The 143554-nt window shown below is 50.5% G+C and overlaps 1 protein-coding gene across 3 annotated transcripts; it reads right to left on the reverse strand.

Moving 5' to 3' along the window:
• Positions 1-23005: 23005 nt before the first annotated feature.
• Positions 23006-118334, reverse strand: SH3BP4 (SH3 domain binding protein 4). 3 transcript variants are annotated; one of them, XM_060106572.1, is made up of 6 exons: positions 117974-118329; positions 61232-61310; positions 44070-44317; positions 36377-38736; positions 26075-26263; positions 23006-25041 (listed from the first exon to the last, which is right to left on the reverse strand). In XM_060106572.1, exons 3-6 carry the CDS (start codon positions 44185-44187, stop codon positions 24817-24819), a joined length of 2892 nt encoding a protein of 963 aa, XP_059962555.1. In that variant the 5' UTR covers positions 44188-44317; positions 61232-61310; positions 117974-118329; the 3' UTR covers positions 23006-24816. The 3 variants fall into 3 exon arrangements, with proteins under 3 accessions (XP_059962555.1, XP_059962554.1, XP_059962557.1); XM_060106571.1 differs by lacking the exon at positions 61232-61310; XM_060106574.1 differs by lacking the exons at positions 23006-25041; positions 26075-26263; positions 61232-61310 and adding an exon at positions 30836-31574 and having other exon boundaries at positions 117974-118334.
• Between the last annotated feature and the right edge of the window lie 25220 nt (positions 118335-143554).

The raw sequence follows: 143554 nt of genomic DNA on the forward strand, positions 1-143554 counted from the left end.
ACTGCACATACAACAATAAAATTAAAATGTCAGATGTGAGTGAAATATGCTTTTCTGCCTTAATAAATAACTGAATACATGCATACTGTGAATTCAAATACATTCCCCTGTGCCTCTTCAAGTTACCTAGCAAGATGGTGATTCATCATCCCGGGTTTCCCTGGAAACCATTGATAAGATTTCAAAACACTTCAAAACAGTATAACCCTTCTCTTGAGATGTTTCCTTGCTTGCCTAGGAAACCTGTCTCTTATTTTGACTCAGGAGTGGACGGAATGGAGATTCTTATGCCAGGAGCAAGATGGTTTCTGAAAATTCCTGAGAGGAGGGTCAGCCCCGAGCATGAGGATCCACAGATGTTTCCATCTCTCCACCCACTGGATTTAGTCCACCGCCCTCCTGTTAGGAGCCCTCACGTCCAGGACGACAGGGCTGTGGGAGATCTCTGCCCCGAAGACCACAGCCCTCATTCCTCACCATCCTCCCGCACAGCTGGAGGTGTCAACTTTTGGGAAACGTGGAGGTGATGCAGTGTGTAGTATCGTGGGTCCCTCTTCTGGGTTTCTTGCTGTTACCCAGATAATTCATAGAAACCAAGCCTGGAAAAGCACGTCCCACCCTCTCCTCCTCCTCCAGCCCAGAAGCTGTGGTGGTAGGCAAAGGTCTGGGGGAGGGGGGGTGTCAATCAGAGCCTCCCCTGTCTCTTCCAGCCAAGGTCCGAGGTCCGGTCTGTGCTCCCAGCTCCCCAGGGAGCAGAGGGAGTGCAGCACCAAGGTCAAGGTCAGCCTCTCCCCCTGGTCTCATCAGAAGGTGCCTCAGGGCTCCAGGGGGCTGCAGGGTGAGCGGGGGGGGGGCATGGCGAGTGTCCCGTGGGGATGAAGACAAGGAGGTAAGTGGAGGGAACTGTGTGGAGACCCGACTGGCCGTGTGTGGCCAGGAGTGGGCATGACTGGGCAGTGGGCCAGGACGGGCTGAGAGCAGAAGGAGAGGAGTCCAGCCGCCACTGGTGAGAGGCTCCGTGGGGGAGGGGAGGGAGAGGAAGCCCAAAAGGAATGTTCCAGAAGGAGTTGGAAGCATCAGTTTCCAGCCACAGGGTGAAGAACCTCCTTACAAACACATAAATCCCCTTTTTAGAGAAAGCACGATAATTTTCAGGAAAGTAAAACTGTGTCACTCAGGCTCAATTTTGGTTTTTGTTTTTTGGGCTTTTTTTAAAGATTTTTTTTTCTTTTTGATGTGGACCCTTTTTAAAGTCTTTACTGAATTTGTTACAATATTGCTTCTGTTTTATGTCTTGGCTTTTTGACAACGAGGCAGGTGTCATTTCAGCTCCCCAACCAGGGATCGAACCTGCATCCCCTGCATTGGAAGGTGAAGTCCCAACCACTGGACCGCCAGGGAAGTCCCTCAGGCTCAATTTTGAGTGATGAGTTTGACTCAGGGTGAGGCCTGATTCCTGGCCGCCCCAGCCCTGTCAGAGGAAGCCCGGGGCCCCCGGTGTCTGGGAGGGCAGAGGAGGGTTTGGGGAGCCTGGCTGCCCCCGGGCACACAAGGTGACCAGACACCACTGAGTCCTTGGGAGATGGGGGCGGGGTAGGTAGGGGACCTGGAGACCCTACGTGCGGGACACAGCATCTGCACGAAGCCTGAGGTCATATGAACCGTTTCTTACCCTCGAGAAGGAAGGAAGACACCCCCGGGAGCAGCGTGATGGAAGAATTGAAGGTCCAGTGTCTGGAGCTCAGGGTTCTGAAGGGGGAGATACAGGTGGGCCCCAGCAGGTACAGGGAGCCTTGGGGTCCCTCTGCAGACAGCTGGGGGAGCCCACAAACCTGGCGGTGGCTTAACGGCAGCTGAATGTGTCCTCCTTGGAAAAGTGGGAGATCTTCCTTTCCCCAGGAGAATGGGGATACAGGCTGGATTTGGAGGAACCGCAGGCAGGTGGAGGACATAGCTTGTGTGTGGGGCTTTTCACATCCCTGCAGGTGCGGCCAAGCCTGCTGTGCGCCCGCAGGCCGGTGTGTAAGGGAGCCGCGAGGTCTCAGTTCACACCTGGCACCACGCTCCCCTGACGGAGGACCACATCTTGTCAGGTGGGGACGGGCTCCTTCGCAGGCGGCTCTGCTGCTTGGGAAGGAGAGTGAGGCTGCTCCCCTGGCTCCAGGTCACACTCCCTCTCACCTCCTCAAGGATGTCAGTCCTGAATCTCCCTTGATCCTGCATCCTCCGTGTTTCCAGCTACTGGGTGATTCCCATTAGCAAATAAACTAAAAACAAACACACACAAAACCACCTGGAAACCTTACCTGCTCCTCTGGCTGCTCCCTTGTTTTCTTCTCCCCTTCTCTGCCCAGCCTCTTGAAAGAGCTGCTTTTTACACCTTCTCTCCTCCCATATCCATAGTCTCCTTCTGTGCTCTGTTGGGCCTCATGGACACAGAATCGGATTCATCACAGTCCTTGATTCCTGGTCTACCCTCATGGTCGATCCATGGCTGACCCACATTTGTTTATTTACTTACTAGTTATTGTTAAGCACCTTTGAACTCACCACCCAAAATGAAAGCTGGCACATTGACAATGACCTACATGTCACCACATGGTTTTTCTACACCTGCCAATCCTCCTGGCTTCTGCCACCGGAAGCTGATCATCACCCTGAACCCTGGGTGCGTCTTTCCCCGGCTTTCCTTTCTGTATAGTTTTATCACCTTGCTGGGTAATAATGAAGAGGTCTTCTCTCCCACTGAATGGCTTGAGGTTGTTCCCACATCTTTGCTAAGGCCCTAGGGCCGCAATGAACATTCCTGTAAAAGCTTCCTGTTGTATGCGAGCACCGTCTCCAGGGTTTGTCTCTCTTCTTTTTAAATTACTTTATCCAGAACTATTTTCAGTGCACACATATATGTCTTCCTCAGGAAATGCACACAACAGCATGTCCTGTTTCTACTGTCCTCATGTAAAGTTGTCACAAAGTCCACTGCATGGATGTGACCCTTTACCTGCCACCTTCCTTATTGTTTGACTCATGGCTGATGCAAAAGATTCCACCATGAGCGTACTGATGGCATAACTTCCTTTGAACTCAGAATCTTTGAATCCAGGATCTTCTGGAGGCTTCTTCATGCACATGTCTGGCGCTTGGCCTGGGGTGATTTGAAGGCTGATGTTTGACCAGAGCTCTTCTCATGGCCTCCCATGTAGCTTGGGCTTCCTGCAAGCATGGTGGCCTCATAGGACCCCTTACATGGCAGTCAGGATTTCAAGAGCAAATGTTCCAGAGAAATGGCAAAAAGTAGGTGGTCCCTTCTGTCCCGCTTCAGACATCACACAGCATCACTTGGCCATACTCTGCTGGGTGAAGCAGTCACAGTCCTTGTAGCTTCAAGGGGAGGGTGCAGAGAATGCACATCTGGATGGGAGGAGTGGGTTGGTGCCATTTTTAAACTACAGACAACAAGGGAAGGAAGCTCAGTCTGAAAGAAAGGGCAGCTCAGCTGTTCTGAGAGTTCCAGGAGAGAGCACGGTGGGCTGGAGGTGGGGTGGTGGGAGCCCAGCCTGGGGAACTCTGAAGACTTGGTGCCTTGGTCACGTTCTCCCAGAACCTGAGAGCTGGGCAGCTCCACAGCGCCCTTAATCCAGCCACACAGGGAGAAGGACCGACTGTCCAGACTCAAAATTGCCGAGGGGTCCATGCCTCATGCTCTTCAAGTGTCTTCCCCACTGTTGTTCGGGCTTGGCAGCTGCTCCCTGAGTAAGATAAAATGAGTTGAGATTTAACTGGAATAAATCCATTCTAATGAGAAAGAAGAGAATCGGACAACTCTAGTAAAAGAGTGTTTGGGATCCACTGGCTTTTTGGCTGGAGAGAAGGAAGCAGGCTGGGGAGCTGGCAGAGGGGAAACAGACTGAGGAAGGGGGTGGCCAGAGGCCTCAATGGGGCCATGGGGTCAGGAGCTGAGTGGGAACTGATAGTTTCTTCATTGTGAAAATGGGAAGCAACACCTCTACATCACTTTTCCAAAGATAAAATAAGCATCTATGTGAATGATTAGTAAGAGAATCCCATGTCCTTCATTTTGCTGTTTCTAAGGTGTGAATAATTTCCCCTTGGGGGCCTTTTTGAGAGAGGGGTCTGGGACCCAGGGCTACTCAGGGACCATATCCTGCCTTCACAGCACTCCAGACTCAACCGTTATCCCCCTCTGTGCTCCGTGGATGTGTAAATGTTACTGCTGCCATGGTCACTAGCTGGAGTCCATCCCTGTGCCCCTCACCATTCCACTGGGGACTCTGTATTGGAATCCCCTCAAACCAGTAGATGACAAAAACTGGTAAAAAACAAAAGACACCAAATTCCAAAACATGTCCTTGATCAGGACCTGTAGCTCAAGAGAGTTTCTTGTGGCAGGGAACAGACATGCCTGCCTTGTAGCTGCTCTACACGCTCCCCGTGGGTGAGGGGTGGGTGTGGAAGCAGTCACAACAGTGCTTCTCAGGTCTTTCTTTCCTACAAAGTCCCACGGGGGATTTTCAACATTTTTCACAAAGACACCTGGATTACTAAGAAGGTTTTTTACATTGTTATCCTTTTAAAAAATCTTTTGGTAGCAGTGCCTTATAGCTCTGAGAATACCGACCACATTGCTCTATGTCACTGTTTAGTGGGGACAGGGTTCCCGAGGCCCAGACTAACTTGTGCTCATCCCAAGAGTCAGACAGATTTGGGCATGTCTCTGTGGCCTCTGGGCTGATGTCACCAAGGTCACGTTTGTTGAGAGCCTTTGGAGCTTCCTGGGAGATAAGTCATCTGAAGGGGAAGGAGACGGAAAGAGCAGAGGGTGACCCAAAGCCAACTCGGGGGGGGAGGGGCCATTGTGATCCAGAACAGTGTCTATTCCACAAACTGCCCATGGTCCAGCCCATACAGACTCATGACTCTGTCTTAGAAAGAGGATCTAGAAATTAAGAAGTGAGTTAGGAATGAACAGACTTAATGTTCCACTAAACTTCTCCCATTCTGCAGTGTGGACCATGACAGAGACAGGATGTAGAATTGGTGGCTTTGCAGACTGTCCATCAGTGAGCTGGAATCAGGGGCTGACACCTCATACCTACCGGTGGCTCAGAATGTGCAGACAATTCCTAGGAGCTGTGCATGGAATGGTTTCTGCATCAAGCAGTTCAAAGGGCTTGAGGAGAAGGGCAAGACAAGGAGTAGACCAGAGATGATCAAGACCCAGCAAGGAGACCTGGCAAGGAGGTAGGGAGATGAATCGTGGAGGAATCCCTTGACTTGAAAAATAAGCAACAAATAACATCAACCAACTAAAACAGATGGCTCTCATTTCTCGGCTATCAAATTGGCAAAGATAATTTAAAATGATCATTCCAAGGGCCAGCTAAAACCATTAGGTGAAGAGTTGACAGGCTGACAACAGCTGATGCCTTTCATCTATCTTAATGTTGTCAAAAGTGGGGCAGCTAGACATCGTGTACCCCCTGAAGCTCTGCAATAGGAAGGTCACAGACCCACCTGAGAAGTACTATTGTTGATAGATTGAACCTGAACCCAGTCAAGCCTTTAGACCTAACTGCTCATTCACAATAAATGTGAAGTTGAAGAGATTTAAATGATGCCCCAAAGCGTCAGCCAGCCAAAGCCAGAAGTGAGACATTCTGTTGGACAAGTGACCTGGAAAATGATCAGATTGTTTCTAAGAAATAACTGGCATGGAAAAACCAGAAGAGGAGGTAAACTGTTAAGATTACAAAAGAATTAAGAGTCATGTTATCTGAAACAATGAGTAGAGCAAATGAACCATAAAGGCACTTCTGAGACAATCAGGAAAATTAAAGGTAGATTGGTTATCAGGCAATATAAGGAAATGATTGCTAATCTTTTGGGTGTAATAATGGTATTATGTGTGTGTGTTTAGCCTTGATCAATTATTTGTTAGAGATGAACACTGGAGTATATATGAGTGGAAGTATATGCTATCTGAGATTTGTTTTCAATACTCCAGATGTTTTTTAAAAAGCTTTAAGAGGTTAAATGAAACACAAAGAGTAGAATTTGGGTAAAGGTTGACATGAGTGATGAGCACCGGGAGTTCATCATACTCTTTTCTATACTTTTGTGTATGTTTGAGATATTTTCATATTAAAAGATAAAAAGAAATTAGTTCCTCTGGATTGGCAAAGGTATGGAGAATTTTTTATTTCAGATGTGTATTATCCAGCTTATCAGTTTCCTTTGGTTTTATCTTCTATTTCTCTCTTCATTATGTTCTTATTTTCCTTAAAATTCTTAAGCATATTTATAACAACTGTTTTAAAGTCCTTCTCTGCTAATTCCATCATTTCTTCATCATCTACAACATTTCTGGGTCTGTCTCTATGACTGATCTTTATCATGGTGATGTGTCACATTTTTTCACACCTTTGCATGTAGTAAATTTTGGACATTGTGACTATTGCATTATTTATTGAATGTCCAGTTTTTTTGGGGGGGGGTTTCTTTGGTCTTCCTTTAAATAGTATTGCAGGGTTTTTGGCAGTCTGTTAAATTATTTTTGAATCAGATTGATATTTTTGAGTCTTGTTGTTAAGTTTTTAATGACAGGTTTAGAGTAGCCTTTACCGTTGGGCTAGTTTTATCTATGACTAATGCATGACCTTTCTGAGTTCTTTTCTGAATGCCCTGTACGTTCTGTGAGTTCTCTCCACTTGACTGGTTGGAACTGTGTGAGGTCTGGAAATGGTTAACCTCACAAACCCCTTAATAGTTGTTTCCCTGACCTTGGAGAGCTGGTCCTATGCAGGCACAGTATGATTTTCACCCAGAGACTCAAGGGCACGGAAGGAAGCCTCGCAAAGAGCATTTTTTTCTGTGTAGCTCGTTCTACTCCAGTACTCTGTTCTACAGATTCTGGCCTCCTTGGCCTCTCTGAACTCCAATCCCTGATGCTCAAGTCAGCGAGATCTTTACGACCTGCTTGGATTCCTTCTCCCTGTGCTGTGGTCCAGAAAGTGCCTCCCGGTGGAAATCTGGGGCCATGGTGGCATTCACCTCATTTGTTTTCCTTCTCTCAAAATCCTGCACTGACACACTGACATTGGTCCAGTGTCTGAAAACTGCTGTATCCTGTATTTTGTCCAGTTTTCTCGTTGTTTATGGTAGGTAGGCAAGTTCAGAGCTGGTTACACCTCCTGGCTAGAAACAAGAGTCCAACTTTATCATTTCTTTTAAAAAAGTCATATAACCAGTCTAGAAGCTTCTTCTACAAAATGAACCGAGACAGAAATGAGATCTAGACAAAAATAGAATCAGTGTTTTATGTCCAATATGAGGGACACCGAAGGGAAGAAGTGACCATGACTCATTATTTCTTCATGTGCTATCTTTACAGGAAGAAAAAAAAAAGTGGACAAAACAAAACAATAAACCAGAATAGGAGAGGGAATCAGTTCCTATATGCCTGAAAGACTTTTAAAGAATTTCATCCTTAGAATGAATAATGAACAAGCTCACTGGTTAAAAACAAAACCAAAAATAGAAACAGACGTATCCTTTGCTCCCCAGCCACTGTCCAACAGCAAGTCCAGAAGACTTGGTCTACTACCCACATATAATAGTATCTGGATTCAATACATTGTAAAATTGCATTGATCTCCATGGCAGGCACAGAGGGCTTCGAATTTCCAACAACAGTGCTTGAGTAGAGAGGTGTTGGTACAAAACCACTTTTATTAAGAGTGTGAATTCAAAACAAATGAACCTGTTTGAGAGCAGTCAACAAGAAGGGAGGATGAGCAGTGAAATCCCCACTCATTTTCTCTTTAGGAAACTCCCCACCCTCCTCTCTCTCTCTCTCTCTCTCTCTCTCTCTCTCTCTCTCTCAAGCGCTCAGGTGCAGGGCAAAGCAGGCTCCTCTAAGTGCTGGGTGAGCGGTTGGCCTGGTGGAGATCACATCTGATCTTCCAGGGTGGAAGTGGTTTTCTAGAATGTGGTTCAGGCCAGCCAGGGGGATACGAGCTAGCCACAGCCACTCATGTTCGCAGATGCAGCTGTATCTCCAACATTCTGAGCTGACCTCCTCATGGACTTCCACTTGTAACACAAAGAATCAAGCATTTCCCCTGATGTGAGGTTCAGGTTGACTTTGCAGAACTCAGGCATCATTTTGTCTTTCTTCACTTAACACTGGATGTGTATGGATAACTCAGGAGGAAAAAGCAGCAATGGAAAATATTTGTTTTGCACAGCAAAAGGCTGGTAAGTGCAGTTAAAATTCCTAAGTTTTTCCAGAAGACTAAAAGGAACTTCAGCTGAGCTCCTGTTGGTCTATGGCAGCCCTCTATTTTGATGAAGTTGAGCTGTAAAGTCACAGGCAATGGTATTCAAACCAGACGCCTGTAGGCAATTTTCAGAAATGTACCATACATTCAGATCTCTGGGTATAAAATTATTTTTATAAAACGTGATGGCAGTTTTGTTCCTTTAAGCAACTCTAGGCACGACAGACGATGCTGCTTGAAAGCGACATTAAAAATGGTGCAGGAGCCGCAAGGAGGTTGGCCGAGTTCTCCAAAGGAAGGAAATTCGTGCTCTCCGGCTGGCAGTGGCTGGCTGGCTGCCTTTGGATATAATCAAAGCACGCAGCCAAATTAATTCTGTGTTCAGTTCCAATTTTGAGCTCTGTAGGGGCTGTCAGACTAGACCATCCATGCGGGAATTCGGGTGGCTCAGCAATGTGACCCCCGCCCCCGACCACCCCCCCGTCCCGCCCCGTCCCGTCCCCAGCAGCCCTCTCCCCTTCCCTTCCTTTCTTCCCCCACACGTGTTTATTGTGCAGCCAGGGGTGTACTGGGGAACAGAGCCCCGAGTCTCCTGGGGGTACAGACGTCAAGGAAACAATCATGTTAGAGAAGGTGTAATTACAAAGTGAGATCAGTTCTCTGGAGGAAAGGGTCATGGGTCTACCAAAGGAAACAACCAAGGCCAGGGATGGAAGAGCATCCCTAGGACACGCTGGGGAAGAAGCTCCCTGGGGGCGGGGCAGGAAGGAGACGATGGAGAGAGAGCTGTCTCCAAGGAGGGGACCCCACGCATGCCAAGGAGGCGTCAGGGAACCGAGAGCAGCTCCCAGATGGGATTTTTCAGGTCTCAAATGTGACCCTCTGTTCATCTTGTCCCCGAAGAGTTCTCTGCTAAGGTATGGCACTGTATGGCCTGACAATACGTTACTTTGGTCCTCCTGAGTCTGTCCAGATGAGGAAATTCTGGCTGTCTCTCATCGGAGAGACCGGAGCACCTTGAGGAGGAGCCGTGCCAGGCACCCAGCACATGCTCGTGGGCTGACTTCAGCCATGGCACTTACAGCGCCTACATTTTTTCCCGGGTATCTCTTTAGTTTTGTATGCAGCTCCCACCGGGACATTTTAAAGATTCACAAGCTGTCGTAGAATGCTTCGAAATACTCTTAAAGAATCAGACTACATGAAATCCACCTCTATAAATATATTTTAGAGCCGTGATAAACAAAGAATATTTATGTTAAAGAAACAGGGATTTAAATTTATCCTCAGAAACTAAATGAAAGGACTGACATTTCCCAAAATTACAGCTTTTGAATCACCTTACAGTTATTCCTTTGGGTGTAGAGAAAATATAAATCAAAGGTACTTTGGAAGACTTAAAAAATACCATCTTGTGTAACCATGAAAGAGAAGCTATGAATTCGTTCTCAAATAATCTCTCTAAAAGGCTGAGCAAGTATCCATGTATTTTGAGTTTTCTCTTTTGGAAACAAAGAAAATCTTATTCTTTTTTCTTAAGCTGTGGGTACTTCTGTAAGGATATTACACTCGGTATTTTTTCCCTCATGTATTATATTTTGATCCAGACAAATCTACCATGTTCAGAACAACTATTATATAGTCATAAACAGGAGGGAAAATTTGAACACTATATTTTCCAGTAGCATCTCTTTAAAATACAAGGTTTTCAAATTAAAACTTCAGAGTTAATGTAAAGAAAATGGAAGTTTCACAAGGGAGAGAATGCTTTTAAGTTTATATTCATACTTAGTTTCTGGTGAAATGCTACCATTAATTAGTGGGTGCTTGGCCTTTGGAGAAACACCACATTGCAAAAATTTCTTAACAAAACGTCCCCCAAAACAGAGAGAGAGATGGGCAGTGGTAGGTGTGATCCCAGGAGTCTGGCTGTCATCCTGTGCAGAGAAAGCTTTTAGTTAGCATTCGAGGCATCATCACAATAATAATGTCAGTATTATTTCCTTAAACTCAAATTCTATGGCACTGTCTGAACAGTCACTCTCTGTACATTTAAACACCCGTTTGGTCATTTGGTCCAAGACCTACATCTCATCACTTCCAGCACCCACTTTTCTTCCATCAAAATTCTTCGCGGGTGACCCACATCATTGCCGGCCCCAACCCCAGGCCTCGGGTCCTAGTTCGGAGAAATCCACCCTTGTTATATGGTATCTGGTGGTGTCTAGGAAAAGAGCTCAGAGAAGAAGCTTCCTTGTTTTGTTTTTTTCACAGTGAAGAATGTGAGCCAGGCTCATGGCATTTTTTGTTGATAACAGAGGTGCCCTGGAGAGTCTGCGCAGAATTGGAACTTTGGCTGAATCAGGCACAGGTGGCTGCTTCATTTATTCTTTTCTTGTAGGTCATTTTTTTTTTTTTTTTGCGGTACGCGGGCTTCTCACTGTTGTGGCCTCTCCCGTTGCGGAGCACAGGCTCCGGACGCGCAGGCTCAGTGGCCATGGCTCACGGGCCCACCCGCTCCGCGGCATGTGGGATCTTTCCGGACTGGGGCACGAACCCGCGTCCCCTGCATTGGCAGGCAGACTCTCAACCACTGCGCCACCAGGGAAGCCCTGTAGGTCATTTTTATTAAAATGTATTTTCCATTAAACTTATAACCTTAACTCACTAAACTCATAAACCTTCAACTTAGTGCTGTACGTCAATTATATCTCAATAAAACTGAAAAAGAAATGCAGTTTGCTTCCATCAGGAATTTTTCATCACATCCCAAGCTGTGTCATGCACTTTTGTTGGAGTTACACTGGAATGGTTTAAAATTATATGATATTCAGCTTTGACTCTAATGGCATTAATGGATGCAGGTCTGTAAGTTACAGCCCCAGGCTGTACTTTCACAATGAAGGTATTAGGCCAGTTTTCAGGCCCAACTGACCGAATAATCCATGCTTGCTGCTTCACGGTGCAGGCATAGGTCCAGACACACGTGCTCCTGTGCATATGTACGGGCTCCACTTGAGGTCGTGCAATCGGCACTGGTCCCTATTCCTGCATCCTAACAGGATTTCTAGCTGGTTTATGGTTACACGACAACCAATTAGTGAACAGAATGCTCCCCGCACCAGGCTCCCTTATAGCTGGGCGGGGGGCTGTTTGAGTATGCGATAATGAAACACAAAGGAATTCTACTGAGTGCAGTTGCCAGGAAGGTTCTTGTTTCCCTTGTGAGAAAAAGATAGACAACTGGCAGATCCCATACCCTTTGCCCTCTCCCCCTCTTGTTGACTGGAAAATGGACCTGGTACCCAGAGAGGCAGCATGAAGCCACAGCCTAAGGATGGCTGTGAAGGGAGATGAAAGTCTAGTTCCCTGAGCTTGTGCATCAGCCCTGGACCGTGCACTCAGCCTGGGAACTGGTCAAGTTAGAAAAATAAACCCCTTCTTCGGCACAGCCGCTTTCGGCCAGGTTTCAGCTGCATTCAGCCGAAAGTGGTCCCGGCAGACGGATAGAATGATGCATGTCATGTATGTGATATGCGCAAGACGCAGTTGCTGGAAACATCCAGGAAGGGTGTGCCCTGGGCGTGGGTGGCCTTCATTTGACCAAGGCCAGTACCTATGAGTCCGGCTCATACTCATTAATGCTCTGCATACGAGAGTCTTTGAAACGGACATCGCCTTTTTTTCACAGCCGCTGGGCTAGTGGTTGTTGAACTTTGGGGGTCATGAACCTGTGTGAGAATCTAAAAAAAAAAAAACTCCAGACATCCTCCTCGGAGGATACACAGACCAAAGTAAAGAAGAAATAAGCGCACCATTTGAGGGTTTCAGAGAACTTCCTAAAACCCATCCAGGGGTGCTGGCTGCAAATGTTCTGTTCTGTTCAATCAGTTTTTGTTTGTTTGTTTGTTTGTTTTTTGCAGTACGCAGGCCTCTCACTGTTGTGGCCTCTCCTGTTGCGGAGCACAGGCTCCGGACACACAGGCTCAGGCTCAGCGGCCATGGCTCACGGGCCCAGCCACTCCGCGGCACATGGGATCCTCCCGGACCGGCGCACGAACCCGCGTCCCCTGCATCGGCAGGTGGACTCTCAACCACTGCGCCACCAGGGAAGCCCCTGTTCAATCAGTTCTGATGATCCCTCTCTAAAGGTTCACTGTGCTAATTAACAGGCTGCTAATTAGGTACTTGTTTGATTTTTAATTTTGCAAATTGGGGTATTCGTTTTATTCCTTGGATACTTACTAATTCTAAATTATTCTCATTTCATAAATCATTATCTATAGCAAAAAAAAAAAAATCACTAGTACAGAGTAGGAAATCAAATGGCACAAAAACATATACAACGAAAACTGAGCTCTTCCCCCAAAGGCAGGACTGCAGGCCCTAGCAACCCCATGACGGAGCTTCTTGGGTGTCATTCCAGGAATGTTTTGTGGGTAACTTCCATAAATGGGAGATTTTAGAGTCACTGCTCTATTTTGTTTTTCACTTAGTATATCTTGGAGATCCTTTCACACCAATTATTACAGATCTGCCTATTCCTGTTAATGGTTGAACAGTATCCCACTGTGTAAGCGTACTGTGATTTATTTAACCACCTCGGTGTTAATGGACATTTCTGTTGAGGAAGATTTTAAAATCACTCTTGGTTCAGCAGGCTCTCGGCTGTCTCCATGCCAGCCATTGAAATATGTGGAGAGAATACGAACTAATTACATCTGCTTAACCAAAGGAAATTAAAAACAAAAAGCCTGTTACAAACCCCTCCCCACTTTTCATCATCTCCACGTAGAACATTCTGAAGTCAGAAATACAACTTTTGCTCTTGACCACTTTCAGTTATGCAAGTCCCTGTTTCCTCCTCTTGCTGGGGTTTTGGACTCACAGGAAAACATCACCTGGGTATGGTAGGAATGGGGTTCAGCAAAGACCTTGGAGCCAGACTGCCTGGGTTTGAATCTCAGCTCCACACTTTGTAGCTATGTGACCTTGGGAAAGTTACTTAACCTCTCTGTGCCTTACTTTCTCATCTGTAAATGTGGGTAATAATTTTACCGGTTGCAGAGGGGTGTCAAGAGGATCAAATGAGTTAAAATCTCTAAAGTTCTTAGGACTGTGACACACAGAGAAAGCGCTAAGTGTTGGCTGTTACTTGTCTAGGTGGCTGTGGAATAAAACTCAGGGGTCAGTGGCTTCTGCAGTGGTCGTGCTGCCCACGGTAAGGAATGCCTGGAGGCTGTCTCAGAAGCCTCTTTGACCTCTGGCGCAGAGGCCCACATGTGTGCTTGCACACTTGTGCACACACAAGTATACCCCGCACACACCGCCCAGGCCCATCCGAGGTCTGTTGAGCCAGGGATGGTGTGCAGGAGGGAGGGACTTCTGCAAAGTCCTCCTGGGGACCAGCATTCACCAAATGAGAGACTGTACGTCTGCCTGCACGGTGCCTCCCATGGGGACAGGAAGCAGCTGGAAATCCCTACAGCCCTGGACTTTAGCCCCTCAATGCAGAACACGGGGTAAGGCCCAATCCCCGGCCTGGCCTGGGGGGCACAGTGTCCAACGGGGATAAACATCACTACCCCTGATGAATAGGAGGCCTGAGAAGGCCCAGGACAGAGGGAGGCGGGCCCATGGCTGAGCACTGGCCCATTTATTCCTCCCATCAGGGACAGTCCAACAAGCCCTAGAGACATCGTTCGTATCAGAGAAGCCTCCCTGAAAATAACTGCCTGGATTTTAATTAAGGTTCAGAAGGAGGTGACTGAAAAGTGGGCCAGTGAGGAGAAGCCAGGACGCCCAAGAGAGGAGTCTGGAGCCAAAGCTGGGAAATATTTAGAAATCACAAAACGAAATCCATACCCATCCCCTCCTACTCAGAAATCATTTACATTTCTTTTCTGTCTAGTGTTTTACCATAAAATGAAAAACTGAGCTTGTCCTCATGCTTCAGAGCACCCAAGAATCAGATGGAAAGTTTGGTAAAATACAGATTTCCTGTACAGGTCCCACAGCATCTGACTCAAAAGCCCTGGGAAGTCTTGGAATCTGCATTTTTAATACAGATGAAAATGCCAGCTGGAGAGTCCTATTCAGGTGGTCCGTGGATCACACATAAAAAATCAGGCCAGGGTTTCCCTGGTGGCGCAGTGGTTGAGAGTCTGCCTGCCGATGCAGGAGACACGGGTTCGTGCCCCGGTCCGGGAAGATCCCACATGCCGCGGAGCGGCTGGGCCCGTGAGCCATGGCTGCTGAGCCTGCGCGTCCAGAGCCTGTGCTCCACAACGGGAGAGGCCACAACAGTGAGAGGCCCGCGTACCACAAAAAAAAAAAAAAAAAAAAAAAAAATCAGGCCAGTGGTCACAGCAATTACGTTTTTCAAAATGGCCTTAAATAGTGGAGTTATTTCATTTTCTCAAGATTACCAAGCTGGTACCCACTTCACTTCCTCCCAGAGTTGTGGATCCAAACCTATGGGAATCCCGAATAATTAAGGATATTTTAGCTAGAGCTCTGCTCTGATCTGATTGACTTGCAAAATACCCAAATGAGAGTAAATATTATAAACCTTTGAATAATGTATATATTTTGAAGGCATTTTGAGAATAATTATACTAATAAACCACCTTGTTTGAAGTGAAATATATGAGTACTGTGCAAAGTTCTTTCTTTCAGGGATAGAGGGCTACCTGATACATCAAAGGTATCCAGTCATACTTCCAGCAGAATTTTGGAATATATCACATCACAAACAGAAAATGGAGTCGCTTTTACTTGGGTATGAATTTCGGAATGCAAAACCAATTTATTCTTGTTTTGATAGTTTGAGATACACTGTGCATGTCATCGTGACACCAGCCACCAGGACATCTCTATGCATTTTCCACAAAGCTAATATTTGAAAAATGATCACTGTCGCCCAGGTCCTGGGAAAAATACATAAACCTCCAAGGTCTGTGTAAATTATTTCTAACTAGGTCAAGTGCCCTGAGTCCCTCAATACACATTCAGCACCTTTTCTGTCTTTAATTTCTCAACTCATCTACCACATAGAAAACGTGATAATTAGAAATATGTACAGGTGTTTTGAAAAATGACTTGCAGAACTGGAATATGATTTTCCAAATTATTTTAACCCATAATTGTTTTCCTATTAATTCCCCAGTTGCACAAAGAATACACCTTCATACAGCACTTCCGTATACATACAGGAGGTTGCATTTGTACATTTCAATCTCACATGTCATTAAGTGGACTTGTCAGTGAGGATTTTACTATAAATCCTTCATTCTGCAGATGTTGATTCTAACCAGGCTCAGGGTCAAAAATGAAAGTGACTCAGTTCCCCAGACCCTTTCTCTTCTAGGCAAGGATGGCCCTGTGATTCCTTAGAGTTGCCAGGCAACCACCCTGCCTGCTTTACTCAGGTGACTGTCCAGGGAGGCCTGTGACACCAGGACAGCTCACCTGAAGCTGCAGGTGTTGGCCTTGTGTACCCACGCCTGCTATTCTCACCTAGGTGTGATCATCCACACCTTGGGTGTGAACTGATTTTGTACTTGGAGTGTAGAAAAATATGCTGCTGTGTGAAAAATAAAGCAAACACTTTTTTTTTTTTTTTTTTTTTTTTGCCCTAAAGTGTGAGCTTCAGCTGAGCTGAACATATGTAATGTTATAGTGGAAAGACCAGTGAACTAAAACAAGTAGAGATAGAACTTTCTAGAATAAAATCCAAAATGGACTTGCCACAAAACTGACATTTGTTTGATTTTTAAACATCATTACAATTACACACAAACCTGTTCAGGCACTTGGTATTTGGCCTCCATCCTCTCAAGAGAATTGGTCAGCAGTGGTCATTGGGAAGTTGTTTATTCAACAAGCCATTCATCCAAGAATGTACTGAGTGTGAGTGTGCGTTGCCACAAGAGCAAAGAGCCATGGAAACAGATAGTTCAGCTTGTATCTCCCTTATTTGTCCAACGATCCGAGTCGTGAGGGATACACGGGTGTCTGTCATCAGCCAACATTGTACTTTGCCAAGAAAGGCATTAAAACAACTACGACAATTTACTATCTTTATCAGTTGCCAAAATAAAGGACACGTTAGCACTAAAAAGGCTTAATCTCAGGATCAGGGAGCGTTATCTGCTTTCTGTAAATCTGGCTTTCATGAAAGCCCTCCGTGCACTGTCCTTATTCCTCTCATTTTGGGGGGGACAGGTGGAAGCTTAGCAGGGCCAACAAGAACCTGTGCGCCAGCGTCTGGGAGACACCCCTTCGTCGGCTCGCAAGGGTGGGGGTTACGGGCATGGGTTTCTAGTTCACAAGGACCATGCTGGCGGCCATGTGGAGGATGAGCTCAGGGGGCGGGGCTGGAGTTGCAGGTACAGCGAGAGGTGATGGTGGCCAGGACCAAAGTGGAGCCCCGGAGAGAGAGGGGAGGAAATGAGACGGGGCGGCCCAGAAGCCTTAGAGGTCCATGGGATGGCACGGGTGTTGGGAGGGGAAGCCCCGAGGAGGAGGTCCGCTCAGGTTTCCACACTGTCTGCTGCAGCTTCTCACTGGCTTTTTTGGTCTAAAATATCTCAGTGACGCCTTCCATTCTTCTGTTTGGAGTCTGAGTCCTAGAACTGCTCCCCCCGACGGCCACGTCCTCCACAGCTTCCCTCCCCGACCACGATGCTTAACCAACCCCTCCCCACTTCCCAGTGAAGCCGTTCATCAACGCCTGGGACCCCCAGTCCTGACCCGCCGTGTTCTCAGAGGCCCCTCTTGGCCTCGCTGTTGCTGCACAATCAAAAGCCACACCGAGTCCATCTCCACCGTCCGTCGCCCACACCCTCCGGCCCCTGACATCCAGGTCAGTGCAGGGGCTTTGGGACCCCGGGCTTCTCCTTGGCTAATCCGACCCACACCTCCTGTCCGAGTCTGTCACCTCCTCACCCCAATCCCCAAAGCCTTCCCTTCCCTCTGGGTCTAACCTGGCATCAAGCCTGCTCACGACCCTTCGTAGAGCAGCGTAAATCCCAGCACCTCTCAACCCCTCACTTGTCCCCAAACCTGGCCTCATCAGAGGCCTTCCAGGCCGTCCAGATCTACACCCGCTCCTTCCCCTAAGGTCACGGTTTTCTCAGAATCCCTCATAGCACTTAACCTCCACCTGCCATCACACTGAACATGGATCTAGTTTATCGGCTGTTTCCCCACTAGCGCGTGGGCTCCACGGGCACAGGGATTACACCCCCAGCGCCTGGGACAGTGCCGGGCAAACAGAAGGTACTCAATCAGCATCTCTTAGTAACCCCCTTCCCCTGCCCTTCCAGAATCTTCTCAGGATTTCCCCTCCACCTTGGGGTTTCTTCTCAGAACCCCCAAATATACAACCACACTCTCATTCAAAGCCCCGTCACCCAACAGGCTCCCCCCTCCCTGGAATTCTTTCTTGGTCCACTCTCATGACACTGCCTCCATCTCCCTTGAGTTTTGAATATTTGCCCCTGCTCTGGGTTACAAACTCCTGGAAGCCCAGGAACTGACTCTTCTCCCTTGATGGGTCGCCCTTGAGCCTCGGCGTGCCCATGATGGCGCCCAGACCACATATACCGATGAGTAGCCAGCTGGCTCTTCTGCCAAGCTGCCTGCATCCCGCTGAGGTCTACGCTGCTCCCTCAGTCTTGGTGGTTCTTTTGCTGTCCCCAAAATGAAAATTGCCTTGAAAATTGTACTATATACATATAACATGAATATAGGTATTCTTGTATCGATAAAAAGCAAACCAGTTGAAATAGAAAGTTGAGAAAAATGACTTGAGATATTTAAACAGTCATAGACACAACCAGCTAATTTCTTCCAGTTTTTCTTCTCCCCTGTTACATACACTATTGGCTCAGAGAAGCAAAGCTTTAAAAAGACGATTCTTGCCAACCTGGAGCAGAAAATGTTAATACGAGCAATTCAAACAACAGGTATAGCACATCTTGGTGATTCACTTTCCTTAGGAGGAGCTTTTTTTTTTTTTTTTTTTTTTTTTAATAAGGGAAAAAATTGTATCTTTATTTTCATGAACTTTTAACTGAACATTAGCATTTCCTTCAAGTATGCATGGAGGCAACAAACCTCTATAATATTAGAAATTCCTGTGATTTTGTAAACAACTTCTAAATCTCAGATGTTTTTATGCCCATTAATGTTTTTGCAGCTATTGAAACCCTCATCACTACGTGGAGCTTACGGGGGGATACGAGACCTGCTACTAGGCAGTGTTATTTGGTGCATAAAGAAGCACATCGCAATTTTTAAAAATCTTTGGGTAACTGTATGTAAGAATAATTGATTTCATTTGTGATCCCAGGCCACGAATGCACATTACTTGATGCACTTATGTGATTCTGAGGTGTCTACAGACTTCATCAAACTGTCAAGGGGGTCATGGCACAAAAAGAGTTAAGAGCCCTGAATCTCACTCCCTAGTTTTCATAACCAGACCCTGGGGGTGCAGGGAGCTATAACCTTTTTCTTTCACATTAAAAAAACTGTGGTAAAATGAATATAAATTTACCATCTTCCTGATTTTTTTTTTTTTTTTTCCAGTACGTGGGCCTCTCACTGTTGTGGCCTCTCCCGTTGCGGAGCACAGGCTCAGCGGCCATGGCTCACGGGCCCAGCTGCTCCACGGCATGTGGGATCCTCCCGGACCGGTGCACGAATCCGTGTCTCCTGCATCGGCAGGCGGACTCTCAACCACTGCACCACCAGGGAAGCCCCATCTTCCTGATTTTTAAGTGGTTCCCTAAGTTCAGCAGCGTCAAGCACACGCATATTGCTGTGTAACCCACCAAGGATGAGCTCTCGGGTGGAAATGACTGGGTCTTAAAAAAGGAAAACTTGTTTTACATGTTCTTTGTACCTCAATAAAGCTAAAATTCCAAAAACAAACCCAAAAGGGAAAACTTTGGCTAAGTGCAAATATTTTAAATACTCCTGATTTTAGGGAAATGGTCACAAAATAGTAATGCCCAGCATGCACACACATCCTGCCAGAGATCTGTGAGGGCATGGTGGAGACACCCGTCTAACCCTGACCCACAGCCGGGTTGTCAATGAAACTGCCCCAGCTCTGGCTTTGGGCATTTGCTTCTCAAGCAATGGCTTTCACACCGTTTCCTGCTTCTGATGTGGCACGGCTGGGGGTGGACAGAGCTGGGCGTTGGCCACTGGGCCAGCTGGGCCTGTTCGCTTTCCCTGAGTCTCAGGGTTTCCATTTGTGAAACCAAGGTGGTCCGGGGGGTTAAACAGAACCAACCTTTCGTAGAGCACAGGCGCTAAGCAAAGCCTGGGCACTTGGCATTCCCTTTTGCCCCAACATTCAGGTTACTTGACTATTTAGGATGAGATCATTTCAATCTATTCTATGTAAAACTCAATTTTATTACAGCAAAAACCAAGGTCCAAATATACGTTGCCCTTGTGCCAGGAAATGAATCATTAGGGCATGTCATTGTTGTTGGTGTACACTCCATTGAGTTCCATCCTTGCCATGCTTTTCCCTTTGAACTCTTTTTATTTTTAAAAAAATTTATTTGGCCATGCCAGGTCTTAGTCGAAGCACGCGGACTGCCCAGGGATTGAACCCGGGGCCCCCTGCATTGGGAACGCGGAGTCTTAACCACTGGACCACCAGGGAACTCCCTGAATTCTTTTAAAAATATGAGCTGGGTTTGATGCCTTCACTGCTGGACAAGATTCACTTATTTTTAACACTGGTTGTAAACCCAGCACAAGGCCCATTCTACCCACTCCAATAGCCAAAGTCATCCACATTCTGAGATGCATTCTTATGGCAGAGGTATGGGTAGTTCCCTCATGCAACACACATTTATTGCACAAAGCTCTGGGGACTCAGAGACGAGTTTAGACACGGTCACTGCCCCAAGGAGCTCAGTGTGGCTGATGAAGGAAGGACAGGTGTTTCACCTCAAGAAGAGCACAGGCAAAAGCAGGGAGCTCTGAGAAGGGGAGATAGTCAAGGGAGTTCTGCAATTGGGGGTGGGGAAACCCAGAGCTGACTGCACAATGGCACGAGGTGCGTCTCTGGATCTTCCTTTGTATCCCGCGGAGGGGGGAGGAGCCTGGGCAGGTGGACTAGGTGAGAGGGTGCTGGAGTAGCTTGGCCATAAAAAGGAATGAGAGCAAAGGCATGAGGCAGAGGTCATTAAGTGCAGGTATGGCACTAGGAATGGTTGGAAGACCAACTCTGGGCTGCGGGGATCTGCCGACCAGACCCCTGGAGGGGAGGGTCCCAGGACGAAAACTGGGCTTGGCGGCTGTGGCCAGGTGACCGGAGACTACCTGAGGGGTGGGGTCTTGGTGACCACAAAGTAAACGATTTGGTGCATGCCCCGTTTGATGTGACTGCTCGACAGTCAGGCGAAGACCGAGGCAGGAATTGACCATGCGCAAAATTGTCCTTTTCTTTGGGAAATCAGAGAACAGCTTTTTTCAACGAAGTCTTTCTTCTGAATATGTGGTCCTCAAAAACACCTACAAATACCATAACTTTATATGCCAATTATTACCATTATCAATATCAAAATCAACATCAATAAAGAACAGGAGGGCTTCCCTGGTGGCGCAAAGGTTGAGAGTCCGCCTGCCGATGCAGGGGACACGGGTTCGTGCCCCGGTCCGGGAGGATCCCACATGCCGCGGAGCGGCTGGGCCTGTGAGCCATGGCCGCTGAGCCTGCGCGTCCGGAGCCTGTGCTCTGCAATGGGAGAGGCCACAACAGTGAGAGGCCCGCGTACCACAAAAAAAAAAAAAAAAAAAAAAAAAAGAACTGGAAAATTTAACCAAGCTTCTTGGAGTAGCCTAGAGAATATTCAGTAAAAGTAGAAAAGTCGTTCATGTTCAGACTAGTAGTGCCCAATTCTGGACGTGCGCAAGCCAAGGAAAACTAGCGTGACTAAGTTCTCCTCATCTTTACCTGACATCATCCAGGTGTGAGAGGGATGTTTCCCTTTTAAGAGCAAACCCGTCACCCCTCCAGCTTTTCTGTTTACAGCAGTAATCTGGGAATACGGAACCTGAGATTAAAGCGATGCCGGCCGCCGTAACTCCACAGCCTCCGGGGCCTGGAGGTAAACTCTGGTTGCTGCAAGGAAAGCCTTCAAAGGGGTCATTCGGGGACCTGGGCTTTGCTGCCTGACTCTTCCTCACCTTTAGGTCCCTGGAATTCCTTCTGTTCAATTGGGACAGTGGAGGGGTGCCCGGAAGGTTCTCTGGGACCGGCCTGATGGTGCCTGTATCACCAACAGTCACGTGCCACTCGCTGAGTCACTCGGCCACACTTACTTGCCAGGGAAGTTGGAAAACACTTGAGCTGTTTGCTCAAGAAGAAAGTAGGTTTGGTGACCTAGCCAGTTCCATCTGAAGTAGTTTCCCCTTTTAAAGATTTACCTTCCTCTGCCCCTCTGACTTTTGCATTAACCTGGGCAGAGACCTCCAGAGAGATCCAGCTGGATTCCTTCCCTACCTTTCCCCAAGCAAGCCACATGCAAAGGCCTGGGAGAAGGAGGTGGGGCTGTGAGTTGAACTCTGTCCTTCAAGATGGGTCGGAGGTCCCATCCCCCCAACCTGTGAACGTGACCTTATTTGGAGAGTGTCTTTGTAGAAGTAATCAAGCTAAGAGGAGGTCACACTCAATTCAGGTGGGCCCTCATCCATGACCGGGGTCCTTAAGAAAGGAGAGGTTTGGATGCAGACACAGGGCAGACGGCCAAGCGATGCCTTGATCTTGGACTTCTGGCCATCAGAACCTCAAGAAAATAAATGTTATTTTACGCCACCCGGTAGGGGGAGCTTAATCCAGAGACAACAGCTCTGGATTAAAGCCTCCACTTCTGCCACTAGCCGTGCAAGTCACTCAGCTGCAAAATGGGTGTCAGGATACGGCTGGCGGGGCTGGAACTGAGCAGCACGGAGGGTACAGGTGCACCCTGAGGTTCTTGCTTGTACAACACGCCCCAGGCCCGTGGTGGGGAGGGGGTGAGCCTTTTGCGGTCCCTGTACTCTCTCTCTCTCAATGCTGCAGACACCCTGTTCCCCAGGTCTGGCCTGGCCTCGGGCTCACGGGTGCCTACTCAGCCTTTGGCCTTGGATTAAAGTTACTTCTCAAGGGGGCTCTCCTTAGCCCCACTCCTCCCCACCACCTGCAGGTGGGGCTGGTCTCCATCAGTTGCCCCCCTACCCTCATCCTGTTCTCTCCCTGGGCTTGGTTCGGAGGGCTTGGTGAGCGCAGGGCCCATGGGAGTCCGGCTTGTTGTAACCTGATGAAGATGCCCAGCATTCAGAAACGGCTCGGCCCTCAGCTGTGTATTGTGGGTTTGGGATTGGCCAATTCCAGGTACACAGGACCAAGAGAAAGGAAAGCCACCCACTTGCACCCTTTGGGTGCTCTAGGCAACACTGATTCCCATTAGTTAGCTGATGACTGAGATCCCTATACTCCAAGAACAATTAGATCAATAGCAAGAAAACAGATACCCACTAAACCAACGGTCACACTGTCACCTAGGGGAGACCGGGTTGGGACGGAGCCACTGTTCTATGCACAGATACTTACACTAGGTTTTGTGTTTTATTAAAAGTCTGGGTGTGTACAGAAAAAAAAAACCACACACACTTATGTTAAAATATCCAAAGAAAATTTACTGCAACTTTCGTAGAATTGAATTTGTGCTACAAGACATGTTGCATAGGAAACTATTTAAAGCCCCTGAGGAAAAATCTCAATATTTAAGGTGCGACTGGTTTTGTTTCTTCTTTGGGGAAGAGTGAGAGACGCTCTCTGGGAAGACTGAAGGCGGAGAGTGAAGAACCAGTATGTCAGGTGAGTTCATGTGATGATTTGGGGGAATTGTGTATCTTGGTTCTTGCAGCATAAAACATGTAGTGTTTTTTTTTTTTTTATTGTTGTTGTTTTCTAGTCAGCGGGTCTTCCGTATTTGAATCAATAGATATATAAGAATGTTTTAGCCCAATAAAGGATTTACATTGATTATACTAAGTAATCAGCATGTTTCCAGAAAGCAGATTTAGAGAATGAGATGCCAGAACCCCAGATGGCCCAGCATCACTCATGTAAGCACAGCGCATATCCTGGCCCCTTCCTGGGGATCAGCTCTGTTGATCTGCCAGGATTTCTTCCTCCCTGTCCCTCACTCTCTTCCGAGATGCATCCACAACGCAATTGTAGAATTCAGCCCAGCAAGTTGATCTCCAACCATCAAGGTTATCAATGCAACAGTCCGCCAAGTCCCAGATTTTATGTGGGGAACATTTTCAGATGATATTCATCCTGCTCAGGAAATCTTCATATTGTTTTAAAAAAAGAGATTTCCCTATGCTATTTATTTCCAAGGAGAGATGGGCACACTGGGAGGGGAGAGGGGTTACATTTTAAGTGGAATGAAATAGAGAATTTGGCAAATGGCAGCAGGCACCTCTAGACATCAGCGTAGGGTGTGCTTGTGGTGATGTTTTCTTCGTGCCCAGAGGAGAGGCTTCGAGCTCCGCAGCAAGCACTCCCCTGTCCCCGGGGAGAAGCAGGACCTCTCAGAGCTGCAGGGGCCACCTCTCTCCAAATGGTGTAGTTCTCTTGCAGGATTAAGGGCGCACAGGCAGGGGCCGTAGAGAATGCCACCTGCCCGCTGCCTTCTCATCTCAAGTGCACCCAATCGCTCCTGTTGGATTTCACTCTTCCTGCTAAAGCTCAAAAAAGCTTCCCCTGTGCTGTGGCCATTCCTTTACTGCAACACGACGCCAAGGTACAGAAGGTAATAAAAATCACAGGGAATCCCAGGACTAGGACAGCCTCGGAAAGAATCGGCACGGACCACACTCATTTACTGAAACACGACGTTTCCTATTTGATTTCTCTTTTTTTTTTTTTACAAGTACAGAGGCAAAAAGGTCCAACATCTGAACGAGTGTCTTTCCGTGCTAAGTGTTGAAATGCAAAGAGAATCTGGCAATCAGAAATGCCCCCATGACCCTTAAATACATATATACATCTGTAACATAATTTAAAAAGGTCTTTATAGAACATAAAAACCTCAACAGCATCTGCCCCTATGAAGTGTTTTCTTTTTTTTTTTTTACCTTTATGGTCCATTAAAAAATTAGATACCACCTTTCTCGTACGCCCCGCCCCCATACTTTAAAAAAAAGTTATTTAAATTTAAATTTATACTTAACAAATAGAAAGCTATTTGATTGGCAACAACCTGCAGTAGAAATTCCCTTCAGGTCTCCCCCGTGACAGAGGAGGCGGGTGGAACATCGCGTGTGCTCGGTCCTGGGTGTGGATCCAGCCAGGAGGGACCCTGGGTCTGTCTGAGCTGACCTTCCCTCCCTCCCCAGCTCTACGTGCCCGCCTGGGCATCCGGAGCAGACAGAGGGCACACGCCCCGGAGCAGCCCTCCGGGAGGGCATCAGGAGGTCAGAGACCCGTTCAAATCACAAAGTCGTCGTGATCCACGGGACTGAAAGCAGCCGCTCGCAGGATGTCCAGGGAGTTGACCATGATCAGGGTCCCTGTGAGGTGTTTCCAGCGCTTGGTGATGGGGTTTTTCATCTTATCCAGGCCGGTGTGCAGCTCCTGGATGACATCCCGGTAGCTGTCCCCGATCTGGTGGCTCCAGGTGAGTAGAAAGTCGTACGCGGGCTTCCACATGGCCTGGGTAGTGGAGTTGTCCAAAACCAAAAGAGAGAGAAAGGATTAGGGGACACTGAGAGACTGGGTCCTAGAACCTCTCCTAGTACCAGCATCTCTGTTCATCACTGATGCTACTTTTTTTTTTTGCTGTACATGGGGCTCTCACTGTTGTGACCTCTCACGTTGCGGAGCACAGGCTCCGGACGCGCAGGCTCAGTGGCCATGGCTCACGGGCCCAGCCGCTCCGTGGCATGTGGGATCTTCCCAGACTGAGGCACGAACCCGTGTCTCTTGCATCGGCAGGTGGACTCTCAACCACTGCGCCACCAGGGAAGCCCCACTGATGCTACTTTTTAAAGAGTGAAATGAACCCAAAGAAGCCGCCTCCGTCCTGGGCCAGCACATTACAGAAGGAGGAACACACCTTGTGTGAGAGCAGGTGTACAGTACCAAGTAGCGACCGAACAAAGAGAAAGGATTCCTCTTTCCTTCCAACCTCCCGTAGCACTTTCCATTTATTTAGAAACTCATCACATCCATAAAGGATGCCCTTATTCTTGGGACTTCGGCTTCCGAGGTCTTGCAAGCCTGACTGTCTTTCCAGAAACTTAAAGTGACCACCACAAGACAAGTGAGAAAACAAAGACTCCCTGAGCAGGAACCCAACCAGCCTTGGCCAAAGCTGACAACATACCAGGTATGCATTTCACACCGTGCAGGGCAGAGCCCCAACCAGAACTGATCACAAAGGGCTCCGTCAAGCATCATCGGGTGGAAGGTAATTTAAGATCAGGATCAGGGACGGATGGGGCAGTTGCGAGGATGCTGTTCCAACGTCCCACTTGATGGGAGAGTGGCCTTGCCGCCGCCAGGGCCCGGGCTCACAAAACTAAGGATCGCGAGAAGGATGAGACTTGCTCCCGCTCGGCGAGAGCCTGCTACGTGCCAAGCACTTGCCTTCACGTTTTACCTACGTGGTCCTCGTAACAACGCTCTACAGTAGACATCATCATCACTGCATTTTACAGGTGGAGGGGAGGGCAGCCCCACTCACCTCGCTGTCCACCACGCCATTCCTGTCCCGGTGAGGAGACTCGTATGCGTCCATCTGCTGCTTGGACACCTTGGCGAGCTTCTCGGCCAGCTCCCTCCAGCGCTGGGCCACCTCGACCGCTGTGGTCAGAAGCACGAAGTCCTGGATGAGTCTGACCACCAGGCCCTGGCAGTCCATCTTCAGTAAGGCCTAAGGAGGAGGGAGCAGGCGTGAGGCGGGACACAGGGCAGGCTCTGGTTTCACGGGAGGCCTGCACCGCACAGACCACGAGCCGGTACCCTCACCGCTGCCAGGCCTGAGCGCTGGCACTGCCGGGACTCCCAGGTGCAGGAAAAACCACGATCTGTGGGAGGTACTGGGTCCCCCGCCCACAAATTCTCGTCCTCCTGGAAACTCCCAACGTGACCGAATGTCAAAGTAGGGATCTTTGCAGATGTAATTAGCTAACCTGAGGCCCCACTGGACGAGGGTGGGTCCCTCATCCAATGACTGGTGTCCTCATAAAGAGAGAAACAGACATGCAGAGACAGAGAGAAGAAGACCACGTAAAGATGGAGGCAGACACGGGGTGATGCAGCCACGTCACTGGAGCCACCAGGAGCTGGGAGAGGGGCACAGGCCAGACCCCCTCAGAGCCTCCAGGAGGAGCCAGTGCTGCTGACACCTCCAGACCTGTCACAGGATAAACCTCTGTGGCTCGGAGCCTCCCAGCTTGCGGTACTTTGTTGTGGCAGCCCCAGGACGCTGACAGGCAGGATGCGTGGGATGACAGCTGTTCATCTGTTCCCTCCCCGACTGGGGCACCTGGAGAGGTGATGCCCTTTGCCCAGACAGCCAGCTCGGCATGGTCTGGGGCTCAGAGCAGGACAAGCTGATGTCAGCAGGTGGGGAGCCCTAACGGGCAAAAGAGGTGCAGGTGAGGGCTCAGATCCAGGCCTCTCGGGTTCTGGAGACACACGAAGGCCTCGCGTGGAGGGGAGGCTAACAGGACCATCAAGGAAGTCTCCAGAATTGATGGGACTGTTCCCTTGACAAAGTTGCGAGAGCCGTCTAGTGTCTCTAGGATGGGGATCACTAACTATGGAGGGACAGGGGCTCAGGAGGGAAACAAACGCCCGTCAGCCGGGAAGGAGGCAATGGGCAGAGCCTTGCCCAAGTCCCGGCTCGGCCCGAACAGCACAGGGCCACCTTGGACTCGATCCCCCATCCAGGAAAGGGGCTGGTCAGTCAGGCGGGCTTCCAACACAGGGCCCCACGTCCTGTGGGTTCTGTGCGGCCCCAGGCTGGAGGCTGTGTCACATGAGCGTTTCTGGCTCAAGGCAAAAAAGCCACACCAGTAGGGCAAACCCGCAGCCCTCCTGTCCACACGCATCACCCCAAGCTACGAGCTACACGGACGGCTGCTGGGTGTTGGGCTGCGGGTCCGGTGAGAGCCAGTACAGTGAATGTGCAGCTTTGGGTGTCCAGGATGGAGCCCCAGGTAGGGGGAGAAGGCGTGGTGAGGACCAGGCTCTCATCTGTGGAGCCTCTGCTGTCCAGCACATCCTCGGACTACAGCCTGACACCTGCAGAAGCGACGGGGTCTGAGACCCCCTTGGGTCCCCGGACGTCGAGGATGCAACCAAAGAGATGCTGCTACCAGTCACCAGGCCCGGCCTTCTTTCTGTCCCTCTACGCTCTGTCCAAGCACCTGACGTCACTTCAAGGCTCCGAAGAGAAAGTGTTAAAAACAGCAACTGACCAACCAGCCAGCCCCTCCCCAGCTGAGCCAAACACCCGCTCACATGCTCCCTTCAAACATTTCATGAAGACGCAGGCGGCCTGGCATCTGTGCAGGATCAATCTGCAGGGCTGCTACTTGAAAGAACACAGCTATTTTTAAGTATTCTCACCTACGTTTTATGTTTATTTGGGGGGAACTTAACAAATGAAGAAATGGTGACTTTTGGGGGAGTCTCTGAATGCAGAGGCTGATGCCCCAGCATCTCAATCTTTGCCTTTAAAACATAAGATCAATCTGAGGCTGTCCTGGGTCCGAGGGGGCTATAAAGGTGGGAAGGCAGAAGGGAGCTTGAGGACCACGTGGTTCTTTTCTGATTTTTATTTTTGATTTTAAATAAACTACCTTCACTGAGTATTTCCAGCGAGCCGGGTGCAGGGTGCATCTACCTCTCAGAACCCCCATGAAGGGAAGCCAAGCTCACCCCAATTTGCAGGTAAAATCGGAGGGAAAGGGAGGGGCTCCCATATCTGGTGAGTGTCGGAGCCGGTCTGGCCTCCAGGCAGCCTGTCCCCAGCTGTTACCCACCGTGTGGGTTGCACGGTGTCTGTTTTATAGACCCCGTAGATGCTGGGGGGCTTGTCCAGGGTCCCACAGCTCGAGGGCACAGAAGTGGAGGCAGGTCCAGATTTCCCGGTGCTCAGGCCAATGGCCTTTCCAACTGCGTGGGCACCACGTGACATCAGGAACTGAGCACGAGGCTTCATCTCAACGATTTACAGATTTCAGAAAATGGTCTCTGAACTTTGGTATCTTCAAGTGAAATTGTTTGAAAAAACTTAAATGTTTACTAGATTTGTGCTGCAGAAGATGTGAAGAGTATACAGGGATGTGTTTATGGTACGGGGGAGACGTGTGATAAATTGGTAGAATTCTGGATTTAAATTCTTTTGCTTGAATAAAAAACAACAACAAGGTCCTACTTATAGCACAGGGAACTATATTCAATATCCTGTGATAAACCATAATAGAAAAGAATATGAAAAACAATGTATATAAATGCATAACCGAGCCCTTTTGCTGTACAGCAGAAATTAACACAACAATGTAATTCAACTCTACTTAAATAAAATAAAATAAATTAAAAAAAAAAAAAGTTGGGCTTCCCTGGTGACACAGTGGTTTAGAGTCTGCCTGCCGATGCAGGGGACACGGGTTCGTGCCCCGGTCCGGGAAGATGCCACGTGCCGCGGAGCGGCTGGGCCCGTGAGCCATGGCCGCTGAGCCTGCGCGTCCGGAGCCTGTGCTCCGCAACGGGAGAGGCCACAGCAGTGAGAGGCCTGCGTACCGCAAAAAGGGGGGAAAAAAAAGGAAAAAAAAATTCTTTTGGCGTGGTGTGGTTTGAGCCCAGACACACAGGAGAGGCAGGGTGCCCTCCAGCCACGCCTGGTGTCCTGAGAAGGCGTCTGGCCAACCTCCCGTGACAATGGTCCCACCCAGGCTTCCTCAGTGTCCCAGCAGTGTCTGTGTGCTCAGTTAGCATGCTCCGCAGGTGGCCTTGTTTTCCAGGTAACAGAACACTTCAGAGTCACCTGCTTCTGATTCGGGTATCCCTGGCGGAGGCGATCAAAGCTGCTCTCTCCCAGGACACTGGGTGCAGGCACAAAGGTCCTGAGAAACTCAAACCCTCTCTCTGGCCTCGAGCGGTCACAGCTGGGGCACAGCGCTGCCCACACCACCGCCAAGGGGTAGTAGCTCATGCATTTTTTTTTTTCTGAATGGCACATTTTGGGTGCCCACCAAGTCTCAGCAATAGAACATTTCTCAGTGGCAGGGATATGGTGCTGGAACCTTTTCCCTGTAGCATCCTCTTTAATTTCTGCACACACACCAGTATACACAGGTGATACCAGAAATAAAGCACAAGGCTGGTTCCAGCTGGACTCTCACGAGCTGGAGTGACCCATGACTTAAGTCAGAGTGGCCAAGTCTGTCCCAAGGGCAAGACAGGACCTATTTTTGGCTTTGCGGGCGTGGCGTCTCTGCCTCAGCCACTCGACTCTGCCAGTGGGGCGTGCGAACAGCACGACAACACTTGAACGAGTGGGCAGGGCTGCGTTCCAGTAAAATTTCATTTACAAAAGCAGGTGGCCCGCGGGCCAGTGTGTCAATCCCTGTTTGAAGAGACAGTATTATGAAAATACAACAAGACATCACTCTGCTGTACGTTCACTTCACCCCAGTCGTGCTCCCATTCCTGAGATGCTGGAACACCAGAAGGGCAGTCCCCATGGCAACCCTGCTCCTCCCTGTATTAGCAGCCTTGGGCTGTGGGACCACCTGGCAGGAAGCCCCCAGGAACCTCCCTAAGTGCACATCAGGGAGTTAACTGTGTCCTCTTCTGGGGGATAAAGAGATTTTGCTCCTGATTCAGAAAATCCCTCCACGCCATCCTCACTAGCCCTAGCTCTCCCCAATCTCAACATCCCCCCTTATTTTCATCAGTTTTCAAGGTTCTCGGTGTTGATTTCACCCCGCACCTCACTCCTAAAGCAACCATCCACCTTGACTTATCTCCTACAGTAACTTTCCCTTTTTCAGAGAAACTTCTCCAAGAGCCCAGAGCATCCTTCCTTCCTTCCTTCCTTCCTTCCTTCCTTCCTTCCTTCCTTCCGTCCCTCCCTCCCTCTCTCCCTCCCGGCCGGCCAGGAGGACAGACACTGTGCCTCTCGTAATCCCCAAAGTTGGGAATAATCTCTTACACTGAAAGCGTGTTGCTGAACGAAAATACTTACAGTTCTCAGAGAGCTGGGTTCCTCAGGGTTCTGTCTGCCACCCTCCACACACACACACACACACACACACACACACACACACACACACACACACACACACACACACACACACACACACACACGAGATGGCCATCACCCAAATCCACACAGTTCTACAGCACGAGGCAAATCCTTCTCTCTACTCAGTGCTGAGTGCTGTCATCAAGTCCCGGTACAAACACAGAGCAGTGTCTTCTGCTTGGGCTTTCGACCTCACTCAGAAAACCCTTCCCCAAACCCACAAACTGTATCAGAAGCAACATTAATGCCCTAGAAACAGAGGAACATACTCTGTCATTTCTTGCCTTCATGAAACAAAAAAAACACCGACATCGAAACCCAAGTCTCAGAGAGGTGAGGAGAGTGTATACACACCAGCAGGGCTATTCAGTCTGGTCACTGCAGTGATAGCTCTTGACACCAGCAGGGCTGTTAAGGCATTCCCTGTCATTCTCAGGCCTCGCATGCTCCGAAGTGACACCCACTGCCACGCGCCAACGCTGGCTCCTCCTGTCTCTGGAGGGCTCCTACAGCTCGCAGAATGTTGTCACGGAACGAACAGGGACAAGCGTGCAGAGCCACGGGGCCGGGACCTGGCTCAGAGCAGCGTTGGTAATGGTGAGACCAGGCACCACTGCCCTACCGGAGACCGAGGACCAGGGCACCTGCCCAGCTGGGGGGCCCGCAGGCTCCACGCAGACACAGAGCAGCCGTCTGTACGTGCTCTCCAGGCGTGTACAGAATGCAGAATATGGACAGCGCAGGGCAAACTCAGGGGACTGAGGAACATCCGCAGTGTCTACACTGTAGACCACTAACACAGGCCGCCTCTGGGAGACGGGCTGGGGGCCTTCTGCTGCTGCTCCTCAGGACTGGCAAACAGCAAAGCAAAAAGCAGTATCTGCTGTTTTGACAAATAGAGAAGTCAATGAGGATGATCTTCATTCTGGAAAAAAGCAAAACCTGGGGTGAGCCACGGCAGCGGGGCAGACGCCAGGACCCCAGAGGCTCTGACGGTCAGCACTGATGTGCACGTGGCCTGGGAACTGCCCCTCTTGGCCACGCTGCAACCCAGACCCAGGGCCATCGGCCATCCAATCCCCACCTGCCAGGGCAGGATGGAAAAACACCCAGGGCTACTGCACAGGGCGCCCTCCTGCTAAGGTCGGCCAGGTCTGAAGGCAGATGTGGGTAAAAGCCAAGGGATCCAGGCACAAGTGTGTGAGGGGCTCCCCGCCTCATAGCACTTCTGTTTGACCTGTAATTTTCATCTCTGACCTCTGCTAAAAATGACCCGCCCACTCACTGCCTTAACAAAAGAAGAATCCAGGGATGTGTGTGAAAATTAGATCCTCCACTGCCAGGTGTCCTGGTATTCTGAAAGAATGATACTCAGAGGGTGAGGGGGGGGAGGGGGAGACTGGCTGTCACCTGAGTGGCTCTTGAGACTAGAAGGCAGCAAAGAGTAACACACCTGGATCCCCAAGGAGCAGGGACACACCTGGATCCCCAAGGAGAAGGACACACCTGGATCCCCAAGGAGCAGGACACACCTGGATCCACCTGGCTCCCCTTCACGTCCCCTAAAACACTTAACAGCCCCCTCCCCAATGCCCACAGAATAAAGCACAAGCATTATCCAGCCCAGGTGGCTGCGTGCTTCCCTCCCATCCCGCCATGTACCATCATCTTGATTCAACCCAGCCTCCGGCCTCTCCCAGCCTCTGGTTCGACCCCATCCCATTCCTCTGCACCCTTGGCCCTTGCCCATACTGTACTTTCAACCCGACAGCCCCTCCCTGTTGGATGGGATTCTGCACATCCCTCCCTGAGTCAGGGGGGATGTTTGCCTTTCCCTGGTCCACCCATGCCAAGGGGATCTTTTCTTCGGGGCCCATTATGAGTCTGTCTTGCACTCCTGTGGTTGTTCACTCGGCATCTCCCTCCGGGGAAGGCCCGGCACCCAGCATCCCCACTAAGCACACAGGAGGCACCCAAGAAATGTTGAACGAGTATGGAGCGCAAACACCTGCCCCTGGCTGGCCGTGATGGCTCTTCTGAGCTCTGTTAGAAGCTGCAGCCATATACCCGCCACCCGTTCTCGCTGGCCTGTTTTTGACAACAGAATCTGACTTCAAAAGCTCTTCAGATAGGTGGTGCCCATTCCAACCCACAAGTCCCCCCAGCTAAGAGATCTCCAGGGGTTCATTCAATGACCTCTAATGCCCGGGGGCTCTGGGAGCTCTGTCCACTCTGGCCACTCTCTTTGGGGTGAGCCCAGCATCATGCCTCCCCCCATTTTCACTATAGTCGGGGGAGGGGCATCCTCGGTGTTGGATGGCCATCCTCTGTCACAGACATGCATGGCTTCTACTGGAGAGCTGGGCGGACCGGGCACAGAGGGGCATTTTCCACGGTGGTCACACCATGCGGGTGAGCAAGGGCAGCAGAGGCACAGCAGGAGGTCATACAGTTACATAAGATGCCTCTGGACCAGCTCTGAGATTGAAAATATGCGCTAAAACAATAGGAAGTGGGGACAGAACCAGAGAACAGAAACACATCTGACCTCACGAGACTGCGTCCAGATCAGATTCTTAGCCTGCATCCATTCATTCATTCACTCATTCATTCACTCATCAACTATCTGGTTGTTTCCTATGTGCCAGCGTCCCTTCCCTCGTGGAGTTCGTATCCAGTTAGGGTAATGACAAGAACCATGAATACAAGTAAACAAGACCATTTCAGATTCGAGAAAGCACTGTGAAGACAATGATCCAACAACACAGAGGGTCAGTGACCCAGAGACACAAGGTTGCTTTATCCAGGGTTGCAGGAAAGGTCTGACAAGAGGACATTTGAGCTGGAATCTGAAGGACGATAAAAAGCCACGACGTGAAACTGGGGGAAGAGAATTCCAGGCAGAGGGAACAGCATGTGCAAAGGCCTGGGGCAGGGCAGCTGGGTGTGTCCAAGATACAGAGAAAAGGTCAGAGTGGCCGGTGTGCAGGGGCAGGTAGGGGCCCCCGGGCTGTGTTAGGCGGGGCTGGGTCTTACAGGGCCTGTGGGGAACAGGAAGGGGCTGGACCTCATGCTGAGGGCAGTGGAGGGATGGACAACTCAGTTCTTGATTCTTTTTTCCTTCCCATCTCCCCGCAAATTTACCATCCAAAACCTTCACCACTTCTAATTCGTTCAATCACTGCTTCCAAACCAAGGAGCCATACTAAGCAGAAAACTACCTTCAAAATGAGAGAGGTGGGGAAGAGGTGGTCTGGCTGCAACAGGGCTGGAGCGGTGGCAGGTTAGATCAGTGGCTGAGGCACCAGGAAGCCTGAGTGCTCAGTGGTTTGTGCTGCAACAGGGCTGGAGTGGGGGCGGGTTAGATCAGTAGCTCAGGCCACAGGAAGCCTGACTGCTCAGTGGTTTGTGCTGCGACTGGGCTGGAGTGGGGGCGGGTTAGATCAGTGGCTGAGGCCCCAGGAAGCCTGACTGCTCACTGGTTTGTTACGTCCCTGGAAATAAAACACCTGGTTTCCAGTGACTCCTGAGACATGCTGGGATAAATCAGCCTGTGGTTTCTAGAAGTCTGGCCAACCATTCAAATCTGCCAGCCCACAAGATGAAGAGATAGGAGAGGAGCGGGGGAAATGCTGCAAAACCAGTTTCACTTCTGTACCGCAAATCTAACCTGTCTCAGGGCCATGTTCCTGCCAAGGTCAAGGTTCATTTCCTCCTCTCTGGGAGTGCTGGTGGCTGTGGGCCTGGCGGGGGCGGGGGGGGCAGGGAGAGGGTCTTGGACGCACTCAGACCCCCGTCCTCACACACACTAACCCAAGGAAGCCACCTGAAAAACCTGCTCTCAGAGAAAGTTCTCCAAGTTGAATAAAAAAAGATGAAAAGAAATGAGGAGGAAATGGATGTGAGAGCCACGCCTGTCCAGGGCGGGACGAGGCCGCTCAGGTTGATGCATCCTGCACCTCTGCCGGTTCCAGGTGAGCATTTTCTAGTTGTGAAGAAGGAACGGTCAATACCCCTTATGTTCCATGAATGCACATCATTCCACCACCGACGGAGGATCCCAGTTGGACGCTCACCCCGGCCCCCTGTGTGAGGCCCATCCACGAGGGCACCGGGCAGCTCGGGCTGGAAGCAAGCTCCGGGAATTGATCTCACAGGTGGGCCGGCGAGGCGAGCCCCTGAAGGGAGGGTCCTGGGTCCCAGCTGTGCAGGAGCCCCATCCAGCGCAGGGAGAGCTTCCTCTGATGCCCATCCCCACCCCCGCCTCACCTCTCCCCGTTGCCATGGCAGCTGGCTTCCTCCTCCCCCACCCAACTGAAGCTGCCATCGGCGACCCATCAGGGATGGATGCCCCCAACGACCCCCTGGATGCCACCTCCAATTCCAGTCTCCCTCCTCCAGGCAATGTCAGGTTCTCACCTTGCTCCACGCACCTGGCACTTTCTAGTATCTTGGGGCCACCAACAAGGGGTCTTTCTTCATGCCCCGATCCCTTACCGGACTGCAATGCATACTCCCTGCAGCAGGGGCCATGCCACCGTGGACCGTATCCCTTCTGTCCCCCCAGCCCCACGGGGCAGCCCAGGACGTGCATGCAATGATGACCCTCAGCTGTACACCTCCGTCCACGCGTGCATCCTCACTCACGCAGACACGCCTGGCCCATCCGTTCCAACAGGCATTCGCTCAGGATGGCAAGTGGTGGGGGGAAGCAGGGGAGTTGAAGCAGCAGAAATTCAGGGGCGCTGGGAGTCACACCTCACAGAGAAGAGGAGGCGAAAAGGACTGTGGGGTCAGCGGAACACGAGAGAAAAGCCTGTGACCGAGGCCCGGGGGTTTCCCGTGGGAACAAAAACCAGGGGCGTGTCCACATCATGAGGACCAGGAAGAGACCCGAGTCAGCTTCTAGCACAGAAAGAAGTCGACAGAGAATGTCCGGCACAGATCTGACTAAGGATGCCCAGAGGACATTAGGCTTCTCCCAGGTAACTCCTCCAAGGCCACCACAACCGAACCGGCAGTTACAGTGGACTACCTGTGGGCGGCATGACCAGCGCAGAGCACAAGCCTGTTGGAGGCCTTGATCGGGTCCAGACAACTTCCCATTTGGCTTGTGGGCCGGCTGTGCCCAGCAGTGGGACTCCCCCATCTTTACTTCTTAGGGTCCAAGTTCCCAGTTGTGCTGGCAAAACAGAGGCCGTCCTCACCGCAACTCAAACACATGCAAGAAGGAGGAAGAGGAAATGACACAGAGAGAGGGGAGAACCTTCAAGTAAGGCCTGGAGAGAAAAATTCACAACAAGATAAAGTCAGACTTTGGTGTGGTGGTTCATCAAACTTTCGAGTCACAGATCCTGCTGGGAATCTGATGAAAGGATGGATCTTGTCCCAAGAGATCTAAACAGGGGCGGGTGGCACACAGGGCCCCCCTTGCGTCCCCGACCACACAGGCAGAGATGCATTCCGGACCTCCAGAGGAGCTCACAAATTCAGCAGGAAGAGACCTGAATGACCCTCGCCGCAGTGGCTCCGAGTTGTCTGGGGGCCCCTACCGGTCCCACGTCAATGCCTATCCCCAGGCGTGTGTGAGCTTCAGGGAGCAGAACGGGGGCCCAGACACCAGTCCACTGACTCCGGACACCACACCCGTTCCCACACGTGCAAGGGAAAGGCTGAGGCTGGACCGAGCCCCATCCACCACGAATCCAAGCCCCACCGGGCACTCACCATCATGAGCTCCTTCTGGAAGGATTTCCGGTCTTTGTTCTCCGTGCTGTTGCAGTCCTCCTTCAGCTTCTCCAGGACAGACGCCACCCGCTCGGGCTCACTGTCCAGCTCGGCCCGGCAGAAGAAGGTGAGCGGCAGGTTCCCGTAGCCCAGGGCGTCGGCGAAGGAGCGCCAGCTGCTGATGTTCTCCATGAGTAGCGTGCGGACGGAGGCGTAGATGTAGGTGAGGAACTTGCACGGGCGCAGGATCTGCTCCAGCAGCACCGACGTGCTCAGCTCGGGCCCGGAGAGGAGGCTGGGCCGCGCCTTGCCCACCACCAGCACGTTCTTGGCGTGCACGAGGCCGACCCTGCCCTGGTGGTAGCCGATGTACCACTCCTTGGTCCACAGCTGCCCCTTCAGCCGGATCTTCTCCTCGCTGAGCAGGGCGATGGCGTCGCCCTTCTTGTACTCCAGCAGGTAGTGGTTCTTGCTCTGCCGCACCACCGTCTTGAGTAACTTGCCGAACTTGAGGCTGGACACAGGGCGGTCCTGAAAAGTCGGGTACTTGGTGGTGGCAGCGAACGGGGACAGGATGATCTTCCCGACCTCGTTCTTCTTGAGGAACCGTCTCTGCCCGGATGGCTTGATGGCACTTTTCGGGGGTGGCTGTGGGGTCTGGACGCAAAACTGGGTCAGGATGGCCTCCTGGTCGTCTTTCACCTGGACCCGCAAGGTGAAGTCGGAGAGCTCGCTGGCGCTGTGGCAGCTGATGGAGAAGATGAGGCGGCTCACCTTGCCCAGCTTCACCTGGAAGCCTCTCACGGCCTTGGCCTGCTCGCTGGCTTTGACCTCGTAGTTGGTCATGTTGGAAAACATGCAGACTCGGAGATCCTGGGGCCTGGACAAGACGAACTGGTGCTTGCCCCAGAGCTGCAGTGCCACTGGGGCCGGGCTAGGGGCCTGGCGGGTGACCTCGCTGACCAGTAGGGTCTTGGGGGCACAATCGTGCCCGAAAATGGTCACCACCGTCTTGAAGGATGGGTGGATGTGTTTGGGGCCGTAGAGACCCACGGTGACTTTTTTATTGATGAAGTCCCAGACCGTGGAAGGGTAGAGGATGTTCGGGCCGTGGGCAACAATGGCCAGGTACATACAGGGCTCCAGGTTGTCCAGCTGGACCTGGACCGTGTCCCCATAGCTGTAGGTGTGCGGGATGGGGACATAGGGCCCCTCCTTTGAGTCGCTCCTCAGGCACTGGAGGCCCACTGTGCTTTTGCTGAAAATGTCACTTTTCACCTCAGCTGAAACCTTCATCTCCAAGACGATGTGGGTTTTCACCTCTAAGGTGCTCAGCTTCACCTCCAGCACCGGGCTGATGCAGCTGCACCTGTCGCTGTTGAGCTCCAGCGGGGGGTCCAGCAGAGCCTTCATGGAGATCTGCTGCGTCTCCCCTGGAGCCACGTGGCCTTCGGGCACGTGGATGCTGATGTTGGTGTCGGGAAGCTGCACGGCGCCCCCCGAACTCTCCAGCTTGCACACGATGTTCGTCTCCACTGCTTGGGTCTGGCCCCAGCCGGGACTTTGGCCCAGCAAGTCCAGGTCGTGGCAAGACCGGGCCAGCTTCCGGTGGCTCAACCAGGCAGCCCGGAAGTCCTCCCGGCTCTGGAACTGCTCGGGGGCTGGCGATTTCAAGCCCGTGAAAAACCCCGAGGATGTGGGAGTGTCGGACTTGGCTTGGAGGACGGAGAGTTCCGAGAGGCTGTAGGAACGCTTGCTCCGGAAGAAAGGGTTGTCCCGCCTGGCCGTCGGCTCCGCGTGAAGGCGGCTGGTGGCCGGCAGCTCGTCGAAGATGTTGCCGGCACTGTTGGTCGTCGCTGAGCTGGACTCGGTGAATGAAGATGTGCCCGTATCGAAGAGGAGCAAGTCCACGGTGCTTTGGGGAGTCGGTAGATCCACGCTGGGCATCGCTGGCACATTCCCATTGAGAAATGGGTTTGTTTGGACACCGTTCCAGAAAGGATTATTACTGTAGGTTTTGCTTGACTCCCTCCTGTCATCTGTCCATCCTCCGAGCAAATCTAACTCCTTGGCTACTTCGTCCGGGCTGTCTGGAAGATTGTCGATCATCCCGCTGTCACTTAAGGTGGAGTTCCGGTAGTTTAAGGGCTGCACGTAAGAGGAAGGGATGTAGCCCATCTCCGTGGTGTTGTGTGCGTACCACCACTCCCCGCCTGACGTATCCAGGACGTAGAGGTGGTCGCCCTTGGAGAACTTGAGGGTGGTGAAGTTGGTTGGGCAGTAGTCCTTGATTGCGATAACTTCCTTTGCATTTCCAAAGGGCGTGGGATTGTCTGCGAGCAAGGCACTGGGAGAAGGCACTGCGGAAAACACAAAGAACAGGAGGTGAGGGCGGGCCCTCAGGGCCCGGCAGAGCATCGTCAAAACCAGGGAGAAGAGAGGTCTGGAAAACCATCACCCCCCACAGGGAGAGACGAGCCCGGCAAGTAAACAACAGAAACAAACCAAAGTAAAATCCGGTGGGCGATTCACCTGGCCGACAGCCTAAATCAAGCGTTGTCTCTTCAGATTCCATCACATTCCAACGCACAGTCTGAGTCAGGTGGAAAGGCCACAGTCTCTCCACCATCCACAGAAACATGAATCAGCATAATGGAATTATCAATATGTCCCAGGTTTTAAACATCTCATTTTGACCCAACTTTTCTTTTTGTTACTAACTTACCGGGACTTCTGCTAGGTCGAAAGAGCAGCTGAATGTGATTTACTTAGAAAACACAGTGATGCTGAGTTCAGTGACCCACTGCATGTAACCAGGGACTGGAAAAGACCTGCAACAGAATCTCTCGGTGTCTAAGAGCTGATTCCATGTCCTGCCTTCAGCATAAAATACATAAACCAAGGGGAAGGTTCCCTTGACTATCAGGCCCGTTTCCTGGTTTCCAAGTTGAACCCATTCTTCATCAAACTGTTTATATGAAATAAGATTTTTGAGGTTGGTCTCTTTCAACCTCTTTTTTTTTTTTTTTTTTTTTTTTTTTGCGGTACGCGGGCCTCTCACTGTTGTGGCCTCTCCCGTTGTGGAGCACAGGCTCCAGACGCGCAGGCCCAGCGGCCATGGCTCACGGGCCCAGCTGCTCCGCGGCATGTGGGATCTTCCCGGACCGGCACGAACCCGTGTCCCCTGCATCGGCAGGTGGACTCCCAACCACTGCGCCACCAGGGAAGCCCTCTTTCAAACTCTTTTAAAGGATCATTCAGAACAACATGGAAATGGTCTCTCTGTTATCCCTTGAAAATCAAAGGTTTAGGTCTGGTCGTAATTCACATTCTTTTTGAACAACTCTTTAAGCAATCTGAAAAATCTCAACACTTTAAACAGCGACTCAAGCTAATTTATGGTTCTTGGCGTTCAACTGCATGTTACCAAGGTAGACAGCAATTGGAACAGCTAAAAAAAAAAAAAAAAAAAAAAAAGTCATCTAAACAAGTAGGGTGTGCTTTGAAAAATAACAGATAATTAGAAACCAGTGTTTTCTCTCCCTCCCATACATAACAAAAGTACATATACTCAGAGGATGAAGAACCTTCTTTCTGATGGAAATAAGCCCATATATTTCTCTCCAACCCCCCCATCCCAACTGTCCCTTGTTTTATGGAGTTTGCTGCCTCCCTGAAACAAACAAATGAAAGTAAACTTTTTTTAGTTGCTTATGTAAACAAGCAAAGAAAGGACTACATTTTTAGTGGAACTATACCTACATCTTGTCTAATATATGATTAAGTCAACAGACATCCTATTCTACCAAACTGGCTCCACCCCCCAAAAAAAAATCATCTGCCAGTTTCCCTTTCCTTTAAAAGGAAATAGTGAGGGGACTTCCCTGGCGGTCCAGTGGTTAAGACTTCGCCTTCTAATGCAGGGGTTGTGCATTTGATCCCTGGTTGGGGAGCTAAGATCCCACACACACACACAAAACCCAAAACATAAAACAGAAGCAATACTGTAACAAATTCAATAAAAACTTAAAAAAATAAAAAAGTCCACATTAAAAAAAAAAAACTTTAAAAATAAATAGGGCCTCCCTGGTGGCGCAAGTGGTTGAGAGTCCGCCTGCCGATGCAGGGGATACGGGTTCGTGCCCCGGTCTGGGAGGATCCCATATGCCGTGGAGCGGCTGGGCCCGTGAGCCATGGCCGCTGAGCCTGCGCGTCCGGAGCCTGCGCGTCTGGAGCCTGCGCGTCCGGAGCCTGTGCTCCGCAACGGGGGAGGCCACAACAGTGAGAGGCCCGCATACCGCAAAAAAAAATAAAAAATAAAAAAAATAAATAAAAATAAATAAATAAAAGGAAATAATGAAAATTAAATTGCATGTCCTCAGCAAAGTCTCAGGCAATAAAGTAGGAAGTTTCTATTTATTTACACTAACTAAATTACAGAGATATGCTTATTAGCAGGGTATGAACCTGGGCCTCGAAGGCTGTCACCTACCACCCTGTCTGGGGTGCCGGGGAGAAGCTGGTACTGGGATCACCAGACCTGGGATTTGAATCTACACCCTTAGCAGTGGTGTGATCTCCAGAGCCCGACATTCTTCACGATGGATGAACCACCTTCCCTCGATGGGCTCCGGTGAGGATTAAGCAAGATGATGGTGATGAAGTGATTAGCACAATGATGCTTAGTACAAGGTAAAGACTCACAAAATGTTATGTTTAAATAGACATCTCCGGCCCCCTCCTAATTTAATTTTTCTCCATAGCATTTATCATTAACCAATATAAAATGTACCATACATATTTATGTTGGTTTTGTCGGAGAGGGCTCCATTGCCCCTCTAGGGTGTAAGCTCTGTTAGTCTATGTTTTGCTCGCAGTGGTGTCCTTGGAACAGGGCCTGTGTCACGTAGCAGGTGCCCAATAAACATCCGTGGAATGAATGCTCATCCTGTAAGCTTACAACAGAGACATCATATCCATGTTATTGGGACAAGGTGTTGTCCAAAGGCTAAGTTAGAATCCCCCTGGGCTGTGCCCTTCTGCTATAAAATCACACCAGAGAGCAATCACTTAACACTGAAGGGGGGCAGTGAATAAAAACAGCCAAGTCAAAGATAATGGCTTCGAGGGGAGGTGGAGGAAGGCAGATGGGTCAGCTGGGGTCAGGGGATAATATAAGATTTTCCCTCCCACTTTGTTTTCCAGTCACAGGCTCCAGTTTCCTTGACACATCTAATGAAAATGTCACATAACAATTAAAACCAAGTGAAAATCAAAGAAAGCTGGCCAGCTACTAAAATCTTGTTAGAATTCCTCAGAAGTTATATTCCTGTTATGTTCCTCCAGAATAATTCCCTTACAGTAATATTTTTTAAATTAAAAACTAAAGCTGTTAGGCAGGCTGTGTACATAACCTGAGAAAACGTATCAGTGCAAATGATCACTTTAGTCTTCTTACCAGACTGGAGAATAAAAATGGTTTTACTCAAAATTCTAAGCACTCTCCTTAGGAGAGGAGCAGTAATAGATATTTCACTCAAGGATGAGGCTTGTCTGATGGGAGACGGCGCCCCTTCCTGTTGGGCCCCCGTGGAAGTGGACCGCGGTGTGAACTCCCTTCCAAGACCGGCCCTCTATCAGACAAGGGCCACAGACACCTGGGGTGTACACAAGGCTGGGGCTTCCATCCAATCAAATGCAGGAAAATCCGTATCGAATTCCATCTTAATGAATTCTGGAGAGTGTTGCCAGATTCCCAGGTACCTTGATTTTAATACAAGAAAAATATCCCTGGGTGTCAGGAGGTTCAGTTCACTGAATAATACATTTCCTACCCTCTGCCTCGGTTCTTATGCAGGAAAAACATTCATTAGGGCAGAAGATTCTGCAGCAGATATTCTGTCTGGAATAGATTCCCACCTTGAAGCCGATCTTACCATCGGCATGTGTGGGGGGCAGCTGGGCTGAAATGCTGCCTGGGCCACAGCCTGCGCCTCGGGAGTGGAGTCAGGGGGTCTCTCTCCTCCCCCGACCCCCCCAAACGAACCAGCCCCTCCTCACATCCCCAGCTGTCTCGCCTGCCTTCCTCCCCCAGCTGCAGTGTTCTTTTAGGAATAACAGCTCCTCCCAGATCAGCATTATCATCATCATCATCTTTTAAAATTCAGCTCTCTGCCCCTCGTTTCAAAATCCCAGCCCAGGGCTTCCCTGGTGGCGCAGTGGTTGAGAGTCCGCCTGCCGATGCAGGGGACATGGGTTCGTGTCCTGGTCCGGGAGGATCCCACGTGCCGTGTTGTGGCTGGGCCCATGAGCCACGGCCGCTGAGCCTCCGCGTCTGGAGCCTGTGCTCCGCAACGGGAGAGGCCACAACAGTGAGAGGCCCACATACAGCAAAAAAACCCCCAAAAATCCCAGCCCAAACTGCATGACTTGAGCTCCCAGTTTCCCGCTTCAACCACGACTAGCTGGGTTACAAAGTAAGAAAACAATGCCCATTACCAGACTACGAAAAACAAATGGCGTGATTATTTATAGCAACACCCAATAGGTCCGCTGCTCTTATTAATAAAACCTCAAGACTCCCTTGCTAGTCTTCTCTTTAAAAGAACATTTTAAGCAATGCTCAGGGACACAAGCGTAAAGGACAGACAGGAAGAAGAGGAAGTTGAGGGTAACTGGAAGAGAGAAGAAGAAAGGCAGAAACAGGCACGTTACGATTTTAGTATATCGGGGTCGTGCATCGTGATTTTATCTGGGAGGTGGCAGATCAGTTCCAGAAATATTTATTTAGCACCGATTTTGTGCCAGGGGCTAACGGTACAAAGGTAAAGCGAAAGCTCTTGCTGTTGAGCTGTCTGTGGGCAGCGCAATGGATCATTTCAACAGAATTCGGTAAACGTGGTGGGAAAGTCAACTGACGGGTGGTGATGGTGATGAGGACGATGAAGCACAAGCTGCCAGGAAGCTCACGGGAGACACTGACCATGGCCAGTGAGGGCAGGATGGACTCCAGAAGGAAAATGACCCACTGGCGTCCACCTCGGTGTCCAAAAGATAGGCTTTATCACCAGCCCAGTTTTACGTGGCTGTTAGGGAAACCCTGGGGCCACCTCTAAACCAGGGGTTGGCAAACTCTGGCCCCCGGGCCAAATTCAGCCGAGCGTTTCTGTAAAGTTCTGCTGGAACACAGCCATGCCCATTTGTTTTCTCTCTTCCGTGACTGCTTTCTCGTTACAATCTCGGAGTTAAACAGCTGTGACAGAGGCCGTATGGTCTACACAGATTCAAGTATTCACTCTCTGACCTTCTGCAGAGAAAGCGTGCTGACCCCTGTCCCCGGCCCCCCTTTTAGTCTCCAGTGGCTCTCAGGACCTCATCAACTTAGTACACTGTCCTTCCCCCTACTTTTGTACACCACCAAGCTCTTACCTTAATGTCACCAAAACACATGAATAGAGAAACATATTCTGCATTAAGGAGAAATTTCATTACAAAGAGGAAAATTCAAAACAACCTCCCAACCCATCAAAACAAAACAAGTGACTATTGTTCCAGGGCTGAATTCATAACACGATGACGTTTAGAGAGCTAAGATTTAATGATCTGAACGTGAACTTGGCAGCCTGTAAGTAGAAGAGTCCTTGGGTCTTAGAGCTCTTGCAAACCCCAGCCAGTGCCGTTCCCAGGAGCTCACCTTTGACATCATTAAAGCTTGTTTCTGAAAACCCTTCACTCAGGTCAATCAAGGTCCCCTCGGACTTGCACCGCGGGAGGCCGCTGGAGTTGGCAGCTCGGATGCGCTGAGCTGCCATCTTGAAACTCTCTTGCCCGGTGAATGGCTAAGGTTTCATATTTCCCCTCCAGTTATTCCAGCAATTGCTGAAGCTTCTGTCTCAGGCAACCATGCTGCGCTACGGCAACAGCTCTGTGATGTGCTTCTTCCTGTGAGCAGAGGAAGAAGAAAGGAATTTCCCTTGAGCAAGTGAAACACGGTTAAAGAGTAAACTCATGGCAAGTGGGAACCCTCTTTCCCCCAGAGGCCGTGTCACTTTTCCTGGCCCAAGGGAGCAGAGTGGGGCTCACTCCCCGGATTCTATGCCCACTTCATGCCCGTCTCATCTGTCCTCTTGCTGCACACAGCCCGGGCAGTGTTCCCTATCCTGCTGTTCGCACTCCCTCTTCCTGGGGCACAATGAGACTTGTGAGATCTGCTTGAGCACCTGGCCGGCCCATTCATTACAGTCAAAGAGGAGGACAAAACAGGATCTGTCCACACCGCGAGTCCCAGGGTTCAGGGAAGGGGAACTAAATCTCCTTCTGCCCAGAAAGTGGCCGGTCCCATCGTAGGAACAGCCACCGCTGTGATTCCAGCCCCGGGCAGGCAGCACTTGGCATCGCTGCAGTGGGTGTGAGGGGGCGGCTCCCTGCCCACACGCTCCCTAAGTCCCCCCTGGACCCCAGATAAACAAACACAAATAAGACACACGTGGCCACTTGTGGATATAAGGTATAGGAATACACACACTCACTTCTATTTGTGACTCACGCATCAGCACTCACAAACATACCAGTTGTTTAAAGGAAGGGGTGAAGCACCTGGATGGTTTCCCCAGTTGAGTGGGATCCCAGGTTATTCCCATGCCTGCCCTGGGAGGTTACAACGGATGTGACCACGCGCTCGGACTCCCTTTCCCGCCCCCGGGCTCCTCTCCGCAGAGAACTGTGCAGGGAGCTGGGCCCCCAGGAGAGGACAGCAGGGACCCAGCTGGAGGCACGAGGCAGCTGAGGCCAGGAAGTGCTGCCGGGCTTTGTCTCCCGGTCCCCACGCAGCTGCACGGCTCCTCCGCACCCGGGGACACCGGCCCCCGCCCATCAGCCGCGGTGGCCGCACGGCTCTGTCCGCACAGGCTGTGTCGGAGCCGAACCAGAGACCTGGTCACCGGGCTGTCACGGCTCTGCCCCGACCAGGCAGCCTGTGGCCGCGTGTGGAGCTGTTTACTGAGACGAGAGAACGTGAAAATACTTCGGATCCAAAAGATGAAGCCTCGTTTCCTGGTGGGAATCAACGCAGAGGATATAAAATGGGATTCGTGGGCGGGTGGGCGGGGAGGAGAGCTTTATGATGGTTTCGAGCCCGCAGTCTGTGTGTGACGGGCTGTCACATTAATGACAATTCCTACCTGAGATTCTGGGTCTGACCGGGCCTCTTGGGAGGCGGCAGGTGGACACAGGGGAAGGAGCTGGGAGGCGGCGGCGGTTACGGCCAGGGGATGCGGTTAGCTGCGGGATCTGATGGCCCCCCCGCCAGGCCAGGCTGCTCCCGGGACTGGGACTGAGAGATAACGCCCAGAGAGGGGACCACCCTTCCTGCTGCACATCCTCCAGGCCCCCCATCCCACAGGCTCCTGCTCAGGACACGGGAACCCCAGCAGCGGTGCGCGCCAGGACAAAGGACGCCAGGGCTTTCCCAGGGCAGCTCATCCTGACCACGCTTCAAGAGATGGAGTGAAAGAGGCCCCGGCCCTGGCCCCCACCGCCCTTGGGAGTATCACCGAGTCCCACTCACTACGGAGCGTCTAGTGGAGGGTTTTAAAAGAAGCCGAGACGGGCACCATCTCGAGGCCTTACTGCACAGCCCTGCTCCCAAGGACCCCAAGGCCTGCTGCACCAGTGAGGCTCCGCAGAACCGGGCCAGCTGCCCAGAGGAGGTGAGGTGCGCCTGGGTTCTAAGCGGGGTGGGCGGGGGGAATAGCCAGGCAGAGCAGGGCACGCAGGCCTGGAGGACACGGCGGGCTGAGCACTGCAGAAGCTGGAGGGCAGGGGCCAGAACGTGACGGCCAAGGGTCTAGCCTCGGCCCTGGACGCTACGGGAAGCCACAGAAGGCTTCTGATAGAGAAACTTTGGCTGCTGATGACATAAATGGAAGCAGCAATGCCGTTTTGTCTTTGAAAACTCCTGGCACAGTTTAGGAGAAGCTGCTGAGAGAGCTGGTGGAGGGGAGAGACACAGGTGGACATGGCAACGGAGAGGGGATGTCCAGACGAGCCCCAGCCCGCCTCAAAGCCCCGCACAGACGGCCACGGCCTCAACAGAGGAGCTGAAGTCCGGATGGGGTGGATTTTACCCAGGGCTGGGAGAGTGATAGCCCAGAACTCAGCTGAGGCCCCTACAGAACACTGGGACAGCTTGCCCAGAGCGGCCAAGAAAAGCGGAAATTAACATTTAAGAGCGATCGGATTCCTGCCGCCCCTGCCAAGAAGGCAGGAGGGCCGGGGGGCGGTGGGGGGAGGGGCGCGGAAAGCAGGGCCTCAGAGCTGGGCAGGGAGAACAGAGCACAGACCACCACTGGGACTCTGGGAGACAGTTCCTTGTTTCTGTTTTCTCGTTGATGGGGGATACAATGATTACCCTGAGCCACTGTGTGTGAGCAGCTACATAAAGAGATGTGCAGTCCTTTTAAAACACAGATACACGCACTGAGCTTGCCATTCAAGGAAGGTGGAAGCCACTAACTGCGCGGCCCTGACAATGTCGCCACTTACCAGCCAGGGACTGAAGTCTGAGTCTGATTCCCGGACCACCAGAAGCCTCGTTCACAGGAGCTTCAATGCGCCCATTCACTCTCTCTTCCTCGGGACCAGGACCCTTTTGTCCCGTGATGCTCAATGCCCCGTGGGCAGCCCAGAATGGCAACTTTTCCCAGGGGCAGGGGGAGACGGTCCTTGGACCCAGTCCTGACATCCACCAATACATGTGCAGAGAGTGCAGACACCAACCTTGGCCTCAGGCATGTTATTTTACAGCAGAGAAAGACAGGCAGCCTGGCTGGGCCACGCCTGGGGGCCTTGCCCCTCCTGGCACCTCCTGGAGCCGACACCCTCAGGGTGAGGGCTCAGGGCTGAGGCTCTCTGTCTCCGCTTCCTCCAGACCCCAGCGTGGAGAGACCCCTGCAGGGACCCGCCTGCCGGAGGCGAAGCTACAAGATGCTGTCAGCTTCCCGCCCTGCTTAACAGAGCTCACCACACCTTTGCGGCTGCCTGTGGCAGTCAGATCCCTGAATACTCCCTCCCTGGTGCAATCCATATGTGACCTTAATTTTCTCAAAGGTCCCTCCTGCAGCTCAAAATCCTCCAGGTGTGACTTGCTTTTAAAGGTGGACCTCCCGCCCTGGCACTCAGAGCCCTCCACTGCTAGGCTCACCTGGGCACCCAGATTTATCACTTACCTCCACCCCCATGTGAACCAGGGACACACTTCTCAAGCATGTGTGTTTCACCTTCCGCTCCCTGGAGCTCGCTGCCCTCACCTGTGGCACCAGGAAAACCGTCTTCTCTCTCCCCACCTTCTTTCTGCTCCACCCTCCTCCCCACAGCCCTGCAAGCTCCTGGTTGACTCAATGTGCTGACCTCAGCTCTGTAGCCAGTATCCTAGAGCCTCAAATTCAAGTGGCCCAAGTTCAAGGCCACATCACTTGAATTAACCCCTGCTTTATTAGAAAATAATGTGGGAAACTGAGTTATTTGTAGTGAGGTGGATGGACCCAGAGTCTGTCATACAGAGTGAAGTAAGTCAGAAAGAGAAAAACAAATACCATATGCTAACACACATATATGGAATCTAAAAAAAAAAAAATGGTTCTGAAGAACCTAGGGGCAGGACGGGAATAAAGACGCAGACGTAGAGAATGGACTTGAGGACACGGGGACGGGGGAGGGGTAAGCTGGGACGAAGTGAGAGAGTGGCATGGACATATATATACTACCAAATGTAAAATAGAGAGCTAGTGGGAAGCAGCCGCATAGCACAGGGAGATCAGCTGGGTGCTTTGTGACCACCTAGAGGGGTGGGATAGGGAGGGTGGGAGGGAGACCCAAGAGGGAGGAGATATGGGGATATATGTATATGTATAGCTGACTGGCTTTGTATACAGCAGCAACTAACACACCATTGTAAAGCAATTATACTCCAATAAAGATGTTAAAAAAAGAAAAGAAAAGAATGTGGGGGTAGATGACCTGATGCTCTGATCTGCTTTATGATGAGCTCACAAAGGTTCACTAACACTGCATTTCCCTGCATGTTATACTAGTATATATTACTATACGCTATGCTATTTTTTCTATTTTTTAACCATTTCTCTATTTTCTTATTTAATTTTTATTATTACTTTCATTATTAATTATTTTTACCATTTTCTTAGTTATGTACATATTTCAAAATGTCCACAACAAAACATTTTTTAAAATTAGGAAAGTAATACTAGGAAATCTTCATCACCTGCCTTTCCACGAGGGACGTGTCAGGAATGAAGGTGTGTGTGTGTCTGTGTGTGTCTTCTTTTGACTGGGAAAAACTCTAAGGAGCCCTAAATCCAAATGCTCAGGCGGTCTGAGCCCCCTCACAGCACAAGTGGATTGTGGTTGGGTTCCCACTTACTGACAAGTGACCCTTGAACGCCAGATTCAATCACCGAGGGCTCCCCTTTAGGACTGGTGGGCATCCGGCACCTCCCAGGTCCAAACCCAACTTGGGGTTTGCACCAAACCTCCTCCCCAACTTCACCATCTCAGCCAACAGGTGAAGGGCTCACTCAGCCAGCCCCAAAGCCGATGTCCCTCCCCAGCGGCCCCTCCCTTAATCCGTCTCTGTGGAGGGTGTGCACTGCGTGTGTGCACGCCACCCCACGCCACCACGGGCAGCTCCGGCTGAGCTCCCCTCAGCACCTCCACGCCACTGTCACCTCTCAACTCACTAATCAGCTCCCTTCCACAAGGTCTAACGTGTCCAGCTCTGTCTGCCCTCCCACAGTCCACCCCTCAATTAGCAGTCAGGACTTTAAAAAAGTCAGTCGGGACTCTGTTCAAAACCCTCCAAAGCTCCTTAGGTCTTTGTGCTTACAGTGCCCTCAAGGCCAGCATCCTGGGTCCTGCTGGCTCTTTGGGCCCATTTCTTGAAGTTCTCTCCCTCCCACTGCAGGGCCTTTGCACATGCTGTTCCTGCATCCTGGGAGGCCCCTGCCTATTATCCGCCAGACTGGATCCCTCACTGCATTCAGGTGTCTGCAACAGCAACATCCCTCAGCCCACCCTCTTCCCCTACTTTCCTTTTTAACACTAGACATATCCTGTGCTCTTCGCTTTCTAGCCTGATTTCTCCAAGAGAACGTAAGCTCTCCGAGGCCACGGGACTCAGCCTGTTTCCTTGCTCCCTACAGAGCAGGCTTTCAAACATGAATGAGCAAATGAACTCCATTTAAATAAAGAGTACAGCTTTGGAGCTATGTGGTAGGTATCCCTGGGATAATCTCCTTGAAAGAGCCCAAATCCCCCAAGAGTGTCAAATGCCCCCCCAGATGGCTGATGTGACTTAATTATACTCAGCAGGCTAAATTTAGGAATCTTACCCTCTTTTGGAAATCCAAGTTATACATTTCTGAAACACTGATGGGTTAGCTGCGTGGGCACCTGGGATGTACCTGGGCAGCTTGGCCTACAAGTTCGGCCACCCTCCACTAGGGTCTGGACTTCACCCACGGGCCCCGGGAGCCATCACCTCTCCGGGACAGCCTGCAGCTGCATATGCACTCCTGGTCAGGGCGGCCGGCACTGGACCTCAGGACATCTCAGAAGGGTAGGCTGTGGTAGCCCCTGCATCCCCCACCCCTGAAACCACGCCTCGACTTGGGAAGCCTCCGCTCCCCCCTTCACCTCCACACGGTAGGAGTCAGGTCTAAGAAGTCAGGAAGGGACATTAAAGCTTTACTAATGACTGAGTCACAGCTAATGAGGTTTTCTTATCTTTAGTATAAAGGCCAATTCACGTAGGGAGGAAAGAGCCTGCTGGCAGCGCCTCCCTGCTAACTACGGGGCTGGCCTCTGAACAGACGACACCCCGTTGTACAAGGACAGACTTATTTAGATTCCGGTGGCAAACTAGCGACCCCGCACGCAGCCCCTCCGCTACCCCTGTGGATCTGCCACTCCCCAGATCCTAGAATCCCAGACTATTCTTGTGGGGGCCTGTATGCCAACGCTCTGCCCGAGGAACAATTAAAAAACAAACCAACCAAGAAAAATAACGGAACACGAGCATCTGCAGGATGGAGAGCACCCTGGTCAGGACCCCAGCGTGTGCACGGCCAAGCGCCAGGTCCTCCGGGTGGCCCAGACACAGGAGGTGCAGAAGGAAGGCACTGGGCCTGGGCTCCTCCCGCAGGAGGGCATCGGGCATCGGGCATCGAGACTGCCTTTGGCTCCTCCCTGGAGAATTCTGTTCGGTGCCTTGTTTAAGATGACTCATTCTCCACATTTGACTTTAATTTCTGCAGTAGGAGTATCATGCTGATTTCATCACATTTCCTCCGGGTTAAAAAGAAAGCGTGAGTTTCGACCGGCTCCGAGGGATGTCAGTCACCAGGCTCTGTGGACAGACACTCCATCCCATCTGTCCCCGCCTCACTCTCTCCCCAAGAAGGAACATGTTCCCAAGGAGGAAAGTAATCCAGAGATACCCTCCCTCCCAAGCTGATCTACTTCCTGTGAGCAACTGCCCGAAACCCAACGCCCTGGGCTCCCAACCCGACGGGCTGCCGCGGAGAAGCCGACATGCCTGGTCAGGCTGCAGGGATGGACCAGGGACATCTGGTTTCACACCCCCCCAGGTCGAGGAAGAGCCCGTGAGGAAGGCGAGCTGGTGGTGACCCAGCAGGGTGACAGTGAGCCTGTCTGCGCGCCTGTAGACGTCTACGACATCCTTTTCCCTCCAAAGCAAACTGCCCTGGAGGGAGGCCCATCCCACAGACTCCAAACAGCACCCCAGCTCCCCCCGCCTCCTGATCTTTGACCCGACCGGTCTGGGCAACGGCCCCAGTGGAAAGGCAAAACGTGACTGGTGTCCCCTTTCCAGGCTCTCCTCCCTTGGCAGGGAAGGCACAGGCTCCGGTTTCGAGACCACGGTCCTACACAGTGAAACTCGAACCTTCCCTTCGCGGTGGCGGGACACTTCCTCCCACCTACAGGAGCCTGATCTCCAGAACCCTTCTGTATCCACCTGGAGCGGAGTCGAAAGCGCTGCCCGGTGGCCTGGAGGAGGGCTGCCTCCTTTGTGGGGAAAGAGCATGGCCCCATCGGAGAGAGGGGACCACAGGGAATCAGCTGGTCGTTCCAGCGTCTGGGATGTATTTCACTTTGGTTCAACAGTGACCTCAATTTATGAGCAGCAGCAGCAGCAGCAGCAGCTATCGGAGGCCCCCAGCAGGCCATCTGGGCAGAGTGATGAGGTTCGCGGGCAGAATCGTGTGTCCTGGTCCCCAAGCACCTCCCGAGCAGGGGACCACATTGCCTGGGTGAGCAGCCCACGAGAGCTGCACCTGCTTCTAGGAACAAGGCTCTTGTGTGCAGGCGCTGGGCTGGCAACATGCACGCGTTCAAGGCCTTCTCTGTCCACCCAAAGCTGGTGACTCAAGCTCAACACCCCCTCAGGCTCTACGGGGTGCATGGGAGGGGACCCGGCAGTTGTGGGTGCCCGCTTCTCACTTGCTGCTTTTATGGTGTAAAGTGTGATCGTTGGAGAGAGCTGGCCCAATGACTCGGGGTGTTTTCAACAGCCAGTGACAAAGTAAGAAAATCAGAGTCTGGAGAATCACGGGTTGTGGGCAAGGGTCAGGGAGGGGAAGGGGTGGCCAAGCCCCTCTCCACCGCCTCTGCGGCGCCTGAGCCTCTTATGCCCTGGCCTCTTGTCTCCAGCCTACTAGATGCCCAGCTGCGAGACTGCGCTTCAGGGTGGGCTGGACCAATCCCATCATTTTCTTGGGTAAAAACAACAATCTCAGACTTCCCTGGTGGCACAGTGGTTAAGAATCCGCCTGCCAATTCAGGGGACATGGTTCAATCCCTGGTCCGGGAATATCCCACATGCTGCGGAGCAAATAAGCCTGCGAGCCACAACTACTGAGCCCACGTGCCACAACTACTGAAGCTCTCGCGCCTAGAGCCTTTGCTCCGCAACAAGAGAAGCCACTGCAATGAGAAGCCCGTGCACTGCAACAAAGAGTGGCCCCTGCTCGCCGCAACTAGAGAAAGCCCGCGCACAGCAACGAAGATCCAAAGCAGCCAAAAATAAAATAAAATAAAAAATAAATAAATTAAAAAAACAAAACAACAACAATCTCAGCCTCTTCAGAGGCTCCTACAGTCTGTAGAAGTCAATCCAAACCTGGCTTGTCTTTCCAGACCCTCCTTGCACTAACTCACCCTCCATGTCCACGTCAAACTCTCATTTGGATATCCTGAGCTCTCCAAGCACAGCGACTGTTTCTTTCACTCGGCTCCAAACACCCCCCAGCCATCCCCTGACCTCCATCTCTCTCCGCACCCCACTGACTTGAAGACCCAACAGTGCCCCCAGTTTCTGCTACGTTAGAACCTACCCATTTGACAGGGACCCCCGTCAAACAGTGCGTTTGCAGGGGGAATCCTACCTCTTCTCTGAGCTCTCTGGGGACTCATCCGTCATCTTCTCTGGGCACTTAACTGCTTGCATTCTGGGCATCACAGCTGTGATTCTGCACGTGATTTCTTAGTTCCCTAACAACTACCCTCGTTTCCTCGAAAGCCAACTGCATACCTGGCTCCTCTGTAATCCTCCAGCACCAAGCACAGTGCCTGGCCCAAGCTGGTGTGTGGTGCCACCTGTTGAAAGGACAAATGCTCCACCCAAACATTTATCCAGCACCACCGTGCAGCGGGGACCACCAAAGACACAAGTGGATGGAGACCTGGTCCTTTCCCTCAACTGCTGATCATTTAGTTGGGATGACAACGTGTATGAAACTGACCCCAAGAGGAGGGGGACGGGTGATGTCTCCACCACACCTTCCGGGCCTGCATGGGACTGGAAGCCCAGACACCTTGGTTTGCCCAACACACCGTGTGTGCTATGTGGAGGCCTTCCACTCACATGTCCTCCCGCCCCATCACCCTGCTGCTGACAATGGCAAGGAGTTCAAAGACGACCCGACACGTGCATGTCAAGTGCTCCCCAAGCATGGGGTTTAGGAGGTCTGGTGGGGTGGGGTCAGCCTCCCCGAGTCACATGGGAAGAGTTGCAGCAGACAGGCTGGGGAGTAAAATCTTGTGATCAGCCCAGACTAGAAAAACTTCCCCACTCTGGTCCCCAGCCAGCGACTAGAAAGAAAAAGCACGATTATCTCTGCAGATGTTACAAAGGACATGAGAAGAGAGGCCCATTCACTTGACGGGCTGGTTGGGGGTAGACTCAGATTCCTGACCCCCATTTGATGAGTTCAACAAAACTGCAAAACATAAGCACTGGAAGGCCTTGTGGTTTCCAAACATTAACCATTGATCTACTGTCTTCCTTAAAAAAAAAAAAAAATCAAATTACTGGGCTTCCCTGGTGGTCCAGTGGTTAAGACTCTGTGCTCCCAATGCAGGGGGCCTGGGTTCGATCCCTGGTCAGGGAACTAGATCCCGCATGCCAGAACTAAGACCCGGAGCAGCCAAATAAATAAATAAATGTTTTAAAAAATCAAATTATTTAATATTTCTCTTTAAACCAACCTACTTTAACAATGTAAGTTTATTCAAGAAAGTTATTTTAAAGGCAGCTTTCTATGTCTTTAAAAAGGAAGCTTCTATCCTTTACAAAGAAAGGTCTTCCTTAGATATACTGATAAATCTTTTCTAGTATATATTAACTTAAAACATTTTTTTAAAGTTCATCTTAGCTACCATTCTGGGAAACACAAAGAAGCTGGTGCCACTCATTTTACAGGTGAGGAAACTGAGGGTTTTTTGGTTTTTATTGAAAGGGGTTTTCCCCGGGGTTCATTTCTGAGACTCAGATAAAAATGCCAGATTCAGACAAGCTAGCTTGCCTAGGGAGGCAGCTCCTAATGCTTCGTGATGCCCCCAAATCTACTGATGGGTTCTCCTTAATGATAGATGTGCCACATCTGAGGCTCAAGTTCAAGTTGAAGTGAAGACGGGGGAGGAGGCAAGAGTTGCAGAGACCAAAGCGGTAGGGGGGTGGGGGGCGGGTGATGAGCAGGGTGAGAACATGCCCCAGGCAGAGACCAGAGCCACGCCCACCAGACGGCACCACTGAAAACAACCAGCAAATACAATGAGAGCCTGTCGATGGGCCCCCAGAGCTGGGGAAGAGACGGCTACATGCGGCCCAACTCCTGAGGACCGAGGTGAGGTCAGTGCTCAGCTGACTGGTTCACTGCCGCCTCTCAGCCAGACCCGCCCCCGGATGGAAGAACTGTTTCAGTTTTATCCACCCACTTATCGAGGATCTGGCATCTAGCCCAGTAAGCAACCAATGAAACTCATGGAACGAAGAAATTTCTTTACAGAAGTTCTACCATGTCCACGAATGACGAATTGAGATATCCCGGGCAATAAACCAATCACTGATCTATACACTTCATCAATATTTATTACGGGAAGTAGAGAGGACAGGATTCTTATTCTGTCTCCCACCCCACTGCCCCTCAAACTATCTGTCCTTAGGGAATCAAAGATGTAGGTGAAGTGACTTACGTACAGCACGGTTTACAGTGATCCAGGAGGGGTTTCCACCTCCAGGACGGGTTACGTAGCTGTTAAAATTTGTTTTCTAATACTCAACAGAATGGAAAACGCATACAACAGAATGCTGAGAAAAATGAAATCCACAAACTTCACAATAAAACTCATTCCACTTTGTTCTTAGAAATGTATATTTACTAGAAAAAAGAAGAGTCATTTTCACACCAAATGCTGACAGCAACCACGTCCAGGTATGGCAATCGTATGGATCATTTTGTTCTTTATTTTTCCTAAGTTTTCTACTTTTTGTAATTTAAAAAAAAAACACATTTTATAAAATAAACTTCCAGTCTCCTTCCCAAACCCCATGATTCCAGCAGGTTCTTTGCAGCCTTGCAAGGTCATTTTCTGAGCGTGTATAACAGTATGCCATCTGTGGGGTTAATTCCTAACACTTTCAAACACTTGACTGAGCACCTAGAACGATGTATTAATCCCAGTGGATCTAAATCCAGCCTTCCCAATTCCAGCTCCATGACTGAAAAAAATGCATTCCTATTCCTCCTGGCCTCATGATTCTACTAACTAGGAAACAGAGGATACGTGATTGTGATATTGTGATTTATAGTATATATATTATATATATATATATAGGTCTGTGTTCTATTTCTGGCACAGAGCTCCTAAAACCCTGGGGGATTTCTTAAGCAAATAGAGCAGTAAAGGTGTCTTTTGTTATGCTAATGAGGTAATTTTGGGGCCGCCCCCAGGTAACCCAAAGGTGGGGGCTTTCAGTCCTGCCTTCTGACTTCTGCGGAGGGGAGAGAGGCTGCACAGTTGCATAAATCACAGATGGCCAATGAGTTAATCAATCGTGTCTGTATAATGAGCCCCCGGTAAAAGCCCAAGGCTGGAGTTCTGAACGCTTCTGGGCTGGTGAACACACGGAGATTTGGGGAGGGGATGCTAGGAGAGGGCATGGAAGCTCCGCGCTCTTTCTCCATACCTTGCCTTACGTGTCTCTCCCATCTGGCTGTTCCAGAGTTATACCTTGTTATACTAAACCTGTAATCTAATTAGTAAAATGTTTGACTTCTGTGAGCTGCTCTAGCAAATTAATCAAACCCAAGGAGGGAGGGTCACGGTAAGCTCCAATCTACAGGTCAGAAGCACAAGTGACAACCTGGACTTGTCATGGGCGTCTGAAGTGGGGAGGTGGGGGGACAGTCTTGTGGGACTGAGCCCTCAACCTGTGGGACCAGACTTCATCTCCAGGCAGACAGTGTCCCAATTGAGCTGACCGGCTGGACACCCAGCCGGTGTCTGAGGATTGGAAGCTGTTTTTGGCAGGAGAAAGCCCTTTGCAGGAAAGAGCTCTCTGCAGGAGGCCCCTCTGTCCTGTCACTAACCTTAAACCAGGTGCCCCCATGCACTACTCACCTCTGGCCCTAGCACACCTTTCAAATCTTTTGATCACGAAATCCTCTGCCTAACCTGTTGGTTCCTTCCGTAGATGGAAGAAGTGGAAATGAAGAATAAGTAATTAACAGATGACGAGATCTCTTCCCTAGCTCCCCCTTCAGTAATTTCGCCAACAAACTGAACAAAATAATGTCTAAAGATAGACCACGAGTAGTTGACAAGCCTGTACACAAGCCTGCACACAGTGGGGGATGGCCACAGCGCTGACCCTCCCTACCTCAGTGATTAACTGAGATGACTTCCCTGTTTCCCTTCAAAAGCTTTCATGGCTAAGCAGAATCTCTGGAGGTGGTTTTTTGGGGGACGCGGAGTCCACCATCTCCCCAGATGGCCAGCATTCCGATTAAGGGCATCTTTCCTTTCTACCAACACTTGTGAGCACTGATGCGGCGAGCAGCGGGACCTGATTCAATAACAGAGTCATTCCCGATGGAAAGTCATCACCAAAGCTCCGACCAGCGGGGCTTGTTTTCAGGTCTGAGGAGGGGGAGCCTCCTGACCTGCTGCTCACCGAAGGCTCCCAACTTTCCGCTACTATAAACGGCAGGGTGGTTGGTGGCCATCTTTACCCCTAATCTTCCTCTGAATTTTGGATTATTTTCTTAAGATGACTTTCTAGTAGAGGACGAAGCATTGCCAAATGCTTTCCTGGGAAGCTGTAGACATTTATCCTCGTGACAGCACCGGGGGTCCGTTTTCACCCTTCCGCCAGCAATTTGAGAAAACCTTCCCTAATATGACAACTGGGCAACGAAATACCAAGTTTAAATTCACATTCCTTTGACCATGGGTCAGAAACTTTCAAATATGGACTACGTCTTATTTCTTATTTCCTGCTTCGTGACTATCATTTTGCATCCTCTGCTTGATTCGAGTCTGAAATTTTTTTTTTTTTTTTTTTTTTTTCCGGTATGCAGGCCTCTCACTGTTGTGGCCTCTCCCGTTGCGGAGCACAGGCTCCAGACGCGCAGGCTCAGCGGCCATGGCTCACGGGCCCAGCCGCTCCGCGGCATGTGGGATCCTCCCAGACCGGGGCACGAACCCGTATCCCCTGCATCGGCAGGCGGACTCTCAACCACTGCGCCACCAGGGAAGCCCTCGAGTCTGAAATTTAATATCAGTTTCAAATATCTTCCCCACTGTTGCTCACCCACACCAATCCATTTGCTAACTTTAGGTAGAGTTCTCTGACCCTATCAATCCTTCCTTTGTAATTTCACCCTGAAGCACAGAAAAGGCTCCCCTAATGAAAAATGTGATAAACATTTCACATCTATTTTCCTCTATTTAAAAAAAAAAATGGTGTGTGGACTGACCTCAATGTACAAAGAATTTATTTTGCTGCTCAGCAAGGAACTTTACAAAATTAATTAGCAAACAGCTAAGCGATTACTCCTTTATCAGTTCCCGGACAATCTGTCCCCTCCGTGATGTCACCTTAATGCTTTTTAAATGTGTATAGACACCAGGGTTTGAATCTGGCCAATTCCATGTCATAAGTCTGCCTATTTTTGTAACAACACCAGCCCTTATGTAACTCCGGGAGCTTTACCAAGTTTGGCCATCTGGAAGGACCAGCCCCCAAGAACCATTCTATTTCAAAGTCTCCTATCAGTTATTTGAACCTGTTTTTTCCCTCCAAATGAACTTCAAAGTAATTAAGTAATATGTCTTCCCACCTCTTCATTCCTTCAAAAAAGTTACCCCAGTTGGTTTTTGTTTTTGTTGGCACAGCAATGGTAAGAACTGACTTTTTTTTTTTCTTTTTTTTTTTTTGCAGTACGCGGGCCTCTCACTGTTGTGGCCTCTCCCGTCGCGGAGCACAGGCTCCGGACGCGTAGGCTCAGCGGCCATGGCTCACGGGCCCAGCCGCTCCGCGGCATGTGGGATCTTCCCAGACCGGGGCACGAACCCGTGTCCCCTGCATCGGCAGGCGGACTCTCAACCACTGCGCCACCAGGGAAGCCCCAGGAACTGACATCTTTATACTATTTTATTTTTTCTTCCAGAAATATGGTGGGTCTCTGTTTATTTAAACATGAGTGCCAGGACAGTGTATAGGGACTGGCACACTCTTCCTGTAAAGGGGCGGAGTGTAAATTAAGCTCTGGGGACCATACGGACTCTGTCAAAACCCCTCAAATCCAGGCAGTTCCACAAGTCCAAGCAATTCCACCTCCGAAGTATGTGGATCTGACCTCTTCTCTCTGCTCTCTGCTTCCAGCCAAGCACCTCGTCTCTCTCTGGACTCACCTCAGCAGCCTCCCACCTGGTCTCCCTGCTCCTCCGGCCCCCAAAACACACCACGAAACCATTCTCCTTAGAGCAGCTGGGCCCCTCAGCAAAGTAAGTCTCTCCAGGGGCATTTCCCTGCAGTCACGATAAATCGAACCTCCTCATTGGGACTACGTGACTATGGCCCCACCTGCTCTTCCACGGCCTTGTTTCCTTCTTGTGCACTCAGTTTCTGAATTTAACTCATTTCTGTCCCAGGGCCCTTGCACTGGCAGTTCCCTCTGGCTGGCAAGCTCTGTCCTGCAAACTTCACTTCTGACAACTCTTGCCACTCAGGTTGACTCAGGTCAATGTCACACATCAGAAAAAACCCACCTGACCACTCACCAACGTAGCCATGCTCAGTCTTACATCTGTGCCTCACTGTCCCCAAGTGCAAGAGGACCATAGAGAGAGCTTGCACATGGGAATCACGTGTTGTCACACACAGGGCACAGGGGCCCCCGGGTACGGTACACACCCCCACAGAGTTTGTGGTCATGCTGTTTACACTGACCCAGTTCACGCATAAGCCCTGTACTTTTCACCAAGTTCGAGACACACCTCTTTTTTTTTCCACACACCACCACGGTCTGGAACGCTATGAGTTTCACTGGAGCAAAGAACTAAACTTCCTTAGCTCATAGGTGCTTTACTAAATGAGGTAGTATAATTTCTTTATTAACCACTAATCACTTCATAAATTCTATCTCCATTGCTAGTGACTACAACTGTGGGTTGTGGGTAGTGACTGTACCTTATTTCCATTTGCTTGAACTATTTAAGGCCCGACCAAGGGGTTCAGGTCAAGCACTTAAGCAAGCATCTTTTGGCTAAAACTTAAAAGCCACCAGGCTGGGGAGAGGATGGCACTGAGAAGTCACATATGCTCACATTTTTCTAATACCCTCTTGTTATGAGTTGAACTGTGTTCCCCCGCAAAGGATGCTGAAGTCCTGCAAATACAACCTTATTTGAAAGAAACAGGGTCTTTGCAGATGACCACATTCAGATAAAGTGCTACGGGTGGGCCCTCCTCCAATATGACAGGTGTCCTCACAAAATGGGGAAATGCGGGCACAGAGTGAAGGTGACGTGGAGACAGGGAGAAGGCGGCCGTCTGCAAGCCAAGGAGAGAGGCCCGGGACAGCTTCTCCCTCACGGCCTCAGAAGGAGCCCGCCCTACCGACACCTCAATCCCGGACTTCAGGCCTCCAGAGCCATGACAGAATGAATTTCGGTTGTGTTGAGTAACCCAGTTTGTGGCAGTTTGTTCTGGCGGTCTCAGGGAAGTCACACACCCTCCTAGGGGTATGGACACAGACTCGGCTTCTCAGACCTTCACTCTCCTTGGCCGGCGTGGCCTCCTGCCCCCAGCGAGCTTCTCCCCAACTTCCTCTCTTTCTGTCACATCTAACACAAATGGAACTCCACGAAGCAAATGAAAGCCAAGACCCCAAAACAGAGTCCCGGCCTCTGCAAAGTGTGGTCTTGCCTCCACACTTTCAGAACATTCTCTCCTAAGATCCCAAACTACCAGGCCATCGCCCGACTGCCCGTCACCTCACATTCCTGACGGCTGAGTCTGATGCTGGGGGCAATCGGACCTTTATATCCCGAGTGTTACTGTGGAAAATCTTGCTAAGTCACCGCAAGCGCCCCGCAGAGGCATTTCTCGGTGGCAACGAAATAAGTCGGGGTGTGCAACAAGCTACTCTCACCAAGATTCCGGAGCTCTCCGAACACTTCGACTCACTGAGAACACACTGGAACCATTAGAAAATAGGAGGCCGGTGTCCCCTAAGCTGGGGGGAGAACCGGGGACAGCCCCCCGCCCCGGGCTCCACCACAGGGGCTCCGAGGCCACGAGGTCAGGTTCCTTCTGAGGGGGCCCAACCGGTCTGCAGCAGGACATGCACCAAAGGAACAAACATTTAGTAACACGGAAAGACACCCAACGTAGTCTCAGCGCAGAGGCAAAACCCTGACAGAAATTTCCAGCCACTGGTAGAAGCCGAGTGGGAAAGCAGCTGAGGGCGACAGATAAGGCTGCAGGGGGCACTCGGGCTCTCCAGGGACACGGAGACGGAGGGGGCAGGAGAGCACAGCTCCGGATACAACGGAGATTCGATGGGGCCCGCTGTCCGGAAGGAGAAAGCCCGGCTGAGGGAGTGACAGGCCAGCGGGGAGGGCAGAGGCCTGCAGGCCACACAGCCTGCTGATGGGCATTTAGGGGTTAATACGTCTTCTGGCACAAGCCGAATCCCACCTTCCCTCATTCCTCGACTTACAATAATACTGGGAAAACACCAGGGAGGAAAAGGCTGCTTTGGAAACGTTTGCTGTGAGCGGACACAAGCTCACCCTCTCCCCGCAGGCCAACCGTCTCTACAGTCTAGAGGATAAGCCGTTCCTTTCACCACAAAGGGGAGACATGGCAGGTTTGCACGCTCAGCACCTTGCCTCCAGCCCGGACGTGGAAAGGCCCAGCTCTGTTCCCCGAGGTCCTGCTTGGCCTTCTAGCGCGGCCCTTGGTCTCCTCACCTGATCCTTTATCACCGGCGTCTTCCTCCTCCTCCTCCTCCTCGCCTGTAGGTGGGACTAAATTAAGGCTGACAGCACCCTATAAAGAAGGAAACACAGGGCTTTGGAGCCAGATCGGAGTGTGACTGGCAGCTCCAGCTGTGTGCTCTTGGACAAGTGACTTAACCTCTCTGAGCGTCTATTTGTATCACCTGCAGCAGGAAGATAGTAAAATCTGGCTCACCAGGTGAGCGCATAGGAGGCGCTCAGTAAGGACCATTCCTCGTCATCGTGCCTGGAGATGAACGCCCGTTGGCCCAGCACTGATGTCCCCAGTGATGCACCAGGGACTCAAACCAACTTACAAAGTCTCCTGCAAACCACAAAGTCTCTGCCTTTTCACTTGGAGGCGTTGGCATTTACTCAAAACCCAGGTCACCACCTGCTCACTTTCGATGACTTCCCCTTCATACCTTATGCAACCCCTCAGATGGGCGTAACTTCCTGGGGCCTCCACTTCCTCATCTGTAACTTGGGGAAAATTACACTCTTGACCTCTTCAGAGTGTGTGGATAAAATGTGCTGGTTCATGCCGCGTGCTTAGGGAAGAGCCAGCACACAGCTCTCCCCAAGGCAGGGCTTCCTGCTCTTGGCGCCAGAAACACTTTGGATGGGACCATGCTCTGTGGGTACCGCCCTGCCCACTGCAGGATACCTGGCAGCACCCCTGGCCTCCACCCGCCAAAAGCTGGGGGCATCCCCACCCCCAGGCAACCCAAATGTCCCCAGGCACTGCCAAGTGTCCCCCAATATCACCCCTCTGATGACCACTGTCCTCGGTGAGGGCTGTTGTTATTAATGTTATTTATCCTCTTCCTTTACCTTTAAGTCTGAGCCGGGCTGGTGTGTTGCCACCTCTTCTCTCTGGCTCCCTTCCTTCCATTTCCAATCTCCACCTCCCACGCTCCACCCCATAGCCACGCCTGGCACCCCTGCACCCCAAAGGGCTCTTCTTAACAGTTTCCCCACCCTGGATGCCAATGCCAACCACCTGGAGAGGCTTTCGAATAATACAGTCCCACCCTGGAGATTCAGCAGTATTTTTAATAAGCTCTTCCATAATTCTAATGCACACACAGGGCAGAGAATCACTGTGCAGCTCGGACTCACTCACCGGCCACCAAAGAACCTACAACAGTCCTTTCACTTAGAACCCAGGCCCCATTGCCTCAACTTCAAATAGCGGTCTGAGGTCCCCACCGACCTCTTGGAAAAAAGCCCACTTGTTCAACCCCCTGCTTCATGCCCACCCAACCCCCAGCTACAAGGGTCCCAATGGCCAGCTAACAGGTCCCCTCCCCAAATTCAGCACACTCAGCTGGGCATGCTACTCACCTTACCGGGAAGGTTCCCTCTGGCTCCTCTAACCCTGGCCAAACCCATCTACCCTTCAACAAATCCTCCCCAGAACGGCTCTGCTGTCAGTGATCCCACACCCCGACCCATCACAAAACCACCCAAGGGCAGTTTCTGGGTCTTACACACAAGGTCCTGGGTCAACACACCCAGGGAACTAAAGTCCTGGAGGCAAGTTCTGCAGACTACACAAAGCACAGACACAGGGACTCTCCAGATGGATGACTCATCCCCCACAAGGCACAAGCCCGCAATGCGGGTGACGTAAGCTCTGTGAATCCATGGGCCACTGTGCCCTAAAAAGCATTTGACCTTGAAGGGATCAACATGTGTGTGTGTGTTTTTTTAAATTAATTAATTTGTTTTTGGCTGTGTTGGGTCTTCGTTTCTGCGCGAGGGCTTTCTCTAGTTGCGGCAAGCGGGGGCCACTCCTCATCGCGGTGCACGGGCCCCTCACTGCGGTGGCCTCTCCTGCTGCGGAGTACAGGCTCCAGACGCGCAGGCTCAGTAACTGTGGCTCACGGGCCCAGTTGCTCCGTGGCATGTGGGATGTTCCCAGACCAGGGCTCGAACCCGTGTCCCCTGCATTGGCAGGCAGATTCTCAACCACTGCGCCACCAGGGAAGCCCTCCACGTGTGTTTTAACAGGGAGGTGACGGCTGGAGGCCAGACAGAGGGCCCAGGACAGAGCAGCCTGATGTGGCCTCAGGGATCCCAGGACCTCTTCACGGCCTTCAACCCCAATTCCTGGTGTCATTGTCGCTGCCTCCAGAACAGACCCAACTGCACCTCGCTGGGCGTTGAGTCTGAATTGAAGCAGATCACAGGAATACCAAGCACCTGGGAGAACTTCCGGTATCAGGAGGGTCCTGGGAGCATGCAAGGTTTTATTTTTAGAAGCAGGACACATTCTTCAAAGAAAATCTGTGCAGAAACCTTGAGCCAGAACTAGGTAAATACGAAGCAGCTCCGTCAGAAGGGTGGAAAGGGGAGGCGTGAGAACAGGTCTGGGGAGGAGACGGGTCCACCCGCTAGCCCACCTGCTGCTTGCCCAGCCCCATCACTTCCTACCCCAGATGGAGGAATCATCCACTGACCATCCACCTGCATGAAGCGCAGCATGAACACTTTACATGCACCAGACATAGCCATTCCACCCCAGGCACACGCACCCACGGGAAAAGGAAGTGGATGTCCACAGAAGGGCTTGAGTACAGATGTTTGGACTGGATTCATTTTTCATAATGGCCCCAAACTGGAAACAACCGTGACATCCACCAACAGGAGAAAATAAACCAATGGGGGCACATTCATACGGCACCACTGATAGGAAATACACATCCACACCACACAGAGGTGGGCCAGGGGCATGAAGCTGAACACGGAAGCCAAACCCAGGAGCACGTGTCTTACAGGATGTATGAGAACAGGCAGGTGGACCCTCAGACGTCAGCAAGAGTGGATGGCGGGAGGAGGCGGGGCCAGATGGGGAGGGGCACAGGGAGCCACTGGGTGAGGGTGACACCGCTTGAAGGAGTGTGGGTGACTCAGGCGTCAAACCTCAAGGATGCATGACGTACGAAAGTTCAACGATGACATGACACGCCTTTCAGAGTATAAAGAAGTACAAAGAAGCAACCGAAGCAGAAACGTGGGGTTTCTGCCTGCAGTTAGGGAGCTAATCACAGAGCTGGGCTGAGAACCAGGCCTCCGGGGAGCCTCCACCGACTGGAGGGTTTCACTGCGCCAGACGAAATTATCTGGCATCACCTGCAGCCGATGCCCCAAGCCTGGCCCCCACGTGCCCACACGCACCAGGGTCTTCGATGATCGGCTTCCCAACCACACAGACAAAGGCCTACCTGACCACCCCTCCCCCTCCCCCTCCCCACGTGGCCGCTCCGAGTCCCCGGGGGCCCCCGGGATGTGCTGTGCTGGCTAACACCTCGCCAAGGTGCCCTGGGGTCAGCGAGGCCTCGGACAGGCTGGTTCCCAAGCTGCTGTAACAAATCACCCCAAATGCGGTGGCTTAAAACAAAGAAACCGTTCTCTCCCGGCTCTGGATGCTAGAGGTCTGAAGTTAAGGTCTCTGCAGGCCCTGCTCCCAAAAGCTCGGGAAGAATATGATCCAGGCCGCTCTCCTGGCTCGTGGTGTCACAGGCAAGCCTTGTCTTTCCTTGGCTTGCAGATGCCCCCAAATCTGCCTCCATCTCACGTGGCCTTCTTCCCTGTGTCTCCACGTGGCTGTCTTCTGAGGACACCAGTCATGGGATTAGGGTTCACTCACCTTGACTAAGCCAGTTACATCTGCAAAGGCCCTATTTCCACAGAAGGTCACATTCCGAGATGCCAGTAGACGTGACCTTCCGGGGACACGACAGCACCTTGGACATGGAGTAACAAGGGAAGGCAGGTCGGGGGAAGGCCAGGCAAGAGGCAGGCAGCGGGCTGGTTCCTGCCCAGAGCAGCCCCGCGGGGACTTCGGCCCAGCCAGCCGGGCAGGTGAGACCTGAGCCCTTGTGAGAGTGGCCTGGGACTTTGTGGGACGCTGGCTGGGAGTTAAGGGAATGTCCCTCTTGTCTAGTGAAGTGGTCACATGCCCAGTTAGACACAGAGGCGTCAAGCCCTTTGGGGCCTTCTTTACCTAAGACACCCACGTAAGGGAATCCAGTAACAATACGGGTGAAAACTTGGCAGGTAACTCGGGTTCCACCCTCAGCTCCAGTTAAAATAACTTCACGGAGCACGTTCTAAACTGTTGTTACGCTTCTCACCGGGGCAAACAGAGCCTACTCTGATGACAGACTGGCTGGAGAAGATGCTGGGTCAGTCGCTGCGTCAGTCACTAAACTTTGCCGTACCGCGGGGACCCGTGGGCAGGTGCAGGGACGTTCCCGTCCCCTGTGCGCCCATGCTAGGGCAAACGGGGAGCTGCCAGAGTCTGAGGGACGTCCCAAGTCCTTAAAGCAATAGGCTGCCCTCTGCCAACACCACATCTGTGGTCACCAGCCCTGGCACCCCGGGCTCCCCTACAACAGGACCTAATCGCGTGACTGTAACTGCTCATTTAATTGTGTGTCTCTCCAACCAGGCTGTGAGCTCGAGATCAGCAAGGACCTCCAGCATCCCTGGCACACAGCAACAATCTCTCAATGAGTAGCACTTACACCAACCAAGGGCTTACCGGTTGCTCCAATCTCACAGTATATGAATGGGGCGGCTTCTCCAAAGCAAGACTTCTTATGTTCATAGCCTTCTTCACGTCTGTCCTGAAAACCTGAAGGTTATCAGAAGTGGAGTCCTTTTTTTTTTTTTTTTTTTTTTTGCAGTACGCGGGCCTCTCACTGTTGTGGCCTCTCCCGTTGTGGAGCACAGGCTCCGGACGCGCGCAGGCTCAGTGGCCATGGCTCACGGGCCTAGTTGCTCCGTGGCATATGGGATCTTCCCGGACCGGGGCACGAACCCATGTCCCCTGCATCGGCAGGCGGACTCTCAACCACTGCGCCACCAGGGAAGCCGAGTGGAGTCCTCTTTAATTTAAGTCACTAACTACAGGGGTGCTGAGCACTTGTCATGCACCTTGTTAGCTGCTACAAGAACACAAAGAAAAGCAAGACCATCCTGCTCTTAGCAGGCTCGCGGAAATGCTGAAGACACAGACATGAACTACGACAGAAACCATAATACAGGTAAAACAGCCAACCACATCCACTGCTGTCAGCTGAATGGTGTCCCCCCCAAAAAGATATGCTCGAATCCTAAATCACAGACAGGCCCTACATCAATCACTGGTGTCCCTATAAGATGCTGGGATACAGAGACACAGACACACAGAGAGAAGATGGCCACATGACGACGAAGACAGAGGTGGAAGTGATGCAGCTCAAGCCAGAGGGCGTCAAGATGGTGGGTAAATGACCAGAGCTGGAAGGAGGCAAGGAGGAGTCCTCCTTGAGCCCTCAGAGGGGACATGGCCCTGCAGACATCTTGACTTCAGACTTGCAGCCTCCAGATTTGAGAGGATCCATTTCTGTTATTCAAAGCCATGCAGTTTATGGTCATTTGTTATGCAGCCCGGGGAAACTACAGGTAGACCTCCGAGATAACACAGGCTCAGTTCCAGACTACTGCAATAAAGCACATATCAAGATAAAGCGAGTCACATGAATCTTTTGGTTTCCTGGTGCATAGAAAAGTTACTCTACACCCTGTACTATAGCCTACTGACTGTGCAACAGCATTGTCTAAAAAATTTGCAGGGGCTTCCCTGGTGGCGTAGTGGTTAGGAATCCGCCTGCCAATGCAGGGGACATGGGTTCAAGCCCTGGTTTGGGAAGACCCACATGCCGCAGAGCAACTAAGCCCGTGCGCCACAACTACTGAGCCTGCGCTCTAGAGCCCGCGCGGCACAACTACTGAAGCCCGTGCGCCTAGAGCCCATGCTCTGCTACAGGAGAAGCCAACGCAACGAGAAGCCCGCGCACCGCAACGAAGAGCAGCCCCTGCTCGCCACAACGAGAGAAAGCCCGCACACAGCAATGAAGACCCAACGCAGCCAAAAATAAAATAAATAGAATACATTTATTAAAAAATAAAAATAAAGTAAAAATGTGCAGGCCTTTATTAAAAAATACTTTATTGCTAAAAAATGGTAACCATCATCTGAGCCTTCAGTGAATCGTCTTTTTGCCATAGCCACATCAAAGATCACTGATCATGGATCCCCAGCACAAATATAATAGTTATTATGTGAAATAGTTAAATAAATATTTATTTTAAAAAGTAAAAAAAAGTTTGAAATAGTTGAAGAATTACTGAAACGTGACTCAGAGACACAAAGTGAGGAACTCTTGCTGGAAAAAGGAAGCCAACAGACTTGCTCGATGCGCAGTCGCCACAAACCTTCAATTTGTTAAAAAAAAAAAAAAAAAGTATCTGCGAAGTGCAATAAAACGAGGTGTGCCTGTCGCCCCGCCCTACCCCCACAGCATTTGTTGGTCGTGTGTCAGGCACTATTGTAAGTGCTTCTTAGAATCAGGCACTGATTTACACGTCACAGCCATCCCATGACACAGACGGTTGATCATTCCCTCCAACGACAGTCGAGAGAACCGAGGTGCAGAGAAGCTAGGTCACGGGTCCAAGGTTTCCCAGCTGGGCGGCTGCACGGCCTGCTGCGTGAGCCCGAGGCTGGTGTGAGCCCAGCGCAAAGACGGCAGGGTTGGAGCCGCTCCTTTCTAGACCATTCCGAGACCCCCAGCTGCTCCTCCCCTGTCCGCTGGGCCAACCGCAGCCCGGCTCCTGGAGACCAGAGCAGGACAGTCTAAGTGTCTGCTCTGTGGTTTTGTTCTGTTTTGTAATCAATGCATAAATTAACAAACCTGGCGTGAAATCACTCCCTGTTTTTCTGCAGAGCCTCTGCTACAAGTCTGTACCAGGCAGAGATGAAATGGAATCCAACCGACCCGACAGGTTTCCTGCGGGGAGGGTGAGTTCACCAGAGGCCCTGGAATCCAGGTCCCTGGCCTTTTGATAATCAGCTAATTTCCTTCCAGTTCTGAGGGTGACACAGAAGAGGCGCTGGGCCAGGGAGAAAGTGTGACCTGGTGCCAGAGGGCAGTCGGAGAAGCTTTCCTTTCGCCTCCAACTAAAAAGTGCCCAAGGATGATTATTTTATACAGAGAGTAAGAAAAAGGATCAGGGGAAGAAAAAAATTACCCACAGTAGAAAGGGGCTCCCTCCTCAACCGTTCCCGTCCGTCCTCTGCTTTGTTTTTGTCACCATTCATACCCAGCCGTCGAGCGGATTCTTAGCGGCATCTTCTCCCTGCTGCCGCCCCTCCCCCATCCTTCCTCCTCCTCCTGGTCCGCAGGAAGGCTGTGCCCTCCGTCATCTCTGTCACCGGGCGGTACCGGGGCTCCCTTTCCTACAGAACCGGCAGCTGGCTAGAGCCCAGGGCTCCTCGCTGGCTGGCGCTGGTGCCTTTCTGCATGGCCCCTGAGCTGCTGCTCCCCTCCCCCGAGGCGGCTCCTGCCCCAAGCCTTGGACACACTGTTCCCACTGGGGTTGGTGATGAGGCCACCGGAGCCCCAGGTCCTGAGGGCGTTTTCCTGCGTGCGTCTCACCGGGCGGCTTTCTAACCACTGACCTCTCCATGGACTCCCAGGGTGATGGCCCTCTCCTTCCTCTCTGAGCTGGCCCTTGAGACCTGTCTTGCAGGTGTCTTCCCAGCACCTGCATGGCTGGTCCTTCCCCCTCCTTCCGAGATTCCCCCTCCTCTGTCTGCCTTCAGGTGTCCAATGGCCCGCGTCCATCCTTGCCCTTCTGCTTTTGTCACTTGGAGCATTCTCCTTAGGAGGCCTAGCCACCCCAGGGAACAGGGAGGATATGGGACCACCTAGTCTCTGCTGATGCCCAAAGCCTGGTCTGCCTGGCAGCCCTGTCTCTGCAGCACCTCCCACACGCCCTCAGGATGGCGACCTCAGGGCCAGCATGCCTGGCTCATCTTTCCCCACCCGAGCCTGCCCCATTTCCAGCATCCCCATTCCAACAAAAGCACTGCCCACCTCCCCGGAACCAGTCCGTTCTCTAGTTGAAACAGGAATTTTTTTTTCTGGAAAGCATCGTTTCTCAACTTTGGCAGTACTGACATTTGGGGCCGGATCATGTTTTGCTGTGGGACCCGTCCTGTGCACTGCAGATGGCCAGCAGCACACCTGCCTCCACCCACTAGATGCCAGTAGCTGCCCCCAACCTCAGCTGTGACAAGCAAAAATGTCTCCAGACGCTGCCAATGTCCCGAGGACACCACTGCTGCAAAGGGCCAGACGGGGAAGATCGCGGGCTTCGTGGGCCCCTTGGCCTCAACTCCAGCCACTCAGCACTGCCTCTGAAAGGCAAAGACGGCCACAGTGAGTGTGCATGGCTGGGTCCCAATAAAACCTGATTTACAAAAGCAGGGTGCATGCAGGATTTGGTCCTGAGGCCACACCCCACTGGCCCCTACTCCAGGCGTCACCTGCTCTCTGGCCGGCTCTGCTCCCCATCCCCTCCATGCCTTCTCTGGGGGCACTACCCATGCCTCACCTGGACACCCACGTCCTTCAAATTGCCTGCCATCTGGACCCCCTACTCAATTTCTCAGGTACGAGGCCACCCTGACCCCACAAAAACAGAAATCGTTTGAATCCTAACTAGGAAGATAACACCCTTTATCTTGGGCCAGGCCCTGTGCTACAGACTTTACCAACTAATTTAAACCTCCAAAGCGGATCCAGTGAGTAGAGATAACGAAGCAGAAGCAGATGTGGAGAACCAACTTGTCCTAGGACACACAGATAGCGCGTGGACCCCACACCTTCATCCTACCTGGATCCCACGTGGACGATTCACTGTTGTCACTGCCCGACCCCCCGGAGCCCTCCTCCACCATCTCCTGTCTCGGCTCCTCTGGGTCCATGGGCAGGGCCATGGGACCGCGGGGTGGCGCTGGAGGCCTGCGGCAGCACAGACCAACACTCGCGTCCTGGGACGGGTTCACGCCCTCCTGGGGACCCAGGCCCAGCAGAAATCCAGGCCGGCAGCCCCGGGCAGCATCTCAGAGTGAGACCCATGGTTCAGAGCACCCGGTGGTCCTGGCTGCCTCGGTCCGGCTGGTTTTCTTTCTGGAAGGTTTTTGTATTACACTTAAAAATCATTAAAAACGAAAAAGAATATACTTTGTTTCCCATAAAAATGCTAAGCCAGAGGTTTCTGGTTGATCTATTCTTTATCAAAACCTAGGAATGTCAGGTACAATACCCCCGAAGCAGCAAGTAGCCCTTGTGAGGTTTTCTGAACATGCCCAAGCCCAGAGGAAAAGAAAAAAGAAAGGAAACGAAGCAGCAGCTCCTTATGGGAACAAAGCAGGAAGGAGGGGGGGCGAGCCTGAGCCCCCCTCCCACATGCCGTCCTTTCTCTGTTTTGCGCCCCCCGCAGGAAGAGAGAGCAGGCTCCCAGCACGGCTTCCCAGTACAGAGAGGGCAGCTCTCTCGGGTGCCCCCGCTCGGCCAGCCCAGGACAGGATTAGGGTCGGAGCCAGAGGGCTGGAGCTGGACAGCGGCAGGGGCTCTACCTGCTCCCCACCCACCTGGAGGTCAAAACCCCTCCCTCGCAGGATACAGGCTCCTGGGCCCACCTTGAGGTTCTCACTGGGTAGGGACAGACAGGCTGAGCTGTCACTCAGATGAGCACTATTTGAGTGGAGTTTAGTAAAGGGACAATGACAGCAAGGTGGGGGGTTGCAGGAATGCCCGGGGTAGTGACAGCAGGGGGTGGTGGAGGGGGGGGAAGGTACTGGGATCCGGGGAGTCAGGGAAGGGCTGCTCCAACCTCCCCCCGCCTTTCTACTGGAGGCCAGGGAGCCCACCTGATTTCAGATGAACCCCCGGGCCAACACCCGCATTCCCCCGCAGGTGTGGAAAGCGCACGAGGGGCGGCCCCAAGGCAGCCACCGCAGACGAGGCCCAGGAGGCTGCTTTCTCGCAGCAAAGCCTCCCTGCGGTCCTGATGCGAGCGACCGAGGGGCCACATCTGGAGAGGCGCCTGGCCTGGGCCTGCTGTTGACGCCCCTCACTCAGTGAGCAGCGTTTCCCGGCACTGCCGTGTTAGCTCACAGATGGGTGAATCCACAGGGGAGAGCACCAGACCTGCCACCGCACGACAGTGACCCAAGCCAGTCCATGCCAAGGGTGACTTCAAGTCCAGGGCAAGCCCTGGCTCTTGGAGATCTGTAAGATGCCAGGGACAGGCATGCAGGTGGAGGGACAGGGCTGGTGGGGGCAGGGAGCTGGAGTCTAAAACTAGGGGTCTCGACAAGAACTTGGAAATGAGAGAAGATGGCTCTTTTTTTTATCGGCAGGCGGACTCTCAACCACTGCACCACCAGGGAAGCCCGAAGATGGCTCTCTTAAAGTTAAGTCAGAACATCACAGTATGATGAGTCCTAGCAGCGCTACTCACAACAGCCCAAAGGCAGAAACAACCCGAGCATCCAGTGACGGATGAACGGACCCACACAGCGGGGTCCCTCCATACGGTGAATATCACTCAGTACGAAAAGGAAGGACATTCTGACACATGCTGCAATGTGGGTGAACCTTGAACACACTACGATAAATGGAAGAAGACAGTCACAAAAAGTCACGTACTGTACAGTTCCGCTTATAAGAAATACCCAGAAGAGGCAAATCAAGAGAGACAGAAAGCAGGTCAGTGGCTGCCAGTAGCTGGAAAAGGGAGGGATGCCCCGTGGCTGCTCCCAGGTCTCCTGTTGGGTTGGTAAAAGGCTTTGGAACTAGAGGTGGTGGTGGTACAACTTTGTGAATATACTAAGTATCACCACATCGGGACACCTGAAAATGTGCCCATCAGAAACCCAATTCAGGCTAAAACGTGTGTGTGCACAGAGCATAGTCTGAAAAGATACCTTTACCTAAAAAACTGTATATGTTGAGATATATTTTTGTTATAATCGGGGTAAACTACTAAAGAATGGAGAAAAAAAAACCTACATGTAGTCAGGAGGGAGGCTGGTCCAGCAAAGGGAAGAAGCCGTAACAGGAGGAATCAAGGCGAACTGCACCCCAGTTACGGCCAGGAGGCAGCCGCTGGTCAAGGGTGCTGTCCCAGAGCCCCCAAGCACTGTGGTCCCACTAGCGCAAGGCATCCCCAGCAGGGACAGGTGTGGGGAATCGGGGAGTGGTGGTGGGGGGTTAGGACTCTAAACACGCAACTCAAACTCGCTAAGCAAAGACGGGACCTGACTGGGGCAGCCAAAGCAAGCTGCAGGAGGACAGGATGGGGGCCCGGAGCCACCTGGATGCAGAGACTCAGGCCTCCCAGCCTGCAGGCCCTCATCCTCGCCCCTGTGGGTTCACCTTCATTACACCAGATCCACTTCTCCACCACGATGCGGGAGCGAACTGTGAAGGCACCACCCTCCCCTAACTGCAGCCCCCATCCCCATTCTGCAGAAGAGCAAACTAAGGCACCACTGAGGGCCGGTGGGCAGAGCCATACAGCTTTAGTGACTGAGATTTGCATGCGGACAGGCTTGTTTCAGAGTCCAGGCCACACCCTGTGGCCAGGATCCCATCAACCGGAGCTTAGTGAGATTCACTCTGAAGTTCACTCTTGAGTGGTACCCTGAAGAATGTCTACCAAAACTTAGCATCCCAAGGAGGGCAAACTATTTCCTAGCGACATATGCAAACCTGCCTCGTGACAAATATTTATGCCTAAGCAGACGGAGGCCTGGTTCTCAAGTTACATTAAGTCCATTGGAAATCTAGAGATCCCTGGGGTGTCCTCTGATGGAGCCTGATGGTCTGGGCCTTGGCCCATTGAACACAATCTTTATCAGTAACAGGTGTGTCCCCGTGGGGCTTATGGACCTCTAGCTGTCAGTCCATTTAGAGGGTCAAGACCCCAAAATGATACGTACAACTTTACAGGTATAGCTGATTTTCTAAAGGGAAAGCCCATAGCCCTTATCAGAGTCCTCAAATGATTTTTGCCCTCAAAAACCCTGACTTGGAGGAAGACCTAAGACTGGCTTGGAGATAAGGTGACCGGGAGATAAGCCCGTGTTGGGTCTGACTGAGGGCCTGAAGGTCTGCCCTTGACCAAGAGTGTTCAGCCCAAGCCCAGATGAAACTCTTCTTTCCTTTATCTGGTTATTATTTCTGTTGCTTTTTGTTCAGTCCCAATATTTGCTCCTTTACAGAATGGGGAGGACCTGGCTTATGAAAATCACCTTTGGACTGTAGCTGACCTGGGCTTGCTCTGATTAATACCTGAAAATCAGAGATGCTGTGCAGGTGGTCGACAGGGGCAACTAAGCCCACGCGTGCCGCAACTACTGAGCCCTCGAGCCACCTCCTCACTCTCCTGGGAGTTTCACTGCCCGATCCAGGCACACCCCCAGCCTGGACACCCCATGGCCCCGTCCCCTCCGATGGGTCAGCAACAGATACCACGTATAGGTAAACCAACCCACTGTCTGCCTACCGACCCAGCAATTGAGGACCAGCTCAAAAGGGTCATTGGGGGCCAACCCACTTCTAAGAGCAGGGAGCTGAGAAAGTCAAAAGTGGCCCAGGGGCACGTCCTGCACAGGACTGCTGGGCCTTGGCTGGTGGCCATTCCTAGGCCAGGTGCACACTGGCTGAGCAGCAGAGGCTGGGTGACAGGGGAACATGCAATTCGATTCTTGAAGAGCAGTTTCACTTCTTAAATCCCAGTTGCCAGGTCTTCTGTGATCTGGGGGATTGATCTCTGGATCCTTCCAACAATCCTCCCACTTTTTCTCTTGAGCAAGTTTGAGTGCATATTCGATTCCTTTTTATCTCTGAGAACCTTCTGAGACTGGCTCCATCTTTACAGATGAGGAAACCGAGGACCAAGGAAATTAATTTATGCAAAATGCTTATGTGCTCCTAACTGAAATTTGTCTCTGCTTGGAAAAGACCACCGCGATAAGCTCTCTGCATAGACATTTTTCTGACCCAAGAATGAAATACAGCCACTCTGTCCTTCCTAAATTGCAGTCAGCCCAGTCAACTTTAAATAATGAACAAAAGGGGAAAACTCCAGCCAGAGATAGGGAAACTGGGGTTTTCTGATTAGATTGGGAAGTTCTTTGTAGTCTAAGCAGGTTTCAGCGAGACTGGAAGGCTCTGGGAATAAACAACGGTGGAATCTTTCTTTGTCTCACCTCTTTTATCTCCAGAGCCTCAAATATGTTAAAAATGTCTCAGCTGTCCTCATGACACGCCTGCTTTAAGAAGGGTGAAAAGGCAGGCTGGTGATGAGACTGAAACACAAGGCCTGTAGGGATGCAGATGCCCTTTCTGGGGGAGCACGTGGGTTTCTCACCCGCCCGCATTCTCCAGGCTTCACTCCGTGGCGCCTGATCTCACAGTCAACTGCAGCCTTTATTTAATGCGGCAGCACTTATGTGAGGCTTATCCATACAGAGGTTCTGAAGGAGGCTGAGCACTGCCTTACATTCAGGCGATGCGGGGCCGGGTCCCCATCCCCGCAGTGGATCGCCTGCCGACCCCTGTGATGTCAGACCTCACCTCCAGAGGGGCCCTGCAGGCCTGGGATGCCAGCCTTGGTTGATCTGTCCTGAGGACACCTGAAAGCCAGGATCTCCCTTATATACAGACTGGCCCCCAATTCAAACCTCAAAAGTAAACCAATTAGTGGTGGCCAGGGCATGGGGACAGGGGGCAATGGTAGCAGTTACTTAATGGGGAGGGCCGTCTTCTTCTGGGGTGATGAAAATGTTCTGAGACCAGAGACAGGTGGTGGTCACACAACACTGTGAATGCACTAAATGCCAATCAATCTGTATCCCCCCCCCTTTTTTTTTTGCGGTACGCGGGCCTCTCACTGCTGTGGCCTCTCCCGTTGCGGAGCACAGGCTCCGGACGCGCAGGCTCAGTGGCCATGGCTCACGGGACCAGCCGCTCCGTGGCATGTGGGATCCTCCCGGACCGGGGCACGAACCCGTGTCCCCTGCATCGGCAGGCGGACTCTCAACCACTGCGCCACCAGGGAAGCCCTGTACCCTTTTAAATGGTTAATTGAATGCTATGTGAATTTGATATCAAAAAAACAAAACAAACTCACACAATGAGAAAATGTGGAGATCCCCGATCTGAAAAGTAACCCCTGCAGAGCAAGAATTTGTCAGTGACTGTACACGTGGTCCAGACGGTGCCTGGCCAGAGTCCCTGGACAGGAAGAATGGACAAGTCCAGGTAGCTGGACAGCACCAGCCTTTGAGATCATCCAGCTCACTTCCTAACTGTATCCTGTTTTAAGTAAATTTACAGTTCTAAGAGAAAAACTTTAATTCCATCTGTTTATTTTTGCTCTAAAAATTACCTACGTGGCTCACGTTTGTGACTCACAGTGGACAGCTACTGGCCGGAGTGGGACTCGGGGATACTGGCCCATGTAGCTCGTGTGTCCTCCCAATAAGGAAGGATGGCTTGGGGCACACAAACAGGCTTATTAATAACTCTCTGAACTTGAACTTGAGTGAGGCACTCTCTGAGCCTCACTTCTTGTCTGTAAAATGGGCAGGACGTATGGAGTGTTCCTGGGCTGGAGGAGATACGACAGAGGAGGGTGAGCGGAGGCTGGAGCTCCCGCTTCCTCGGCCACTGGCAGGGTCACGGGAACCAGCCTTGACCTGTCTCCCCACAGAGCTCCTCCTTGGCTGGCACACCCCCCAAGGAGCTGTCGGGCCAAGCTGTTACTTGCCGGTTACACTGGTCCTTCGCAGGGTCCTTCACAGGCATCTTTCCTTCTCCCTCACCTGGTCCATCACACCTTGAAGAGCAGCATCCACCAGCCCTTCAATAAACTATTCCTGACAGTGATAACAGAGGTGGAATTACATTCAAATCACAAAGTTAGGCACCAGCAAAACCCTGGGAAGTTCTGCCTCACAATGAACTTGAGAGAAATCAGATCTTGAATATTAAGAAGCAAAGAGGAAACACTGCATGTATGTTTCTGGAGGAAAAAAAGCCACAAAAATCGGCCAGATGTCAAGATCCCATTTTGGCCACAGCCAGTGGGTGGTCTCTTTAAATGCTGGGAGACACATGCCCACTCCCCTAAATTCCGCACAGGGCCCATCTGTCATCTCCAAGGCAAGCAGAGGAGATCCTCCAGACTCCCAGGAACCCCTAATGACAAGAGGAGAACAGCGGGCGCTGCTTCAGCTCATCTTGAGATGGAAGGCTGTCCATCTCAACCTCCTGTTTCCTCTTCCCAGAAGTCCTGCTGCCCCGGGTATCCTGGCTCAGTGCCGGAAAAAGCAAACCACATGAATGACACCCAGGGAAGTGCCAGAGCCAGAGAGGGGTCCCAGGCGGGGCCCCACTGACCTCCTTTTCTGCTTTGCTCAGGAGGGGGTCTGCACCAGACCCCCAATTCAAACGCAGAGGTAGGATCCTGCGGGGGTCAGGCAGAGAGCCCTGCCACACCACCGCTGGCATCTATCACGTTTATCTACAGAAAAGAACCCAGCTGCATACTTGCTTGCTGGACTTCAGAAACCCCAGCATTCAGGCCAATGCCAGTCCAAAAGAATGTGAGGAATGTGGATGCCTTTCACTGGGGCTTGCTGATGGCTGCTTCCTGGGCAGAAATATTTTAAGTCTCTAAGACCTCAGCAGGGTGAGGATTAACCCTGGGACCAGAACACTCCTGAATTCCTCACTCACCATTAAAAGCCCCCGGGTCATAACCTGCAAATGTCCTCAAACATTCTTTCGGTCCTAAAGCACAGGCTGATACTGGAAAACAGAGAAATGTGATATAAAAGGTGGGGAGGGAAGAAAGTTGAACCAAAGCCAATCATCTTCCCCCAGGTGAACAGAAGGCACACATGATATAAAGAATAACCTTCACTAATTCAAGCACTTTATTTGGAACGGCTTTTATTATTCAAACCTGACCCTGAAAGGAAGCAGCCTCTGAGCTGTTCCGTCTCAACTCCCCTCTTCACCCCGGTCTGCAAATGACCCCTTTAACTTATACCCACTCCTTTCACCTGGAGAGGAAAGTCTCATTTTTTTTAAAACACATGAAGTCTGCACCATATTATGTAGATGATCTTCCTCAACTGATTTTACAAAAGATGGTTTTTCCTACTAGTATTGCCAGCCGCAGGAATAAAGATCAAGAACAGCCGAGAAGGGGCTTCCCTGGTGGCGCAGTGGTTGAGAGTCCACCTGCCGATGCAGGGGACACGGGTTCGTGCCCCGGTCCGGGAAGATCCCACATGCCGCGGAGCGGCTGGGCCCGTGAGCCATGGCCGCTGAGCCTGCGCGTCCGGAGCCTGTGCTCCGCAACGGGAGAGACCACAACAGTGAGAGTCCCGCGTACCGCAAAAAAAATTTTAAAAAACAAAAAAACAGCCGAGAAAGTATCCGAGGACATTCTACCCGGCCACCCTTACTCTCCCTTCTGCTGGGAGTTGCCGGATGCCTCCCATTCTTACTCCTGAACACGGGCTAATGCTTCCTGTTAACATTTCCTGCCATCGCACTCCTTCCCAGGACTAACCTCTCCCAGACCCACACAGCCAAACGCGTCGCACCTCGTCACTGGTGGCCATTGTTCGGGAAACTCAGAACCTCTTAGGTTTCAAGAATAACTCCTTTGTGTAAACACACAGGACAGCCAACCTGGGCTCCGTCCCCCGGCTGTTCGGGGGAGGAGGACAAGCTGCCCGGCTGGTTTCTGGGGAGAGCAAGAACGTTCCATCGGTGGCCACAGAGAGGGACGTGGCGGAGGTAAACAGAAACCAGGGGCTGTTCTGGGAACTCGCCGGTGCCAGGCACACCGGCGACATCTGACCTTCCCACGTGGGGACACGGAGAGCTGACGAGGATGTGAAGACAGGGCTGCAGAGCCGGGAAGGGCCGAGAAAGGTCATGGGGAAGCGACCTCTCCCTCCCGAGAGGCTCTGTGGGCACGCGGGGCCCGTCTCCCAACACGGGTCTGTGCCTCTCGGTCACGACACAGCTGCCTCCAGGCGGCAGGCCCCGGTCCGGCTGCTCATCAGATGCCCTGTCTGCAGCACTCACATGCAAGGGCCCCCCAGCTCTCTGACGTCAGACGACCAGGACCCGGCCTTCTGTCCAGAGGAGGAAGATGCTACCAGACAAAAGGGGGAAACGTGACTAAGATTCAGAGTCTCATTCAGCTGAAGAACTCATTTCCACCTCTTCCCTCCAAGACTGTTCCACGCCAAGAGCAGATTATGTTCTAAACTGCATTTATCGGGAAGGTGAGGACAGCGGTGGATCGCTGGGATGGGGCACCGGGACCCCTTTGCGTCCCCGCTGCTGGGAGTGTGCCAGCTTCCTAGAACTGCCTCCTGGAAAGAGGCATCCTCCCCCCGATCACGGCCCCGCCCTGGGGCAGCTACAAAGGGGTGAAAGGATGCCCGCCACCCCTCTCCCAACCCGGACGAGTGGGAAGATAGTCCCAGGGCCGGAGTGTCTGTGGGGTCTCCAAGGGCTTCCCTCTGCCCCCAACCCCTGGTCCCTTCCAAGGGGGCCGACCCCAAGAGGGCGTCACAGTAAACCTGCATGGTGACCTGTGTCACCGTTGGCTTCTGGGAGCCCAGGTTGCCACAAGGGCTTTTTTGGCTTGTGTCTCCCCGATGCTGCACCGTCTTCCCTCACCTGCTGTTATTTCTGCTGCAGAGACGGGCAGTGTTGGCTCAACAGAATAATCAGCTGAACCCCAAAGATGTATTCCTGACGCCTTCCCAGCCGTGGGGTTTCCTCCTCACTTGCTGGCCATTTAGGAGGTGGGTACTAACAAGTAACCATGGAGGCCATGTCTGTGACAGATTCCTTAAACAAGGATGGTGACGGATGGTGGAACTGAAGGTACCACCACTGCATGGCAGCCCCCCGCCACCCCGATGTTCTGGACGGCAGTAACAGAGCTGCTCCGAGCTTTACAGGAAGCCTGCACCGGGCCAGACTGTGAAACAGGAGGAAATTTCATCCTGGATACCTTCCCTAAATCACTGTCCTCGCAGGAACAGACAGCCCAGAACAGACCCTCAGCTACGTAAATGATTCACATGCAATTACAAGGAGCATCACCAGAGGGCAAGGATTATCCCCTGAGATGCCGGGGCAGCTGGCCGGTCTTCAGAACATCGTTTCCCCTTGGGGCTTCCACGGTTCATTGAATTCCAGATGTACAGAAAGCCCAGAGGGAGGGAGAGGGAGGCACGGAAGGAAATCAACCAGTAGCAAAGAGAAAATCCGGCAGGTGTACAGTTAACTCTCGAGGTAGAGACAGACCGAAGCGCACAAGCAACGTATGAAACCACAAAGGCAAAAGCAAAAACTCCAGTGAAATCGATGAATGCTACGAAAAAGGCAGCAACGACCGAGGAAATATATTCAAATGTGACAAAAGGTTTAGATCCTGAGAAGATGAGAAAATGCAGGGATGGGGGAGAATGTTCAGGACCCAGAGGCCGCTGTCCACCCATCACGTGGATTTTGGATGTGTCCGCCACGCTGCTCTCGGGTCCAAGGACCTCGGGGTATCATCAGATGGCTCGCAGTACCCCAAAGACTGTCAAGACAGAGCAGGTGGGAACCTTGTTGTATTAAGGGGGTGGAGGCACTGAAAAGACCCGGGGCAAGTGAAACATTGCAGAGGTGGCCTCTCAGAAGTGGGCTTATGGTGTTTGGCTGCATTTTCAGACTTCTCTAATCTTTCCACTTTGTTCTATGGTGAGAACAGTATGCATTTATTGTATTCTTTTTTGTTTTCAAGTCACTATACCAGCCTAAAAACTTGGATGTCTCCTTTCCTTTATAAATCCCAAAGCCCCCGTATCTAGGCTAGGGGATGGGACTTTCTACCCTACATCCCGACCAGGGGCCCACACTGCTGGGCCTCTGACCCCTGCACGGGTCCATCTGCAGGCCCTTCTGGAAGGGCAAGAAGTGGCTGGGGGCTGGCGAGGCCACGGTATCTCCCTGCAAAGAGCATCTCCGTGCAGCTAACGGCCTTGGCCTCTGGCATCCACGTCACTGCTCACGCTAAAGCCCATCTCCCAGACACAGAGTGACTGTACACTCTGCGGAACCAGAGCAGACCGCCACCAGGTCTTTCTGAAGAGAGAAGTATGTTTCCCCTCTCAGTCCATTTGCAGCATCCTCATTCACTGCAGCTTTAGGCGCCGCGCCTCTCAGCACTTGGGGCAAGGGCCTAGGGAGCCACTGGGCTTTTCTCTTGTCTACTCCAGCAGGCTCCTGGGTACAGAGCTTCTGTTTACAGCCCAACGGCCCTGAAGCTGAGCTCTGTTCCCTCAAATGGACCCTGGCAGGTTCCTGGATGGGCCATGGGCAGGTACAAGTGCACACCTGGAGCACTCTACCCAGTTGGTGTTCACAGCTCTGGCCGTGAACAGTCATGCCGATGAGGTCCAGGGTTGGGGGGGGGATTAGGTGAACAGGACCAGCCGGCCCCTTTCCACCTCCCCAGCTCCAGGCTCTACCTCTCTGGAAGCCCCAGGTTTCTGCACAAAGACCAGCTTTCCTGACAGGAGAGGGGTGTGGTCCTTCGCTCAAAGAGGGAGCCGCCAGTCACCAGGGGGCCCATCAGTCCCCATGGCCCCCAAAAGAAAACACGGGACTTAGTGTATGTGGACCAAGTTAGCCCAAAGCTCTGGAGTGTAGAACATGCCTAATTCCCTGATTTTCTGGTTTGTTTCCAGACACATCAGTGGTTTTATTAGCCGAAGTTTGGGGGAAATCTCCGAGAACCAAAGAGCTGTAAAAAGCAATGCTGAGAAGACTGTTGTCTTCCAGAGCCTCCAAGCATGACTACAGTCCAGTGAGAACAGCATTGAGGGCGCCCTCACGTATCACTTAGTAGCTGTTTTAGCCGCAGCTTACAATCTCAGCTGACGATGTAGCTAGAGTTAATCCTACCTGAGGAAATCTGGAAAGCTCGGTAGGTAAACTTAGAGGTTCAAGAAACTTAGACAGTAGACTCTATTCCAACAAAGACAGAGATGACGGCCCTGTCTTCAATTCTCACCCCAGGACAGGCCCCAACAAGACACTCAGCCATTCTCTCCACTTGCCCTATGTCATGAATCAAATTATGCCCCCCAGCCCATGCCTATGTTGAAGCCCTAACCCCCAGACCCTCAGAATGTGACCCTATTTGGAGAAAGGGTCTTTATAGAGGTAATCAAGTTATAATGCGGTCATTAGGGTGACTCTAAACCCAATATGACTGGTGTCTTTACAAAGGGGGAAATTTGGAGGCAGATACACACACAGGGAAAACTCCACATAAAGATGAAGGCAGGGGTCAGGGTGATGCTTCTACAAGCCAAGGGTTGCCAGCAAACCACCAGAAGCCGGAGAGAGGCCTGGGACAGCTTCTCTGGGACAGCTTCAGAAGGAACCAACCCTGCGGACACTCAGTCTTAGAGTTCCAGCCTCCAGAACTGTGAGGCAATAAATTTCCGCTGTTTAAGCCCCCCAGCTTGTGGTCCTTTGTTACAGCACCCTGGCAAACTAATACAACCTATCTGCAAAATGGGATTAGGAATTCTCACCATGCTGCCTGTCTTCAGAGCTGAAAGTGACAGATTCAAAAATGCTCTGTAACCTCAGATCCACCTCAACCTACAGCTTGGCCTGTGTTAACCCCACAAGAGCCGTCCGTGCTGCAGGACCAAGCCTCTCGGGGCAGGACCTACATGGTCCTTTGATGTCACTGAACACCCACACCTGTGTGCTTTGTTCTTACAATCCCAGTATGTGCTCAGTGGCCCTATATCCACGCAGACGCACAACACAGTTCTTCAAAGCTGGAGGGGAAGCGTTTCCAGGGTGGTTTTGGGGAGACTGGAAAACCAGGAAGCTTTTTCCTTAGGTTTCCAACCGTCACGATGGAGACAGACGGATCCACCAGCCAAAGGATCCTTTACATCCAGCATCTGACAAGAGCTAGACTGGGATCTCTCCACAGCAGGGCTAGGTTCTCACCCACCCTTGACCCACCACACGTGGAAACACCAAAGTAGCAGCACTAAAGCGCAAAGCAGAGCCAAACCCAGCCCGACACGTGTCTCTGCCCGTGAATGAAGAATAGTTTTCAACAGTTGGAGGAGAAAATCAAAAGACTATTTCATGACATAAAAATTATACGAAATTCAGGTCAGTGTCCAGAAATATAATTTTATTGAACACAGGCACACCCGTCGTTACTTTACGGTTTGTCTGTGGTTCTTTTGTGTGTCAAAAGTAGCTGCCGCAGAGACCTGAGGGGCCACAAAGCCGAAATACTTACTGACTGGCCTTTTACAGTAGAAGTGTGCCGACCCCTGCTCTACACCAGCCCTACACAGGCCACGGGGCAGAGGGCCAGGCCGGGGTAGGCTCAAGCCACAGAGAAGTGGGCAGCACCCACGGCGGGTGCATGGCCGAGGGCTGGCCAGGTAGCAGGTAGGATCTGAGACGGCAAGAGGGAAGGGAAGGCAAACAATGGGAGGGGTGGCTCCAAACGGAAACAGGAATGGCCCGAAGGTAAACTTCATCCACTGGAAACTGTTTCCTGGAGCTGGCTCCAACCTCCAGTGAGGAGGGTTCCCGGCCTCAAGCCCTGAGCGCAGGTTAGCACCATTGTAGCACTATGGGATGCTCAAGGCATTGCAAGGGATGCTCAGGGCACATCGGGGTCCTGTGGCCTGGCTGTGGACTTCACCCTTGGTTTTTCATTGTTTATGGAAGAAACTACAAGGCAACCAATTGACAAAACTGAGAAAAATCACGCTTCTGCAGATTGACCTTTGTATTTAATGCTAACAAAATAAACACTTGTAAAACTGTTCACTGGAACAGTATTTAGGTACGTGGTGGGTGATACAGCCAAGTGAAATCGTGCGTGATCTATGGGGCAGAATCTTCTTACACAGAATACGGAACTGGTTCACCTACCCCTCCTAAAATTTCACAACATTTCAAATGGTATAGATGGTGCGGTAAGGAATACCCTTTCCTCTCTCGTGTATGAAACCAATATTGAATATGAAGCACAAAAGGGGTATTACTGAGACACACATCAACCAGACGCCCACAGCGGTTTCACCCTGTACATCTGTGGGTTCCCACCTGGTGCCTGACATGGTATCAAGTGGGTGGTTTAGTTCATTGTGCATGGCCGGTGTTTCTGAGCATCCTTCCTCCCTGGCAGGGCGGGGAAGAGGGTGGACGCGCCTGTGTGTGACCTGTGCCCACTGTCTCTCAGGTATGTGGGTGCCCACACCTGTGGCCAGAAGGCTGCCGTCTCCTCCTTTAGGCTTCTGCTCCCACTGGATGGAGCTGGTGGGGCTTGTTATGGACATTTTAATGGATTTAACTATCACATAAATAATTATGTGAGATGAGCAGTTTCCAGGACTGGTCAGGTGGAATATTTTGTAAAAGACTCGATAATAGGGAATCGCTTAAAAACAGGCTGGTAAACTAGACCACGTTAAACATTTAAGGAAAAAACAGTAAAACTCCAGAAGAACTCTGGACTCAGACAGCTTTGCTAGCCTTTGTGTTGTCACCTGACTTTAAATGGGGAATCAAGAGGATGTACTAGGCTGTGGTCCATGCCAGACACAGCCATGAAACTCACACTCAGAGAAAGACCTTCACCCCGTATAGGAAGACTGGAAGATCCACGGACACTGGCTTTTTCCATTAAAAAAAAAAAATATTCTATTTCTTCCAGGCTTAGACTAACTTTTTCTACTCACTGACCAATGACTTAGGGACTTTTACAATCTGACCCGGGTCACAGTTCTGGGCTCCCAGCGGGGCTGGAGGCTTAAATCCAATGTCTTGATGATCACCACGTAAAAGCTGGTGAGGGAGTGCTGCCCGGGGAAGTCCTAGGGTTTTTTTTGGGGGGGGGCGGTTCGCGGGCCTCTCACTGCCCCGCGGGCCGGGGCACGAACCTGTGTCCCTTGCATCGGCAGGCGGACTCTCAACCACTGCGCCACCAGGGAAGCCCGTTTTTTTTGTTTTTTTATTTTTGTTTTTAACATCTTTATTGGAGTATAATTGCTTTACAACAGTGTGTTAATTTCTGCTTTATAACAAAGTGAATCAGTTATACGTATACATATGTTCCCGTATCTCTTCCCTCTTGTGTCTCCCTCCCACCCTCCCTATCCCACCCCTCCAGGTGGACACAAAGCACCGAGCTGATCTCCCTGTGCTATGCGGCTGCTTCCCACTAGCTCTCCATTCTACGTTTGGTAGTGTATATATGTCCGTGCCACTCTTTCGCTTTGTCACAGCTTACCCTTCCCCCTCCCCATATCCTCAAGTCCATTCTCTAGTAGGTCTGTGTCTTTATTCCTGTCTTACCCCTAGGTTCTTCATGACATTTTTTTTTTTCTTAGATTCCATATATATGTGTTTGATTCTGACCGTAACCTCATCCTTTGAATAATCGGGGAGCCGGCGCCAGCCCAGGGCTGGGTGTGGGAGCTACCACCTGAAGGAAGGCAGCCTGGAAACGGAGGCTTCTGAGATGGTCCCCAGTCAGACCTGTGGGCTCACAGGTCAGTGCCACCCTTCACTGGCCTGACGACCTTTGCTCCATGACCTAAGTTGACTCTGGGCCTTGGCTTCCTCAAGTGTAAAAGGGCTCTCATATCACGCGAGAGATTACTCTTTTCTCTCTTTTTTCCCACTTTATCATCTTTTTTCTCCATGTCACATGAGAGTATACGCTTTCCTTCTTTCCTACTAGCCTATGGACCACCCTGAGGGCAGGGACCCTGCCTTTCTCTTCTTTGAAACATAAAAGTCCAGAGATTTAAGCCAAAAACATAGTGCAAAACTCGCAAAATGCTTATGGCATAAATGGCTGAGAACTTAACTTCTTACACATGAATAAAGCAGTGGTTCTCAACCACGGGCACGTATCAGACTCACCTAGAGGGTTTGTTCAAACCCAGACTGCCAGTCTCCACCGGCCGAGGCCTGAGCCGGGTCTGAGAATATACATTTCTAACTTGCACCCAGGTGATGCTGGTGCAGCTGGTCCCTCGACCACACTGTGAAAACCACTGATATCATGCACGGTAGCTGACAAGGTGCTTCTCCATCTGGCCTCCTGGTGGTTGGAGGTGGGCAAGGCCGGCATCACTGCGTCCTTTTCAGCAGACGAGGGAACTGAGGTTCAACAAGGGTTTCAATGACTGTCCGAGGTCAAGAAATGGGAAGCTGGGGTCATAACCCCCGGTGCAGAGCAGCCCCCTTGACCTTGATGAACAGACTAACAGTCAAGTGCAGAGAAAACAAAGGCAGAAAAAGGAGACTGCAGGGACTTCCCTGGCAGTCCAGCGGTTACGACTCTGTGCTTTCCATGTAGGAGGCGCGGGTTCGATCCCTGATCAGGGAAGTAGGATCCCACATGTCACGTGGCTTGGCCAAAAAATAAAATAAAGAAAATATTAAAAAAGCAAAAGACAAAGCAGGCTGCAGTCAGACCAGCTGTCTCCATGGGAGGGTATAAAATGCCGGCCTGGGTTCCCACATTGAACGGCCTTCCTTCTTTCCTTCTTCCAAGACAGCAATTATAACCACACACCCCCTTCCCAAGTCTACTAAAGTAGGAAGAAGTGCAATATCCTGCCTGATGTTTATGAGCCACAGGAAGGGAGTTTCTGTGCCAGTCCTGGGAGATGGCACAGAGCAAAGAGCCTCCCGACAAACGTAGAAGAGGCTGAAAATCCTGGGACAAGTCAGTGGTGGAAGCTCAGACTCCGTTGGAACAGGGCCTCAAATCCCAGCTCGGCCCCTGAACGTGGGACCCCGGGATGTGTACCCTTGCTCCTCGGTGCCGGGTGGGGCGGGGAATTACCCGGCCTTGTGTGAGTGGCAGCCTCAGCCCCTGCACACATGGTGTCCAGCGCTGGTCCCTTTCTGCCAGAATCCCAACAGCTACCTCCTTCCTCAAAGCTGCCCTCCTGCTGGCTCACCCCTCCTGACCTCGGGGAGAGCTGGGGCAGAGCTGTCGCGATGAGGACCACCCACCCTCTGACCTCTTGGATTCTTCTTCCTGGGGACCTTCACCCGGGCAACCTCTCACCTTAGCAACTGTGAAAGAGGCAGGAGGGGGTAAACGCAGCTGGAGCCACCCTAGCGGACCTTTCCAGCTGACCCAAATTCCCCTCCACGCCCGACTCACCCAGAAAAAGGCCCCCGAGAGGCCCCTTCCCCGCTGAGCTTTGCAAAGAGGGCTCATTTCAGTTCCATAAACCTAGCCAAAGCGGTGGAGAAAGGGCGGAATACCTACTCTATAAGAGCCTCGAATGATTTGTAATTTGTTAATCTGCTACGTAGTGCAGTATCACAGACCACCCCCTACTTTCAGAAAACAAGTCCTACTCTCAAAGACATGTAGAAACTGGGTCAGAAACAGAATCACTGCAACAAACATTTTCTGAAGCCCAAGACCTGATTCTGGTTATAAGAGGACCATCCTGTATTTTTATTTTTTCCCCCAAAGTGAATCCTCAGTTTCTTAATCACTTCTTTGAGATAAGCACAATGCTATCCAGAAATGCAAGGCGGTCCCCAACCTCGGAATATCCTTTTTTTTTTTTTTTTTGCGGTACGCGGGCCTCTCACTGTTGTGGCCTCTCCCGTTGCGGAGCACAGGCTCCGGACGCGCAGGCTCAGCGGCCATGGCTCACGGGCCCAGCCGCTCCATGGCATGTGGGATCTTCCCGGACCGGGGCACGAACCCACGTCCCCTACATCGGCAGGCGGACTCTCAACTACTGCACCACCAGGGAAGACCGGAATATCCTACCTTTTGAACGAGACTTCTTTAAAAAATGCAATCCTCCCCCAAAAAGTTTAAAACAAAAAAAGCCAACCTGAAGAAGCCATTTCAATGGCTGGCTGTCCACTGGAGTGGTGGGCATTTGGGCAGATGCTTGCATTAGTGGACACAGGGTTGTGTGACCACACTTCCCCACCACCAGCAAGGCTGGGCAAAGGGCACAGCTCCATGGAGTCATTTCTCTCCGATCCCCCAGGTCCTAACTACAGGCTGGAACGAGTGAGCAAGTGTGGAATCAGGTCCTGGTCAGAACCCTCCAGCCCAGGTAGTTATTATGCGACACGAAAGGTGGGTTGTGTTTACCGTCCCTCCCTCCCCACCAGAGCCACCTGAAGCTCTATGATGAGTCTCTCCTCCCACTGACTGCTCTGCATGTGTACTTATTCTTACCTTCATCACAAGCAACCACCAGTTAGGCGTAAAAGGATAACACAACTTTAAACACCGTTCAAGCTCTCCTGGCTGGTGCTCATTTGGCTTTGAGGGACATGAGGTTAGAGTGTCAACAGATCCCTCCGTCATCTCCCAAATTCTCACTCCGGCTCTGTTCCTTGCAAACTACAGAGGGATGGACAACATCAATACAACATGTGGGTCCCGTGCTCTAGAATGGAAGTTTAAGAGAAAGCAAGTACCTAAATAAAAGACAAGGCTGAAAACAGAAGATGCCAGGACACAAAGATGCTGGTGTGAGTACAGAACTAGATGGAGAGAGAACCCCTGGATGGAGAAGGGGTTCCTGGGACACGGAGAGGGTACCACCTGGGCTGTCCGGTCTCCAAACAGGTATCAAGAGAGGATGCTACACACAGGGGTCAAAAGTCCTTCTGCGGGTGAGGTGCTCGGTACCTCTGGGTCCCCATCACTCCCCGCACACATCTAAAATTTCTCCGATGATCGTCTGAACACTGTTTGCTTTGCTGGTGACTGACAGTCGTGAGGACAGACCTTGGTGGCTGTCTCAGCTCTCGCCGGATGGGGCTGAAATACCTGCCTTTCTCATGATCCACAGGGAACAGTCAAGTCTGGATTTCGTGGAGGCCACACCGTACTGGATTTGTGTGCAATCAGTTACCCTCTTGCTGTGCTGTCAAGATACCCTCCAAATGGGCGGCTACAACCACTCCACAGCAGCCAGGCCCACAGCCCTCACTCAGCCTGCAGGGACACGCTCCCCAGGACGGCCCCTGTCCTCCAGAGGGACGATGCTAAGGTTCCTCAGGAGGGTCCCCAGCAGTCACAGGGACCACGAGCTCAGCAGTAACTCGCCCTGCACTTGCTTCCCCAACTTCCTCATGTCACCCTCCTGCGTCCCATTCCTGCTTCTGGGGACCACCTCTCCCCAGAATACCAATCCCCAAGTCCTTGCCTCAGGCTCTGCATTCGAGGGTCCCAAATGAGAACAGACGGCAAACGTCAAGCTGGCACTAGGCCACTGGGGGCCTTCTGGTCAAGACACAAGCCCAGCTGAGTGATGTGCGTGCACATTCCTGGTCATTTCTGGTCAGAGCCTCTCACCTCCATCAGACCTCCTCCTAAAATGAACAGTCAGACAACATCAGGGATGGAGGGATGGTGAGGACGTGGAACAACATGAATGACCTGGAATGTGGTTGGTGGGACGTGAAGGGGACACCCTCCATCCCACAGCCAGATTTGTCCCATAGATGGGTATAGAGATGCTATGCTGAAAAGGCGACTTGTAACAGCAAAGCGCTGAAAAGAGCTCTGATCCCCAGAGCTCTGGGCTATTTTGTACTGTTAGAAATTCCCGATTTAGAAAGCCAAGGAAGTATTTGGTTCCATTAATAAGATACACTTACAACTCAGCTAAAACTGGAGAAAAGCAAAGGGTATTTATATCCCGACTGACATTTTTACATTAAAAACGTATAAAGGCACTGCGGCTCACTCAGGTCCAGGCTGGAGGCCATGAGAGTTCATGGTTCCCAAGGAACTTCTGACTCTAAGCTGGGCCTGTATCCCGGTTCAGGCCCCGTGGTCCCTGCCCACAGGTCAGCAGGGAAGCCCACCCCCACCTTCTGAAAGCATCATGAGTTAGGACCTTCGGTCACCTACACCTAGGGCTCTGCTCGAATGGCACCTCCTCCAATCCCCAGGCTTCTGTGTTACTTTCCTAGGCTGCTGTTACCAACTGCCACAAACTCGGTGGCTTAAGACCAATTTATTCTTACAGTCTGGAGGCCAGAAATCTGAAACCAGTTTCACTGGGCAGAAGTCAAGGTATTGCTGGGTCTGGTGCCTTGTGGAGGCTCTAAAAGGAGAATCCGTTTCCCTGCTGGCATCCTAGCAGCCACCTGGATTCCCAGCGTGTGGCCCCTTCCTCCATCTTCAAAGCCCAGCACCCTGCCTCTGTCTCCATCATCACATGGCCTTCTGCTCGTAATCACATCTCCCTCTGCCTCTCTCATAAAATGACACTGGTCATTACATTACATTCAGGGCCCCTCCGGACATGCGGGGTAATCTCTCCGTCTCAAGATCCTTAAATTATCCCACCTGCCAAGTCCTTTTTGCCATCTAAAGTCACATGCACAGGTTCCGGGAATTAGCATGTGACTACCCCTGGGGGACCATTATTCAGCCTACTACACACCCTCTCAAAACAACACAGCTTTTCCGCTCATGCCTCCACCTGGTTTCAGGGATCACTCCCAACATTCTTTGTTTATCATCTGTTTATTTCCTTTCTCTTCCACCAGAGAAAATGCTCCTTGAAGGCAAGGACTCCATGCTGTACATCCAGAACCACCTGGAACACAGCACGCACTGAGTAAATTACTACAGAATCCCCTCACGGAATCAGCATCTGTATCTTTCACAAGCTCATCTGTAGGGTCCATGGGCAGGAATCCACCCTCCTGACTCAATGTTGCATCCCAGCCCCTGCACGGAGCACAAGGTAAGATGCTCTTAGCACCTGTTGCCTGAACATAAAAGAAAAGTCCCCCCAGGTACCTGTGATCTGCATCCCAGTTTTGAAGCAAATGATCAGCTACCTCCCGGATGGTCCCAGCTGCACCTACACCATCCATACCCCGGTTCCCTCACCTTCAGCGATTATTCCCCTACCCATGAACACAAAGTGCCCTTCTCCCTCCTGCCACCACCCCACCTGGGGGCCAGGCTTCTCTGCCCCAGCTTAAGCTCTCCCCAGCTTGGCCCCATCCCACCAGCCTCCTTACCACCCACTGCCAGTTCCCTTCACTCCGGCCAGATCAGCCACCCACCAGAAAACTCCTACACACACATCCCACCTCCTCCTTCAAGGCCCAGTGGCTAGCCAGGGCTCCCACGTAGAGACCTGTGACTCCAGGTCTTGGTGACACGCACGCCACCTCCCCCCGTTAAGGGACGGACGGCACTTCTGGGCAGTCCGGTGCAGGAGAACTTGTGATGCCTCTGGTTCCCTGGGTGTGAGCCTCTGAGGAGCACTTCTGTTCTCCAGGGAAGATGACGCTCCATTTCTCCTGTGCCCTCCAGCCTCTGGGCTTCGAGTGACAAAGCAGGAGGACTCTGATGTTTATGAGCTACTCGAGCCGTCCAGCACGCCCTCCATCCATAAAATGGGTGCAGCATGATCCATGACCGCCTGACCGCAAGCTTTATCCCAGCAGGTGAGAGCGACCGGCCCAGCGCCGGCACGAAGAAGTGTCCAGACACAAAAGGGACAACCCCGAAAAGCCACAGGTGCCACCAGCCAGCCAAGAGCAGGGGACATCCCTCCTCATCTGGGAGAGACCAAGAGAGACCAAGACCGAGGACCACAAAGTATCACCGGGGGTGAGGGGGTGTGTTAGGGCCTCCAGATAAAATCCAGGACACCCAGTTAAATTTGAATTTCAGATACACAACAAATAATTTTATTACTCTAAGTATGTCCCAAATAGTCAAACATACTGGGATGTAGTACATTTTTACTCGCTAAACCTGGAGGAAGGGGGGTGCGAGGGTGGGCCCCCAGGCTGTGCCGGTCAGAGGGGGTCCCCAAAAAGTCCAGCCTCAGGGGGAGAGGTGGGAGGTGGCCCCCCTGGGAGGGGGCAGGGTGAGCCAAGCCCCCATGGGTCCAGGTCCGCTCCTTCCAGAGTTCACTGACAAAGAGATGCACTCCACGGTATCAACTTCCCATTAAAGAGCTTTCTCAAAAAAGAAAACCTTTCTTGCTGGCTATAAAAAGGAGTCGTTTCAAGAATATTTTTTCATGCCAGCATAATTCTACAAGAATCCACAAACAAAGCCGTGATTCTGACAACAAAGATTGCCATGGAAACGGATCACCTCCATCCAGAAAATCATGACTTCACCTCACATTCCACCAGAAACCGACCCCAGATTGTTACCAGAAGAATCCTTGTGCAAACAAACACCAGCCAACTGCGGCTGAATGGCAGGAAGTGTAGCCGCTTTTTCTAATTTTAACTTCCTCCAGGAATGCATTCGTTCTAAACACACTGGGGCCAGGCTCCCCAGACCCCGCATTCCTTTAGTAAAACACCCACCTCCAGGGGCCACAATGAAATGCAGATTTAAAGCTGCAGGGCCAGGAGGAGTGCACCCCGCGCCCGCCCGAGGTCCAGTGCTGACTCAGATTTTCTCCAAAAATGACTAAGAGACTAAAGCAAGCAATTTGAGCAGGAAAGCACTCCCAGACCAGAGGGTGAGCCAAGAGGGGAACAGAAAGTGAGAGACGCCCTGCGAAGGCAGCAACAAATAATTACAATACGTGGGACCTAATCTCGCAGGCACGATGCCTTGGCCAAGACCCAGGACCCATGGGCGAGAACTGGAAACGCCTGGAAAACAGTTCTGCAAATTATTGCCCAGGACAGGATTTGGGAAGTGACTTGCTGGATTTCTGAAGCCCGGGTGGGCAAGTAAACTGGGAGGCAATATTTGCAATGCTCACAGCCAAGAAAGGTTTATTTTCCAGAAAATTCAAAGAACTACAATACAGTAAGAAAAATAGGAAAAACCATGAAAATGATCTTCAGATCAGAAGAAACTGGAGCAGCCAATAAACATTAGTTTATGGCTGATAATGAAGAAAGTGTAAATTAAAAGCCCTCTCACCTCCATCAGACCTCCTCCCCAAATGAACAGTCAGACGACATCAGGGATGGAGGGATGGTGAGGATGTGGAACAACATGAATGACCCGGAATGTGGTTGGTGGGACGTGAAGGGGACACCCTCCATCCCACAGCCAGATTTGTCCCATAGATGGGTATAGAGATGCTATGCTGAAAACGTGACTTGCAACAGCAAAGCACTGAAAAGAGCTCTGATCCCCAAGAGCAGAAGGAATAAGGAAACTGAGGTCCAGTACACATGGAAAACCGTGTCAGAGAACTGCAGCTGTGGACCTCAAGAACACATGAGCCAGAAGGGAACACTCAGAAGGATGTCTATCGGTTACCTAGTGCTGGGTAACAAAAGACCACAAACAGGAATCCAGGTGTGACTTAGCTGGGTCCTTTGCTTCAGGCTGCAGTCAATGCCTAGGCCCGGGCTGGGGTCTCACTGAAGGCTCAACTGGGGAAGGCTCTCCTCCTACACTCCCATGCTTCATGGTGGCACTCGGTCCCTGGCTGGCTGTTGGACTGAGGGCCTCAGCTCCTTGCCATGTGGGACCCTCTATATGGAAGCTTGCTTCGCCAAAGCTAGCCAGAGAGAAAGTCCGTTCTCAAGAAGGACGTTACAATCTTATGTAGCCTGTTCGTGGCAGGGACACCCATCACTTTGGACAAATTCCATCAGTCAGAAGCAGGTTGCTAGGCTGGCCACATCCCGGGGAGGATGACACAAGGCTGTGAATGCCTGCAGGTGGGGATTACGGGGGCCATGTTAGGGATGGCCAGCCACAGACAGATAGCGTGTGGTTCCATTTACATAAATGAGAAGACGTGAAAACCAAATGACATTGCTTAAGGAGACGATAAATATAACTATCAATATAAATATAACTATAAATAGCAAGGGAATGACAACCACAAAATTCCAGAGGGACTACTTTGAACACCTGTGGCGTATTAGATAAAACACATTCGGAAGGGGGCAGGTGAGAGGGCGCTGGGATTGGGGAGGGGCAACAGAACTTCAAAGTCAAGGGTAAAGTTCCACTTCTTGGCCTTGGTAGAGGCTATACCAGTCTATACGAGTGTTCACTGTTTCTGCAATTTGCTATTCATCCCAGATATTTAGGTTTTATTTGTACCTATTCAAGATTTAGGGGCTTGGCCCCTGATACCCCACGGAATAGAAGGGACAAGCACTGCAGGGCTGGGGATCGAGCCACGGCTTCCCGTTCACCTCGCCCTGCAGAGAAACAGACCAGCTGTGACCTGAAGTAGGGCCCCACCTAGAAATCCTCCTCCCGAACCAAACTCACAGGCCTCCAGCTTCACCTGGAAGCCGTGTCCTCCTGGGCTGGATTACGGACTCTCAGAATTCGCCCCACCTCTTCCCGCTCACTCCCCTGCAATTCAAGGCGCAGGTCCCAGACGCTGCTGAGCTGGGCTCTTCATTCATCCAGGGCTCCCCCGCCCAGGGCCCTGAAGTGCCCTGTGATTGTGGGGTTTGTCCCTCTTCAGGCAGCAGAAAACAAGAACCTTCGGTTGCTGGAAGTTGGGAGTGACCCAGACCACATCCTGTTTGGCTGCGGCATGGATTCAATCATGGCAATATCATGGAACAAAAGAACTTTCTACGTGGGCTGATGGGCGAGACTGCAGCCTGCAGCAGGGAAGGAGCCCAGCCAGAGGGCAGCACACAGGGTGACCCTGTCCGGTGAGCACACACGGCCAAGTGCGTGCACGCCAGCTGGGCCTGGGGGGTCGTGAGGTGCAGGGAAAGGGTATCTGGTCCCTGCTGCCCACGGACGGAAAGCAGACTGTGCGGGGAGCCCTGCCCTTTGCCCGCCCCCTACACCCCCGGACAGAGCGGGCTCTCAAATACTTGTTGAATGAATGAGTGACAAAGCGCTTTCCAGATGGCGTGAGGAAGGGAGGTGAAGCTGCTCTTGGCCGTGAGAGCAAAGCCCCTGAGGACCATGGCAAGGCAGCCACACTGCTCCTGGGGCTCCTGTCCCACAGCCGGCAGAGGCACAGGGAACATTCAGTACCGAAAAATCAGGCTCTCTGTAGAAAGTCCTCCACAAGCTGCACAGCCTGCTTGCACTGAAGAGCTGAAAAGACCAGAAAAGGTGTTTTCACAGCACACCCGAAGCATGTAAGGAATCTGAAGGAGTTTCTTCCAGGAAAGGCTGGGGAATGTGGTGGTATTAACTCAAACTACTGTGAGAGTCTCAGTCGGGGACGAGATCGGCACACCTGAGTTTGGGAAGCAAAGAGTGGTGAAGGGAGAACCTTCGGGAAAGCCCAGACAGCAAGGAAGAGGCCTCTGGTGGGGTCAGAACACCAAAGCAGCCATCCCGGCTCTATGTCCATCACGTACGTCAGCCTCTGGACCCAGCGCTCGTCTGAGAGATGGGGGACCCCAGAAGTTCCCAGGACCCGGAGCTCACCCAGTGCAGGGACCCTAAGCTCCGGTTTGATGCTCGTCCATGTAAACACATCGGCTGGGAAACCCCACCTGAGCAGGTGCCGGGCTGGGTGGGTTGCCCGGGGTCCAGGAGCGCAGCTCCCACCCTCCTCCCACCAGTGGGGACTCAAACAAGGAGTAGACCTGCCCTCATCTCTAAAAAGGTACAAAAGGGACTTCCCTGGCGGTCCGCGCTTCCACTGCAGGGAGCACGATTTCGATCCCTGATCAGGGAACTCAGATCCCTCGTGCTGCACGGCATGGCCCCCCCACCAAAAAAATTAATTAAAATAAATAAATAAAAAGGCGCAAAAACAGCATCCAAGTGGACATCCAACTCGCAGGCTGCTGTGGGGAGTGAATGGTACATGTGAAGCGCTTAGAACAGCTCCGGGGCCTCGGTCGACACTACATAGGTGCTCGCGGTTTTACTCTCCGATGAGGGACCACGTGTGCACACAAGGGCCGCCCAGGACGGCTGCCATCTCTCCTGCTCTCCCACCTGCCACCCCCTTGTCGCTTGCCAGCTCAATCTCATCCCTGTACTCACGTTCAGGCTTACCTCCCGGTTTATCCACCTGAAAAAATTTCAGTCCCAGCCCCCACGGAGAAGCATGAGCCCCACTCCTTGCAGAAGTCACCCCCCACTAGCCCAGACTGAGCCTCTGCCACTCAGAGTGCGGTCCCCACGCCAGTCACCTCCTCCCTGGTCACTCTGGTCAGGAGCTCGTCAGGAACGCCCCTGTCCCGGGTGATTCCTGGGCACATAAGATTGGCCGGAGGACGGCAGGTCCAGCTGGAGATGGACATTTGTCCCCATGCCGTCCTGGAGCTCGGTCCTCTAGGAAAGCCTTCTGGCCTAAGAAGATTACAAGCTCCAGTGAAGGGGCCCTGTGCCCGCATGCGTGTGTATGCGTGTGTATGTGCGTTCAGTGACTTTCCCGGTGCTGGGCGTGTAACAGCGCTCACTCCCTGAGCCCTGACTCACCGCATCAGCAGAGAATACCTAAAGGAGCAGATGCCTCGATGCAGCCGTGCAGACTTTCATCAGCCATCTTCGGAGCAGAGACAGTCTCACCAGCTCATGCCATTTTCCGTGCATCAACCCCTGAGCTGCTAACAGGATGAGCACGACCCTCGGTCACCACCGCAACTCCCACCGCCAGCCTAATGCTCCACGTTCTGAATTTGAGAGCAGTTGATAAACAGGCCCATTGTCCCCGCTGCTCTGCTGCCTTTCTCAAGTTCACCTGGCAGAGATGACCTGTGTTTGTGTTTGGAAGTCGGCTGCCTCGCTGGCTGGGAGAGCAGCTCACTGTTCAAAGTCTGGTCCAGGAGAGAACAAAGAACACGCTGGCTGGAAGAGACAGGCCATGGCCTGACCTGGAGGGGGCTGGGTACCACGTTTGGCAGAAAAGGCAGCTACTAGCCCGGGTGCGGAGGCCTGGGCTTCTCCCTGGCAGGGGGCGGCCGGTACCACTGGCTGGCACTGCAGGGCACCCTCCGGACACCAGCTGCGGTCACTGCACAAAGCAGATGCAAGAGCAGAGGCCCATTCCTGGCCTGAGAGCCGTGCCATGGAATCCCTGCCACTCACTGGCCTTCCCTGCCGCTGTTCTCTTTTCTAAAATAAACTTTCTTTCAGAATAGGTTTAGATTTATAGAAACGATAGCACAGGGCATTCCCATATGCCAACCAACACCTAACTTCCCAATGATTAACTCGTGCACTAGGACAGCCCGTTCGCCGACGAATGAGGATGACACGTTATTACGATCTAAAGCCCGTTCTTTGTTCAGATTCCCTTAGTTTCTCCCTGATGTCCTTCTTCTGCTCCAGGATCCCATCCAAGTACCACATGACATTCAGCCCTGTCTCCTGAGGCTCCTCTGGGCTGTGACAATTCCATAGACGCTCTCTGTTTTCAACGACCTTGACAGTTTTGAGCAGGACCAGGCAGGTAGTTTGTAGGTGCCCCTCAGCTGGAATGTGTCTGATGTTTTTCTCATGGTGAGACTAGGTTTGTGGATTCAGGGGAGGAAGGGGGCAGAGGTGAAGTACCCTCATCACACCGTATCAAGGGCACGTACCGTCAACAGGACTTAATACGGATGATGCTGACCTTGGTCACCTGGCCTGGCCTCTGTGAACCCCCTTCTCCAGGTCCCTCCCTCCTTCTCCGCTGAAAGATCCCCCTACATCCATTGCCAGCCAGAAGGGCAAAAAATACAAGCTTTTCTATTTATTATAAAACAAGCAACAGAAGTGCTCAGCCCAAGTGCAAGAGAACAAAAGCCTAGCATGGCTGCAGGAAGCTCTATGTAAAGGCCTCTCAACCACACACACACTGCCCTCCACTCTCCTAAGGATTTAAGTTGGCGACTCAGAACTTTCAGTTGACTGTAACATCAACAGGAAGTCACAACCTGAGAGGCTGGATAAATAAATAGAGGTGAAAACCTAGCCTGTATTTATAAAAAAAGCCATTTCCAGGAGAAGGGCCCAAATACCACCTGTCCTGTTTGGGCCTTTATATGTACCTGGCCAGGTGACCTGGGGGGCCGCCCTGCACAGATGGATGGATTACCTGATGAAGTCCCTCAAGTCTGTGGGTGTCCTTCAGAGGGGTCACTGGATGAGAGCTGGGCCCCGAACCCTCGGAGACGCCGGCATGTACGGGGACATACACTGTCCCTGACGCTGAACTCTGCCCCAGACCCCTGTGCTCTGGAGTCATCAATCAGTTTAGAGAATTGCTCAGCGTCTGTGTGCGACCTGGAAACTTTGGGTGGAGGATCCCCGAGGATGAGACGGGAGGAAAGAAACACATCCTCTTTTAGGTCCTTTCTGGAAGAGAAGCAGCAAAGTGGCTGGGGGGTGGGGAGGGAAGAGAGAAGGCTCCAAGTCAAACCACTCTTGTTCGATTTTTGACCCTCAAAGTTTGGGGGAAACTTCTTGATGCCTCGGTTTCCCCAAACGCTGAATGAAGAGGTTCACAGTGCCTGCTACCTAGGTAGGATTCTAGAACCAGGCATGAGCCTCCAGGCAAGGGAAGGTGAAAGCTGGTTACAGGATGGAATTCAGGCCCTGGATGGAAGGGGCCCCAAGCTCGGGGGCAGCAGGATGTCTGCGTTCGGGTCTGCCACGGTGGCCTTGGCATGTGACTGAACTTCCCCAGGGAAGTTTTTCCAACTGTGAAAGGGACAAGGGGCAGCAGCTGCGGGCAGAGGGCTCAGCACTGCGCTGCCCCAGCGCTCACAGGCTGGAAGGATTCCTGTTGGGGAAAACAGCTCAACCCAAACCAAGCTCCTTTCTCCCGAAGAGCTCTCCGAAACAGAGCTGCTGGACAGTGGCAGGCACGTCCAGCTCTGCACCAAGCCAATCCCAAGAAATCACCGCACCCCCAGCCAACACACACCCATGTCCCTGCCCTGTCTCCTCGGGGTGCCAGGCAGCTACCAGCTGGGCTGAGATGTGAGCCAGGCACACGCCACGCGCGCCTGTAATCGGGGTTAAGTTTTACGATTATCCCCATCACAAATCGCCACATGCCTCGGGCAGCAGGCCTGAGCGGTTAAGGATGAGCTGCATGCCCCAGGGTGGGCACATAGACTGGCTCAGAGCCACCTAATTCCTGCCCCTCCTCCCACCCAGCGGCCAAAAGCAACCCAATACCTGTCAGTGAACAGGGAAGCCGGTGGGGCGGGGGGTACAGAGAAGCCGGAGCAGCTGTGCTGGGCACGAACCCCTCACTCTCTCTGAGCTAAGGAAGCTGGTCCATGCAGCGAGGGAACGGAGCTCCAGCCTCGCGGAGCAGCTGAAGGGCCAGCCCATCAAGGCGGGAGCCTCAGGGCCTAGTGGAGCTAAAGATTCTAGAAGCTTCTGGGCTCCCAGCGGGCCTGGCAAACCCAGAGTTGCATTTCAGGTTAACTGTTAGCCAAGGGCTGTGAGTCCACAGGGCCGCCCACCCTCCCCGCCCCCACACTGCACATTTTAGGGGGCAGCAAAGGATCCAGTTCACGCCTCTCCCGAATCTCCAACTGACCTTCCCCCAGGTGAGGAGCTGACCCACTGAGGCAAGTGAAAACATTCCTTCTCGAAGGTTCCAAACCACACCTACTAAAGTGGACGCAGGAAATACACTTCGAGATGGGCTCACACTTCGAGATGGGCTCGCACTCCGTGTGGGCAGCGCGAGCTACAGCCCCCAAATTCAGGCTTCAGAAAAAGGAGGGGGTCTCTGGGAAGCGTCCAGCTGAAGGGGCGAGGCAGCCTCCCTGTCCCAGAGGGTGTGTAACGTGCATTTCTTCCCCGGAAGCTGGAATCACTTTCAGCCTGGTGCCACCGCAGAACAGGCAGTGAGGAGATAGCTGCTTGCTGGCTCCATTTCGGAACAGAGCCCTGAAACTACCAACCTGCAGCGTGAAGGTGCTTCTCCTGCCGGAGGACGCCTGCTACAATTCCACCTTAGGCAGCGAGGCTGGGAGGGAGATGTCCAAACTGGAATGCACAGGAGTGGGTGAGCTACTGCTTTCAATCAATGCAGGGGTCGTGAAGAAGTACTGACATCACCTCCTCAGACCACGGCACTCAGCTCGTCCCAGAGACGGCTAAGGAGCCGCATGGCATGGGTGACATCGGTGTGGCCAGAGAACGCTGTTCCGCACAGCTGCCGAGTGAAAAAAGCAGGCTGCAGGAGTGAGCACGAATGACCCCGTTTTTAACACCACATCCATGTGACAGTGATGGGGTGACAGGCAGTCAGATGACTTTTCATTTCTTCTGCAAGCTGTATTTTCTAAATCTGTGATAAGCATGGATTACTTGTAAAGAAACAGAGAAGACAACCGACGGCCCCTCTTTAGAGGCACTGGGTGGCTTCAATTCTTACATTTCAAATCTACAGGGTGACAGTCGTGTTTTACAGGTGTCATTCATCACAACGCACTTGAACTATATCGACTCTTTAAACAACCCGCAAAGGGGAAAGTGGCTTTCTGGGATGAATGTGGGGAAGAGGGGGGGTGGGAGTGGGGGTGTGCCCACTTTTCACAAGGAACTCCCCCTTCTAAATGGTCTAATCAGAAATAAGCTCTCCCAGCACATGTACGTGGGAGAATCCCTCAAAATCTACATCAATTCACTTGAGTTTTCATTTTTACCACAAGTACCTATAAAGAAAAAGGCTCCTCAAAAACACTTTAAAGAAAATCTAACTAAATACTGTTTAAAAAGGGCAGGCTAAGCCAATAAGCGTATGAAAAGATGCTCAGTACCACTAATCTTTAGAGAATGCAAAGCAAAACCATGGGCTGTCACTTCACACCCCTTAGGCTGGCTACGGGCAAAAAACAGAAACTGTCAAGTGTGGACGAGAATGGAAAAACTGGAACCCTTGTGCGGCGTTGGTGGGAATGTAAACTGGTACAATCGCCGTGGAAAACGGTATGGAGGATCCTCAAAAAGTTAAACATAGGGCTTCCCTGGTGGCGCAGTGGTTGAGAGTCCGCCTGCCGATGCAGGGGACACGGGTTCGTGCCCCGGTCCGGGAAGATACCACATGCCGCGGAGCGGCTGGGCCCGTGAGCCATGGCCGCTGAGCCTGCGCGTCCGGAGCCTGTGCTCCGCAACGGGAGAGGCCTGACAGTGAGAGGCCCACGCACCGAAAAAAAAAAAAAAAGTTTAACATAAAACTATCCTATGATAAAGTAACCCCACCTCTGGGTATCTATCCAAAGGAAGTGAAAGCAGCATCTCAAAGAGATATTTGCCCATCCACATTCATAGTAGCATCATTCACAATGGCCAAGAGGTACAAAACAAATGTCCAAGAACAGAGGGATGGATAAACAAATTGTGGTCTCTCCACATAACAGACTCTTTCAGCCTTAAGAAGGAAGACAGTTGTCACGTGCTACAACCTGGATGAACCCTGAGAACATTATAAGTGAAATAAACACCAGTCACAAAAAGACAAATACTATATGATTCCACTCATATGGGCCGTGTAAAAGAGTCAAATTCACAGAAACAGAAAGTAGCACGGTGGTTAGTTATCAGGTGGTGCTAGGGGAGAGGGGGAAATGGGGAAAAGTTTAATGGGTAAGTTTCAGTTTTCCAAGAGGAAAAAGTTTTAAAGACCTGTTGTACCACCATGTGAATACAATTTACACTACTCAACTGTACACTTTAAAGAATGGTTAAGATGGTAAATTTTTTACTAGTTTTTTTTTTTTAAACCACAATTCAAAATAAATAAAATTTTTAAAAAGAGAGGGAGGGGGTTTCCCTGGTGGCGCAATGGTTGAGAGTCTGCCTGCTGATGCAGGGGACACGGGCGGTCCGGGAAGATCCCACATGCCGCAGAGCAGCTGGGCCCGTGAGCCATGGCCGCTGAGCCTGCGCGTCCGGAGCCTGTGCTCCACAACGGGAGAGGCCACAGCAGTGAGAGGCCCTCGTACCGCAAAAAAAAAAAAAAAGAGAGAGGGAGGTCCTATACAGTAGCCTATTTTCTTTTCTTCACGTAGTTTCTGGAATTTGAGTCTGGCAACGCCCTGCAGCAACACACATCTAACTCCTTTCCACTGGGGCCTGGTGCCCCACAAGATAGGTCTAAAGCAGTTTTAAAAAGTCTCCTTGCCAATCGCTTTACGAGGCAAAAAGTGATCCTGATCCCTAAAGCGAACAAACCAAAAAGGAAACTATACCTAAGCCCCACTTGGGAATACAGACTCGGAAACCTGAGCGATACAGGTCGGCAGAAGAATCCACAACACAATGGAATTAGCCCGAGGACGGTTGTTAAAAGCAGAGACGCAGCCTGCTCCAGTGGGGACGAGTGACTCACGTCTCACTTGCCAGGTGTCGGTAATATTTGGAATTGTTACAAAAGCACTCTATTCTGACAATAAAACAATTTAATAAGCACAGAGACATTTTTGAAAAACCATCATCTAAGGAATGATGCCATTCAAGACATGGGTTCCAATGGGGGGTCACTCTAAGCTGGGCATAGAGTCACCTAGGATGCTTTTTTTTTTTTTTTTTTTTTTGCGGTATGCGGGCCTCTCACTGTTGTGGCCTCCCCCGCTGCGGAGCACAGGCTCCGGACGCGCAGGCTCCGGACGCGCAGGCTCAGCGGCCATGGCTCACGGGCCCAGCCGCTCCGCGGCATATGGGATCCTCCCAGACCGGGGCACGAACCCGTATCCCCTGCATCGGCAGGCGGACTCTCAACCACTTGCGCCACCAGGGAGGCCCAGGATGCTTTTAAAACGAAGGATGCAAGGGGCCCAGCCCAAGGCCAACTGACTCTAAGGGAGGGACCTAAGCAACCCTCATTGGTGAATGTGATGCTCGGAGAACGAGAGAAGCCCAGCTGAGGTACAGAGATTCACCAAGACCCCCCTAAGTTCAGGAGGAAAGGAGGGATGGCATCCAGGCCAGTCCTCAGTACCAATGATTGCGACTTTCGTGACCAACGTAGATGGAGCTAACACAGGAAGGCATTAGGGGTTACAGTGAGTGAGAGAGAGAGAGAGAGAGTGTGTGTGTGTGTGTGTGACATTTAGCCTGAAGGCCTGAGGAGGAGGGTCCACACGCATCAGGTTGGGGACCACTGTGGCATCTCAGGGACCAGTGGGCAGCTGCAGAGACGGGCAGGCCAGACAGAAAGCTCGAAGGCCGGCCTGCCAGACCCAATGCTGTGCTTAAAAGGTCAGGCTTACTCTGTGAAACTAGGAAGGCCTCGGAGTGTGCAGGTCAGGAAGAAACATGATCAGCTTGTGTGGTCTCAGTTCTTGGCAAAGGGCAAAGATCATGGCTGAACCGTGTCCAGCATGCTGAAGCCGCCAGGCGTGTCTGCTGAGGGAACCAAGGAATGAGCAGCAAGAACGGGAGGGGGTCGGCCTCCCAGGCAAAGGCAGGTCACAGAGCCACACCAGGCACAACTGAGGCCAGCACCCAGTGCCATGTGACCACGGGGTCCCACCGAAACCCACAGTCCACGTGACAACACACAACCTCCCAGACACACAGAAGCGACCGAGCGCTGGGGAGGGGGCCCCGACAGTCTACAGGCCAGACTCTGACTGCACCTCAGTCATCCCCAGATCCAAGTGTTACACACACAAAATCAAACCACACTCAAGACTGCAAACCCCAACTGATTAGAGAACCAGAGAACTCGGCAGCGTCACCGATGCAACATCACAGGAGGAAAACGGCGCCTGTGGACCCTGGGAAGAGGGGACCTGGGGGAGGAAGCCTGGCTGAAATGCTCACTTTGTCCGGGGAGCAGCAGACCCGAGTCCTGACACGGCTCTCAACACGCACCAAGCACTTACAGCAGGAATTTCTCCCTTTCAATGAAAGTAACTAAGCCACCGGCCACGGGTCTGCCTTCCAAACCACAGTCAGCAAGAGGACACAAGAAGCAAGCCCTTCAAGGAACAGGGCAGCGATGGAACCAGGCGTATGAGTTAGTACAGCAAACATGAATCATCCAGGAGGGGGCTCTAACCCAGAGAGGAGAAGCACTTGTCTCTGCGTGAAACACACCTGAAAATGACCCAGAAGGGGAGACAGTAAAGCAGTATAAGAAAAGGTAAAATTCAGGCCACAAACACTGAATACACACACAAGAGCATTTTTTGATTGACAAAATGGTGAAGCGATCAAAAGATCCAATTATGCTGAAAGAACAACTAACATGTACGAAGGAGAAGCTGCTAGAGTTGATCCAGAGAACTTGACAAAACCGCAGTCACGTCGGGAAACAGGAGCCCGACCCTCGAATCTGACAGCGCAGCGGACAGAGCATCATCTGGTTACAACATGAAACATAACATAATCAACGAGCATAATTTAAATGATCCACATCCACCTCCACGTCCTGGAGAAAATGCAAAGGCCGTGCGGGTATCCAAGGAACATTCGCAAACACTCAGAAGCATTCTTGAAACCCCCAAAACTCTCCAAATTAGAAAACGGTATGGGACAGCCCCTGGGCCCAGTACAGTCAAACCAGAAGTTAACTAGAAAGTAAGAGGGAGGAAAAGGGAAAATAGACAAGGAAAAAAATTAAATACTTAAACAAATAACTCTTGGGATAAAGAGGATATTAAAATAGAAACGAGAGATGCCTTAGAAAACAACAAGGACGGCATTGGGGTCCACCTAGTGCCAGGCACTCAGGTGCCTCTCCAGAGTACCCCATCATGGAAACACCACTGTAAACCCACCCACCCCACGGCCCACCAATGGTTCTACTGATGTTGCTACTTCCAAACATTCCCCCATGAGTTCAAGCGGCCAAAGAGGCAAGACCTGGAACCTTTCATCAGTCATCACTGTGGTCACCAAGGTAACCGGGGTCCCAGATCCCTTGGTGGACCAAAGCCCACCTTTCATCCCGTCAGCTGTGGATGGATGGGTCTCAGAGGACCAGATGGCCGCCCTCGCTTGATGGAGGGAAGTCCAGTGGGGCTCCTCCATGGCTGGCAGGCAGGAAAACCGGAGGCACCGTGACAGTAAGCAGGGAGCTTCCCATACTGCACTAATTCTTAGTTGAACATGTCATGGCTAATCAGAAAAGCACCATAAAACAGAGTTACCTGAGTACAAGCTCTTTGGGTACAAAGATTTACCTCTAAAACATTTACCACGCAGAGTCATGAAGACACCTTGACCGAGTGTCTGGCACAGGGCCTGATGGGTGCAGATCTTGATAAACGACAGCTTTGAAGGAGGCAGGAGAGGACTGGGCCACAGCAGGAGGGCTCACATGTGTGCCAAGTGTGACAGTGCAGTGGGTGGGGGGGGTTGAGGTTGAGACCCCCTCCTTCCTGCCCAGCTCCCCCGCCTCCCCCACCCAGCATTAAGGTCTCTCTCCTGTGCTCAAGCCTTGGCTCCGGCTGGGGGTTGGGAATCGTCCCCGTCAGACGAGCCACCTGGCCGTTACCTGCCCATCCTCATCTCACCTGAGACCTCACGTTCCCTGACCCGTCCCCCACCGCCCTGCCCCCGGCCTGGTTCCCATAAGCACCTTGTTGGCCCCAGGATTTCCCTGCCTGGGGGAGACCTGGTCCCCGGTGTGCGGCAGAACAGGTGAAGTTGATGGCTCAGACCCAAATCCTGGCTTCTGCACTCGTGGGTCAGACAAGTCCCTTCCCCTTTGGCACCCTAGCTTCCTTGTGATCCAGATATGCTAAGAGTCCCTCCCATCATAGGATGGAAAGATGAATAGTTTAGAGGTAAAATGCTGAAGACGTTGGCTGGCATACGGCATATGCTACTGGTGTTCTAATTATTACCATCATCACGAGCACAGCATAAAGGTGCTATGCAAGAACACCAGACGAGGACCCGAAGGAGAGGGGATACGTAAACACAGTTTGGTAGCAAAGTGGGATTACATGTTTTTTTTACGACTCCTATTATCAAGGACAATGTTAGCTTCGTTAAGGAGAGCACGTAAGCTTTCTCCACAGACAGGCAATGTTTACATTAGTTTGATACAGGCACTGTCTGCTATCAATGAAAAGAACTATGTCCGAAGTTTCCGAGTATCCTTGTAATTCAAAGGAAGATAAGAGAGTCAAGGCACAGGCATCCTCAAATGCAGGATGTGAGAAAGAGTCGATATAACATTAAAAACAAGATGCCGCTGTCTAAGACGGGCTCACAGGGGCCAGAAGTGGGAGGCGTGTCGCAGCGCTGATCTGACAGGTGCTCGTGAATGAATACCCTCCAGGGCAACGTCTGGTTTTGTGTCATTTTCAATGCACTTAATCCTCCCACTCCAATAGTCCACGTATCCACAATGCGGCAGCTGCACGTAAGGCCTGGCATTCATGTTTTGGGTAAATAACCCCCTTGGTTAACATCCAGGCATAAAGACCACATAGACGTTTACTCCCTGGTATATTCCGATACTCGCTGTGTCCATGGACACAATAACTGTCCTCTTGGTTTCAGTTTCATCATCGGTAAGATGTGAGCAATGCCACCTACCCCTCTGCGTTTTGGGAGGATCTCACGTGTAAATGAGAGGACCTGGTACACTGACTGCCTGTAGGTGTTTTACAAATATTAGCCACCATTCCTCCTTTTTCTCTCCAAAACATGTTAAATTTACAGTTTACTTTGTTTTGTTAAAGACAATGGAGGGGGTTGCGGTTGGGCGGGAGATGACAGCCCCAGACCTGCCCACCAATTTTCACACCCAAACCACTGTTATTTCTGTTCACTCCCTTCCAGCCCTGCGTGCAAGCTCTACAGAGCTGCCTATCTGCAATTCCCAGCAGTAAAACCTGAAGGCAAAGGACAACCGCAAACAACCTGACATATTCAAAGTCACACATGCTCAAGTTTTCCCCTTATGTCTAATTTACAATCATCTGCTAAGCCGTAACGGCACTTTGTCCTGAAAGCCTGACTCACCTGTTACTCTCAGGCTGCCAACACCGGATCCCCAAGGGAATCACTGCTATTCTTTCCATTTTCCTGCTCATCAAAATAACGCCGCTTCTTTCCAGAATAATAATGACCCTCCATTTAGCAAGCAGCCAACTTCTTGACAATTTCACTAATGACAGAAAAAGCGGTGTTTATGACATCATTTTCCAGCTTTCACTTCTGTCCCTTTTAACCTTGATAAAGTCACGGTCTTACCCCGAGCAAGTTGAGGGCAGCTGGTTGTCCAACTGGAACAGAAGGCTGGAATGAAGTTTTTCCCCAGAAGTAGACACAGGATTAGCCAGGTTAATGTGGGTTAAACACAGAAATCCTCCAGAAGGCCAGCAAAGCTCCGACTCTGCAGCGACCAACCCAAGTCGGGTAGAGAAGGGGGAGGTCAGGAGGGGAATGACTGCCCGGCCTGGTGAGTTTTGCAACCTGACAAGGAAAACCAGGACTCGCCCTGCCTGGGCTCCCGAGCCGTGTCCTGGGGGGACAGCCATGCTCAGAGACCACTAGGGACTCAAGTGACCAGGGCAAGGTGCTCTGATCAGTCTCACTGGGTCCCTCTGATGTTTTATCTGGAAAATCTCCACATCTTCATCAGTACCTTTTCCTTTCTGGAATATAAGATGCTGGGACTCTTGTAATGACCCGACAGTTGGCTCAGTTTCTTCTAAGCATCATTTTGGGTGAGAAGCGTAACACTTAAAAGTGAACAGGGTGGTCATTTAATCAATCGAATGATTCTATGAGACTCTCACAACAGGTCAGGAGGGAGAGGTGCCCCATGTGGGTCACAGAGTGGGGAGCCAGGAGCCCCAGGAGGGGAACCCAAGGCGGTTGCGGGGCATCAGGGCTGTGAGACGGAGGCACGGTCATCAGCTTACCTCCCGGGCCCCTTGCAAGTCAGGCTCACACGTGTAATCGTCTTCCTGGTGGCCTGAGATAAAAGTTCAAAGCTGACTGAAGCCCAGAAGGACCTGCCCTTCCAGCCACCTGCCACCTGCCTCTCGCATCCCCACCAGGTGCTCCCAGAAAGCCAGCACCCCTATCGGTTCCTGGCACTCACTCAACCACCCGCTGCCCCCAAGCGGGTACCACCCAATTCCTTCCAGTCCCCCAACTTAGTAGGGCTTCTTTGGGGAGCCAGTCCCAAACCCCAGCACACCCGGGGAAACTTGACCTCCTCTCCTGGGGCACTGGTGGCCGATTCCCTGCACAGAGGCTGTCCCTGGTGGTCTCTCCATCCCCCCAATCCCCAACCCCCCATCTGGCACACACTGGATTCGGAGTGAGGGAGGGAATGAATGAGTTCAAGTCAAACACGAGCTAACAAGGGGGCGGGGAGGGGCTAGGGCAACGTCCCAGAGAGTTACAAGAGGGCCCGGCTCTCAAGCCCCCCAAAACTCCATGAGGTGGACCTGGCGCCCAGAACAAACAGCCAGCATGAAAGGACAGCCCGAAAAGTGCCACCTCATCTAACACTAGTCGACAATGACTCACGGATACCTTGGAGCCAAGACAGAGGAGGCAGCCAGGCCCCCTGCAAAACCACACTCAGGACACAGGCCAACAAATATTCCGCCCATAACTCAGCTTCCCTCTCCTGCCAGAATGAAGAAGTCCTGTGACACCAGACCACAGCTAGAGATCAAAATTACAGCCTCACCATCAGTGGAAGGTATTAAGTACTTTCTCCTCTTACTGAACCCAAAGGTCTCAAAAATGAAGTCTGTGTCATCACTGTGTGCCAGATCAAACTGCAGCTCATCAAGGGACGCAGCTCCACGAATCACTCAACGCCCATAGTGACAGGACCCTGGGGAGCTTGAAGTGACAGTTGTTGAAGCTGAATGCATGGAAATCAGACTCGTCCCCTTCTGGGAAGGAGGGAGCCCTGAAGACGTCCACCAGAGACATCTCCTAGGTTTTAGGACACTCGGTTTCCCCCATATGTTACCGTTTCTGAAACTGGCATGTATGTGCTCTCCCTAAAATTGAGATGTGCACTTCCAACCCCTGCCCACAAAGCTCACAATGCAGAGAACATTAGCACTCTTTTTTTTTTTTTTTTTTAAGTTGGTGACGCTGGGTCTTAGTTGCGGCTCGAGGGCTCCTTAGTCGCAGCTTGAGGGCTCCTTTGTTGTGGCATGCAAACTCTTAGTTGTGGCCCGTGTGTGGGATCTAGTTACCTGACCAGGGATCGAACCTGGCCCCTCTGCATTGGAAGTGCAGAGTCTTAACCACTGGACCACCTTAGCACTCTTGATGATCAGAAATCAATTCCCCCCAAAGGAGTCCCAGCAAGGCTAAGACTGGTCTCAAAGTTCACCAAGTCTTATTCAAAGTACTTAATACCTTCCACTGATGGAACTTTCCTGAATATCACTACCTTTGGACATGCTTTTCTGAGCAGCAATTATACGGTTCACTCAACCATTAATATAGTTAAAAGTTTTTTATACATTTTAAGGATAGAAGAATAAAACTCATTGGAAGAAGACACTTACATGTACTGAAAGATGTTCACTGCAGTGCTGTTTATAATTTCAAAGTCACTAGAAACTGTCCATGAATGCAGACTTGTTAAAGAGGGTGCATCCCCAAACAAATGCGACGCAAAGTACAGGATGCAAACCTGTCCTTATTGATCTGGAGATATGTCAACAATTTTCAATAAAAAGCATAATGTTCATTCAACAATGAATGACTGATTGAAGGATTACTACACATCAGGTATCTAGTGAACTAAAAACAAGTTCCCACTCCACCATCCTGTTTTGTTTCGAAGAGTCTAGATTTACATGTGAAAATACCTGAAAGACACAAAAATGCCCAGAGCAGTTACCATGAGTGGCAGAGTTCCACTGATGAAACTTTTTTCTCCTTTTGCATTTTCTAAGGTTTCTAAGATGAACATACGATTACTTGAGTAGCTGCGGGAGGGTTGCGGGGGGACTTAAGCAGACAGGGTTTTTTAAAGAAAAGAATGAAAAATCACAGCAAACTCTTTCCCTCTTCCCATAACAATTCATATATCTAGAAAGGACATATGTTAAACACAAGATGCTTCACCTCCCTCCCCCACCCCCCAAGGTAGCTAGGGCAGGTAAGGCCTTCTTGCAAAGAGGCACAGAGGCCTCCAGCCACTGGCTGCTGGTCCCCCCAGCCTACCAGCCAGGGCCATTCTGGATCCCAGGTCTCGGACTGGGGTGCCACTTGCTGACTCCAGCCCTCTCCTCGCTTGTCACCTTCCAGTCCGTGAAAACTTATTTCAGCTATTTCTGTTCCCTGACAATGCCTTGGGTACAAAAAACTGCGCTTAGAAGAACACGATGGATGGTTAGTCACTTAATTCTTGAATCACCTATAATGAATTTCAGTTGTGCAAATCATGTTACTTCATATTTGGTTGACGGAAAAGAAAGAGCCATTTACAGAAGACTCCAACATGGGCCTGAAATGTGACCAAAATTTGAAATTTTGGTTTCCTAATCCAGCACATAAAAGTGAAACAGCCAAATGGCTGCCAACCGGCACAAAACCAGAAAAGAGCTGTCCTAAAAATGTCGTAAACACTGATTTCTGAAGTCACAAGGGGGAAAACCCCACAACTTCTGCAAGAGGATATCTGGGACGGGATCATGGGGAGGAAAAGTGAGACCAGACCACAGTAGGCGACGGCTTTTACACCATCACTCCCGCCACCTCAGGCTGCCGAGTGGCCCTGGATCACAGGCCCTGGCCCAGCCCTTTCCATGAATTACTTGTATGTGCTATCAGTACACCAGCTCCAACCATTATTCCCAGTTAAATTCAAACACGGACCTTCATTTTCTACTTCTGTAAGGGACATATACGAATATTTGACACCACTTGTCAAAACGATGATTCTTAGGGTAATTTTTTTTTTTTTTTTTTTTTTTTTTTTTTTTTTTTTGCGGTACCTGGGCCGCTCACTGTTGTGGCCTCTCCCGTTGCGGAGCACAGGCTCCGGACGCGCAGGCTCAGCGGCCATGGCTCACGCGCCCAGCCGCTCCGCGGCATGTGGGATCTTCCCAGACCAGGGCACGAACCCGTGTCCCCTGCATCGGCAGGCGGACTCTCAACCACTGCGCCACCAGGGAAGCCCCCTTAGGGTAATTTTAAAATGCTTAAAGGTACCTGCATTTTTCAGATATTCCATTTACAGATGGTCCCTGACTTACATCTCTTGACTTTACGAGGGTGTGAAAGCAATAGGCATTCAGTAGAAATAGTACTTCTAATTTTGAATTTTGCTCTTTTCTGGAGCTAGCGTATGTGGGTTTGATGCTTTCCCATGATGCTGCGCAGGGCAGGGAGTGACCACCAGGGCCAGGAACGGACACACTGAAAACTATTCTGCACCCAGACAATCATTCTGTTTTTCACTTTCAGTACAATATTCAATCAATGACATGAGATATTCAAAACTCGATGACTCAACAGGCTTTGTGTTCGATGATTCTGCCCAACTGTCGGCTACTCTAAGCGTTTGGAGAAGGTTTAAGTTAGAGAAGGCTAAACTATGGTGTTGGGTAGTTTAGGTGTAATTAAATGCACTTTCAACTGACGATATTTTCAGCGTACGATGGATTTATCGGGACACGACCCCATCCTAAGTTGAGGAAGAGCTGTATTTCTCTGTATCCGAAAGCTATAAAAATTAAAATCCTTTCCAAAAGGGCAACAGCATGAACGGGTAAACAAAGGTGGGAAGCCGGACTCAATGAAACGGTAAAGGGCAGAGGTGCGAGGGGGCCACTGGACAGCGTTTACAAGTCAGCGGATCATTATTCATAGAAATTACTTCTATCCTCTAGCGCAATTCTTAGCTGTGAAGAGGTCTAAGAGGGCTCTCAGCATTGCTGCTGTGCGGTTACTGGGTAAGGCGCCGCCCTCGGTCTTCATCCTGGCTGGTCCCTCTTCGTTCCCGGAATGTGCTGTCTGTGCTGCGAGGATGCAGAGATAACGATGCAGCCCCATTGCCTAGCAGAGCCCCGCCCAGGGGGACAAGGGACAGGTGAGGAAGCAGTGGTCAGCTCCTGGCCTGGGCAGTCAGGAAAGGCTTCCATGAGCAGCCTCAGGGAGCTGGGACTTAGGGGCAAATGAGGCCCCCAGCCAACCCCCAGAAAAGGCTGGTGAAAAGGCATGGGGGCGAGGGAGCCTTCTAACCAGTTCCTCCTGATGACAACCGCTCACACCCACCTCCTTCCCTCACAGCCCACGGGGCCGCTCACACCCCCTCACTGGACCCTCCATTGCTCGTGCTGGTCCTAACACCCCGTCAGCCCTCAACCAGGCCTCCGCAGCCCGGAGCATCCCAGGCCCTCTGACACCACTCTGGGTCCTTCCTGCCTTGATATCCTCAAAAGACAGTCCTTTTTCTTTTACCACTAACTCCGCGGCCTATGCCCCTTGTCCTTGGTTTTCTAGAAGCTTCCCCACTACCACAGTCACATGGTTCTAACAAGCCAAACCCAGTGGCCCCTAGACTTCCGGGTGTTACTTCTCTGATGATTCATAACCCAGAACTGTCCTGTTTGCACGGGGCTCCCAATCCCCTTCCTCCACACCCCAACCTTCTCCTCGGCTTCAGGGACAAACGGTACACATTCTCCCACCTCCAGCTGCTTCTGTCCTCCGCCCCCTTGGCCTTCCCGCCCCATCTTCAGGGGGTGACTGAGAAGCATGCTCCCAGGCCCACTCCACACTCAAGGCTGCAGTGAGCTCTTCCACGATCACGGGTTCGACTCTAAGGAAGTGAGGCCCGAGCCAGCCCTCTCTCACACGGGTGACCCCTGACCAGCAGGGCAGACCCTGCGAGTGTACAACCCAAGGGTGAGGCCTCCTTAAGTCTGCACCTGAGGGCCTGGCTGGCCCCTTCCTGCTCACAAGCCTGGCTCAGAAGTTCAGTGACACTCCCCTTCCCACGTGCTTGCTGCCTCTCAAGGAAGCTCTTACATTTTAAATAATTGGACTGCTAATTATGACAGAGAAAAAGTGATCAGCTTACGTGAGCAACCAAGCTCAGACTCTTAAAGAGCCCTCAGCCATTGAGCTCCTCCTTTCTTCACTTGGATGGTCTTGGGAGGCTCCTCTAGACGCCGGCTCTCTGCTGCAACATCCGAGGTCAGCTCACCAAACCCACCCAAGGAGCCGTCTCCCCAAGGAGCGATCTCTCACTTCATCCTGACCCCTTCCTCCACGAAGACCCATCTCCGTTCCAGACCAGCAGAAGCAACCAAGGCAAAACAATGTCGTCTGCCACCATGGAGGGCCACTGGAGTCAGACTGGCGACTGGCAACTGGGAACATGTGGGCCCTTCCTCCGCTCCGAGGCTTCTGCTGGCAAACCTTCCCTCACCCCACACGGAAAACGTTCAACTCCTTGGCCTCAAATACCGGGTCTACCATGCCTAATCCCAAACCACACCTCTAATTTTCTTTTTCTTTTTTTGCTGTACGCAGGCCTCTCACTGTTGTGGCCTCTCCCATTGCAGAGCACAGGCTCCGGACGCGCAGGCTCAGCGGCCATGGCTCACGGGCCCAGCCACTCCGCGGCATGTGGTATCTTCCCAGACCGGGGCATGAACCCATGTCCCCTGCATCGGCAGGCGGACTCTCAACCACTGTGCCACCAGGGAAGCCCTCTAATTTTCTTCTTACACAAATTCCCTACATCAGTGGAGTTCAACCCTGGATACACACAGAAAGCCGATTCCACTGGGCAGCTTTTAAAATCCCCCAGGTGACTTTAACGTGGAGTCTGAGTTTTGAAGCACTCTACTCTTGCTGGCCAAACTAGCTACTCAATGACATCCAAATCCTCTCCGTACATACAGCTCCTGGGCAGCCGCGGTCCAAGCAGAAGCCAGGCAACCATTTCATCCATTCTACAAGGGGGGCTGTGCTGGTGAGCTCAGTGCAATGAAAGGCAAGCTGCAGCCCACTCTAACTGGCTACACAGATTGTCAAATACTTAGTAATATTGCCAAACCCAACTGGGAGCTTGAAATCAGCCATGATTTCATGGTGGGAGGATTTACACCAGGGCAGTTGACAGATGCTACCGTCAAGATGCTTTGTTTTTTTTCCTGGGAGCAGGTTGACCAGCACACTTAGGGCTCAGGGACCTGCAACATGGAAAAAGCCAGGAAAGGGAACATGTGAATTCCTTCCAGGCCTACAGAGCTTAGGAGGCTTCCCTGTTTCATAAGAATAGGGCAGGGTTTTCCTCAGTGAAGCAGACTGGGAGAACAGGGAAGGGGAGAGAGATGAGAGGGAGATTTAGTAAGAATATGGAACCACAAAAATCCTTTCACGGAAAGGATTCTTTTCAATTTGTTCAGAAGAGTTGGGCTACCAGGCATCAGCTCTGAGAGTTCCCCCGAAGACCCAGCTTTGATGGAGCAGATAGAAATAATCTCATTAGTATATCCTTTATTTGATTGTAAAGTGGAAGGTGGACCCTTATCTTACATTTACTTAACAGCCTTCCCATAATCTTAATCTTATTCTAGTGACCTCATCTGCCCAGAATACCCTCTTTTCATGGTACAAGGACAAACTTCAGAGCAGATTCTGAGTTGTCCCACCTCCAAAATCGCTATCTTCCAAATACATCAAACTTTATCTTGCAAACCGGGCGCAAGGGCACGGCTCCCGGGCAGCAAAGGTGCAAACGGGTTGCTTTCCATTTAGACAATGAAGATTCCTAGGGTTTTAAAGATTTCATCACCTTTTTTTGGTCATTGTGTAAGGGAGGCAGGCACTCTGCTATCTCCATGCCTGTGTCTTCATGCTCCCGAAGTTGTGACCTGTTTCTTTCGTTCTGGCACACTGGGAGCTGTGATGAAGAGCTCTGGGTCCAGGCAGGTCTAGATTCAAATCAAGCACTTACTGGGACGAGCAGATTGGAGCAACTATTTCAATTCTAGCTTCCCTGTAAAATGGAACCCCTTGTTGTTTTTGCAAGGATAATAGTGTGCACACCGGGGCTTCCCTGGTGACGCAGTGGTTGAGAGGCCGCCTGCTGATGCAGGGGACACGGGTTCGTGCCCCGGTCCGGGAGGATCCCACATGCTGCGGAGCGGCTGGGCCCGTGAGCCATGGCCGCTGAGCCTGCGCGTCCAGAGCCTGTGCTCCACAACGGGAGAGGCCACAACAGTGAGAGGCCCGCGTACCGCAAAAAAAAAAAAAAAAAAAAAAAAAAAAAAAGTGTGCACACCAGACCTGGTCTGTCACAAACCCTCAGCAAGCGATGCCCATTAAAAAACACCCCGAATCTCGACTTAAATTAGTTGAACTCAGGACACCATTCTATTCCCACAAGTCCATATTTTCTTACTGAAGGTTTGGGAAGTTATTTTCTACACCTGGTGGATGGGAAGCAGTGAGGCACGATAAGGAATTTCACCCTTCCTAGAAACACATCACACACCCTGCTTCTAAAATACCTTCGGCATTCTCTTGCCTTCTAAAGGCTGAACACCGCGACATCCTTTCCCCTGAGACGCTAATCCTCATAGCATCAGACATGCAGTCCAATAACACACGATGCCCTCAGGGCCCACGGAGAAGCAGGCTTGGGCTCCCCGGAAGACCCTGAGTAAGTAGCTGGATGGTTCCCTTGTGTGTGAGGGCTGGCTGAACTGCTTTTTTTGTTACTCTCCAGGGTGTGATGGGAGAACATGGGGCTTCTATTGCGCAAACAGCTGTGGAGGCGGGAGACCCAGCTCGCTGGAAGCTGAGTGCAACACTGGATGGCCCCCGGGCTCCCCTCCGGGCCACGCAGTCTCAGTGAAGTCTACTTAGCTGCTCGGTGACCCTTCCCAGTTCCTGGTTATCACGCAGTGACCTCAGGGCAAAGAAGTCCTAGTGCCCATCTCCGGGGCCTTAGGAAATATCCCAGGGGCCTGAATCCAATTCTCAGAAGAAAAACTGCAACGTGGCCCAATTCAGGTGTCGAATTTGAAAATAACAAAGCTAAGGGAAACCCACATGGATGGAGCATGGCCCACTGGCTGAACAACGGCTTCTCCTCAGTTGAGTATCGGGCAGGCACACGGCTGGTTCCTCAAACACGGAGCCATGGAGGTTTGCCCCGAGCATGGGGTGAGGTCAGCCAGGGCCGAGCACAGCGGTTAACTCCTAACCTTGTTTGGGCCAAGGGCTCCCCTTAAGAAGCTGAGGGAAGCCAGCTGGCCTCCTCCCCAGGAAGAAGGAAGCGCACACACCCTCCCACACTTCACAGGCCTGAGTGCCAGGATTTTAACTCAGGAGTGGCCTCCCAGAACCCGGGGCGCAAACCCCATTTACGTTAGCAAATCTTATCCTCACACTAGAACCATTAGAATAAGAAAAAGGTCCGTTGAAGCAGCCGGCAGGAAAACAATTCCAGGCTGCTGGGTAACCAGAAATCCAGTTAGCAAACAGCAGCAGAGAAGAAAATCCAGGAAGACTCCCCCCTTCCTCCCTACACGGAGAAAATTCGGGGCACAGTACTAAGAGCCGATGAGCCCCGGAATGACACTTATCAGCAACTTGTTCAGACCATTTTCTGGGTCCCCCCTGTGTCTGGGTTGTGGTCAGCTACTAGACATTGGGCAGAACAAAGTGCTGGTGGGAGCGACAATAAAAAAAAATGAAACTATCAAGTGACAAACTGGAGCCCTCGAGACCTGCTAAAGAAAGAGGAGCTTCCTTCACGGCTGCTTTGCAAGGGGAACAAAAGGCAACCTGTGTGGCACCTCCGCTTTCGGTATCAGACGTTAACAAATGATATGAGTTTCTCCCAATTGTTTAAAAAGCCCTGTAAAGCACGATGCCAGAGGCTTGGGACAACAGGAAAAAAATTAAAGCTCACAGAAGCTCCTCAGGCACGGCAGATCTGAGCTAGTCATTGTTCATTTCGTAAACAAGAGAGCCATAAAACAAATGTCTAGGAAGCCAGGGTTGTTCACAGCCTGAGCCCTTCTCCCAGAACTAACTGTTCCCTCTTGGATCAGCAGGCCTCGGCATTCTGGATGGCCGGGCATCAGGCCTGTGAATCCTGGGTCCCGTCTTAACGTCAAAGCCCCCTTACACTCTCCACATCTGCCCACGTGCAGAAAGCAGACAGGGAAGGTGGATTGGGGAGTTCTGTCTCCTTCCAAGCCCCCAATTTTCTGAGGGGCTTAGCCTGGGCCGACTGTACTGAGCAGGGAACCAGGAACCTTCTCCAGACCCCACCAGTCACTCCTGGCGCCCGTTTCCTGGTCAGGATGGCCAAGTAGGAGATAGAATGTTTTATTTGATGACGAAAGCAAGGGACACCCCCAGCCCCGCAAAGTACAGCCCCTGTCCACCCAAGGGTGTCAAAACGCTTTGCAAACCACCCATTAAGTTTTATGGTGCTCTGAGCAGCAGATTGAGAATCATTACCTTCATTTTTTCAAGGCAAGGAACCAAAACCACAGCCAATCCAGTCTGAGCTAGTGGTCTAGCTGACTGCTGGCTTCTCTCTCCACCTCTAGCCTACAGAAGGCATGGAGAACATCACACACTGGAAAGGGGACTCAGCCTGAGAAGGGAGCCTGGCCAACACACCCAGACTTTGGTGCTGGGAGACAAACCCATTTAGAAGGGTGGGAAGGGGAGAGTCGCACAAAGGGATTGCTTTCATTTAGTCAAGAGAGGCCCCACTGGTAAACTTATCGATTAGATTGGCGAGCCTGTGAAATGTGAATATCAAAGAGTGTAAATACTGAGGCCGGTAGGGACTGTGGGATCAATGATGGTTTGTTTTACTGTTTATACTTCTGATTTCTACCCAGAGAATATATTGCTTTTGTGATCGGAACAAAAGTTATGCGAACTTCTTACTACTGACAAAGCACACGGTACCGATCTGCTGCACTAACTTGGAAAGAATAAGCACGGATAAAATCCAGCCCGGCGTTCCGTTTTTAAATCTCATTGACCGGTGAGGCTCCACCGGCCTCTCCGCACGCAGGAAGCCCGGCCGCCGTCCCGCTGCGCCCCCCTGGCGGCACCGCCGGCCGCCCAACACCCCGGGGAAGGGCCAGCGCGGCCTGGTCCCACTGGCTGCACGACCGGCCCCGGGCTAGGAGTCGTCGCACTCCAAGGCTGGGATCCTACAGACCACCAATCCGCACCGCGGAGCGGGCTTCCCGGGAAACACCACTCAGCAACGTGCGTCTCTGCCAGCCGTCCCCACCCGCCCGCCGCCGGCGCTGTCACCTCGCGGCTGCTCGGTTCCCGGACGGCCAAGCCAGAAATCGGGGTTTTCATTTCCATCCTAAAATGAAAGGTCTCCGAAGAAGTTGAAATATGCATTGTCACCAAGTTTAACCCGGGACCGCGCGCCCTTCCCTCCTCCCCAGGGCCGCGCCAGAGGAAGCCCCGGCCCTTCCAGCCCTCGGAGCGCCCAAGCCCCCCGAGCCGAGCGCCCCGAGGACGCGTCCGGTCGCCGAGGCGGGCCACCCTTCAGGGCCGGCCTCGGGAAGCGCTAGGGCCAGGGGAGGGGATCCCCGGGCGCACGCGGGGGCCATGAATGCCGCTCCGGGCCCGGTACCCCGGCTCGTCCGCCTGCGCCGGGGTGACTGGGTCCCCCAGGAGCACGAGGGGCGCGAGAGGCTTCCCGAAGACGTCCGGCGCTAGCCGCGCCCGGGCACCCCGGATCCCCAAACTCAGGCGGCGGGGGAACGAGCGGCGCCCGCGAGGCGTGCAAACCCGCCGAACCCCAGCAGGCGCCGCGGGAGAGAGGCTGGGCGCGGGGCTGGAGCGGCCCGCAGGGGACAGCCCGGGGTACAGCCTGCCTACCTGGCTCGCATTGCGTCCCACGGGTTCCTGCGGCTCTCCTCGCAGTCTGAGAGCTCTCCCGGCCGGCGGCGCGCGCGGATCCGCGGGAACCACCGCACGGCGGCGGCAGCGGCGAAGGGCCGGGACAGCCGAGAGTGCCCCGAGCGCTTGGCCCCCGCCTCCGCGGGTGGAGGGTGGTCCCCGCGCCGGGGCGGGGCCGCGGGGGCGGGGGCGGGGCGCGCGAGACCAGGACCAGGGAGCCGGCTGCAGGGGTGGTCTCCCGACCCGGGCGGGGTCCAGGGGGCGGGGGTTCGGAGGCGGGGCCGCGGGAGAGGGGTGGTCCTGCGCCGGCGCTGGGCCTTGGGCGGCGGGGGCAGAGTCTGAGCCGAGCCCCCTGGGGAGACTGGGGTGGGAGGAAAACCTGGAAAAGGAGGTGACGGGTCCTAGCCTGGGCCTCCGGGAGGCAGGGGCGGAGTGTGGACTAGCAGGGGGCGGGGCAAGCTCAGAGGGGGCGGGGTCTAGAAGGCGGTCGAAAGGCGGGGCGGGGTGTGAATAATTAGTGGGCGAGGCTATAGTGGAGGGGCGGGGCCTATCGGAAGCCGCCGGGGGGAGGGCGGGGGGAGGGGTGGAAAAGCAGGGGGTGGGGCCGAGCCTTTGTCGCCTAGGGGCTGGGGGAGGGGCAAGCCGCGGCGGCCGGTAGGCGGGGGTGGGGCGGGGTCCTCGGGGGCGGGGCGAGGGCGGAGGGGCGTGGCCAAGCCGCGGCGCGCGGGGAGTCCGGGAGGGGGAGGGCGCGCAGGCTGGGTCTGGCGCCGCGTCTCCCCGAGCCCTGGCGGGGATCCGGCCTCGGCGTCTCCTCCTCTTCCTCCTTTAGGCGGCGGCCAGGGAGCGAGGTCCAGGCGGCCGGGCGCCCCCGGGATCGTGGTCCTTGATACCGAGCAAATCTAGAAGTGGCTGTTGCAACGCGACATTTTGGCAGCGCTCATAAGCCCCTGGCATCTCCATCCTCCCACTCCTTCTCTGGGAGCCCCAAGCGGAGACCCCTGGGTGAGGTTTGGATCCGCAAGCTGGCGTTGACCAGGCCGCGGACGGTGGCTCCTAATTCTCAAAATCTTTCTTAACAGCACACTTGTCTAGGACCGTGGAAAAAAAGCAGGTGTGAGACTACGCACCAGCGCAAAGTTTAAGAAGTAAGCACTAGAAAAAGGCAGTCACATCGAGAATTACAAAGAACTTCCTGCTAAGCAGATCGCAAATGGAATACATAGCGTCTAGCCATTTACACTTTCAATGGCCGGTACACCGCTGGGTCACCAGCGCCTAGAACATGCCTGGCATGTAGCAGGTACTCAATAAATGCTCTGTGAATGAACGCACGACTTACTGTGTGGCAAGCACTTTCCATGGACTGGAACATTTAATCCTCAAGAAATCCCACACTTGGCTACCCTCCTTAGTCCATTTCACGCATGAGTAGCCTGAACCTTGGAGAATTAATTTGACAGCAACAAACTGGTAGAACCAGAATTTGACCCGAGGCCACTCCAGAAGTTGGGCTCTAACCACTTAGGGGACCACCAACTACCCTACTGCAGGCCTGGAAGCCCCCTGCAACGCAGAAACCAGAAGGAAGCACAGGTCTTTAGCGGGAGAAACGCTAACATTTGTTGTTCCGTGGCCAGAGCTAGACACTCCTTGAGTCATTCCTCACCATTACCTAGCAAAGCCAAGAGTATTACTATTCCCGTTTTGTAGGTGACTTTAGACCTATGCACTGTCATGATCCCTTGGGGCATGAGTCTACATTTAAACCCAGTATTTTCTGGATCCCAAGCCCTTGCAGCTCCTTTGGCCCTGGAGACCTCCCTTTACCTCAAGGATCTGGTTTTCTCCCACCTCAACTTGAAGTCCGTGTTGAATTTTCAGAAGGAGACACAGGAAGATAGAGACATGGATCTGGAAGGGTGGAGACTGGTGTTCTGATTTGGGTGTCATCTATGTGTTAGGACAATTGAATTTTTGAAAATGGATACAGTTAGCCCTAAAATATATGTTGCAGATTTCAAAAGGAAGCAGTCACCCTGAAAGGACAGGTAGAAAAGCCTCAGAGAGGAGGAGGATGTCTAGGGCGTGTGAGGGCCCAGGATGTCCTTAGTGGTATAAGAACACATTTGGAGCACTAACGTGGGAGCCAGCCTGCTGGGCTTGAATCTCTGTGACTGAGGTTCCTAAATGAGAATGAAAATTCAGTGGAGCATGTAAAGTGCGTAGCAGAGGGCCCGGCACAGAGTAGCATTCGTTATGCTTTAGCTACTATCATTACTGCTTTTCCCAATGACTAATAGCCTTACTGTGTAAAAATGCCTGTAAAGCACTGAACAAGACAGGCCAGTAGAAAATGGACAAAGGGTATGAAAAGACAATTCCCAGAAGCACACAAATGGCCCAACGCATGGAAAAGCTCGCAGCCACGCTGAGGAAGGGAGCAAGGGCAAAACACAAAAACAATCAAATAAGAAAGTCAAGGTCCAGTCTGGGAAAAGCTGAGTTCACTGATCAGTGAGGGAAGAAGAGGTGTTAAAATGCACAAAGAATGAATTGCGGTAGAAATGCAAGGTACAGTGCAAATAAGCAAAGCGCCTGCTCCGTTCACCTTGAGGGACAAAGAGCATGTCTCATGGTGTCCACAGCTGTACCAACCCAGTACTTGGTATCATGGTGCCATGAGCATCTTCAAACCAGCTGGCATCCTTCGAGAGGATGAATTTATGGAAGTCAGAATGTTTTTTTGTTTGTTTGTTTTGGGGGGTTTTTTGTTTTGTTTTTTGTGGTACGCGGACCTCTCACTGTCGTGGCCTCTCCTGTTGCAAAGCACAGGCTCCAGACATGCAGGCTCAGCGGCTATGGCTCATGGGCCCAGCCGCTCTGCGGCATGTGGGATCTTCCCGGACCGGGGCACGAACCCGTGTCCCCCACATCGGCAGGCGGACTCTCAACCACTGCGCCACCAGGAAAGCCCTGGCAGTCAGAATGTTTAAAGAGAGTTGCGAAAAAGACATGAACAGATTCTCCTGTACTCTTACGGCTGAAGCTCTTGGATTTGAGGCAGGAATGAGCCGGAGAGACAGTGTCCCATGGCCAGGGGTAAGTTGTTCTGTCCTTGGTGTTCTGGAAGGCAGGGAGGTCTCAGGATGCTGCTCCTGTTAACTTTATGCTTTCTCATCCTGCCAGTTTTTCCTACTTGCCCTTCCAAAGGCAAAAGAAAAGAAAAAAACATGAACCATACTTAACATTCGGTGACTCAGTAAGCGTATCTAGTGGAGACACATTCAGCAAAATCGATAACTTGGTTTTTTAAGTACAGAAATAATCCATGTTTGTTTCAAAGGATTCAAATGATTAGAGGAGTAGGGTAACAAGTAGGCATCGACCCCCAATTTCATACCCTTTCCCACAGTTAACAGACTATTGTGTCCACCCAGAAACTTTTCTTAAGCATTTACATATATGTTAGCAGGTGTGTATGTATATATGATACATGTGTGTGATGTGGATGTGTGTACATATACATATATGAATATACACACGCACAAATAAATAGAGTACTGAAATCAAACTGCCCAGGGTCGAATGCCAGCCCCACCACTTAATGGCTGGGTGTTTTCTCATCTTGAGATGGGCACAGTACTTGCAAGGATTAAATGAAATATTTTGTGCAAATTGCTCAGCATAGAGCATACAGCATTTATAAATATAATCTATTGTTATCATGTATACACACACATACTTACAAGTTATTCTTTCATTCCTGGTTTTATATCAGCGGTACGTAGACGTACCGTTTTGCAAGCCACCTTAGTTCCCAAGGAGCTGACCTCATTACCCTGAGGGAAAAGTGTTGATGAGAGAGTCCAAGAAAATGACCTTCAGACTTCACAAAATGACTTCACCTGCCAAATTCCTCCAGGAGTGTGGGCTCCTCTATAATGGCATGTACTCAGCGTATCGGAGAAAATGCCGTTTTAGGAAGTCTCCTGTGTGTAGGAAAGTGAAACGCACAGGAAGTTAGAGGAGGCTGGAGTGGATTTGGGCCGTCAACATGGCAGCGCTTTTATTTAAGGCAGCGGTGGTGTGAGCTTAATCCACACCAACCATCACCACCAAAGATTCATTCCTGGGGCTTCCCAAAGTACCTACAGCACTGCCAGAAATAGCAGCTCAAACAAGAATAACTCCTAAGGGATATATACTGCCCTGAACTCTACCAAAACTTGCTAATGTTGTAGCATTCTAGCCACCTGTAAAAATATTCTTCACATTAGGAAGTAACTACCCAGAAATCTCAGGTGGGCTCATGGTGAAAGTATCTTTCTATGTACAAGGGCATTCTCAACAAGGAAATCAAAAGAATAATGTTCTTTTGGTGAAGTGAAATCAGTAAAGACCCAATGTCCACGTCATGGGGAAAAGAGAATAAAAAGATACAAAACACAGCTAAGGGAGAAAAGATGAGCATAAGGCATAAGGTATTTTCCCAGTGGAATCTATATCATCCATGTGGCCGAATGGAATTTCAAATTTGCTGTCTCTGACTCAGAATGTGAAGAGGGGGTCCTTGGGAAAACCCTAGCCTGGCTGAGTACCCTCTGTGGATTTCAGTTGGAGAAGATGCTCCCGGCAGGAGCCACGAGCCTAAAGAGTGACAGTTGTGCACTTGAGAAATATTTATTGAACACCTGTGTGCTAGGCCCTGGGCTCAGCCCTGAGAACAGGAGGTTGGGCAAGACAGCATTGGCTGTGCTCTCGTGGTGCTGAGAGTCCAGTGGTGGTTTGAGACAGAAGGCGAGGGACAAGCCTGTGGGTGGCACATGCTCTAAAGGAAATCACCTGAGCCAAGAGATAAAGAGACGCCTGACTTAGGTAGGACAGCTAGAGAGGGCCCTCAGGGGAGGGGACATCAGACCCAAAGTGAAAGTAATCAGGGAGGGGCACGCCTGGCAGAGAGAACAGCATAGGCAAAGACTTGGAGGTGTGGATGGAAAAAAATGGCACAACGTAAAGGTTGAGCATTATGTTTCATTTGGCAGACATTCCGAGGACTTCAAGCCCAGGACACAGCATCTCAGATAACGCTAAGAAACTGTTCTGAAGAGGCAAGGGCGGTGGAGGGAGCCAGGATATATAGGAGTTTTTGCAACAAAGACCAGGTAGCCGGAACATCAAAAGATTGCTGTTAATAAAGGAAAACCAGGTATCTCAAGTTAAGGAGCGTAGCGCTTTTTTAACGTATGGGAAGATGCAAGAGTCTGGGCTCACTGAAATCATTCCTCTGATATGCACCTCAGCTATCTGGGGCCAGCATCCTGTGCTCTCTTATCCTGAGTCTCCTCAGGTGCACCATGCGTGGGGTGGGTGGCTGCAGCCTGATGATTCGATGGGGGGGAGCATCCTGCCTCCATTCAGAGTTCCCTTGGGGCTCACCATCCGAGCAGCTTTAATGTCATGGCTTGATGGCTGCAACATCCTTTGTTTACTGGTACGGCAGGCAATATTTTAGTTCACAGAGGCTAGAAAAAGCTTCATGCCCTTCTGGAACTGCCATGACAACAGTGCAGTTGGAATGAAAGAATGAGGTGGAGAACCATGAGAGGTGTCGGTGGAGAGGTTCATAGGTGCTGGGCCCCCAAAGCCCAGTGACTGTGCAGGGATGTGGGGAATCAAGGGGCGTTCAGATGCTGCTCCATCCTCAGCTGCTCCCCCACTCAGCTCAGAATTCAACAAGTCTTGAGCTGCAAGAGAGTCTCTGTTTGGTCAGAAAATGTTGGGTGACCTATTTGCCGTTCTCGGAAGCCTCTATCCTTCCCACCCTAAAATGCTGTGACACTGAGCCCTCCATCCTGCTGGGTGTCCTTAATTAATTCATACACACAGGGGCATGACTAGGGTGTCACAGGTGCATGTGCAGAATCCAGAAGGGAGATAGACAAAAAAGTCAGCTGAAAGGAGTTCTGTGGCTTTCCGGAAACTTGTAGAAATACTTCTAAATAAATATTCATTTCCTTCCTCACTTATTCAGTTACTCATTTAACAAATATGTCTAGAATTCTTATTATATAGCAGGCAGTGTGCTAGGAGCCCGGAGTAAGAACATAAGTACAACCTAGATCCTTTTATCTAAGAATCAGACAGCCGTGGGAACAAGAAATTACTCTGTAGGGTGTTAAGTAGTCAATTAGGTGTCAGGGAGCACACAGGACAGCCACCTGACCCAGCCTGGACGCAGGTTGGGGTGGGCATCCTCAGGGCTGGATTGCAAAGGGCAAGTATAATTTGTCTTAGGCTTAGAAGCCGGGAAGAGGGGCAGAGTCCCAAGCAGAACCTGCTCTGAGAAGGAAACACGCTGCTTACTGGGTGTCGTGCCAGGTGGGATGTGTGACCCCAGGGACGCTGTGGCTGGACAGGCAGGCTAGCTCCAACCCTGGGGTGTCCTGCACAGCACAGAACCCCAATTGCATAAGGCTGTCCTCACCACAGTGAATATTTCAATGTCAAACTATGAGAGTTTAACAAAATTCAGTCAGTTTGAGAATTTAAGGGTGAGGTCAGTTTGGAAATTGCAAGCGGTGCTTAGGAAGCAGCACAAAGAGCAGAAAAGTCTGCCTGGAGGTCTGAGATTTGCCTGGACTTGTTCCTATTATGTGCACATGGCTTTCCATGTGGCCAGGGGCATGCTGCTTTCTTCTTTTTCAAAAAAATCAGTACCTACTGGTCATATCAACATGGGTTTAAATTAGGCTTAAATATGGGTTCAAGTTGTGATTAGAATTTTCCAGAACCAGTGAAAACTGTTGCACTGCTGTTGTAGGGAGTGCTGATTCCTTTTCGCAGTGCCCTTGAAGTAAAACATGTAGTCCACTGCTTTCTGTTCAGGAGTCCGTTGGGAAAGACGCTTGGGTGTATTTCAAATATGTCAACATGGCGGGAAGGAGAGCCTTAGAATCCTTAGAATCCTAGGTGTCTAAAACCTTCCAGGGGGAAGCCATTGTTTTTAAGAATTCATTGTTTGTAAGAAAAAGAGAATTACACTGGAAGATAGTACCTTGGTCCAAAACCCACCATGTCTTTCATAAAACTCAACTATCAACATAAATTTTTCAATTTTTATAGAGCATGAACGGCCACAAGCAGCATTAGACTCTCTTCCTAATGACAGAGAATTGATGTGGACACAGATTCCTTAGCAAAGATTTTCTTATGTTTTGCTGTTATGTCTTCTGGTGGAGTGGGTTTTTCTATGTATAAGATTTTAAGAAGAGCATTCTTCTCCTTCCCTCACTCCCTCCCTCCTTTCCTTCCTTCTTCTTTCCTTTCTCTTTTTCTCTTCTGTGATAAGAAGCTTTTCTTCACATTGTACCCATCTTAGGCACATTTTTGTTTTCATAGTCTTTTTTGGGGTCAGAGAGAAAAATGGACTTGAAGTGACTATTTAAATAGCATGTTTCTCACTGGATAGAGATAAAGTTCTGGTCATCATGTGGTTTTTAACCCTTCAAAAGTTAACAACAACCATTTGAACTACTGGCTTCTAGTGTGTGCTTGGATTATCTTATCTACCATCTAAACCCCCTCAGTTTCCTTCAGGGAATCATACTCTCATATGTGTGCTTCTAGTAGGGCTCACCCCACCCCCATCTCCAGGCCCTGCCAATCAGAACTTCCAAATCTGGGGTTTCCCTGGTGGAGCAGTGGTTGAGAACCTGCCTGCCAATGCAGGGGACACGAGTTTGAGCCCTGGTCCGGGAAGATCCCACATGCCACAGAGTGACCAAGCCTGCGAGCCACAACTACTGAGCATGTGTGCTGCAACTACTGAAGCCTGTGCGCCTAGAGCCTGTGCTCCACAGCAAGAGAAGCCACCACAATGAGAAGCCTGCATACCACAACGAAGAGTAGCCCCCGCTCGCCACAACTAGGGAAAGCCCACGTGCAGCAATGAAGACCCAACACAGCCAAAAATAAATAAATAAATAAAATTTAAAAAAAAAAAAAAAAAAAGGAACCTCCAAATCTTAGGTATGGACACAGAACAAGTCAGCCAACAGGACATAAATCTGTCACTTTTTCTGGAAGCGTGGCCCTGGGATGTAGAGGTTTTCAGGTAATAAAGATGGTAATAATTGCCACAGTGTATCAGTCCTGACAGGGGCCTTGTACCAGCACCTTAGGTGGGTGACTGTGCTCAGTCCCCACAGCAGCCCTAGAAGGTGGGCATAATCCTCATCATCCCCACTCTGAAGTTATGGAAACTATTTTCAGGGTACCCAGGATTTGTCCTAATCATGTATGATAGGACACGCAGAGGCAGAAGTGACAAAGACAAAGAAGCCTATCCTACACACAGTTCCCTAGAAACAGGAGACGTGGCACACAGGGCCACATGGAGAGGCACCAGGCTTTGGTGGGAGGCAGAGGGAGTAGGGGGCTGTGGGCAAGAAAGCTGTACTGTGCTTTCCAAGGAAGGAATGGGCACGGCAGGGTAAGCAGGTTTGGACTGGCTATTTTGAATAATTGCAGCAGGTTCTGGGGCATAGGAGCTGCCCCTAGCTGTCTGCTATCTGGCCCCAGTGTGATTAAGGCAGGTGGATAATAGCCTGGAATGTGAGGGCCTAATAAATGAGGTGGTTGTGTGTGAACTCTGGACTGGTTGCTTTGCATTTGAAAAGCATGCTTCAGGGCAGGTTGTTTACTCTGTCATTGAGGAATTGTCCCCAGGTGTCAAAGTACCACGTGGTTAATCCAGAAACAGAGACTCAGAGAATTTGAATGACTCAGCTAAAAATAGACACAGACTTTGGGTCTGCCCCACTCTAAAATCTGAGATTCCAGCCACTGACGAGTGCACGGGCCCTATTTCTCCAGTCCACTTGGCATCAAGGGGAGGTCATGCTCACTGGGCATCCACAACAGTCTCAGTCTTTTTTTTTTTTTTTTTTTTTTTGTGGTACGCGGGCCTCTCACTGTTGTGGCCTCTCCCATTGCGAAGCACAGGCTCCGGACGCGCAGGCCCAGCGGCCATGGCTCACGGGCCCAGCTGCTCCGCGGCATGTGGGATCTTCCCGGACCGGGGCAAGAACCCACGTCCCCTGCATCGGCGGGCAGACTCTCAACCACTGCGCCACCAGGGAAGCCCTCAGTCTTGACTTCATGATTCATTCTTCCCCAGCCACCAGCAGACCTTACTGCTTATCTGAACGTCCTGGAAGTGAGTCCGGAAGTTGTCAGGCAGACCTTCCCTCTAGTCAGCAGCAAGTCAAGTGTCCTCGGAACCACTACACAGGAGGAGAGGATGGTGCTTGGAGGTGGCCTGCTCTGGGCTTGGCCCTGGGGTGACCCCCACCCGGGCTCCAGTGCCTCCCTTTGAGCTGATTGTTCAGCGTATCAGCCTGAGGGCCTTCAGCCACTGTCCCCCAGACAAGGCCAAATCAGGGTTAGGGGAGGGCAGAGAGCAAGTGGCAGTTGATCTGCCCTCTCTCCAGATAAACAGGTATGTTCAGAGAGAACCGTCAGGAGACAGCAATCAGATAGATTCTCTGTCCAGATGCACTTAGAAAGAGGGCCCATGGGGCTTTTTTGTTTCCACTCTGAGCATCAGAATCTAAACTTTCAGAGATGGGGGAGGGGAGCCATCTGTTTCTGGAGTCGAATACATTAGAGATTCTTTTAGACAGCAGCAAAAGCACTTGCTCTTGAAGTATGGATCAAGAACTGTCACATGTTACAAATGTATAACTATATACTGCACACAAAATAAGATGCCCAGGTGTCTGGTACCCATTTCTGGTTCTTCCTCCTAGAGGCCAGGGTATGGCCTTAAGGGAGCAGGATGCTGGTTCCTTGGTTGTTTCTTAGTTCTTTGCTGAGCTGATCTATTTCATCCACACTAGGACCCGGTGGCTAGGTCCTTGTTACTGCATCTCTCAGATGAGGCCTCTTAGGCCCAGGTGACTGGCACTCTGTTTACACACTTGCTCAGAATACCAGCTCTGGATTCCAAGTCTTTATCAGTTTTTTCCATGGGAAGCTCCTCCTGACATTTATTCTGCTCTGCACCGTGCAGGTGGACCACTTAGCCTGAGCTTGGGGACTCTCTGATCCCCTCACCTCTGGGTCTAGCTTCACAGGTAGCTGCAAAAAGAGTCAAAGGCATAGATGACCTCCATCATCATAGGATCCCAAGCATGCTTTCCAAGGCAGCTCTTCCCCAAGAAACACTGAGTCAAATTTAACTCACAGTTCTTGAGTGCTTCTAGCATGCCAGATGTTATGCTACATGCTTGACCTCATATTATTTTCATTTTTACAAAAGTCATTCTAAATGATTAAATATGTGCTCAAGATCACACATAGCTAGAAAGTGGCACAGCAGAGACTTGAACCCAGGTCTGTTTAACATCAGATGTTCTTCACCAGCCACTGTTGCACCTGCTACTGCTTCCTAGCAAGTGAGGCCTGTAGTCCTAGGTGTGCCCACCGCTGCCTCTGTGACCATGAACTTTTCCTCTCTAAGTTTGGGTCAAATAAGCAGATGGCCCAGACCATCTCTGAAGTCCCCTCAAGCTCCAAGACTGTAGCTTCATTTATTCACTTAACAAATATTGAAGAGCCATATGGGCTGAATTGTGTCCCCCTTGCACCATATTCCCATGTTGTAGCCCTAACTGACTGTATTTGGTGACAGAGGCTTTAGGGAGTTAATTAAGGTTAAATGAGGTCATGAGGGTGGGGCCCTAATCTAAGAGGATTGGTGTCCTTATAAGAAGAGGAAGAGACACCAGAGAGCTCTCCCTTTCCAAGCCAAGGAAAGGCCATATGAAGACACAGTGAGAAGGTGGCCATCTGCAAGCCAGGAAGAGAGCTCTCACAAGAAACCAAATTTTCCAGCACCTTGATCTTGGACTTCCAACCTCCAGAACTGTGAAAAAATAAACACCTCTTATTGAAGCAACCCAGTCTTTGATATTTTGCATGACAGCCCAGCGGATTAATAGAAGAGCTTTTTATGTGCCAGGCATTGTTGTAACCATGGGGAATATAGCCGGGGGTATGCACTCACAGCATTAAAAATCTGGTAGAAGAAACAAACAATAAGTAACTACATTAAAAAGTCTAGGTTGCTTGTTTTTCTTTCTCCTTTCCCCAAACATGACAACCATTGCAAAAGAAGATCATCAATGGTTCAGAGGGGAGAAAGAACAGTTCAGAACAAGGGGTGGCTACCATCAACAGGGGTGCCCTGGGCTGCAGGTAAGCCCCAATCAGGGGCTGGACACACCTGGAAAGGTGTGATGGAAAGAAGGGAGAGCTTCCTTCAGGCTTATTTTTCATGCTCATGTGTCTCCCAAAGGATTTAGATAGTTTATGATAAATAATATATAGGCCATAAAGCCATTAAAAGGAAAATAAATGTTTAAGAGCCTTGAAATATTATTTAAAGATGGAACTAGTTTTTCCCCTAGCAAAACTTGACTGATCACAGTGCCTGCAATTGAGTCTAGAATTGAACTCTGAGCTCCCTGGCAACCAAAGAGAAGGGAAAACCCAGGAAACCATGAATAAGTAAGTTATCTATTAACAAGAACTTTATCACTTCATCCAGAGAGACCAACTGTTTTTACATCTAATGTGCAGATATATATTTTTTCTCTCTCTCAATGTACTTAGAAACTTCTTTGTTTCCAGGTTGTGAAATTTCTTGAGCTCTCTCTTGATGTTTTTCATCTATTCTGGTTTGTGATGGATAATTTAACAGCCCTTTCAATCTGGAAACACATATCTTTAAATTGTGGGAAATTTTTCTGAATTTTTTTCTTTAATAAACCGAGAAATAAATTGTCACTCCATCTTCTCTTTCTGGAGCTCCTGTTATTCAGATGTTTGACTTCCTGGATTGATGCCCTGTTTTTCTTACATTTTACCCCCACCTATTTTCTATCTCTTTGTCCTTTTGCTCTGTTTTTTTCTCTTTGTCTGTGTGTGTGGTTTTTATTCTTTTTTTTAACATCTTTATTGGAGTATAATTGCTTTACAATGTTGTGTTAGTTTCTGCTGTATAACAAAGTGAACCAGCTAGACATGTACATATACCCCCATATCCCCTCCCTCTTGCGTGCTCTGTTTTAAAAGATATCACCTCCATTTTCTTTTTCAAATATTTTACCAAATTATCTTTACTTCTGCTATTGTATTTCTAATATTCTTTTTTTTGCCCACAAATGAGAGCATCCCATGCACAACATTCTGCAGCTTGCTTTTTTGCATAAACAGAATATCCTACAGATGCTTCTGAAGCAGTTTACAGAGCTCTGCCGCCTTCTGTTTAATGGGAAGAGTGTTTCTTTATATGGATGTGCCAGCATTTACTTAACCAGCTGGGGATGTATTTTGAAGAACGATAGGCATAAATTAATTGAAGAGGTTCCAGGCATTATAAGCAGCAGAACAAAGGGAGGCGGGTGGGGGAAGGCATGGAGATACAGAACAGCAAGAGATAAAGCCAGGGCTAACTGGTGACTCAGGGGTGGGGTGGAAGAGTGTGTGTGCACGTGTGTGTGTGTTGGGGAGGAGTACACTTAAGAGTCAAATAATGGACAGATCCCCTTTCCAAGTGGTTTGGACTAAAAACTCTAGACTTAAAGCAGGGTAGGAATATAGTGAAATCAGTTCTTCAAATGTCCCCTCTGTCAGGCATATACAGGAGGGACCAGAAGAGGATCAGATTTAGGTCAGAAGAACCATTAACTGGTTGTTACATTTGTGGGCTGAGTACTGGGACCAGGATGGTGACATTGTAATAAGGCAGAGGGCACAGGTGGAGGTGGTAGATCTAAAGGAGCAAAAACTATACAGTTTGGTGGTTGCATGGGGGGGATGAGGGAGGAGGGGTCTGGAGAGAGGCCTCAAGTTGAGCCTGGTGGCCTTAGTGGACCATGACTCCTTTCCTGGCACGGCAAATCCTAGGTGAGGAGAAGTTCTGCGGGGAAATGATGTAATTAAGTTTGGACATGTTGAGTCTGGCCAAATCCTAGATGAGGAGAAGTTCTGGGGGGAAATGATGTAATTAGGTTTGGACACGTTGAGTCTGAGATGCATATGGCACATCTGAGTAGAGCTGCCTTAACTAGGATCTGATTCTTCACTGAGAAGTTTGAGCTGAAGTAGACTTGGCTTCACTGGGATGAAGGTGGTAATGGAAGTTCTAGGCTTGGATGATGTCCCTCTCTGAAAATATATAGAGGAAAAAAGACTAGTGGCAGCTCCCTGGAGAACACTGGCCTTCTTCCTTGGTGTGCAGGTGACTTTATCATTTACCCCTGGACACCTTGGCTTTCACTTTCCCTCTCGTCTTCCTTCTCCCACCTTATTCCCCCTGCTGCTCCTGGAACATGCCTAATAGACACCTACCTCAGCATCTTTGGACTTGCTATTCTATTTTCCAGATTCACGGTCCCCCAGGTCTTCACATCAGTCACTCACTCACATTATTCCAGCTCTGAGGAAGTGTCTCCTTGGAGAGGTCTTCTCTGATCACCTTAATCCAATGAAAGAACCCATCCCACTGTTACTCTCTATTAGCTTTGCCTTGCTTTATTTTGCTGCCTAGAACTTATGACCCTTTGACAGCAGATGACATACTTATTCATTCATCACTTGCTCATTGCTCTTCCTCCCTCCCCCCACATTGGATTGTAAGTTCCACTAGAGAAGAGACTATTGTCACTGCTCTATCCACCGGCCAATAGTTGGTGCTCCATAAATATTTGTTGAGTGAATGAATGAGTATCCAAAGAGTAGTTGAGAGAAGCCTAAGAAGGGACAAAGTCATAGAAAGGAAGTCAGGGTAGATAAGGGTCTCTCAAGGAAAATAGTGAAAATATTTCTAGTAAGAGAAAGGGTTCGGCAGTGTCAAATGTCAGATAGATGACTAAAAAATGACTAAAAAGATGAATGCAGGAAAACATTGGCTTGGCCATGGGAAGATCGTGGGTCACTTTAGTGATGGCATGGCAGAGCAGCAGCGGGGAAGAGGGCAGACTGTAGGGGATTGGGCAAGGCACAGGAAGTGAAGGCGGGTGACCAGTGCTCAGGACTTTCTCAAGAAATTGGACTGAATGGATGAGGACAAGGAGGACAATAACAAGAGGGTGACCAATTTTTTTCAACTTGCTGTATGTTGGTTTTAGGGGCAGCAGCCAGACAGATGAGAGGGTGCAGTCTGCATGGGAGTCTGGGAGCACCATTTCAGAGGTGGAAGCATTTGGGATGGTGGTCCCAAAGGTGGGTGATGGGAGGGACCATGGTGGCTCTGCATCTGCTTTCTTCAATATTCATCCCTCTGAGGTCAAGTCAGGATTAGAGTCTCCTCCTGCTTCATCCCTTCTGCTGCTCCTGATTTTCTTTTAAGTGGTATGCTGACAAAATTGGCTTCTGTAAATATCTATTTTCTGCCAGGGACAGTGCTGCTAGAAGCAAATAGAAGAAGCACTGCCCATTGTGTTATAAAGGGGGTGTAAGTGTATGTTTTTGTCCCCCTAAAATTCATAGGTTGAAACCCTAACCCACAAGGTGATGGTATTTGGAGATGGGGGCTTTGGGAGGTCATTAGGTCATGAGGGTATAGAGCCCTCATTGTGGGATTAGTGCCCTTATAAGAGATACCCTAGAGGGCTTCCTCATCTCTCTGCTCTCCACCATGTGCAGACACAGTGAGGAGGTGGCCATCTGCAAACAAGGAAGAGGGTTCACACCTCGCCTGACAGAGCTGGTTCCCTGATCTCAGACTTCCAGCCTCCAGAACAGTGAGACATAAAAGTCTATTGTTTAAGTCACCTAGTCTGTGGTATTTGTCAGAGCAGCCTGAGCTGACTAAACTAAGAGAGAAAGAAAAACTATATGAAGGACAGCTCTGAAGATTACAGATAATAGCCTTTCAGAAAGAGAGTGCAGAATGGAGATGGAGCAAAACCAATCATTAAAGAAGTAGTGGAATTAAAGAAATTAAAAAAAAATAGTGGAATAAAATAAAAATCATCCCTAAAATAGAACTCAAAATTGAGGAAGTCATGGCTGGAAAGAGCAGAGGGTGAGCAGAGTTAAATACTGAAATAAAGTTGTTTGTTTAAACAAACCCACTGTCTTCCTCAAGGGATATTACAATGTCTGCCTACCTGCTGACTTTGATGGCTGGTTTCCCTTAAGGTTAAGAATGAATTTTAACTGCATTTTAAAAATCTATTATGTGACAATTAACGGAATTAAAAGGCTATTTGCCCTACAGATCACAAAGAAATCTAGTACAGCAAAAGAAAAAAATGGAAAAACAAAAACCTATCCAAACAAAATAGACTAGAAAGCAAACAATCAGAAAACAAAGAAAAGAGCATAGAACAAGAAGACAGAAGCAAGTTGGAATATAAATGATGATGCTGAGTAAAAATGGGTTATTTCTCTAAGTAAAAGAGGACAATTGAATTTAAAAACCAAAAAAAACATGATATGCTCCTTACAAAATCAGGCCTAAAATATGATGGTGAAAGAAGTGTTACATAGAGGCGAACACGTATCAGGTAAACTAGAACTAAAAAGGAAGTGAGGGAAGATATGTTAGTAACTGTCAACAAGTTTAATGTGAGAAGCATCCCCAGGAAAGCGGAGGTCAGTTCACTTTGATGAGAGAGAACTCACGTTCTCTCCCTGCACCTGGTTCATTATCAGTCATGTGCTAACCACCCCTAATTTACACCTCAGGCCCAGATCCATCCTATCCACTCCATACAATTGTCTTCTCACCACCCCTTCCCAGCAGTGGCCCCTCCTACCTGCTAGGTGACCAACCAATTTCCAGTTTGCCCGGGACTGAGTGACTTTTGGCACTGAACTGGGACAGTCCCAGGCAAACCAGGATGGTCGGTCAGCCTGAGTCACTCCATCACAAGATGTAACAAGAAGGGAGACGTCTTGCCACTTTCCTCAGGGTTGCTCACCAGATTGTTTTCATTCCAGGCTTACTTCTGTTTCCTTGTCTCTAAGTTCAGGAGGGCAAAGTCTGTGCCTGGGTGTGTTTGCCTTTGTATGCCACCCTCTCTCACAGTGTCTGATGCTCAGTCAGTCCTGGTTGGATGAGAGAATATATGAATGACGGCATTATAGTCAGGAAACTTCCTGTGCCACATAACAGCATGAGAACATGCAAGGCAACTTCCAAATAATTTGCTCATTTAAATACATTTCTAAAAAACAGTACAAAATGACAAAACGTAACTGCGTGTGTGTGTGTGTGTGTGTATTCCATTTGGCCATCTTCTCTCACAGAGATCATTCTGGAACACTTCTGTCTCCACAAAACCCATCCCCTGCCCTTCAGTTGTCTGCATCCCTTTCTTTTGCTTCCCCAAAGCTTAACTTTTGCAGGCATTTTAGTTTCCTAAGATTTTGGAATTTCTTCCACTTTGCTGAGTAAGTTCGGATTCCCAAAATCAAGAATTAAAATAGATTCACTGCTAATTATTACCAACTAAAGATTTTCCTCTTGACGTAAGAATTGCTCATCTTGGTACCATTTACAGAAACACTTTCACTTCCCTAAATATTTATTAATGAAATATTTTTATTGGCCAACAGGCCTTCTAAATATTTACTTCTTAGGAATCCTCTTACAATGCTCTGTTTAGAAAAGTGCTCGGAACAGGCGAGAGCAACTCTGCTTTCACGGGACTGGAGTGATTTTGACAACCGAGGTGAAAGTTTGTTTGGCTCTTGGCTTCGCTGCTATTTTCTGAGTAGATCTGATGCTGTCGTGTTTTGTGCAGTTGTTCTAATGTTTAGAAATACTTATCCAAGAATAGATGCACACAGATTCTCTGGAGGGGCTCTCCTGTTAGTCCCAAAGATGAGAGTGAAACGTGAGACTCAGGACTGGGGACTCTAATTGTTGGTTCACAGCAGTGCAGGCTGGTGGACACAGCTCCGTGCTGCCTCGCCAGGCACCAAGACACACCCACCACGCACACCTCATGCTCACATGGATCGGGCAGCTCCCCCCATTCCTCTCTGCCCTCTGGATCTTTTTCCATCCCTAACTGTCTTCTTCTGTCCCCATTTGGGCTGAGCATCTCAGTGCTTCCCTTGCCTGACTTCACCACATCTTAGATTTTACAGGACCATCTTGAATTTAAATATTTAGTCTGTTTTTTGACCATCTGCAGCAGATTTGTTCCAATTTGGGGCTTGGAAAATGTGATCTTCCCAGAGCTGGGTGCCTTTCAGTACTTTACTTGGTAAAAGAGAACGGATATTCTTCAATATGCCTACCCCCAACTCTCTAGGAGACTTTGGGCTTAGATTTAATGTGTTTAGTTGCTTGCAAAATAACTGCCTTTTTTTTTTTTTTTTGGAGTGTGTCACTTAAGATGACGAGGTTGTTTTATTCTATACTCTGGGTCAGCTCGTTTCATCTGGGCTGTTGCAACCCGCGGGGGTAGCCTGCATGCCTGGTGTACTCCAAGTAATTTGTTACTGGCAACGTGTAAAGGACTAAAGTTGGTGAATGACTTAACTTTACAACAAGTCAGAGATGCTACTTCCAGGATGGAATCCTCACTGACTCACATGTGTTTTGCTTTATTGGAAGGGGAGGAGGATCGGAATGACAGCCAGCAAGCAGGGTCTTGCTCCTACACCCGGGCAAAGCCCAGGGACTGTGTCACGCCTGTGAGCATCATCTGGTCAGTGTAACTGGGGAGCCAAGCTTGAGGACACGTGAATTATGTTACTTGTTTTCCAGAAATGCTTCCAGCTCTTTTCTTTCTCTCTGAGGTGAAGGAGGCAGTTCTGGGAAAGGTGCTGCATGTCTGATTGGAAATGGAAACCTTTAAGCAGAGCTAAGGAAATCATTTATTACAAGATTCATAGTAGTTTCGATGTACTTTATACAACTAAATTATTTGTGCTAATGGAGGAAGTAATGAGAAGACAATGCAAAATGGGTGCAAAGCCTAATGGTCTTTTTTTTTAGCTTTAGATTGTGTCTCTGTGTGTCTCCAACCAATTGTCCTGCCCAATTCTATTTTCTTAGGTCAGTGTTACACTGAACGGGCATTCCCACTTGTGGTGAGCAAGCTGTAGCCAATCACAAGAAATGTGTCCAAAATGGCTATACGAGGAAACCTAGAACTTAATGTTGATTATAGAAATCCACAGATTGGATACTCTGCACTCCCTTAGTTGCGTGTTAGTTAAAAACAGACAGGGGTGAGGGGCTGGGAGGGATAAATTAGGAGCTTGGGATTAACAGATACACACCACTATATAAGAAATAGATAAACAACAAGGACCTACTGTCTGGCACAGAGACTATATTCAATATCTTGTAATAACCTGTAGGAAAATAATCTGCAAAAGAATATAATGTATATAAAACTGCATCACTTTGCTGTACACCTGAAGCTAACACAACATTGTAAATCAACTATACTTCAATTAAAAACAACAAAACAGACAAACAGAAACCAGCACTGTGTCCAAGTAAATGGAAATGTAATAATTTATGAAGGCTCTAATAATGGGTGATGTCATCAGGATCTAGTGAAACTGGCCACTTAATGAATTTATTCTAATTTCTCATTCTGCTGAAAAATGTGTCTTCTAGATGTCTATAGGAGTATGTCTAAAATTCAGTGTTCTTCAAATAGCAATTTTATCTTTAAAATTCACCTAGCAATTATTCCTCAACTGCCGTAGGGTATCCACCCAATTGTTTAGCTGCTATTTAGAATTTTAATTATTCAACTTTTCGCATGCTTTCTTTTCCTCTGTTCAGTATTAGGGATTATTTTAGTAACCAGAACCCTCTGAAGGTCCGAGAACAATGTCTACACGGGGTCAAGTTCCAGCCAATTTTAACTCGATTTGCTTCTCTCCTCTCAGAGCACAAGGTCTCCTCTCCTTTCAAGGTCACACGTTCACAGAGAATGTTAAATACCATCTCTTTATACAGACAGGACTCACCCCAGACGTGGGGTTCAGAAAGCATCACCTCAGGGCTGGAGAGCGGACCACAGGGTGTGCTGGGTTAATGGAGAACCTGTGTGGTTGATGTTGTTTTAGCTTCGGCCACTTTGAGGATGTTGTTGAGAAACCTGGATGATTCTCCGTCTTGCAGCCCCGTGGGTTGAGCACCACCCGCTGCCCTCCATTGCTTGGCCCTAGAGCTGAGCTCCTTGTGGGCGCCCACCAGCAGCTCAGTTCTCTTTCTCCACTGCCTTTGTCTCTGAACAACGGTGAGCTGTGGAGTTTCACTGTAAATGCTTTGTCACAGTGATGTGCTCTTGACCCAGCTGTATATCCAGGATCTGATATGGGCAGGCCAGACAGACCGGGCAGCTCTCACTGATGGACGAGCTGGCTCCTTGAGTTTTCCCTGGGAATTACAGGTTTTCCTGCAGGTCATGGGGAGCGTGTCTTTTGTGCCCCAGTCTGGCATGGGACTCGAACACGTTTCCCAGTGTGCCCAGCTCGGTCGTGAAGGACTAGCTGGAGAACTCCTGAGGCCACCTGTGGACACTTGAGATCGACTTGTCTTGTCTTCTTTTTAATCCCCCCATGACAAAATTCATACAGATGGGGCTTCCCTGGTGGCGCAGTGGTTGAGAGTCTGCCTGCCGATGCAGGGGACACGGGTTCGTGCCCCGGTCCGGGAAGATCCCACATGCCGCGGAGCGGCTGGGCCCGTGAGCCATGGCCGCTGAGCCTGCGCGTCTGGAGCCTGTGCTCCGCAATGGGAGAGGCCACAACAGTGAGAGGCCCATGTACCGAAAAAAAGAAAAAAATTCATACCGATGAATGCATTTTCTAGAAAAATGGGAAGCACATCAGGAACAAATTATAAAATGCTCATGATTCCTCCTACTTTGTTTCCTAAAATAGACTGAATATAAAACGATGTATATTGGAGTCTTGCTGTTCTAGTAACAGAATTTATGACTTGGGATTATGTTGAGAAGCAAGTTTTAAATACGTCTCCCCTGGTATTTCCAGGAATTTGCCCTCTAAAATGGACTTGAGGGATTTCCCAGGTGGTCCAGGGGTTAAGACTTGGCACTTCCAATGCAGGGGCCTCTGGTTCCATCTCTGGTTGGGGAACAGAGATCCCATATGCCGCGTGGCATGGCCAAAAAAATAAAAAAATAAAAAATAAATAAAATGGACTTTGAGATGGAGGCTGCTTATACCACCCTGTTTTACTGTGGATGACTCTGAGTGAGCTCTGAAGAGTACTAACCCTGCATTCCTATTTTGTGAATAATTAACATCCCACAAATGTGTTTAATGTACCATCTGAATGCATAACCATTTATCTTTCACTGTAAAATGCATGGTCAAAATGATGTACTGTTCAATGAGCTGTGTGTGTGTCAAAGATTTGATATTAAATGTCTTAGTCCAATTATAAGTGATCTCAAACAGGCAGGTATGGCTGGAGATACTATATCACCATAGAAACTGGAAGCTTCTAACAGAGAGTGAAATAATTAGCATCATGTTATCCTGAAATCTTGAAAATGCAGTATTGTTAAGGAAAGTCTACATTTCCATCTATCTATCTATCTATCTATTTATCATCTATCTATCTATCATCCTCCATACCTATAGGAAGGTATAAATTTTACTAGCTTAAGAATTAGGACTAGAATTTTTCTTGGGAAAATAGCTGTCTATTGAAGAAAATACTGTGATAAGCCACTTGATGAAAATCTAAAACCCTGAGAGTATTGGATGGTAAAGTACAGAGAGACAAAAAGTTAGCTAATCTGCTTCATTTTAAAATGATATGCAGGAAAAAATGGACGAGAGGACTAAGGGGAGGTGAGTGATGTAGGCAACTATGCTAGAATCTAAGTTGTGAAAATAGGTAGAGATATATAAGAATTGGCACATTGGCCATTATATTTTTTAAAACTAATTTAATATTATAAAAATATACGTACATAAATATTTATAATAAGTCTTGAAATCAGGTAGTGTTAGCTCTTCAACCCATTCTTCTTTTTCAATATTGTTTTGGCTATTCTAGATTCTTTGCATTTCCAAATAAATTGTAGAATCGGCTTGCACAATCCCAACTACCAAAATGCTTGTTGGGATTTTGGTTGGGATTGCATTAAATCTATAGATCACTTTGGGGGCGTTTGACATTGTAACAATATTGGATTATCCAGTTCATTAACTTGATATACCTCTTTATTTATTTCGGTCTCTTTTAATTATCTGCAGCAGCACTTTGTAATTTCCAGCGTAGAGATCTTGCACACAGTTGGTTAAATTTCTCCCTCAGTATTCCATAGTTTTTTGATGCTGTTGTAAATGGTGTTGTTTTTGTTTCAAATTTTATTTTCCAATTATTTGTTGCTAGTATATAGAAATTCAATTGCTTTTCATATACGTATTGTTACTTTATCCTGTGATCTTGCTAAATTCACTTAGTAGTTTTTTTTTTTTATAAACTTTTTTTTTTATTTTTTATTTCTTTTGCGGTACGCGGGCCTCTCACTGTTGTGGCCTCTCCCGCCGCGGAGCACAGGCTCCGGACGTGCAGGCTCAGCGGCCATGGCTCACGGGCCCAGCCGCTCCGCGGCACATGGGATCCTCCCGGACCGGGGCACGAACCCGCGTCCCCTGCATCGGCAGGCGGACCCTCAACCACTGCGCCACCAGGAAAGCCCACTTAGTAGTTTTAATAGCTTTGTTATCATCAGATCCTTTGGACTTTCCCTATGAATGATCTGCAAACAAAACAGCTTTACTTCTTCTTTTCCAATTTTTTTTTTTTTTTTTGGTATGCGGGCCTCTCACTGTTGTGGCCTCTCTCCCGTTGCGGGTCACAGGCTCCGGACGCGCAGGCTCAGCGGCCATGGCTCACGGGCCCAGCCGCTCCGCAGCATGTGGGATCTTCCTGGTCTGGGGCACGAACGCATGTCCCCTGCCTCAGCAGGTGGACTCTCAACCACTGCGCCACCAGGGAAGCCCTTCTTTTCCACTTTTATACTTTTATTTCATTTTATTTTCTTGTTGCACTGGCTAGAAACTCAAGGACAAAACGGAACAAGATTGGTGAGAGTGAAAACACTTGCCTTGTTCCCAGTATAAGGGGAAAGCATCCAGTTTCTCACCATTAAGTACAGTGTAAGCTGTAGTTTTTTAATAGATGCCCTTTATCAGCTTGGGGAGGGACATTTCTATTCTCAGTTTGTTGAGGGTGTTTTTTTGTGTTTCTTTTTTTAAATAAATTTATTTTTATTTATTTATTTATTTTTGGTTGTGTTGGGTCTTCATTTCTGTGCAAGGGCTTCCTCTAGTTGCAGCGAGCGGGGGCCACTCTTCATCGCGGTGCGCGGGCCTCTCACTGTCGCGGCCTCTCTTGTTGTGGAGCACAGGCTCCAGATGCGCAGGCTCAGTAGTTGTGGCTCACGGGCCCAGTTGCCCCGTGGTGTGTGGGATCTTTCCAGACCAGGGCTCGAACCCATGTCCCCTTCATTGGCAGGCAGATTCTCAACCACTACGCCACCAGGGAAGCCCAAGGGTGTTTTTTTAAAAATCATGAATGAGTATTGGATTGTGTTAAATTCTTTTTATTTTTTTGCCTCTCTTCAATTTATTCTGAATTTATTCAGAATAATTTATTCTGTTAATAAATTATGTTGATTGATTTTTAAATGTTAAATCAACCTTTCATTCCTGGAATAAACCCAACTGATCATGATGTAGTTTCCTTGTTAATGGGTTCAATTTGCTAGCAAAGATGGTTGTATCTATGTTCCTAAAGGATATATGTCTGTAATTTTCCTTTTGTGTAATGTCTTTTTTGGTTTTGGTATGAGGGTAATACAAGCCTCCAAAGTGAGTTGGGGAATGTTTACTATTTTTCTATTTTCCAAACAAATGTATAGAGCTGGTCTTATTTCTTTCCTAAAGTTTTTCTAGCATTCAGCAATAAAGACATTTGTCTGGTGTTTTCTTTATGGAAATAATTTTTATTGCTTTGAACTCAATCTCTGTAATAGATATAGAGCTACTCAGATTTTATATTTTTTGTTTTGTCAGTTTTGGTTATTTGTGTTTTTCAAGGAATTTATCTAAGTTGTTACTGCCATGAAAATGTTCATAATATTTCCTTATTATTCTTTTAATATCTCTAATATCTATAGCAATGTCTTCTTTGTTATTTCTGATATTAATTTGTATGTTTTTGTTTTCTTAATGACTTTAGCTAGGGTTTATCCATTTTAATAATTCTTTTTCAAAAAATCAGTTTTTGGTTTGATCAGTATTCCCTGTTATTTATCTGTTTGCAATTTTATTCATTTTTACTCATTTTTTAATTTCTTCTATTTACTTTGGTTCTAATGCTCTTAATTTTTACCTTAAGTTGGAAGATTAAATAATTGTTATTAGACTTAAACTTTTCTAATATAAGCATTTAAGCTATAAATTCCTTTATAAGTGCAGTTTTGACATATTGTATTTTTATTTCATTCATTTGGAAATATTTTCTTGTATTCTTCTTTTTCCTTAAACCAATGGGTTATTTTAAAATGTGTTATTTAATTTCCACATGTTTGGAAGTTTTCCAGATTTCTTTTTCTTATAGATTTCTAATTTAATTCCATCATGTTTAGAGAACATACTCTGTGTGATTTCAGTCCTTCTATATTTATTAAGGCTTGCTTTATGGGCTGCACAAGGTTTTTCTTAGTGAATGGTCTGTATGCATTTGTAAAAAATGTTTTGTAAATAATTGTAAAGAAGTAAAGAACTGCATTTTTTCGGTGGACTTTTCTAGCAAAGTCAATTATGTTATGTTGGTTTACAGTGTTGTTCAGGTCTCCTATATTTTTACTCATTTTCTGTCTATTTGTTCTATCAGTATCACTTTTTAAGTTGCTAGCACTGCCACAATATAACTATTTCCATCTTCCTTAACACAAATGCCTTTTCTAAATGTTTTATGGACTAATCCAATTTAAAAGGCTGAATTTCAATGCAATCAGAAGAGAGACAGCCCAAGGAGCATGGAGACAAGGTACCAAAATTGAATTGTTAGAAATCCCAGAGGGTAAGAACCATAAGTATCCATGGAATATCTAGACCTCCCTAGAAAACCTGGAGAAGGCTTGGGGGAGGAGGGGTCATTGGACTATTATATAATATATGGAGAGTGATTTAAAGCAACTCTATCTGGAATCCAAGAGACGGAGTGACACTAACGTCTATACATTAAGCCAGTATTTTTTAATTGTGCACTTACTATGTTGCAAATACTATTCTGGGCTTTGAGTCACAGTAGTGAAGAGAGTAGTTACTCCCTTTCCTAGTACAGATTACATTTTAGTGGAGAAGACATCTCTTAAGCAAATAATTAGATGTATTAAAGTACAGGTGATAATAAACCTATGAAGACAAATGAAGCAGAATATGAGTATGGAGAGTAATGGGCACATGTACTTTTAGACATGTAATTGTGGAAGACCACTCTAAGGAGGTAACATTGTGTGGAGGTCTGAACATAGACCATGTGAAGGTTTGAAAGCAGAGAGACTATTTCAGAAAGAGCAGCTAGTGCAAAGGGCCTGAGGTGGCAGCTTGCTTGAAGGGGAGTTATAGTTTGGTTATTGCAATACCACCAGAAGAGGGAAACTTCTGTGTCCTGTTAGAGGTTTCAGGAGAAGATGAGGATGGAGTTCTCATGGTGGTGGGGCATACATACTGATTTTGAATGAGGGGTAAGGCTGTTCCATGAAGGAGATACTTTCTCTTTGGAATACTCTGAGGCCTTTGGAAAAAAAGCTAGGAAAGGCTTCCCACCATCAACCCAGGGTCTCTAAAGCAGGGAAGAAGGACACAAAAAATGCAGGTATGGTGACTAGTTTTCTTGTTTGCCCAAAACTAAGTCAGTTCTCAGGACACGTCCTGGGCAAACCAGGACCAGTTGGTCACTCTGGGAGTAGATCCAGGCTATGGGCTGAACCTTCTTGTCCCCTGAGGCACAGTCCTCTCCTAGGGATCCTAGGACCTGTTGACCACCCAGCCATGACTCAGGATACTCCACGCTTGAGGTTCTTTACAACTGGGTGGAGCTGAGCTCCGTGGCAAGGAGCCAGCTTTTTGCACAGACCGTGGCTGATGCAAGGGGACTCATGAGGCCCCAGTGACGTCTCTTAGAGGAATCGCCTGCTCAGCCAAATCTTGTTGAAGAGTTAGGAAACCTGGTAGCCGATGCCAGGAGGGCTACTGAGAGCCCATTGCAAAGATTGCCCCTTATCCCACCTCTCCAAGCAAAAAAGGATCCTTGGGCAAGGAAAGAAGCATTGGCAAAGGACAGCAAAGTTTTACTCAGGAAGGGGAACCATGGAAACTCAACTTGAATGTGAGCTTTGTCTACCCATGGCTGGACACTTAGCTGCACATCACCATGGAGACCAGACTCTATGTGGTCTCCATGACATTTCCCTTGGGGGGTTCCCAGCAATGACTGGGGATGAGGTGGGCTGGGAG

This window comes from Mesoplodon densirostris, chromosome 8 (assembly GCF_025265405.1).
Source record: "Mesoplodon densirostris isolate mMesDen1 chromosome 8, mMesDen1 primary haplotype, whole genome shotgun sequence".
Classification (NCBI taxonomy): Eukaryota; Metazoa; Chordata; class Mammalia; order Artiodactyla; family Ziphiidae; genus Mesoplodon; species Mesoplodon densirostris.

What these genes read in the sequence shown, in the direction of transcription:
- SH3BP4 (XM_060106571.1), bottom strand. Translation starts at nt 44,187, where the DNA reads ATGGCAGCTCAGCGCATCCGAGCTGCCAACTCCAGCGGCCTCCCGCGG. An exon ending in AAGCTTTAATGATGTCAAAG is followed by an intron (nt 38,737 to 44,069) that starts GTGAGCTCCTGG and finishes TGTTTTCCGCAG; the next exon opens with TGCCTTCTCCCAGTGCCTTG. An exon ending in TCCAGAAGGAGCTCATGATG is followed by an intron (nt 26,264 to 36,376) that starts GTGAGTGCCCGG and finishes CCTCCTCCTTAG; the next exon opens with GCCTTACTGAAGATGGACTG.